The 144,179-nt window shown below is 44.0% G+C and overlaps 1 protein-coding gene across 1 annotated transcript; it reads right to left on the bottom strand.

Moving 5' to 3' along the window:
- Window positions 1-29,772: 29,772 nt before the first annotated feature.
- pcdh19 (protocadherin 19) lies at window positions 29,773-111,037 on the bottom strand (the record flags this gene model as incomplete). Its single annotated transcript, XM_084147076.1, has 5 exons — window positions 29,773-30,362; window positions 66,878-67,050; window positions 70,781-70,836; window positions 104,504-104,858; window positions 108,891-111,037. 5 exons carry the CDS (start codon window positions 111,035-111,037, stop codon window positions 29,773-29,775), a joined length of 3,321 nt encoding a protein of 1,106 aa, XP_084003202.1.
- Window positions 111,038-144,179: the final 33,142 nt, after the last annotated feature.

The following is a 144,179-nucleotide window of genomic DNA, read 5'->3' as shown; positions in this document are numbered from 1 at the left end:
GGTAGTCTGCAACCTGTTGAAAATGAGTCCGACGTAATCAGATAATTTTCATGTCAATGACTGGAGGTCAGTAAGAATCGGTGCCGCCCTCAAGCTATATGCCAAGGGGACCTGTAGTGGTTTTACTACAAGTCGATGTGTTTTACACCATTGTAGTGGCGATAGGTACAGTGGGGAAAGAAAGTTTTCAGTTAGCCACCAATTGTGCAAGTTCTCCCACTAAAAAAGATGAGAGAGGCCTGTAATTTTCATCATAGGTACACGTCAACTATGACAGACAAATTGAGAAAAAAAATACAGAAAATCATATTGTAGGATTTTTATTGAATTTATTTGCAAATTATGGTGGAAAATAAGTATTTGGTCACCTACAAACAAGCAAGATTTCTGGCTCTCACAGACCTGTAACTTCTTCTTTAAGAGGCTCCTCTGTCCTCCACTCGTTACCTGTATTAATGGCACCTGTTTGAACTTGTTATCAGTATAAAAGACACCTGTCCACAACCTCAAACAGTCACACTCCAAACTCCACTATGGCCAAGACCAAAGAGCTTTCAAAGGAAACCAGAAACAAAATTGTAGACCTGCACCAGGCTGGGAAGACTGAATCTGCAATAGGTAAGCAGCTTGGTTTAAAGAAATCAACTGTGGGAGCAATTATTAGGAAATGGAAGACATACAAGACCACTGATAATCTCCCTCGATCTGGGGCTCCACGCAAGATCTCACCCCGTGGGGTCAAAATGATCACAAGAACGGTGAGCAAAAATCCCAGAACCACACGGGGGGACCTAGTGAATGACCTGCAGAGAGCTGGGACCAAAGTAACAAAGCCTACCATCAGTAACACACTACGCCGCCAGGGACTCAAATCCTGCAGTGCCAGACGTGTCCCCCTGCTTAAGTCAGTACATGTCCAGGCCCGTCTGAAGTTTGCTAGAGTGCATTTGGATGATCCAGAAGAGGATTGGGAGAATGTCATATAGTCAGATGAAACCAAAATAGAACTTTTTGGTAAAAACTCAACTCGTCGTGTTTGGAGGACAAAGAATGCTGAGTTGCATCCAAAGAACACCATACCTACTGTGAAGCATGGGGGTGGAAACATCATGCTTTTGGGCTGTTTTTCTGCAAAGGGACCAGGACGACTGATCCGTGTAAAGGAAAGAATGAATGGGGCCATGTATCGTGAGATTTTGAGTGAAAACCTCCTTCCATCAGCAAGGGCATTGAAGATGAAACGTGGCTGGGTCTTTCAGCATGACAATGATCCCAAACACACCGCCCGGGCAACGAAGGAGTGGCTTCATAAGAAGCATTTCAAGGTCCTGGAGTGGCCTAGCCAGTCTCCAGATCTCAACCCCATAGAACATCTTTGGAGGGAGTTGAAAGTCTGTGTTGCCCAGCGACAGCCCCAAAACATCACTGCTCTAGAGGAGATCTGCATGGAGGAATGGGCCAAAATACCAGCAACAGTGTGTGAAAACCTTGTGAAGACTTACAGAAAACGTTTGACCTGTGTCATTGCCAACAAAGGGTATATAACAAAGTATTGAGAAACTTTTGTTATTGACCAAATACTTATTTTCCACCATAATTTGCAAATAAATTCATAAAAAATCCTAAAATGTGATTTTCTGGATTTTCTTTTCTCATTTTGTCTGTCATAGTTGACGTGTACCTATGATGAAAATTACAGGCCTCTCATCTTTTTAAGTGGGAGAACTTGCACAATTGGTGGCTGACTAAATAATTTTTTTCCCCACTGTATGAAGGAGTCTATTCCATAGCTATGTTATCCACGGATGAGCTAACCTCACGATGGAAGTACTCTATAAGCCCTGATCCAGTCGTACGTGGTGTGATCATGGATCATGACTTTTAATAACTTTCCTCCTGAATGGAGGGTTCTATTTATTAGTGGCATGTGTGTTAACCATCAGAAGAGTGTTTGGGAGATTCCTTTCCACGTGTTGCAATCTGGGTGACTACTAACTCCTCTGTCGCTGTTGTCAAGGGCAATTTGACTAGTTAGGTCTCTAACCTTCTTATTGATTGTGGTTGGACTGACTGTTGCTGGCATTGGTACCGGTACTCAAGGGGATGAGCTATTCTACCGATGTATTCTGAAATGTTATCCTACCGGAATACCAGATTAGAGCATTTTACAAGTTGCATTGTATGTTATCAAATTGCTAGCTCCTGTTTATAGATAAGTCGTCAGATTTATCTAGTTTGGCGTGGACTTTGTCGTATTTAGTTTTTGCTAAATCTAGTTGATTTTGTAGAAGACGATTTTGTTGAAGAGTTTGTGCTCGTTCATCGTCATAAGTTTTTGCAATTACTTTAAATTGTTCCGTTTTCAAACGCAGTTCCTCGGTTAACAGAATGTTTTCCTGATTGGCTTTTGTCATTAGTTTCCCGGTTCTCTCCACCTGTTCCTTCATATCAACAATTTCTTACTCTTGCTTCAGTTCTGCACTGCGGTATTGGACCGTTGCCAATCTCTGATGGCGATACATCATGACTAAACTGGAGAGAACATTTACAAGGCCTGCGCCAGATGGTTGATTTTGTTGCAATGTCTGCTGTTTTTCCGCTAATGGCATAGATAGGATTGGTATCGCTGCTGAGGTCAGCGATCAATCCTTTTATGGGTGAGGGTTCACTAATTAGCGGGGGAGTGGGGACCACCCCCTCTGAAAGCTTGCACATTATTATATTTTTTCAGTTTGGGTTTTGAGTTGTTGGAAGCTGCAAAAATGATTTTTATCTATTTATAGACATTAATGAGCCATCAATACTGCATCAGTAATGTGGGAATTGGACGTGAATGAATTTGCAAAAATTCACCACCAGGTTCAGTTATCCCTAAGGCTGAAGCCACGTGGGATTCCCGTGAAGGTGGGACTTCTGTCAATACTGGTTCAGTACTGTGGGGGTTCGCTCCAATGAGCTTGCAAAAGCAAATTGAATTGATGAATGACAATGATTAATCATACCTGTATAGGCTATCAGGGAATTAAACTTTAATTAACCTGAAAGCGTTGCTTTATCTAGGTTAATATGGAAAAGTTTAAAATTGCCAGCTTTGTTGAACCAAATGAATTTGGATCTTATCCAAGTGATCAACCTGAAAAGGTATGCTCGGCAATTTAACGTATTAAATTGAATGAGACCATGATAGCCAGTCAGTTGAGATAGGCTGGATATCATAAGTGTAACCAGTTTTCACAAATGTGATTAGATGTTGGCCCTCACATTGGAATATTTCCTCACCACTAATCGCAGAAAGCTGAAATCAAACAGGAGTCCTGAGGAGGCAGATCTTCCGTTTCCCAAGGCACAGGCTGTTGCCCTGTGTCACGCTCGTTGACACACGATGAAGCGGACCAAGGTGCAGCGTGATAGGCGTACATACTTTTATTAGTGTACACACAACGAACCAAAACAATAAACGATACGTGAAGTCCTAGGTTAAATACACAAACCTTCCGGAACAAGATCCCACAATAAACATGTGCCAACAGGCTGCCTAAGTATGGTCCCCAATCAGAGACAACAAGCTACAGCTGCCTCTGATTGGGAACCACCCTGGCCAACATAAAAATAGAACTACACGAACTAGAACCAAAACATAGAAAATAACACATAGAACATCCACACCCTTGCTCAACATATAAGAGTCCCCAGAGCCAGGGCGTGACACCCTGTGAACACAAGAAAATAAATAAAAATATGGCTGCTCTCCCTTTGTTAGCTTAGCATCTAGTGCAAAGCTATCCCTCCTTGTACAGGAATCTCACTTCCCAGCACCACAAAGTCCCCTTTAACAAGGGAACAGGGATTTACTAATGACGTGTCAGGATCACCCTTTCGGCATTCTCTTTGCTAGCAATATATTACTGGAACGCGTGGTAACATAAGAGATAAGCCTGTGGCCTACCCACGCTACCGAAGCACGATAGGTAGATAGATAATAACTCCGGCCCCGGTCAACAAATATATCTATCAAAATTTCTATCATTGCTGGCCCTATGTCCTCGGTCTAGAAATTAATACTGACCGAGTCAACTCGCTCCTGAGACGCGAGACAGAAATAGTAAACGTTTGGCCCAACGGGACTATATCTGAGAATACTTCAATCGTCCGGCCCATATGTCCTGGCTGTCACGCGTGCTGTAGGTGGGTGTAGTGGTGGAATCAAACGCAGAACACCGAAGGATAGTCCAAACAACTTTAGTCAATCTCCAAACAGGAAAATACGACAACACTTGCCCGAAGGCAAAAATACGCACGAAGGCGAATAAGCAAAAAGCGCACTAACAGGTGCGTAACACTCCAACGCAGTGGAGGAAAGCTCAACCGAGCGAAAGGGCGAAAATAAGCCCAACACACGACAGACCAAAATCAATAACACACAACACTAGACAAACACAACGAGAAACTTATAGGACACTAATTAGGCTAAACGAGAACAGGTGTCACAACAAAACAGACAAAAGCAAACGAACATGAAACATACAACGGTGGCAGCTAGTATTCCGGAGACAACGAACGCCGAAGCCTGCCCGAACAAGGGAGAGAGGCAGCCTCGGCCGAAACCGTGACAGTACCCCCCCCTTGACGCGCGGCTCCAGACGTGCGCCGACTCCGGCCTCGGGGACGACCCGGAGGACGCGGTGCAGGGTGCGTCGGGTGCCCACGATGGAATTCCGTCAGGAGAGACGGGTCCAAAATGTCTCTCCTCGGCACCCAGCACCGCTCCTCCGGACCGTACCCCTCCCACTCCACTAGATATTGGAGACCCCCCATCCGACGTCTCGAATCCAAGATGGACCTCACGGAGTACGCCGGTGCCCCCTCGATGTCCAATGGGGGCGGAGGAGTCTCCCTGATCTCACTTTCTTGGAGTGGGCCAGCTACCACCGGCCTGAGAAGGGACACATGGAACGAGGGGTTAATACTTTTATATTCAACAGGTAGCTGTAATTTGTAACACACCTCGTTCAACCTTCCCAGGACTTTAAATGGCCCTACAAACCGCCGACCCAGTTTCCGACAGGGCAGGCGGAGGGGCAGGTTTCTGGTAGAGAGCCAGACTCGATCACCAGGTGCGTACACCGGTCCCTCACTGCGGTGGAGATCGGCGCTCGCCTTATGACGTCGGAGGGCCCGCTGCAGGTGGACGTGTGCAGCGTTCCATGTCTCCTCCGAGCGCCTCGCCCACTCATCCACCGCAGGAGCCTCGATCTGGCTCTGCTGCCAAGGTGCCAGAACCGGCTGGTAACCTAACACACATTGGAAAGGGGTTAGGTTAGTGGAGGAATGGCGTAGGGAATTCTGGGCCATTTCGGCCCAGGGAACGTACCTTGCCCACTCCTCCGGCCGGTCCTGGCAGTATGTTCTAAGAAACCTACCCACATCCTGGTTCACACGTTCCACCTGCCCATTACTCTCCGGGTGGTAACCCGAGGTGAGGCTCACCGAGACCCCCAACCGCTCCATAAAGGCCCTCCAGACTCTGGAGGTAAATTGGGGACCTCGATCAGACACAATATCCTCGGGTACCCCGTAGTGCCGGAACACATGGGTGAATAGGGCTTCGGCAGTTTGCAGGGCGGTAGGAAGGCCCGGCATGGGGAGCAAACGACAGGCCTTAGAAAACCGGTCCACAACGACCAGTATAGTGGTATTCCCCTGTGAAGGAGGAAGGTCAGTAAGGAAATCCACCGAGAGGTGGGACCATGGTCGTTGTGGAACGGGCAGGGGTAGTAACTTACCCCTAGGCAGATGTCTAGGCGCCTTACACTGGGCGCACACCGAGCAGGAGGAAACATAAACCCTCACATCCTTTGCCAACGTGGGCCACCAGTACTTGGCACTAAGACAGTGCACTGTCCGGCCGATACCCGGGTGTCCAGAGGAGGGTGACGTGTGAGCCCAATAGATCAATCGATCCCGAACCTCGAGCGGAACGTACTTCCGACCCTCCGGGCACTGTGGTGGACTAGGGTCGGTGCGTAACGCCCGCTCGAGCTCAGCATCGACCTCCCACACTACCGGTGCCACCAGACACGACTCCGGCAGTATGGGAGTGGGCTCCACGGACCTCTCCTCCGTGTCATACCGCCGAGACAGCGCATCTGCCTTACCGTTCTGTGACCCAGGGATGTACGTGATCTTAAATGTAAACCGGGTCAAAAACATATTCCATCTAGCCTGCCGAGGGTTTAGCCTCCTCGCTGCCCGGATGTACTCCAGGTTACGGTGGTCCGTCAAAATGAGGAAAGGGTGTTGAGCCCCCTCAAGCCAGTGCCTCCACACCTTTAGGGCCTGTACCACGGCTAACAGCTCCCTGTCCCCTACGTCATAGTTTCGCTCCGCCGGACTGAGCTTCTTGGAATAAAAAGCACAGGGGCGGAGTTTAGGTGGCGCGCCTGACCGTTGTGAAAGCACGGCTCCTATACCGGCCTCAGACGCGTCCACCTCTACCTGAAATGGTAAAGAGGGATCCGGATGTGCCAGCACTGGAGCCGAGGTAAACAGGTCCTTCAGCCTCCCAAACGCCCTGTCCGCCTCGGCAGACCACTGCAGACGCACCGGACCCCCCTTCAAGAGAGACGTGATGGGAGCTGCCACCTGTCCAAAACCCCGGATAAACCTCCGGTAGTAATTCGCAAACCCCAAAAACTGCTGCACCTCCTTCACAGTGGTTGGTGTTTGCCAATTACGCACGGCTGACACCCGGTCTACCTCCATCTTCACCCCTGACGCAGACAACTGATACCCCAAAAAGGAGACCGACTCCTGGAAAAACAGACACTTCTCTGCCTTAACATACAGGTCGTGCTCCCCCAGCCTCCGCAACACTCTGCGCACCAGGGCCACATGCTCGACACGGGTAGGCGAGTACACGAGAATGTCATCTATGTACACAACGACCCCCTGCCCCTGCATGTCCCTGAAGATCTCATCCACGAATGATTGGAAAACTGACGGAGCGTTCATCAACCCGTATGGCATGACAAGATACTCGTAATGGCCCGAGGTGGTACTAAAGGCTGTCTTCCATTCATCGCCCTCCCTGATGCGCACCAAGTTGTACGCGCTCCTGAGATCTAATTCAGTGAAGAAACGCGCCCCATGCAAGGACTCAGTCATGGTCGCAATCAACGGGAGTGGATAACTGTACTTCACCGTGATCTGATTGAGACCACGGTAATCGATGCACGGGCGTAAAACCCCATCCTTCTTCTTCACAAAAAAGAAACTCGAGGACGCAGGGGAAGTGGAAGGCCGTATGTATCCTTGTCTCAGAGATTCGTCTATGTAAGTCTCCATAGCTTTCTTCTCCTCCTGAGACAGAGGATACACATGGCTCCGTGGGAGCGCAGCTCCTGCCTGGAGGTCTATCGCACAATCTCCCTGCCTATGGGGCGGCAACCGCGTTGCCCTCGACTTACTAAACGCGATGGCCAAATCCCCATACTCAGGGGGAACGTGCAATGCGGGCACCTGGTTTGGACTCTCCACCGAGGTAGCCCCTACGGAAACGCCCAAACATCGACCCACACACTGGGCAGACCACTCCATCAGAGCCCTCTCCTGCCACGAAATAAATGGGTTATGGGTACTCAACCTGGGCATGCCCAGCACCACCGGATACGCAGGAGAGTCAATCAGAAATAGCTGAATCATCTCCTGATGACCCCCCTGCGCACACATCCTAAGTGGCGCAGTGACCTCCCTGATCAAGCCCGCACCCAACGGACGGCTATCTAGGGCATGAACGGGGAAAGGGACATCAACAGGAAGAAGGGGAATCCCTAAGGCTAAACAAAACTTCTTATCAACAAAATTCCCAGCCGCGCCTGAATCTACCAGCGCCTTATGCTGGGAATGAGGTGCTACCTGTGGAAAACTCACAGGTATACAGAAATGTGCAACAGAGAGCTCTGGGTGAGTGGGGCGCCTACTCACCTGGAAGGAATCCCCAGTGCGGGACCTGTCGTCCTCTCCCCTAGGAGGCCATCCCCAGCACCTAGCCGCGGTGTGTCCTCCCCGACCACAGTTGGTGCAGGGGATGGACCCCCTAGTAAGCCGACCCCTCCTCTCTCTAGCGCCAGCGCCCCCGAGCTCCATGGGGCACGGCTCGGAGGCGCTGGAGGGTGAAATGGACGGTCCCCCCTCGGGACGTCCGCGGGTAGCTAGTAGGTTATCCAGCCTGATGGACATGTCGACCAACTGGTCAAACGAGAGGCTGGTGTCCCTACAAGCCAGCTCCCGACGGACGTCCTCTCGTAGACTACATCTGTAGTGATCGACGAGAGCCCGATCATTCCACCCTGCATCTGCCGCTAGAGTACGGAATTCGAGGGCGAACTCTTGGGCACTCCTCCTCCCCTGCCGGAGGAAGACCAGACGCTCCCCCGCCGCTTTCCCCTCCGGGGGATGGTCAAACACCGCCCTGAAGCGGCGGGAGAACTCGTCGTACGTGATGGTGTCCGCGTCGATCCTCCTCCACTCCGCGTTGGCCCATTCCAATGCCTTCCCGGAAAGGCAGGAGATCAGGGCGGACACGCTCTCATGTCCCGAGGGCGCCGGGTGCACGGTGGCCAGGTACAGCTCCACCTGGAGAAGGAATCCCTGACACCCGGCCGCGGTTCCATCGTAGGCCCTCGGGAGCGAGAGTCGGACTCCTCGGGGTTCCGGTGCGGGAATGGGCGGACTGGCCGATGGTGCTGGCAGGGAGGGTGGCGGTGGAGGCGTTCCCCAGCCTCGGATGGTGGTGATCACCTCCTGCAGTGCGGTCCCCATCTGCAGGATCTGGTCCCGTTGTTCCCGGACCTGGTCCTCCAGCGTCGTCTGGGCTGCTGCGGCTCCTGCTGATTCCATTATTGGTGTGTTATTCTGTCACGCGTGCTGTAGGTGGGTGTAGTGGTGGAATCAAACGCAGAACACCGAAGGATAGTCCAAACAACTTTAGTCAATCTCCAAACAGGAAAATACGACAACACTTGCCCGAAGGCAAAAATACGCACGAAGGCGAATAAGCAAAAAGCGCACTAACAGGTGCGTAACACTCCAACGCAGTGGAGGAAAGCTCAACCGAGCGAAAGGGCGAAAATAAGCCCAACACACGACAGACCAAAATCAATAACACACAACACTAGACAAACACAACGAGAAACTTATAGGACACTAATTAGGCTAAACAAGAACAGGTGTCACAACAAAACAGACAAAAGCAAACGAACATGAAACATACAACGGTGGCAGCTAGTATTCCGGAGACAACGAACGCCGAAGCCTGCCCGAACAAGGGAGAGAGGCAGCCTCGGCCGAAACCGTGACACTGGCTCGTAGCATTCAGTAACTCACTCTACACACTGACTTTCCATCAGATATACAACACAGGAGGCAACCTCTAGTATCTTGTTCAAATGGAAACACACACACCTCAACAACAAATCCTGCCAACAGCTCTACTGGTGTATTACTTAACCCGGGTGTATAACGTGATGTGCTGCACAATTCATATAGACTGAATTCAACAGTAAGGGCTCATTCTATCTTAGATTCCTCGCACGGGGGCTCCAATATGTCGTGACTGACTTACTTTAATGTATTGACTGTTATTTATCGTAACAACTGTTTAATTGTCACTCGATTAAATTAATCATGTAACAATTAACTCCTTAGGAATTTGGGGCACCACAGAAGAAGTTGTTAAACGAGATACCATTTCCAGAATTAAACGCTTAGAAGATATATGTTATATATCTATAACAGTCAAATATTAATTAATTACCTCTTATCAGTCTCTTTCTGAACGTCGCATAATCCTTGAACCTGCAAAAAACCTTATTGATGAATCAGCAATACACAAATTGGCTGAATTATTTATTTACTAACAACCTAAATAATAACACACACACACACATAGGTTATTGATTACTAAAGTAATACAATGAAAACAGGTCCCTAGTGGCCTGGACTAACAATAGCATGAATGCTTGGGTAGAAGGAGGGTTGACTGATTCAGAGAGAGGGGGGAAAGGAAGAGACAAAGGTATTCACCTATCGGACATTTCTTAAATACGCTCACGGAAATACAAATGCTTAGTACCTGCTCAATCGGATTAGAAATGCAACATGTGTTTACGTGTAGCTGTCCTCGATAGTTGAGTTGATGATGTAGGACACTGGTTTGCCGACCAGAAATCCCAATGTCCTTGGTAGAGTTTTTGGTCGTAGTGGTGGTTAGAATGGATACTTCAGCATACCCTGTGCTTGGCACATCTAGCCACTGGGATTTTTGCCCATTCTTCAAGGCAAAACTGCTCCGGCTCCTTCAAGTTGGATGGGTTCCACTGGTGTACAGCAAACTTTAAGTCATACCACAGATTCTCAATTGGATTGAGGTCTGGGCTTTGACTAGGCCATTCCAAGACATTTAAATGTTTCCACTTAAACAACTCAAGTGTTGCTTTAGCAGTATGCTTAGGGTCATTGTCCTGCTGGAAGGTGAAACTCCGTCCCAGTCTCAAATCTCTGGAAGACTGAAACAGGTTTTTCTCAAGAATTTCCCTGTATTTAGTGCCATCCATCATTCCTTCAATTCTGACCAGTTTCCCAGTCCCTGCCGATGAAAAACATCCCCACAGCATGATGCTGCCACCACCATGCTTCAATGTGGGGATTGTGTTCTCAGGGTGATGAGAGGTGTTAGGTTTGAGCCAGACATAGCGTTTTCCTTGATGGCCAAAAAGCTCAATTTTAGTCTCATCTGACCAGAGTACCTTCTTCCACATGTTTGGGGAGTCTCCCACATGCCTTTTGGCGAACACCAAACGTGTTTGCTTATTTTTTTCTTTAACCAATTATTTTTTCTGCCCACTCTTCCGTAAAACCCAGCTCTGTGAAGCGTACGGCTTAAAGTGGTCCTATGTGCAGATACTCCAATCACTGTGGACCTTTGCAGCACCTTCAAGTTTATCTTTGGTCTCTTTGTTGCCTCTCTGATTAATGCCCTCCTTGCCTGGTTCATGAGTTTTGGTGGGTGGCCCTCTCTTGGCAGGTTTGTTGTGGTGCTCCGTGGGATGTACAAAGTTTCTGATATTTTTTCATAACCCAACCCTGATCTGTACTTCTCCACAACTTTGTCCCTGACCTGTTTGGAGAGCTCCTTGGTCTTCATGGTGTCGCTTGCTTGGTGGTGCCCCTTGCTTAGTGGTGTTGCACACTCTGGGGCCTTTCAGAACAGGTGTATATATACTGAGATCATATGAAACTTATATTGCTCACAGGTGGACTTTATTTAACTAATTATGTGACTTCTGAAGGTAATTGGTTGCACCAGATCTTATTTAGGGGCTTAATAGCAAAGGGGGTGAATACATATGCACGCATCACTTTTTAGTTATTTTTTCCTGGTCTGGTAGATATTACACCATTTGCAACATCCGGTTTATACTGTAATCTGCTTTGTCTGAGGGGTTTTATACTTGAGTAGAAAAGGGGGTGGTGTTCAATCATTTTTGTGCTCATCTGGGTGTGGCCACTGACTGAGAACAAGTCTATGGAAAACAATCATCTCATCTAGAATGCTAAAATCACATTGTTATCGTCACAAAATGATTATTATACTTAATCATTAGTTTTATACAATAAATGCAAACCTCATAACTGGGAAGTGTACACCCCCAGAGATACAGTTATGTTGTTCCACCATCTTTAATGACATCACAACATAGTAACGAATTTGACATAATCGTTCTTTATGTCGCCACTGACCACTTCCCACATTCTTTGAAGTATGAATATTGTTTCATTATCCACTTTTGGATGTTGGAGTCTTGGCGGGAAAACCTTTGTTCCACAGGGAAATTCCCTCTCCCAATACTGCATGGCATGGAAAATAACATTGCTGCAACGAATTTACGACCGGTCATAAAACTGGCACCCAGAAAAGGAGGTGTTCAAACCTTTGCCTAGCCGGCATCTTTGATCCTCAACCCATGAGGGCAAGTCATGACAGTACTTTATGAGAATGTACCATTGTGGTGTGAGGGAAGGTTTGTTGTGGAGGAAGCCAGGGCTGTCTTATCTAAAAGTATATTGTATTTGTCACCCTGATGATAACCAGCACGGTGACCAGAGGGACACAGCCAAGGATGCGCTCTACTGGCTGATCTGCCATCATTAAAGGGATCAAATTGCAATGGCAACTTCAGCAGGACTCACGTCTCCCCATTGCTCTGTGATAGATAGATTGACTTAGGCAGTGGTTCTGGCCTTACACAGCAACCCAACCAGGTAGAGAATAGGAGGAATCACTCAAGCCGTTGTGGTCGGGTCTCTATCCGCAAATCCAAAGAGGCACGGGTCAGAGCCATGATGCATAGACACGAATAGTCCTGCTTTTACCTCTGTAACATTTCAAGTCAGTATCTGTTGAACAAATATGGACCAGGGATGTGATGCCTTTGTGTTTGGATTTTCTTTATAATCCAGTCGGCTAAATGCACATTCATAGGGGAGTGCTGTACAAATACATATGAATACACAGGGCAGGTAAGTGTGTTTCGGTGGTTTCAAATGCTTGTGAATGACAGACGCATTCTTGGTCACGTTCCATGTATTAGAAAGATTCAGTTGGTGTTCTGCAGTATGACGAATGCAGCGGTTTGAAATTAGAGTAATATTTGCCTTGCATGGGACGATGTCTGTTATGAAATGGAACAGTGGATGCAGTTATTGAGTAGGTTCATGTAGATTTATCAAGAACTCTTCCCACACTAAAATATGTGTAATGGACCTATGATTTCTAAAAGGTGTGGTATTATCCAAGAAAGAACCCCACAATAGTTTCATTTTAGTTGCTTACTCATTCCCCAAGTTCCCGGTCTCCTCTCTCTCTGGAATAATACCTACCTTGGCATCATTTATCTGTGTTTGAGGTGACTTGAAGAAAAACATTTTCATGTATGTGACCAAGCATCAGTAACACCATTCATTCTCATTATAAAAAAATGGGGAGTTTGCTTGCTCCCATGGTTATTTAAAGTCTAACCTCAGTAGGGAGGGTATTCAGACCCCTTGACTTTTTCCACATTTGGTTACGTTACAGGCTTATTCTAAAATTGATTACATTGTTTTATTTCCTCATCAATCTACACACAATACCCCATAATGACAAAGCAAAACCTTTTCAAATACATTTTGCTAATTTATTACAAATAAAAAAAATGGAAATATCACATTTACATAAGTATTCAGACCCTTTACTCAGTACTTTGTTGAAGCACCTTTGGCAGCAATTACAGCCTTGAGTCTTCTTGGGTATGACGCTACAAGCTTGGCACACCTGTATTTGGGGAGTTTCTCCAATTATTTTCTGCAGATCCTCTCAAGCTCTGTCTGCTTGGATGGGGAGCGTCGCTGCACAGCTATTTTCAGGGCTCTCCAGAGATGTTCCATCGGGCTCTGGCTGGGCCACTCAAGGACATTCAGAGTCTTGTCCTGAAGCCACTCCTGTGTTGTCTTGGCTGTATGCTTAGGGTCATTGTCCTGTTGGAAAGTGAACCTTCGCCCCAGTCTGAAGTCGTGAGCGCTCTGGAGCACGTTTTCATCAAGGATCTCTCTGTACTTTGCTCCGTTCATCTTTCCCTCGATCCTGACTAGTCTCCCAGTCCCTGCCGCTGAAAATTTTCAAAAAAATTGCTGCTGCCACCACTATGCTTCACCGTAGGGATGGTGCCAGGTTTCCTCTAGACATGACGCTTGGCATTCAGGCCAAAGAGTTCAATCTTGGTTTCATCAGACCAGAGAATCTTTGCCTTTTGGTAAACTCCAAGCGGGCTGTCATGTGCCTTTTACTGACAATGGCTTCCGTCTGGCAACTCTACCATAAAGGCCTGATTGGTGGAGTGCTGCAGATATGGTTGTCCTTCTGGAAGGTTCTCCCATCTCCACAGAGGAACTCTGGAGCTCTGTCACCTCCGTGACCAAGGCCCTTCTCCCCTGATTGCTCAGTTTGGCCGGGCAGCCAGCTCTTCCATTTAAGGATGACGGAGGCCACTGTGTTCTTGGGGACCTTCAATGCTGCAGAAATGTTTCGGTACCCTTCACCAGATCTGTGCCTCGACACAATCCTGTCTCTGAGCTCTAAGGACAATTCCTTCGACCTCATTGCTTGGTTTTTGTTCTGACATGCACTGTCAACTGTTGGACCTGATATAGACATGTGTGTGCCTTCCCAAATCATGTCCAATCAATTGAATTTACCACAGGTGGACTCCAATCAAGTTGTAGATACTGTACCAGTCAAAAGTTTGGACAAACCTGTTTTCACTTTGTCATTATGGGGTATTGTGTGTAGACTAATGAGGATAAAAAAAAATCCATTTTAGAATAAGGTTGCAACGTAACAAAATGTGGAAAAAGTCAAGGGGTCTGAATACTTTCCGAATGCATCAGCAAGCTAGCTAAACTGCCATGAATGTTTAATGCTTTTCGACTTGTTCCCAAATTAATATAGTTGGTTCAAAGTTCGTTTTGATATTTCAACCTGCGTGTTCTGATCGCGTCTGGTGTAGATGGAAAAAATCAGCACGCCTGTGCTCGGTCTAGTCAGCATGTGAGGAGTATTTATGTCTGTAATAAAGCCCTTTTGTGGGGAAAAACTCATTCTGATTGGCTGGGCCTGACTCCCCAGTGGGTAGGCCTTGATCCCAAGTGGGTGGGCCTATGCCCTCCCAGGTCTACCCATGGCTGCGCCCTTGCCCAGTCATGTGAAATCCATAGATTGGGGCCTAATGAATTCATTTCAATTGACTTATTTCCTTATATGAACTGTAACTCAGTAAAACCGTTGAAATTGTAGAATGTTGCCTTTTATATTTTTGTTCAGTATAGTTTACTATAGGCATTATTTTGAATACTTGATCTAGTCCCTTCTTTGAACTTTGGTTTGTGAGCTGTTGTCTGCCTCACCCCAGAGAAGGCACAGACACTTCAGTTGGTTCTCAATGTAGCTTTCAAATTGACATTCCTGTTGTGATATTACATTCCTTCGAGGAAGGCAAGACCATAACGTAACCACTACTATAATAGAGTCTACAAAACCTTTTAAAACCTAAATACAACTTTGCTCTGCTTCATAATGTAATTTGTCATCTTATCTGGCTGTGTAATAGGAAATGAAACACTTTTGTAGAGTGAATGGAATTTGGTCCTAATACTTCTCCTATTTTGAGAAAACATGCATGAGAATCAAAGACATTATACATGATTTAACATTACATAGAACCTCATCCCTCTTACCTCTGCATATTCAGAGAAATAGCCATCTCCCTAATCTATTCCCCCTGCACTGGCCTTTCCCCATTGTCCTGCACTACTCCTACTGTCACGGTTTCGGCCGAGGCTGCTCCTCCTCCTTGTTCGGGCAGGCTTCGGCGGTCGTCGTCTCCGGAGTACTAGCTGCCACCGTTCTTTGTTTTCGATGTTTGTTTGGTTAGGTCTGTTTGGTACACCTGTTCATGTTTAGTGTTGATTATGTGTCCTATAAGTTCTCGTTGTTTCTGTCATGTGTTGTGTGTAATTGTTTTCACCTGTCTGTTGGTGCTCTTCATTTGTTTGGACAGACGCCAGAGTGTACCGTCGCACTTTTGGTTTCGTGCGTAGTCGGTTTGGTATTTTACGCACTGTTGCGTATTGTTCGCCTCCGGGTTAGTTGGACCCGTTTGTATTTGTTTCATTTCAGTAAATCAGGTTTGACTGAGCTCCTGTGTCCTGCACTTGATTCCACACCACATTCGCATCAGAACCCTTGACACCTACATTCTCCTCAATCTGAGTAACTCCGCAGCTACTGTAACTGCACCACAGCCACTGCAGTACGACTCCATGAACTCCCTCAATAATCCCCCATTCCCTAATGGCTAGCCCGATGTTCAATAGAAACGCTAGTTTGCTTTCGGAATGGAAGTACAGGTTCATTAGCTGCCATCCTGTTGAATTGGAGAGTGGGCTCTCCAGTGGAGTGGTGGTAAAGGGGGGGTGGCTTCTAGAGAAGATGGTGGTTCTTTCCTGCTGTGTGGATCCAGGCTATGTGGTCTCTATGTGGTTCCTCCTCACCCGTGTTGTTGGTATCATCCAGGCCACCAGTATTGCTTTCTTGGCTGAAGAGCTCTGGCCACGTATTCTTCACAAGGCCACATCAAACAATGGCGCTCATCCCCAGGGTTTTTCTATATCAGTTCCAATGAGTACTTCCAACAGTAGCTATATTGCCAGTCTCAGCCACATATACGCAGTAGGCCTATACATTAGGTACATTTAAAAAGGAAACCAAGGAATCAAAAACGAAATCCTCAGAGAGACAGTTCTATGGTTCTGATACATTCACAATACCCCACACCTAGCTTTTTGCACTTTTAATGTTTTTTTTTTTTTTTAAGTGTTGTTTTTTTCCATTGCTGGGAAATCTGTCTTTGGCAATCTCCAGAAAGTTAGGCTCTGGAGAAACCAAATCCAATTTCCTCCACCTGCTGTACTGCAAGCTCTACACACCTGTCCTCAAAGCTCCTGGCAAGCTCTCCCTTGCTTTTGTTGGGAGATTTAATTAACATCAGAGAAACAAAGGGGGTGTAGAAACACACACAAACAAACAGTCATAGACGTACACACACCGGTAGAACACATACACACATGCATTCACACACACACTCCTTCAAAATCTCGATAGTCAACCTGTTCAGATCTAATAGCCTGTAGAAAAGCCTCTCTATACCACTCTTAACACACGAACACATAGTAACTTTTTTATGACACTACTCATTACCATTGCAACATTTATTTATACGGCAAAATGAAACAAAAATGTGCGTGTGTTTTTATGTTCTACGTAAACAGTACATGTGTGGATAAGTGTTGTGTATGTATTTTCATATACATTTTGAATCAGTTTAATACATTACATTAATGCATGTATGCGTCGCCTGTGCCCTTGTTATATGCAGATCTGCACAACATAACATATTCATTCATGTATGTGCAGATTTATGGACGTATGTTGAATGTTTCATAGTTCTAGCTCAAAGAAATTAATGACGCTTGTGCTGCCTGTAGAAAAAGCCAATGATAATACACAGTTGGATATGTATGGTCAGTCAGTCATGTTGAACCCTTCTCAAGGACATTTGTGACATCATTCTCAGCAACACTTCCTTAGAAAGCAAACTGTAAACGAATGTTTGCACAGTGCTTTTTCTCATTGCTTTTTGTACAGGAAAACGCATCATAGGTGTTTTAAAGAATATAGCACAATTTTGAAAGCTCCTCAATCAATCAGATTGTGTGGTCTATCCAGTTGTATTTATTTGTGTAATTAATTTGACAGGGACAGTGGACATTAATCAAATTGATTGAGACGACAGGTAGCCTCGAGGTTAGAGTGTTGTGCCAGTAAACGAAAGGTCGCTGGTTTGAATACCAGAGCTGACAAGGTGAAAAATCTGTTGCGGTGCCCTTGAGCAATGCACTTAACCCTAATTGCTCCAGGGGCGCTGGCTGTCACCCCACTCCCTTCAGGTGTCTCAGGGGGAGATGGGATATGTAAGAAACACATTTGTGTGTAACAGGACAAATATAAGCACCCCTGAAATTATTATTAACACTTACGCATTCACATCCACAGAAATCTGCCAGAGTTAGCAATAGAGCAAATTTCCCCCTGTAGTCCCTTATGAAGCTAGATATGCTTGGTCAACTATCCACTTTGTTGAACTCTTCAGAAGGAGGGTCAAATCAATCCCCATGGTTCCAGATTGACCCCTCTACACAACAATGGCTCTCTGTGACTGTTAGTAAGCTCACTAATGTCTGTCTGGCGGATGCAGAAGCATGCACTCTACACTCCCCATCCACATTTTCAGCCCCTTCGTCAGCCTTTCAATTGATTGGAAAGCTCTAATTATTTGCATTGAAGGGATACAACCTAATGGTGTGTGATTGGGATTTGACTAGTGTTTGGATCACTCAGCTTGGCTCGACTAGGGTGACTGGATGGAAATTGCCAGGTGTGTTGTTTTTAAAGTGTATGCACATGTAGCCAGTCAGAGTAAGTATGCTAGAGCTAGAGTGGTGTGTTGTCAATCATATTTGTTCAATCGACTGCTGAGGACTGGGGAAAGTCATCTGCAAGTTTGCTCGTTATAAGACAAGACCTTGTATTCACTCGTCATCTCTTGTTGCCATACCATAGTAATAGATGGCTGCATAGGAGATGATGGACAACTGCAAATTACTTTGTCATATTTCACCATGAATCAAAGCACACAATGTCTAGGTATCATGATAGTAAAGCATTATGTAATATTTGGAGATCCACCTCCTTTATAGTTAAATCACACTCTTCCGTTCATACCTTGTTATTGTGAATCAGAGGCACCTGTTTATCTTCAGGGAGAGAAGTTAGCATTGATCACTGTCATCTTTCAAGTTCCATGGCATTAGCCGTGTTTGTTCCCGAGGCAAAAGGACAACTTCTCTACACCAAAGAGAACTGATTTTCACTAATAAAAATACTAATATTGTTTTGGACAACCCATAGCAGGATTAAACAGGTCTAAACAGAGGAGTTCTATTCTTGCAGCCTATGTGTCATCTTCCCACTGGTTTAACGCTTTCTCTGGCCAGTGTAAAAATGGCCGGGGGGGATTTGGGGGGGTTGCATTGTTTAGGGAACTTTCCCACTGGACTGCACCTATTGATAAGAATTCAAAGTGGCTGTAGGATTGGGGAAAGTAACTGAGCTCGCCTTAGGGGTAAGTGTGTTTTGTTTATATGCACTTTTTCAAATCCAATTTAGTCAAGAATAATCCCTTTTTAGATTTATTTTAAAGGCAGCAAAATGTGAAGACCGTGCAAAAACATTCATAAGTTAACAACAGTATGTACAGAAAAGCTGTGAGAATTTTGTATGTTCTCGTAGGCCACTATCCAGCCGTTTTTGGAAGGTAGTAGCAGCTTTCTCGCTGACACCCACGGGTTCAATTTATATTCCAACTGATCATAGAGTACGACCACTTTTCCTACACACCTCCACGCCTACGTCTCCACCCCCTCATCGCTCGGATTTATGACAGCCGTTATTCAACATAAGTGCTACTCTGCGTTCGTTCTCATGTGTTCGGCTCTCACTAAAGTGCTCAAGCACCTGGCCAAAACCATTGTCAACAATCCAAGTTTATTTCTCAACGTGTGGGTGACATTCGGCTCTCCTACACACAATGAGAAAAATACCCTCAGCTCCAGCTCACCTTGGGTGTGTTGTCTCCAGGCCCCCTGTGGCTCAGCTGTGTTCGATTCCCAAAAGGACCAGTACGGAAATGTATGCACTCACTGGATAAGAGCATCTGCCAAATTACTCAAATGTAAAAAATAAGGGCCCTACTTCAACAGGGTCAACTATTTTGGCACTGTTGCATGCATTGTGTACTATGATACAGCACACAACACAGCTTGAAATAAAGATGGAGCACCCTCATAAAATGCATGGATGGAGGACAGTGCTATCTATTACACAAGTCTTCATTCCATAAGTATTGTGAGTCATTACGTTTTGAGTAATAGGCTTAATATTGGCCTTTACACAATATTAACATGTCATAGTTAACTGACTATGGGGCCAATGTCTGTCACTCTTTCAATTATATACTGTATATACAGATATATACAGTCGTGGTCAAAAGGTTTGAGAATGACACAAATATTAATTTTCACAAAGTCTGCTGCCTCAGTTTTTATGATGGCAATTTGCAAATCTTCCAGAATGTTATGAAGAGTGATCAGATGAATTGCAATGAATTGCAAAGTCCCTCTTTGCCATGAAAATGAACTTAATCCCCCAAAAACTTTTCCACTGCATTTCAGCCCTGCCACAAAAGGACCAGCTGACATCATGTTATTGATTCTCGAGTGTTGACGAGGACAAGGCTGGATGTCACTCTGTCATGCTGATTGAGTTAGAATAACAGACTGGAAGCTTTAAAAGGAGGGTGGTGCTTGAAATCATTGTTCTTCCTCTGTTAACCATGGTTACCTGCAAGGAAACACGTGCCTTCATCATTGCTTTGCACAAAAAGGGCTTCACAGGCAAGGATATTGCTGCTAGTAAGATTGCACCTAAATCAACCATTTATCAGATCATCAAGAACTTCAAGTAGAGAGGTTCAAATGTTGTGAAGAAGGTTTCATGGCGCCCAAGAAAGTCCAGCAAGCGCCAGGACCGTCTCCTAATGTTGATTCAGCTGCGGAATCGGGGCACCACCAGTGCAGAGCTTGCTCAGGAATGGCAGCAGGCAGGTGTGAGTGCATCTGCACGCACAGTGAGGCGAAGACTTTTGGAGAACGGCCTGGTGTCAAGAAGGGCAGCGAGGAAGCCACTTCTCTCCAGGAAAAACATCAGGGACAGACTGATATTCTGCAAAAGGAACAGGGATTGGACTGCTGAGGACTGGGGAAAGTAATTTTCTCTGATGAATCCCCTTTCCGATTGTTTGGGGCATCCGGAAAAAAGCTTGAGTCCTGTGTCATGCCACAGTAAAGCATCCTGAGACCATTCATGTGTGGGGTTGCTTCTCAGCCAAGGGAGTGGGCTCAGTCACAATTTTGCCTAAGACCACAGCCTTGAATAAAGAATGGTACCAACACATCCTCCGAGACCAACTTCTCCCAACCATCCAAGAACAGTTTGGTGACGAACAATGCCTTTTCCAGCATGATGGAGCACCTTGCCATAAGGCAAAAGTGATAACTAAGTGGCTCGGGGAATAAACATCGACATTTTGGGTCCATGGCCAGGAAACTCCCCAGACCTTAATCCCATTGAGAACTTGTGGTCAATCCTCAAGAGGCGGGTGGACAAACAAAAACCCACAAATTCTGACAAACTCCAAGCATTGATTATGCAAGAATGGGCTGCCATCAGTCAGGATGTGGCCCAGAAATTAATTGACAGCATGCCAGAGCGGATTGCAGAGGTCTTGAAAAAGAAGGGTCAACACCTGCAAATATTGACTCTTTGCATAAACTTCATGTAATTGTCAATAAAAGCCTTTGACACTTATGGAATGCTTGTAATTATACCTCAGCAAACTTTGTGAAGACCAATACTTGTGTCATTCTCTTAACTTTTGACCATGACTGCATATACACTACCAGTAAAACGTTTGGACACACCTACTCATTCAAGGGTTTTTCTTTATTTTTACAATGTTTTACATTGTAGAATAATAGTGAAGACAGAACTATGAAATAACACATATGGAATCATGTAGTAACCAAAAAAGTGTTAAACAAATCCAAATATATTTTCTTTTTGAGATTCTTCAAATAGCCACCCTTTGGCAGGCCGTGTACAGGACACAAAACAACAGCTCAGAGTTTGACAGGTTAAAACTCCATTAGGATCGGAGAGGTCAGGGAGCTTACCTGTGCCAGCGTAAAATAAATCATTGGTGGGCAGGGAGTTAAGGTCAACAAATCATCCCTCTGATAATGCACGTCCATGGAGAGGCCTGGGGAGATACATTGCCCTGCTAGCGCTGACAATAATGAAGGCTTTGAAAGGCCTCACTCTTTAATTTCTAGTCCCGGCTATCAGCGCTTTTATCCTCCAGAGAGAGGAGGGTCAACAGCATCTGTCCCCCAGCCCCAGAGCCTCGTTTTGTGGCTTTGAGGGCTGAGAGAGGTGCCTGGGGGTCTGATTGCTGCTGGAGATAGCAGATTGAAGGCAAGGAGGGCTCTTGTCCAGACAGAGGATCCTCAAAGAGCCCTGTTCCCCGGTCAGTGTTATCCGGGCATCTCCAATGGTTAGGATATCATCTGTCTAGCATCAATGCCAATTACAGGGGGGGGGGGGGGAGGGTATCTGGTCTCTGGTTCTTGAGGCTGCAGTAACGCACCATGAATGCAAGGCATTGTTTGTCCCCTTCATTTCAGCAGGGCGATCAAAGTTCCTTTGTCCTCGCCACAAAAGGAAGTGGCTGGGTCTATTAGATATGTAATGGTGGCCGGGAGATGGAGAGGGTAATGAGTGTTCTCACAATCTCACTGATAGCAATGACCAGCCCACCTCTTTGCTGTATGACAAGCAAAATACACATCCCTTTCTTTGACATTGTGTATCTCCAAAATTACAGGCTCAAATCTTAACCGTTTAGTGTCAGAAAGTAATAGTAACCTCATCTAGAGAAAAACACTGTCTTAAAGTGAATGTCTCATCAGATAATCTGCCATTCTTTGGCCTCGTCACCTCCAAATGACTGTGACCATATAACAGTGGTACTGGAGATTCCTAATCCACTACTCCTGCGTGGTGCTTCTGAGCTGCACAGGCCTCATCCAGGCCCCACGCAGAGCCTAGTCTGAGTCCAATGTTGATGGGCTGTGTGTGGGCCACATGCAGGTATGCAGGGCCCCGGCGCTGGGTCGATCTGATAACTCTCCTGCCGTGAGGATAATGGCTTCTTTTAAAGGTGTGGATCTTCAGACCAAGACCATTATCTGCCTGACACCCCACACCTCTTCCTGCTTCCTCCTTGCACCTTTCTAACCCCAATCTGAGGTCCTTAGGTCCTGACACTAGGCTGCAGCTAAATAGTGCTAATGCAAAACATGGAGAGTCTCAGTCCAGGAAGAATAAATAAAACACCTCCTCTTTGTCCTTGTGAGAAGATGCTCATGGCTGAATCCCAAATCAGTCCCTTTCCCTCGCCCCTCTGCCCTCCACTTGTGTGTTCACGCGCTCCTCCACCATATGCACAAGCGTTCCAAAGCAGAGGGAGTGAAAATCATTAAGGGACTAATTAGCCACGTCGACCGAGCCAGCTAAACTTCCGGCTTCACAGCGAAGTGGTATCCAACACGCCCCGCTATATCTTTGGTAACACAAACAATTGGAGAGACATGCTATGCAATGAGTGCATTTGTTTGTATCTGATCGTGAGGCATGACAAATGCAATACATTAAATGTTTAATTGTTACTAAGGTTAGTATATTCTGAAACGACAGGGGGAATATATTTATTTGATTTTCATGCTTGTTTTATTATTTAAATATGGGACATGAATTGCATCATTCAAGTCAAGAGTGTATCCCGAAGTTGATGGGTTTATTTGATCCCCTCGTCACTCTCAAAGTCACCTTCTGAGTTTCGTCAGCAACAGGTGACAACGGAGGGCCCTCCAAACAAGTTGGTAGGGGCGAGGGGCTGGTTTGGGATTCATCGCATTAGCTTTTGATCTGTGATCATTTTTGTGTAATAGAGTGGTTGCCAAAAAAGAGATGGAACGTGGGGTTGTTTTTCTTTCTCCTTGATTAGGACCAACATTTAATGCCCTGTGTCTCTACTGTCCTTCTTTTAGTCGTGGCTGAGTTCTTTCTCTTGGTCGTGGTTGGTGGAGCTCCAGCTGAGATGTGACTGGAGAATGAAAGAAGAGATGTGGGATGGGAAGCGCCTGAAGTAAAGCCGGACCAACACCTCATTTGCATCCATTAGACTGAATGAGTTTGTTAATTAATAAGTAGAGAAGTGGAGAAGAAAGCACATTAGGCCTTTGATATTTATGGGACAGACACCTCCCCAAAACAATTTATGGTGCCACTGGTAGTCCACTGTTGACTGGCAGCAGCTTGGGCATTCAAGCCAGCTTGAATAGCTGATGCATTTCAATGGACTAAATGCCTCCATTGTCCAGAGCTTAAGACAAACATGAGGTCTACACCCATTTTTGTCTCTACAAAAGCCTATATACTGTATTCATGATCCCTAATTTAGTCCCTAATTCATGGATCTGAACTGAGATCTGACGTTGCTTTAGTGGCAACTCAAGCCTTTGCTATTTGATGGTGCTGGACTCTGTGGGCAGACATTTTGGTAGCTGCCAAAATAATCCCCCTGTGAAAGTGTTGTGGGGTTCCATGGTCCCAGAGGTTACAGTGAATAGGAACAGGGGGCCACAATGAGGCCTGTCCCTCCTCTTCAGGAGAAGCAGCTGCAGTTCCTTTTGAAAGAATGAGGTCGATGCAGGAATGGAGATTGGTGGCCGTGATTGGGGAGGAGGGGAGGAGTAGGAAGGGGGAGGAGGGGGAGGCTAGCTCACTCAAAAGGACAGGCGACAAACTGTTTTGTATTGGAGACATTTTGGGCTGTCGACGGTGGTGCCCCCTCTTCAGTGCATGGCTGTGTCAGAATTAAATCATTTTAATTGTTCTCTGATTTCCCCTCTCGCAATTTCGCTAAATGATAATTGAAACATTAATAAGACGTTAATAGGACGTGTGTCCCAGTAACCTTTGATATAAATCTCTGCGCTGTAATGGGGGACAATTCACCCTGACCAACGGGAATCAGAAGTAATTAAATATGAAGAGACAAGTGCCATTTGGGGATGGCTTGAATTACAAATACGTCTAACGATTTGCAAATACAGCTAATAAACTCGGGGGACACGGTTGATAGAGAAGGGTACGGTTTTCACACAAGGCTGTGTGTGTGTGTGTCTGTGTGCGTGTCTGTGTGTGTGTGCTACTGTATTGTGCTACATACTGTAGCTGGTTTGTAATGGTAATGATATACACTGAGTGTACAAAACATTAGGAATACCTGCTCTTTCCATGACATAGCTTTCACCTGTATTCACCTGGTCAGTCTATGATCCCTTTTTGATGTCACCTGTTAAATCCACTTCAATCAGTGTAGATGAAGGGGAGGAGACACGTTAAAGAAGGATTTTTAAGCCTTGAGACAATTGAGACGGATTGTGTATGTGTGCCATTCAGAGGGTGAATGGGCAAGACAAAATATTTAAGTGCAAGTGGTATGGTAGTAGGTGCCAGACGCACTGGTTTGAGTGTGTCAAGAACTGCAACACTGCTGGGTTTTTCACACAGTTTCTCGTGTGTATCAAGAATGGTGCGCCACCCAAAGGACATCCATCAGACTTGACAAACTGTGGGATGCATTGGAGTTAACATGGGCCAGCATTCCTGTGGAACACTTTCAACACCATGCCCCGATGAATTGAGGCTGTTCTGAGGTCAAAATGAGGTGCAACTGTTTTGTGCACTCAGTGTAGGTTTCTTTTGAAGTTCATTCTTTGACCTTAAAGACAATAGCTGCTAGCTCCAGGTTAAAGGGACTGTTATGGGATCCCAGGGTAGACCCTGTTATAATGTATTAGTGTATACAGTATGTTTGTGCTGGTTTGTAATGGCAATTATTATGATGATATGCGCTCTCTTTGAAGTGCAGACTTTGATTGTAGCTGTAACTTTGATTGTGGTCCTCTGTAGCTCAGCTGGTAGAGCACGGCGCTTGTAACGCCAAGGTAGTGGGTTCGATCCCCAGGACCACCCATACACAAAAAAAAAAAAAATGTATGCACGCATGACTGTAAGTCGCTTTGGATAAAAGCGTCTGCTAAATGGCATATTATTATTATTATTATAGCTACAGCCCTTTCCTGCAGTCAAATGACCTAAGTGCCCTCTAGTGGCCTCAAGGGTGGAATGTTATTAAAATTCTTCATAATTTTCATAATTAATACACTTTTCTATGTCAAATGGTTTTGTTATATTTCAGTCTTCTGTGATGTATATAAAGTGTAATATTGGGATGCAAACTCAAAATTGAATACATTTCAACTCTATATCTGACATGGTAGAGGTGTCTTATTTTATTAAGCCCATAACCATGTGTGTGAGGTGTATTCTTTTGTTTCAAAGTAGATTTGTTTAAGACTACCAAGAAACACTCTGTTTGTCCCTGATTTAGCCCACTACAGTAAAAGGTTATTAAAGAGCTCCAGGTTAAAGACGCACTCCAGTTATTTTTGAACTTTTCCTGTGACAAAACAATATGTACACACACTTAAGGGTACAAAAATATGTTTTGAGCAAAATAGTTGCAAACTTCATGGAGTAGGCCATTCAATCAGTTGGCCTGATGGTGCCCTCTGATGTCATCAGCCTCCCCCTTGCTTGAGGAACAATAGAGGAGCAATAGAGAACAAAGAAGAAAGCCCTTTGTCAGAGAACACCTAGACCAAAAATGTAGATGTGCCTTTTGTTAAGTAAATCAGGTGATAAATGAGCTGAAAAGGATACTGGAGTAGGACTGTAAAGGGACTGTAATGTGAAGAACCCGGGGGTCTAAACAGTATTAGAACGGCATGAGTCATCTATATGAATGGGGGCAGGGCTACTGCTAGAATGCTACTGCCTGTGACGAAGTTGAGGAAGTGTTAGCTGGAGGAAACCAGATCCTCCTAATAGATTAATGGGACTGTTAGCGAGTGCGTTTTAAACTACTTTCATGTTGGCTTGACCAGAGGGTAGAGAGGCAATGGCAAATTAATTAGAGAATATAAAAACAACCCCCCTATCCACGCTTATCTGCGAGGAAAGCTGTGTGGCATCAATTCTATCCCCATGCTTTGGGGGTTCTTCTTCTTTTTTTCCTCCTCCTCTTCCCCCCTCCTCCTCCTCCTCCTACTCCTGCCCATCCTCCTACTCCTCCTACTCCTCTAGCTGTAGTTCTAGAATGTCTCCTTGTCAACCTGCATTTTCTCATTTGGAGCATCAATCCATTATAACTCGCTCAAGGGAGTCATCTGCACCTATGGGGGAGGTGAAGAGTGGAAGCACCATTGAGTGAATATGTCAAGGATGGAGAAAGAGTAGGAGTGGTAGATGAGTGAGGTCCTGACATAGCTTTTCACTTATTTCATAGCTTCAGGCTCTTCAGTGCATCAAAGGCAACTAATCAATTAGTAAGGTTCGTAAGGAGAAAATACTGTCAAAGGGATATTATGTTGCTGGGTACGAATGTGCATTACTCACTCACCTAATGCAAAAGGAATGGCAACGCAAGGCTTCACATGCCTCAATGTCTGTTTCGTGGCATCCAAAGAGGAGTTGGTGAATGTTAAATGCCTCTAAAATGGCATGTGTGACCCACTCCTGCAAAAGAAAAGGGCTCTGCCATTAGAAATGGACACTGTGTCTGGAGTATTCCCAAAAGACTGCTTTGCTTTGCCAGCTTGAGGTGTATCTATCGTCTGTCGCCCTATACAGGTGGGCCTTCTTCATTTATTTTCCTGAAATTAGTCAATCAGAAGATCTAATAATGATGTCACAGAGCACTTACAACAAGAGAGCAACACCTGTCTGGAATCCTAATTGCGACTTGTGAGTGAGCCCGAACACAAACGATTAATTTCCATGTTATCATGATAGATATAATAGGCATCACTCTATGCACTATCATGACATTTTCAAGGAAGGCTTCCAGACGATATTCAGATCACATTATAGATTTGAATGAATTATGGCAAGACAAAAGATAAATAATACATGGATAATTGCAATGTGCTGGGTTGTGGTCATGCTCATTAATTTACAACAATGCATATTCTCTTTTTCTCTATCCATCTCTCTCATATTGTTTCAACACACATATATTTCATTATGAGGTATTTGATTGTAATTTGAGGAGTGTTATCAAAGACGACTTTCTCTCTCATACTGTACATTCAGGAAAAACAAGGAAACAAAGTGGAGAACATTTAATAGTTTAATAATAAGCTGCTGTATACATTCAGTGATTATTTCCAATGTTCATGTTGCCAGAAGCCATGGGTGAGACCAGCAAAAACATTCAGCTACAAGATCTATTTCGTTGTATGCAAATGTGTCCATTTTTCATCTAAAATTGTCCATGTTGTACATAGTTTAACTGCAAAGCAACTGAAAACCACATTGCTGATTTGCAATACGGTTCTTCAAAGACCTTAATTTCCTTCAAACATACAATTCCACCAAATCTGTTTGGTCGTGATTGTAAGGTTTGACTTGGTGTTCTTAATTATATTTTCAAACTCAATTCAAATGAGATGGTACCTGATGACAAAGCAGTTGAGCAAAGCTAGTCTGTATTCCTTCATCCTTACTTGCAGTGTCAACAGGGCCTATACTCTGGTTCATATCACTAAGGCCAGTTCTGAAGTGAGGAATTTACAGGGAACCTTAGTCCAAAAACAGACACACAGAAATAGGTGGAATCATCTCAATAGCTTAAAAAAACTAGCTTAAACCCTTCATCTTACTTAAATAAATTAAGCAGTCTTTAAGGTTTTGTTTGTGTCCTTTTTGGTTTATTTTGCTATCTCACTCTAAGCTCAACTGACACACTACTGTTGCTGCTGAAATAGCTTTTTTTTTGTTTGTCTTTTTACATTTTCTATTTGCCCACACAAAAACTTCATGGCACAAGAACTGACCAATAAGAAACTCTTTACAACAAGGTAGACTGCAAGTCAACAGTTGCCAGGGGTAACACAGTAAACAAAAGAATCCAAGTTATTTTTTAAAATAAAAAACTATAATAATTAATAAAAAAGCCAAAAAAAAAACTAAAAACAAAAGCCAGTTAATTTCAAGTAGAACTTACTGATAAAATAACTACACTGCATTAAATATTCTCATTATACATTTTTAAATTATTTATAAAATATATTTTGGCATATATGTTTTTTTCTTTTTGTGTTTGTGTAACAAACGCTACTGTAGCTTCAGTTGAACACCAATGTTTATTATTATTTTTTTACTCTTGAAACAAAACATTAAAGGGATTGTCACATAACAACGGGTTATTAAAAATGATAATAGTATACCCTATACAGAGTTTCACATAGCAAGACGTGAGTGACGATCCCTTCTATTCTAGCCCCATAGTCAAAACTCAGAAAAAGTACAAGACCAGAGCACAACGTTTCTAATTGTGCTCCACTGGCTACAATCAAGAATGAGCACAGGAGATTTCTAAAGCAATGTTTTTTTCCCCTCTTCCGTACAGCTCGGTCGTGACAGAAGGAATCTGTCTGTCCCACTTCCCAGTGCCTGGGCAGATAGCGAGTTCATTTAGCTCCATCAGTGATAAACCATAAATACTGTTCCCTCCCTTCCATTCCCTTCTCTGTCTTCACTACTGAGCACTGTTCAAGAAGCGCATGGAGGCAATAGTTCAGAGGAGAAGAATCCTGTGCATGTCTGTCTGTCTGTTTCCGTCTGTTGCACTGTGGTGAGTTCTCTCTACAAAGGAAACAACAAGTTGATTTGGCAGCCGAGCCAGACTGCAAACCAAAGAAGGCAATCTCAGTTAGTGATACAAAAAAGTTCAAAAGGCATAACTGTACTTTTATATTTGTCAGTGTAGGTGTCCAGTCCACATAAATCCGAACGGTGCCAGCCTCGGCTGGGAAAGAGGCCTAATCCGACCGAAGGGGCACGATTGGGCGCATCACACAGTCAACAGTAACCTGCATGTCCACTGGCTACAGATGGGGTGAGCAGAAAACGAACGGAAAAGCAAACAAGAAAAGTACTGCGACTACAACAAAGCCACATCCACGGCCTTCACTTTTCTCAAGGAACACAACACAAAGCTCAGCATATTCCAGTAACGTTCAACATCAGACCTGGTCGTTGGGTACTGTATACTACGCTCAAGATCTCTCTCTCTCTCTCTTCGGCTTGAGTTTCTCCTGTGTACACACAGCTATGGCGGAGTATATACGTGTTTGTTTATACTGTGTGTGTATGTATGTGTGTGTGTGTGTGTGTGTGTGTGTGTGTGTGTGTGTGTGTGTGTGTGTGCGAATGTGTGTGTGTGTGTGAGTAGGCTGCCCCGAGGCCCGTTAGAGCACAATGTCCTTCAGGCGCTTGCTGCTGGGAGACTCCTTCTCAAGATGGCCGCTGTCATGGAGGAGCGTGTTGATCTCCCGGACGGCCGGCTCGCTGTCCTTTCCCTCAGGCTGTCGCAGCATACTGTGGTTGGCGATGCGCTCAGCATCGCGGCACTTGAGCGTGTTGTAGCCGGATGGCGCCTTGGCCAGCGGGCTTTTCAGGTGCACAGGGGAGGTGATGGGGCTGGCTGCCTCGCGCCCGTTGCCCGCCTCGCGCACGGTGCATCCATTGGCCTTGGGGCTGCACACCTGCGACTCTATCATTGTCCGCTTGTTGCCCTTTAGCTCGCCCCGCTCTGGGTCCTCTGGGCCGTCCTTGCCGAAGGTGGCAAAAGTCCGTTTGATGGTGCCGGTGCCGCAATCCTCGTAGTGGGGCATATCCACAGTGGTGGCCTCGATGGACAGGGCAATTACATTATTACGTGGGTGGCCGTGCTCAGGCGACTTGCCACGGGCTGGGCCGGGCACACGGGGCATCCAGCAGCGGTCCGAATGGCCCAGGATGCGACACTCGTCCTGGCAGTGGAAGCCTTCGCTGGGGTCTGCAGAGAGGGGGAAGAAGGGGGAGGGAGGAAGAGAAGGGAATCATTAGGTTTGTCTGTTGAACTGACCTATTTTCCAGCGCTTTACCTCATTTACGCTTTGCTTTCATGGATTTCACCATGGTTTGTTTAGGGTCCATATTGCAAGACGTCAGAGATGTGAAAAAAATTAAGCAACGTTTGTGGCAACCCGAACAGCCCCAGTTTATATATTTTTTGTGGGTAATTTGCTTTCTCTTTCATGTATGGCGTTTCTGCCATCTACACAAGACTCCTGCTGCCTTGCCGTTACTTCCAGACGACTAGAGATCAGCAAGTTAGATGCACTTCTAATGCGGCAATTAAATGACGTATTATTAAATCAAAAGTCAATTTCCAGCTCATGCACAAATCAGGTTTTCTGTAGCAACACTTGATAAATGCCGGGGTTTAAACAGTGCAATCAGATATTCCCACTAAGAGAGACAGCAGCTGTGTTGCCGTATTGTTGCCTAGTTCATCTAGCTCAGTCTCTGTCATCTGGCACCGAGTTATAAATATGTAATGATGTTTTAATGCTGAATAAACTATTTGTCTGAGTCTGTATAACTACATATCCTTTGTGTCAGAGGGAAGGGCTTTCAAGACGATTTTTGTATCATTAGAAAAACAATAAGCTGTCGTCTTCTTTTACGTCTCGTTGTTATCTAAGTGAGAACTGTCTCTAATTTTGACATAAGCGTTCTGTTTTTAAAAAGTTATTTTTTTTAAAATCCATATGCCAGTCGAGTGAGTACTTGATGCTGAGGCGTTTTGAATCCATTCATTCATCATTGGCCGTCTGGACAGATAACCTAACAAGGGCACATTCAAGACGCCCTCGTGTTTACGAATACCATCAAAGAGTGTTAGCCTCTCACCAAATCACACAACCATCACAAAGCAGGCAAAGGGTGGCTTTATACTGACATATTGAACACAAGTGAAGAGCAAGTTCTGTCATGAGAATGAAAAGGATGTTTGTGGGATATGTAGCATCTCACTACAATCGCATTCGTGAAAAAAGACTGAATAACATCTACAGTATAGCTACCATGTTACAGCCCAAACAGACACAGTCATTTATCTTAACCATTCAGTATGCCAGTGCTGTGTCTCCGAGTTCTCTCTGTTGGCCTCGGCCTTGTAAAAGAAACTGACACGCAGATGTTCAGTGACACATTTCTAGGCCTCCCGATTGGTCCTCGTCTCCTAAGGGCAAGGGGCCCTCCTCCCACACGAGAGGCCCAAGGTGACAAGAAGGGATTGTGGGTAGGAAATGCTGCATGCCACGCATTTATATCTGGCACTCGCAGCTTGACAGATCACCTATTTAAAATCACAAATGATCTGTTTTCTTCCACTCTGCACTCTGATGAACACCTCTGCTTTGGACGATCAGATCGATATTTATAGATCACGTTCCAGGGGCAAGGCTGCCGGAGCTGTCTCCCTCTTAAACTGTGATCCGGTGAGATTGAAAGATGACTGAATGGCTGGCTGACTTGCTAACTGGCTGGCTGGGTTCTTGGGGCATTTAAACCATGCTATGGCTGATCTCAGTATAGGATTATGGGGGTTTGCTCATGGCCAGGGACACTGGCGCTCAAGAGGCCAAGCGGGCAGCCATGACCATGGGTGACCGACGTCAATTCCATCATGACTGTTTCATGGAAGGGCTGTGCTGAAGGATTACCTTGAGCTTTGCTGTGTATGTGTGTTTGTGGGTTCGTGTACCCTGACGCATATTGACTGTGTCTACGCAATCTGGCCACACACACACAGACGCACCCTCCCTCACTCGTCCATACCCACTCCCGCACACACACGCCGATGTGCACAGGGGAACATGGCCGAAATTAAAATGGAATAGGAAATAAAGGTCTGGATCGACTCTGGTGGCTCAAATTTAGTCTGTAATTACCAGGGCCTGTGAACACACACAAGTCCACATCTTGAAAGGGGCTGTTCATCACCAAAAGTCAATGTTATCACCATGGCAACGAGGGGTTGCGCTTTACCCTTATCCATACTGCTCTCTGTTGCAGAGCCTGGCTATAGCTGGCATAGTGCACAATCCCAATCTCCTCTTCAAAACGTCTGCTCTCCTATGAGGATCTTCCTCATTTTCAAGGGAAGCTAGATTTGACTGAAAGATTTCAGGACACAAAGAAGACATATATTTAAACCCTATGCTTTATACTGAGCCATCCATGCAACATGCAGTGAATATACCCTTTCTCACCCACTTCCTTTAGGGGATCCTGGCTATAGAGCACCTGGCATAGTGCACAATCCCAATCTCCTCTTCAAAACTTCTGCTCTCCTATGAGGATCTTCCTCATTTTCAAGGGAAGCTAGATTTGACTGAAAGATTTCAGGACACAAAGAAGACATTTATTTAAACCCTATGCTTTATACTGAGCCATCCATGCAACATGCAGTGAATATACCCTTTCTCACCCACTTCCTTTAGGGGATCTCCGGAGAGAGAGAGCAGTTCTGTTGCAAATGACATTGTTCTGAAAGCCTGAGCGCCATTAACGGAACATTCACATCCTGACTCCGCTTAGAGGCTCACAACACAAGCAGATGTCGTTCTCAAAGGTCCCCCAGAAGCCGACAGAACAACATCGAAAACAAAGAAAAAATAAGAAGAACGACGGGTCTTCGGTCGAATCTCTGGGTATGGGGGGATCTAAAGAAGCTAATCTAATGCTCACAAATGAAGCAATGAAATGCTCTTTATAGCCAGATCTGAAACGCCACAAGCTGAGATGAAGAGCAAGAAGGAGGCATCCTCCTGCTGTGAATGCATATTGAAAGTAATCAGGAAAATAAGCTTGCCAATCAGTTCCGTGAAAAAGACTTAAAGTACAGACAGAGCCATTCATTCTATATCATTTCCTATCTAGGATTTAATCCCTATTAATTACTGAGGGCACTCCGTCGGGAGTCGGAAGCTCGCCTGTATTTTTCAGTCATTCCAGATTTGATATAGAAATTGAGTTAAATGGAGAGGGGGGGGGGGAGAATCACAAGGATCCATGTCCCTCAGCACTGCTGACAATTCGGAAATGTTGTGCCTTTAATTCCGAATTGGGGCTTCAAAAGAATACCAAAGGCTTTGGGGAGCACTTTAAATATGTATGCCCTTATGCACGCAACACACGGTGTAGGCAAAAAAGAAATATTGCCACTTCAAATAAAAAGCCGAAATCTCCTGGTAGACGTCGCCTGTGTTTTACCTATAATAACATCGGTTTACATCAGCATGAAGAATGGAGCCCACCTGTTCCCCCTCGTTCCAGCTTTCTCTGCCGTATTCATTCACTAGGAGCCCCGCATATTCAGCGACCTCACTTCCTGCCCCCTTCCTCATTCACAGGAAGGTGTCACAACCTTAGGTCACGGCAGATAGGACGTCAGCGGGTGGCTCTATGAGCCTGGCACAGTCATCCCTCAGTTTACTGTTGCTAGCAGACCTTTAACGATCCACCCTAGTCGCACACCTGGAGGTGCTATTTGTTTGTGGCTAATGTAGCAAAAGTGAGAGAATCGGCTAAATTAGCAAATGGCTAAAGATGAAATCTCCTAACAGTGAGCACAAAAGGGAAGTATTTTGCTCATATGGAAAAAAGACTCTACCCCCAAAACTCTGAGCTTTCGCCAGGAATGTGTTGTCTTGTTTGGCAGGGTAATGTGGTTTCACTTGGAAAACAAACACTGTTTTCTCTCCAAAAAGTACAACAAGAGAACCTTCAGGTTCAAAGCAGTGATGTAATCCTATAAAATGAGGGGGAAGAAGGCAGAGTAATGTCCTAACGAATGAGGAGGCTTTGACTAGAAAGCCAGGGGTGACTCGATGCAGGCCCAGATTCTGGAGACTACTCACACTGGTTTCTATTGGAGGGCTTAATTGCAGCCATAGGGCTGTGAGATCCTCTGTATGACATCATTCAGTCAGTTTGGGTTTGCTGGACTATGAGCCCTAAAAATAATTTAGAGCAGTAAGAGTCTATAAAAAGTAGTATTAGAAAAAGGTGGATGAGGATACAGTGGGGAAAAAATAGTATTTAGTCAGCCACCAATTGTGCAAGTTCTCCCACTTAAAAAGATGAGAGAGGCCTGTAATTTTCATCATAGGTACACGTCAACTATGACAGACAAATTGAGAGAAAAAAATCCAGAAAATCACATTGTAGGATTTTTAATGAATTTATTTGCAAATTATGGTTGAAAATAAGTATTTGGTCACCTACAAACAAGCAAGATTTCTGGCTCTCACAGACCTGTAACTTCTTCTTTAAGAGGCTCCTCTGTCCTCCACTCGTTACCTGTATTAATGGCACCTGTTTGAACTTGTTATCAGTATAAAAGACACATGTCCACAACCTGAAACAGTCACACTCCAAACTCCACTATGGCCAAGACCAAAGAGCTGTCAAAGGACACCAGAAACAAAATTGTAGAACTGCACCAGGCTGGGAAGACTGAATCTGCAATAGGTAAGCAGCTTGGTTTGAAGAAATCAACTGTGGGAGCAATTATTAGGAAATGGAAGACATACAAGACCACTGATAATCTCCCTCGATCTGGGGCTCCACGCAAGATCTCACCCCGTGGGGTCAAAATGATCACAAGAACGGTGAGCAAAAATCCCAGAACCACACGGGGGGACCTAGTGAATGACCTGCAGAGAGCTGGGACCAAAGTAACAAAGCCTACCATCAGTAACACACTACGCCGCCAGGGACTCAAATCCTGCAGTGCCAGACGTGTCCCCCTGCTTAAGCCAGTACATGTCCAGGCCCGTCTGAAGTTTGCTAGAGTGCATTTGGATGATCCAGAAGAGGATTGGGAGAATGTCATATGGTCAGATGAAACCAAATATAACTTTTTGGTAAAAACTCAACTCGTCGTGTTTGGAGGACAAAGAATGCTGAGTTGCATCCAAAGAACACCATACCTACTGTGAAGCATGGGGGTGGAAACATCATGCTTTGGGGCTGTTTTTCTGCAAAGGGACCAGGACGACTGATCCGTGTAAAGGAAAGAATGAATGGGGCCATGTATTGTGAGATTTTGAGTGAAAACCTCCTTCCATCAGCAAGGGCATTGAAGATGAAACGTGGCTGGGTCTTTCAGCATGACAATGATCCCAAACACACCGCCCGGGCAACGAAGGAGTGGCTTCGTAAGAAGCATTTCAAGGTCCTGGAGTGGCCTAGCCAGTCTCCAGATCTCAACCCCATAGAAAATCTTTGGAGGGAGTTGAAAGTCCGTGTTGCCCAGCGACAGCCCCAAAACATCACTGCTCTAGAGGAGATCTGCATGGAGGAATGGGCCAAAATACCAGCAACAGTGTGTGAAAACCTTGTGAAGACTTACAGAAAACGTTTGACCTGTGTCATTGCCAACAAAGGGTATATAACAAAGTATTGAGAAACTTTTGTTATTGACCAAATACTTATTTTCCACCATAATTTGCAAATAAATTAATTAAAAATCCTAAAATGTGATTTTGTCTGTCATAGTTGACGTGTACCTATGATGAAAATTACAGGCCTCTCTCATCTTTTTAAGTGGGAGAATTTGCACAATTTGTGGCTGACTAAATACTTTTTTCCCCCCACTGTATATGCTTAAAGATAATTGTATATAGTCATAAACTCCCCTATGGTTAGGACCGTGTACCACTTTATTTAGCAATTATTAGTGCTATTTATAATGATTATTATAGCCCAATAGTACGGTAGCAATACACTGTGCTGACCCAAAATATAGGACATTGTCAGACGATACCATGTTGAGATCAATCATCAGACGCTACACTGGCAAACACATGATTTGGAAAGATTTTCAACTTTTCATTTATCTCGCCCTCAAAAAGCTTTACTTTTCTACTGTCACTCTGTTTGTTGTTTCACCCCCCCCCCCCCCCCCCCCCCCCGCCATCTTTGATATTGGTCTCTGTGTCCAATCGCTGAAACAATGCATTTAAAGCTTTTCCGTGTGAGAAGAAAAAATAAGACCTAACCGCCAAGGCTGATATTTTGTTTTGTCTCTTTCACTTTGCTGCATGAGTGGTGCTGGCTGTAGCTGACTGGTACGAACAGATCAGTTATCCAGCCACTGACCCCTTTAACCTTTTACTGCAGTGGGCTAAATCAGGGTCACACAGAGTGAATCTTTGTAGTCTTAAACAAATCTACTTTGAAACAAAGTACACACCTCACACACATGGTTATGGGCTTTAAAAAAAGAAGACACCTGCACCATTTATTTTTGTTTTATTTTACCAGGCAAGTCAGTTAACAACAAATTCTTATTTACAATGACGGCCCACACCGGCCAAACCCGGACGACGCTGGGCCAATTGTGCGCTGCCCTATGGGACTCCCAATCACGGCCGGTTGTGATACAGCCTGGAATTGAACCAGGGGGTCTGTAGTGACGCCTCAAAGCACTAAGATGCAGTGCCTTAGACCGCTGCACCACTCGGGAGCCCAGTTACGAAGTCAGATATATCGTTGAAATGTATTCAATTTTGAGTTTACATCCCAATATTACACATCACAGACGACTGAAATATAACAAAACTGCTTGACATAGAAACACCATATTTTGTCGTAAAGAATAAAAAACATTCCACTCATGAGGCCAAAGAGGGCGCTTTTGGTCATTGACTGCAAGAAAAAGCTACGGACAAGGCTGGTGGCAGGCCGCCTCTTCTCCTCCATGTCTGTCTGTCTGTCTGTCTGTCTGTCTGTCTGAGTGACATCACTCCTCATGCACCATAACAACGCCCCCGCGTTGCTGCACTTGAGGTGCCAGTCCCTATCTGTGACAGTGAAACTGCTGTTTTGTAAATGTTCTCCATATTAATTTTCCATTCTACCAGCCACAGACTAAATTACCAAGATTACATCTAAATTTTCGCTACAGTCTCTCAACGCTCAACTGCTGATGCAGAAGCTCCCTCAGCAGAAAAATCTAAGAGAGACATTTCAGAAATGGGGAACTATTAGAATTGAGTGTCTGTGTGGTTGGATGGTGCTAGAGCTAAGTTCTCAAGCAACCCTGGACTCTGCTGAAAACCTGGGTTGTGTTCATTAGGCACCAAATGGAAGAAAAGGGACTTAAACAGGGAGGCACTACCTTGGCTTGTCCAATAATATATGCACATTTTCATTTTCCATTTGCAAAATGTTTTAAAACCTGTGCCCCAATGAACACAACCCTGATTAACTTGGTATTGGCTTACCCAGACACAGTGGGTCAGGGGCTTTACAGTTGGTCATGCTTTAGCTAGCGCTAGGGCTAACGCTATTTGCCATCCACTATTACTGGGCTTGAGCGGGGCCTGCCAGTGAGGCAGCCTACTCCACTACTACCCACCAGGGAGAGTCCAAGCGCTGCTGTCATCCCAGCCAGCCAATTCAGTCGGCCGGTGCCATTAATCAGCCGTGAGACCTGGTTCCTGCGGGAGCTCAAGATGGAGTGTGATAGTCTTGTTTTTACAAACATTGGAGGGGCACCCTTACTGTGCCGCGCAAGCCCATCATTCTCCAAGCACCGCCACAGCAGCCAAGGCCTTTCCCTCCTCTCCCTCCACTGACTCCTACTCCCAACAGCATCTGTTTCACTCAACCCCCCTCCTCCTCCCAACCGCGAGTCCATCCCTCCTCCCCATCCACTGTTCCCTCTCCCTCCTCCTTCTCAACTTGTCTCTTGTCTTCTCTCTTGTCTTACATACAGGACATCGCTTTTATTAAATCTACCCTTCTTTCCAAAAATCTATTTTTTTGGTATCGTTATCCGACCCCTCCAGACTTCCTCCTTCTCTCTTCCTCTCATCCTCTTTACTGTCAGTCAGATTATTAATTATGGAGGAAATTAGAGTCGCTGGGAAGCTGTGTTAAGACTGTCGTACGGATGGGGAACTGAGAGAGCGGGGGGCCCTAAGCTGCCTGCATTTCGGAGCATTAGTACCAGTCAATTTATCAGGGAAGTGATTTGCTATCTAGTCCATCGAGTGGCCGGGTGAGTGTGTCTGACAGGCCAGTCTCTTCCGTGAAGGCCCCGGCTGTGTGATTCGTCGGCGGCTAACGCAAACTGACAGGTTAACTTATATCTCCGGTCAACACCACCAACCACTACCCTCGCCGCCTGTTTCTTTTACAAGTAGCGTTTTCATTAATTACTTTAAAAGCTAAGCAATAAATCATGCCAAATTCCAGAGAGCATTTTCCCTCCACTCTCCAACCACCCCCTCCTTCCTCCTTTCCCTCCTCCCTCCATTCTCCCCCTCGCTCTCCATTTTGCTGCCCCATCAACCCCTGGCGTGTGTGCATTCCATCGCAGGTTCCTCTTGATTTAAAGAATGAATCTCCAAACTGGTGTTGACAAACAATGCAATGGCTTCTAAATTGGTACAAACAGCATCTGTTTAACAGCTGTGTAACTGCGGCGAAGAGAAGAGAGAGAGACTGATTTTTTGTTGTTGCTGTTTTTATAAATCACTTTGTCATCGCTGCCTACTGCAGTGTTTTGTTCAAAGACAGAAGTGGCGAGCCAATGGACTGCTTTATATAGTGGTAACGAACGCGAGCTGTTTGCCATTATGCCCTGGCTGGCGACTAATTCTATTTTGCTGGGAGGCACCTTTCCGCACCCTATCAAAAAGTGGCTCTATATAGGAGATATAACCAGCAATGGCAACTAGAGGTCACAGAAGCCTGGTTAAAGGTTCTAAAAATGCCATCGTTGGCTCCAGGGGCTTAGCCTTTTCTGGGAACGTGGTGTAGGAAGATAGGGAACGCTCAGAGGGGCAGGATTCAAAGTGATCATGACTGATCTTGTGGGATCTAGTGGGATGTAGGATGTAGGCGACTTGGATCATGGCATTGTAATAATTCCTGCGATGGGGGGGTGGGGGTGTGAGCGGCCAGAGGCTCTGATTCGACGACAGCCCATCTCGACTGGATCTTAACCAGGCGGACATGCATGGAGAGTTAAGCTAAGCTGAGCCAGGCTGAACCGGGCCAAACCGGGCTAAGAGGGTAGTGGAGGGCTCCCTGAAGAGGGTGCCACGTGGAGATGGCACCCGATTGCCTGGCATGGATGGCACTCCATAGGTCTGACACACACACTCCGCCAGGTCAGGCCAACATATCATACGACAACAACAATAGGATCTATGTACTGCATCCTAGGCGACCGGCACATTAGATGAAGAGGGACACAGGATGCCATTCTAGGGGTGCTGCTCACCCACTAAAGTGCCCTCCTATTGACAGACCCTCAAATTAACCTGGCTCATTGCAGGGCCACAACAACAGTGGCACGCACCCCCAGAACACTCAATCCCCATTGTCTCCACAGTCCCAATCCCTGACCTGCCATTGGTTCTCTCATTTCCTCTCTCCGTAATGGCATCGGCGGAGGAAGGAATGACATCTTTAAATACACTGTAACAAATGCCCCATTTCTGCTGTGTTTAAGCTTGACCGAGCTAGCGAGCTAATTTGCTTCGGCAAAAACCCTTGAGTCTGAGAAAGGGAGCGAGGGGGGGACAAACGCAGACAGTAAATTACATCTGCGATGGGGGGACAGGGACGAGCTGGGCTTTTGGGGTTTAGGGATGGAGGGGGGGGGGAGTAGGTAGAGGCAGGAAGACACAAACCCCTTCGCCGGGGTTATGGGACAGTTCTCAAGTCTATTTGTGGAATTTGTTAAACCAGAGTTGGTCTGAGAATATTAGAAGAGTAGAGTGGGTAAAAAATGCGCTATCTCGCTTTAATAGCTGGGTGCTCTGCCATATATGACAATAACTTCAAATGAAATCCCAAGTTCAAGAAACATTGGGAAACTGCAGCACTCCAAAAAGTTTCTTTAAAAAAAGCCACCCCACTCTCACCCTAGTGCTACCATAAACCAATTTCCCTTACATTTTGTATTTTTATTTCCAATTGTGGTGTTTAATTCACTCAGGAAACCCAACACAATTGCTCAGTTCCCATCAGACCACGAACCCACCTGGACATCCGGCAGCCTGAGTTCAACAAATCAATGTGTCTTCCTCTAAACAGCTGGGCCCAGCACACTGAGACATTGAATATACTAACATCGCCAGACTCCATGGCATTCCCTATATAGTGTACTACTTTTGACCAGAGCTCTATGGCTCTGTCTATGAGCCCTGGTCAAACATAGTGCACTAAATAAGGAATAGGGTGCGATTTGGGACTCGGACCATCTCTGTCTCTTCCCAGCGAGACTCGGCACTGCTTGAACAGAGGCCCCTTACATAATTAATGTAATGTGCCTTCTCATTCAGTCGTGTTCACTCTGTGTCTACCGGGACTATGTGTTTTATATTCAGTTTTTATCTCTCAGCAGAAAGACGCCAGAGCATTCTCCTCTCTTGCTCTCTCTCTCCCCTCTTTCTTCCCTGTATCTCGCTCTCTCTCTCTCTCTCTCTTCCCTCTTTCTTCCTGTTATTATTTCTTACATAGTCCTTATTTTCCCTCCATTTCTTTCCACATCCCATTTTTTCATGCTCACTTGAACAATCTATGGAAGTAGGACAATGTGGGTTGGTTGGGCTGTGCATGTAGAAACATAGTTAAGCAGGGGTGGCCCCCCTGGGGAGAGCATAGCGGTCCAGTAGAAAGGCTTGATAAGAGGCCTAACTGTCATAGCTCCGGCTTACTGGAGCAACCCCTAGCCAAAGTAAAGTGCAGGTGACACATAGAGGCTAATGTTGCACAGGGGCTTGTTGTGATTTTCTCCAGTCACAAAAAGCCACTTTTGTTTGGTGTCTGGAGGCCTGCTATTTCTCTCAGAGGGTCTCCATTATTCACACCTGAGATGGCCCTGACTGTGATGGCACTTAATAGCACTGAGTCCGAGCCCATCTACACACCACTCTCTTTCTCTAGCCATTGCCACTACGGCGGAGAGGGTATTGTCAGCAGTACAGCAATCCCGGAGAACAGACAGAGTGGGCGAAGAAAAGAAAACCAGTGAAGTAAGAAAGGAAGAGGGAACCAATAGTTGGGGAGGGATTATTGGATGTTTTAGGTGTCGTACATTGGGTACGGTTACATGCACACAATAATACTATTGTGAATACTCAGATTAATATACTAGTTTGGTTTACATGCTTTGCAAGAATAACAATTTCCCTAATAATCCAGTTTACATGGGCACATCTAAAATTGGCTACTTGATGGGACTTTGATAAATGCGACCATGTCATTTTTGGGAAGCCTAGTTTGATTCTGAGTTCAGACATATGAAGTTTGTATGTGAAAACAATTTCTAAGATGAATACTTTCAGTTTTCCGAACACACTTTACTCGCGCAAAAGAGGGAAGCTCCTTCGGGTTGTGCTAGCATGTGCAGATCAAATACACAGCTGGAACTCTGATGAAGGTGTTTACATGTCCTAATAATTTGAAAGACTGCTCAGAAATCCAGGTGTTTTAATCGGCGTATGCTTACTTCAATTATGACTTTACTTCCGATTAAGATAAGCAGAATAAGGTGTTTACATGACTAATGCCATACTCCTCCTACTGCCATAATCAGTTTAATATTGAATTATTAGTGCGCATGTAAACATACTCATTATGATTAAATGCCCTATATATGGCAAAGAAGCAAGCACTAAGCTTGGCACCCTGTCACCCCCTATGCCAGTTGGAATGCCCCATTTAGGGATGGGGCCAAACACACACACACACACACATAGCAAGGTTTGTAGCATGGGGGTGGGGGTAGGATAGGCCCATTCATGTCCTCAAGGAAACCCATGTCATAAGAAACTCATAATCTTGTGTGGTGGGATATTAAATTAGACGTCTACTGTGAGTGCTGAATGATATCAGTGTCATCTGAGACTTATTACGTTGTTTTAGATCTCTTTGTGATGCTAATGAGAGCCGAACTGGGAGAAGATGTGCGTCCCAAATGGCACTATATTCTCTACGTAGAGCTCTACCTTTGACCAGAGCCCTATGGGCCTTGGTCAAAAGTAGTGCTCTATATAGGCAATAGGGTGCCATTTGGGACGCATACAAAGAAACACAAGATTCCCATTATGGTCATGTGTGTTATTAAAATGGCCTGGAGAAGACTAAGGGGCTTAAGTCTCCTATATATGGCAGCTTTTGTGTGTTCATTTGTCTGGGGTATGGCGGTCAGTCTCTCTGCTGTCTATGTGCAGTCTGGCTCTGAGAGTTAATTGGGAATGCATGAGAACAGGACGGCGCATCATAAAAAAAAGCAATTTTGAGGGTTTCCTGTCTGCCATTAAACTTAACAGCCAACCTCTCCCATTACTTTTTATCCTCCTTTTTTAAAGGGGTGGAAGGGTGGAAGAGGAGTAAGGGCTGAAAAATCATAATTGGCTCACCAAGGAGAATGAAGTGATTGAATGGAATTTCTTCCTTTATGAGATAGATGGAGGGAGAGAAGAAAAACAACTCACATTCCAAGGGATAGCTATTTGATTGGCATACCCTGAATGTACTTGGGGTTCTTGTTTTCTTCGTTTTCTCGTGGAGGAATAGTGGTTGCGTAAATTCAGAGTAGACAAAGGGATCTTGGTTGGAGAGAGGGAGGCACGTGCAAATGATGGTCTGGGCTGTGTGTGTGTGGTGGAGTCGTCAGCATCAGCAGGCCACTAGTTTATCAGTAGTGGCCAGAGGCCTTCTGGCAAGGTTGGGGAGGTGAGGCGGGTTACAGGGGTCCACAGGCCCTTTTCTGATCCCCTCCCTCTGTCTGTCCCTTTAATCTTTTATCAATAGATGATAAACTGGACCCCGGCTGGCCAACAGGCATGCTATAGCTGCGTTCATTCTGTACCAAGGGAAAGTCCCTCCCTACTCCCTCTACCTACATTTTCTATCCTGTCCAAACTGGGTGAATGTAATTTCAATACCGGTCATAGGAGACAACCAAGGTGACGCAGACACTAATCAGTGAGGCTAAGAGAGAGAAAATAGGTTTCCTCAACCTGTGGCCCATACGAAGGAAATCAACAAAAACACCACCTGCCATTATGCATGTTTTATAGGTGGACTGGCTGGGCTGGTGTGCTAGTGTTTCTTCACGGAAAAAGGGGGTCTGCTTTCCAAATGATTGAACGTTTAAAGAATAAATAATTCGCCGCTGAATATACATGAAGCGGAGTGAGAGATATGGAAATGCCAGATGCCCAGGGTAGTAAACTTTTGTCACCACCTTAATTATCATAGATGGAGGAGGAAGTGGCTTTCACCACAAACTCCATATATGTTAAATACACTAAGTGTACAAAACATTAAGAACACCTTCCTAATATTTAGATGCACAGAAAAGCCTCAATTAATCGGGGCATGGACAAGTTGTCGAAAGCGTTCCACAGGGATGCTGGCCCATGTTGAGGCCAATGCTTCCCACAGTTGTGTCAAGTTCGCTGGATGTCCTTTGGGTGGTGAACCATTCTTGATACACACGGGAAGCACACAGGAAGCACAAGAGAAGGTGAGAGCGAGGGACATCTCACACAGTTAGAGGAGAAGAAAAGCTTTCTCCTATCCGTCAGGAAGTGTGAGACCCAGTTAAAAGCAGAGATGCACACATTGCAGGAGTGGAGAGATGTGCCTCTTTCTCGCTCACTCTCTCTCTCACCTCTTCTCCTCCCCTGATGCAGTGATAAATGTCTCTTTGTATTCTGGACAGAAAACTGCAATGTACTTGTCAGTAGACAGTTCATTTTCTCTCCCTTAAACAGAGCCCAGTATATGTATATTGCCAAGGACTGGAATGCCCAGAAATTCTAACCCCATTCATTGCTTGCGTGTGGTGTGCGCTTGTCTATGTGTATGTTAGTGTGTATGTATGCGTGTGTAAGCATATCATGAGCGTGTGTATGTGTGCATGCATGTCTGTGAGAGAGAGTAGCATATTAAATCAGTGTTGCGACTGCATGGCTGTTCATATCGTTGTACCTCTATACCCTATTGACATTCTGACTATGGTACTGTAAAGTATTCCTACATGGGAGTCTGCAGTGTAGCAAATAGAGTTGATTAGAGCTGGCTCATTGCAGGCTAGCTGCCAGGCTGGGCCTGGTCTAGACGGAGCGCATACAGTCTGATACCCAGGGATCCCTGTAATACGAGGCCCAGCTTTGTTTTGGCAGCCACGCACGCACGCTCATACGCAAGCACACACACACGTGCATTCACACGCACACACACAGCCTCTCCCAGCGCTATTTGTCCTGTCTGCTCAGTTATTGCCACACACAGAGGTCCCACTAGTATAGTTCCAAATCATCATCATCATCATCATCATCATCATCATCATCATCATCATCAATACAAAAATGAAGTTCCCTCAGGCAGTCATTCTAAGATTAGGATTATATGGTATTTCAATCAAGCCAATATACATTGAGTGCACTAAACATTAAGGATATAGACTGACCAGATGAATCCAGGTGAAAGCTATGATTCCTTATCGATGTCACTTGTTAAATCCACAATCGGTGTAGATCAGGGATGACCAACCGGCGGCCCCCCTTTTGTAGGCCTGTGTACCAAATGTCGAAATTTGGTAGTGCAGAAATTTGGTAGTGCCCAAGTCAGAAAAATAAAATTGGTAAATTAGTCTAGCGGCCAGCTATATAAACCTGTAGTAACCATGATTGAATTACCGACCGGGCTGGGGGCAATTGATGATCAGTTATCATATAAAAAACGGCAAACAATTGCCTCTACCCTATGGCAAAATGTGTAGAATCGCAGGAAATAAACTTTAAAACCCAAAAAAGTCAGTGTGTGTGTGTGTGTGTGGGGGGGGGGGGGGGGGGGGGTGTAGGTATGGATGTGGGTACGCAGACCCATGAGCCACTGGGGCCCCTCATGATGAGTTCAGTTCTTTTGTGGCCCCCCACCCCCATCAAAGTTGCAAAGGTTGCAAAAGATGCAAAGGTGTAGATGAAGGGGAGGACACAGGTTAAAGAAGCATTTTCAAGCCTTGAGACAATTGAGACATGGATTGTGTATGTGTGCCATTCTGAGGGTGAATAGGCAAGACAAAATATTTAAGTGCCTTTGAATGGGGTATGGTAGTAGATGCCAGGAGCACTGGTTTGTGTAAAGAATTGCAATGCTGCTGGGTTTTTCACACTCAACAGTTTCCCATGTGTATCAAGAATGGTTCACCACCCAAAGGACATTCAACTTGACACAACTGTGGGAATCATTGGAGTCAACATGGGCCAGCATCACCGTGGCATGCTTTCGACACCTTGTAGAGTTTTAGGCTGTTCTGAGGGCAAAAGAGGGGGTGCATCTCAATATTAGGAAGGTGTTCTTAATGTATTGTACACTCAGTGTATAATCATGACATTTCCAATGTGTTTCGATTAGTGATCCAGGACATAGTCAAAGCATCCAGTAGGGGTTGAGACCTAGATCTGGAATTTACCCCCAGACAGAGCAGAGGTGGTCAGGTCATCTCCACTGGGCTCAGCCCCTGGTTCCAGCCTATGGTCCCCTGGCCATTATTTAGTGTGTGATCAGGCTACAGAGATCTAGCCTGCACACCTCTAGCTATACACCCTGAGCCTTGTTACCGGTGAAGGCTGTGTTGGAATAGAAATGGGGCTGTGCCAAAGCCAAAGGAGGACTCTGGAGGTACTAGGACAGGAGTAAGGGGGAAAGGGGAGTACTTAGTGTTGCTACAGGCTTCCACAGCCCAAAAACACCAAATAATTCCGAACTACAATAGCCTGCACAAATGGCAGACTGCAGACAGCTAGCACGAGGCCCGGGATACGCTACTCACATTTCAGTCTGTTTTTGGTCTCCTCCACCCACAGTCCTCTCCTCTCTCGCTTTATCGCTCTACCCAGCTCTCTCTCTCTCATTAACCATTAAACACACACACTCATTCGATGATCTAACACACAAACACACAGATACAGACACATGCATGCACATAGAAACAGGCAAACTCTCCCTCCCTACATATTGCCCTCTCTCACACACTTCTTAATTTCTCCCCCTCTGTTCAGTACTGCCCTGATTTCCCCCCGTACCTCACGTTTTTCCATCTGCCTCCTCCATTGGCTTCTAGCTATGTGTTCGACAAACAATTGTGATTCTACTTGGTTTCTGATAAGATTATTAACACACCTAACCTAGCATGCCTAGTAGCTACAGCGGAGTCATGAATAAGCAATGGGAAGAAGTATCCAAGAGCTGTATTTTCTCTCTTTATCCCTCTCTCTCCCCCGCTCCCAACGAATCCAAGGGATTGTGTGGAAAATGAGCTGTCAGTGGAGGAGATGCATCAGGCTCATTGGCGGAGCCCTAGGAAATAATGAAGCGCTCCACCGTTTGTCCCTCATACGTTCAATATGCTCCTATCCTATCATCCCTCTCGAGCTGATTAAATACATTGGGTGTATTGAGGAGGGCTGGAATGTTAGGGTAATGTAAGCCGAAGGTTCAGGGGATGTTGATACAACGTTAGAGCGATGTCTTGTGAGTCACAGGATGGAGTGGAGGGGAGGTGGAGAGATATATTTTGTGTGTGCGTGGTATAGAGCGAGCAGCTATGTCAGGGGCGGAGAAAGAGTGGAGAGGGCCTCAAGCCCGAATGGAAGCCATTATTCTTCCCAACGGAATCTGTAAGTACCTTACATGGCACACTGACTGACTAAGGGGCCTGCTTGAGGCATATACTGATAATAACTCGAATGCTCCAGGGCCCGGTTTCCCAAAAGCATCTTAAGTCTAAGTTAATCATTAGAAACTTCGTAGCGGCATCTGTAAATATCCAAGCTGTTTCCCAAAACCATCGTTATTAACGTTGCACTTGAAAACGCTCGTAATCTAACGCCTGCTTCAGACCACTTGTAGAACAGCTACAGTGCCTTCAGAAAGTATTCACACCCCTTGACTTTTTCCACATTTTGTTGTGTTACAGCCTGAATTGTAAACGGATTAAATTGATATTTTGTGTCACTGGCCTAAACACAATACCCCATAATGCCAAAGTGGAATTATGTTTTTAGAAATTTTAACAAATTAATTTAAAATGAATAACTGAAATGTCAAGTCAATACGTTATTCAACCCCTTTGTTAAGGCAAGACTGAATCAGTTCAGGAGTAAAATTAGCTTAACAAGTCACATAAGTTACGTGGACTCACTCTGTGTGCAATAATAGTTTTTAACATGATTTTTGAATGACTACCTCATCTCTGTACCCCACACATAAAATTATCTGTAAGGTGCCTCAGTCGAGCAGTGAATTTGAAACACAGATTCAACCACAAAGACCAAGGAGGGGTAAAAAGAAAGAAAGCCGACAATGAATATCCCTTTGAGCATGGTGAAGTTATTAATTACACTTTGGATGGTGTATCAATACACCCATTCACTACAAAGACACAGGCATCCTTCCTGAGATACAAGCGTCCAATGGTGACTTTAAAACAGTTACAGAGTTGAATGGCTGTGATAGGAGAAAACTGAGGATGGATAAACAACATTGTAGTTACTCCACAATACTAACCTAAATGACAGAGTGAAAAGAAGGAAACCTGTACAGAATAAAAATATTCCAAACCATGCATCCTGTTTGCAACAAGGCTAATACAGCAAAAAATGTGGCAAAGCAATTACCTTTTTGTCCTGAATACAAAGTGTTATGTTTGGGGAAAATCCATTACAACACATTACTGAGTACCACTCTCCATATTTTCAAGCATAGTGGTGGTTGCATCGTGTTATGGGTATGTTTGTAATCATTAAGGACTGGGGAGTTTTTCAGGATAAAAAAGAAACAGAATGGAGCTAAGCATAGGCAAAATCCTAGAGGAAAAACCTAGTTCAGTCTGCTTTCCACCAGACATTGGGAGATAAATGTCCCTTTCAGCAGGACAATAACCTAAAACACCAGGCCAAATCTTGCTTGCCAAGACAACATCGAATGTTCCTGAGTGGCCTAGTTACAGTTTTGACTTAAATCGTTTTGAAAATCTATGGTAAGACTGTCTAGCAATGATCAACAACCAACTTGACAGAGCTTGATTTTTTTTTAAAGAATAATGTGCAAATATTGTACAATACAGGTGTGCGAAGCTCTTAGAGACGTACCCAGAAAGACTCACAGCTGTAATCGCTGCCAAAGGTGATTCTAACATGTATTGACTCCTGATGTGTAGGCTAACGTGTGCAATGATGTGCCAAATCTGTGATTTAGTGCATTTTTATTGGGTAAGCATTAGAATAAGCCACCTCAATATTTGCAGCTGTAGGTGATAATATCTCTCTAGGAGCTGATCAGTTGTCAGTATTGTGAAATAATTATAATGTTAAGGAAATACTTGAATAGAGAAAGCTGATCTGAGAGCAGCGCTCCCTTTCTTTCGTTCCTTTCATTATCGATGCTCCAACGATGCACTTATCAACCGCTCTCTCTGCGTGGTGTTGTAGGAAAGATGCATTGTTAAAACACTCGTAAGCCTAAGTTCCATCGCTATCAGGAAAACGGGCCCTGGAAAATAACTTTAGAGGAGGCCAGGAAGCCTGCTCTTTTTTATACAGTCTTCTTAAGGGAAAGGGAGAAAGGCTAATAGAATAGTCTAGCACTGCTTAGCTACACGTGCCCTGTGTATCTCAGTTGGTAGAGCATGGCGCTAGCAACGCCAGTGTTGTTGGTTCGATTCCCACGGGGGGCCAGTATGAAAAAAATAAAACATTTATGCACTCTGGATAACAGCGTCTGCTAAATGACTAAAATGTAAATGTAAAAATGTAGTATAGTGTGATTCAGTCATGATACTGGCAGACCAAGATCATTGTGAGTCATGCTACATTGAATTTAGATATGTAGCTGTAGGAGAAAATTGAAAAAAGTTATGAGTGTAGTTCGACAAAGCAAGAAATGTAGATCTTACTACTACTACTACTTGAATATTCACTTGTATCTTCCACCATGCCAATTGTGCACTTTGGATGTTCTTCTGACTTTCTTTCCTCTGGCATTTATGGAATTGTAGTTTTTATATTAATTCAGTTGGCCTATTTTGCGGTCTACCAGTGTGCTTGTTGTCGGCCATTTTGTCTACAGTTGTTCAAATGGGTTCCACATTTGACTAGGAAAATCAAAATGGACTCTCCCACTATTCATGTCTCTATATGTTAATATAATAACAGAAGACGACATGGACTGTTGGCGGGCATAAACAACTGCACGTGTTTGGAGTTTGATGTTTAATTCAATCAAATGTTAATATTTGTTTGAGCAGCCATCGGATCCTCTGACACACTCATGGGGGTATTTTGCCTGCTGAGTGAGAGTGAGAGTGAGAGTAATATAATAATAATATGCCATTTAGCAGACGCTTTTATCCAAAGCGACTTACAGTCATGCATGCATACATTTTTGTGTATGGGTGGTCCCGGGGATCGAACCCACTACCCTGGCGTTACAAGCGCTGTGCTCTACCAGCTGAGCTACAGAGGACCACAGAGTGAGTGAGTGAGTGAGTGAGTGAGTGAGTGAGTGAGTGAGTGAGTGAGTGAGTGAGTGAGTGAGTGAGTGAGTGAGTGAGTGAGTGAGTGAGTGAGTGAGTGAGTGAGTGAGTGAGTGAGTGAGTGAGTGAGTGAGTGAGTGAGTGAGTGAGTGAGTGAGTGAGAGAGAGAGAGAGAGAGAAGAAAAATACTCCTACCTGTCAGAGAGATATTTATTCTCTTCCCTTTTTATTTTCCCTCGTCGAGACTGCTTACTAGACTCTCAACTCCTCTCCCTCCCTCTCTCTCCTCTCTCAGGTTGTCAGCACAAACCCTGTTCCTGTTGCTGTCCTGATTCTGACACCTGTCAGCATTTTCATTAGTAGATCAGAGGAGTAGCAAACTCAAAATGTTCCCTGTGTTGAATTTAGGGCATGTTTTGCAGCATAAACATGCAACACTGCTATACTCTTTCTTGAATTCAACAGGAGAAGGGAAGTGCTTGACTGGCAGGAAGTTGACTTGGGAGATGCGGGTTTTGTGTGTTGAGATATATGGAGAGAGAGAGAGATGGAGAGACTAGGAGAACAGGGAAATGAAGATGCGGGGGGGGGGGGGGGTTGGCTCTTGAAATCAATTTGGAGCAGTGGGACCCTGGTGGATCTGTGCTCCACGGAATTCCTGGGCTTCTGCTTCAGGAACACACCCACGGGGCGTGGATGGGATTAATGAGTGGAAAACCCCCTCAGGGGTGAAGGATATGGAATATGTGAGGAATGAGAGAGACTAGTGCCCTGCGACTGCTAATTTAGCTGCCTTGAATCCCTCTGGTGCTAAAGCAAGGAAAAATAGCTTTTCTGACCAACACTTTGCCCTCTAGAGTCATAATCCGAAAACCAAAGACCCCTGGTAAACTAAAATGGCCACCTAATAAAAATACATAAAAAGGCATTGATAATTTTTGCACTTAACTAGAGAATCAGAGAATCTCGAGCCCTTAAAAAATCCATGGCTCATCCGTGTCTGCAAGCAATTAAGTAAGAGCTTCGATAATCAAAGGATATGGGGGTAAAACAATTGCAGCTTCTGTGTGGCTGTTCGCCTGCTTCTCCCGTGAGACACTATTGGTCCTCTAGAGCCAAAGCTAGCACGTCGTACATTTTTTTTGACAAAATCCCCTTGACGTTCACAGCACGCCTATAAAGATAAAGGTTAATGTTATCAATTTTTCTCCAGCTCCTCTCCCTTCCCTCAACCGTTTATAGCTAGGAGATATCATCCATAGTCACTGCATTGAAAGATACTGTACAAGGGAAAGCATTAAAAGTTTAAGATAACCATTTGATGATATGGGGCCTATATATTTAATGTTATATGATTTTATGATATTTTATAATATTTCCCTAGTGTAATCCATTGGCGGAGTAGATTTCAGACCAAGGTATTCTTAGGAAGAACAGTCTCTTCTTACAATGTTTGGTCTTGTCTTAGTATCACAGCTAGACTCTGGTGATATGGAATAAATACTTCTCCACTAAGTCAGACTATAGTATAGCTACTGCTGGATGCCAGAGACAAAATGCATAATCGAGTATCACAGCTCAAATCGAGGAGGATAAATAGAAACGCAGGAAATGGACAAACAAGTCGGTAATAGAATCAAAAAGTGCAAAAAGTACTGTACTCCATCTACCCCCCTCCATTCCTTCCTGTTTTCTTGTCTTCGGAAGCAAAACGTAAACACCACAATAAAATCACTTTTGTATCCAGAGCCTGTGTCCTTTGGGGCAATTGCAGTGTGTTATACTGTTTTTTTTTCTTTTTCTGTAGTACCTGAAGGAGAGGCAAACTGCAGATCTAAGGTATTCCCACCAGAACACATCTAAATGTCGGGGTGTTTTGCGAACATGACTATTTGTTTTGTTCACACAGTTCCCTTTGCCAAATAGGGCTACTGCATGGTCAGTGCCCATTCACTGTCAATTAAGACGGATGTGTCTGAACAAACCATGTTTTCGCTTCTCTCGGAACCACTGTGGCTCTCACATCTATTATGCGTTGCTGCTGCAACTTAGCTATCCTGATCTGCTCCTACAGAGAGGGAAAAAAGTATTTGATCCCCTGCTGATTTTGTACATTTGCCCACTGACAAAGAAATGATCAGTCTATAATTTTTATGGTAGGTTTATTTGAACAGTGAGAGACAGAATAACATGTAAAAAATGTTATAAATTGATTTGCATTTGAATGAGGGAAACAAGTATTTGACTCCCTCTCAATCAGAAAGATTTCTGGCTCCCAGGTGTCTTTTATACAGGTAACGAGCTGAGATTAGGTGCACACTCTTAAAGGGAGTGCTCCTAATCTCAGCTTGTTACCTGTATAAAAGACACCTGTCCACAGAAGCAATAAATCAATCAGATTCCAAACTCTCCACCATGGCCAAGACCAAAGAGCTCTCCAAGGATGTCAGGGACAAGATTGTAGACCTACACAAGGCTGGAATGGGCTACAAGACCATCGCTAAGCAGCTTGGTGAGAAGGTGACAACAGTTGGTGCGATTATTCGGAAATGGAAGAAACACAAAATAACTGTCAATCTCCCTCTGCCTGGGGCTCCATGCAATATCTCACCTCGTGGAGTTGCAATGATCATGAGAACGGTGAGGAATCAGCCCAGAACTACACGGGAGGATCTTGTCAATGATCTCAAGGCAGCTGGGACCATAGTCACCAAGAAAACAATTGGTAACACACTACGCCGTGAAGGACTGAAATCCTGCAGCGCCCACAAGGTCCCCCTGCTCAAGAAAGCACATATACAGGCCCGTCTGAAGTTTGCCAATGAAGATCTGAATGATTCAGAGGAGAACTGGGTGAAAGTGTTGTGGTCAGATGAGACCAAAATCGAGCTCTTTGCCATCAATCAACTCGCCGTGTTTGGAGGAGGAGGAATGCTGCCTATGACCCCAAGAACACCATCACCACCGTCAAACATGGAGGTGGAAACATTATGATTTGGGGGTGTTTTTCTGCTAAGGGGACAGGACAACTACACCGCATCAAAGGGACGATGGACGGGGCCATGTACGTCAAATGTTGGGTGAGAACCTCCTTCCCTCAGCCAGGGCATTGAAAATGGGTCGTGGATGGGTATTCCAGCATGACAATGACCCAAAACACACGGCCAAGGCAACAAAGGAGTGGTTCAAGAAGAAGCACATTAAGGTCCTGGAGTGGCCTAGCTAGTCTCCAGACCTTAATCCCATAGAAAATCTGTGGAGGGAGCTGAAGGTTTGAGTTGCCAAACGTCAGCCTCGAAACCTTAATGACTTGGAGAAGATCTGCAAAGAGGAGTGGGATAAAATCCCTCCTGAGATGTGTGCAAACCTGGTGGTACAAGAAAAGTCTGACCTCTGTGATTGCCAACAAGGGTTTTCCCACCAAGTACTAAGTCATGTTTTGCAGAGGAGTCAAATACTTATTTCCCTCATTACAATGCAAATCAATTTATAACATTTTTGACATGCATTTTTCTGGATTTTTTTGTTTTTATTCTGTCTCTCACTGTTCAAATAAACCTACCATTAAAATTATAGACTGATCATGTCTTTGTCAGTGGGCAAACGTACAAAATCAGCAGGGGATCAAATACTTTTTTCCCTCACTGTTTAGCCTGCATCCAAAATGGCACCTTATTCCCCAGTGCACTACTTGGCCGGCAGGTAGCCTAGTGGTTAGAGCATTGGGACGGTAACTAAAATGTCGCTAGTTTGAATCCCCGAGCCGACAAGGAGAAAACATGTGTTGATGTGCCCTTGGGGTTAAGCAAGGCACTCAAGCCTAATTGCTCCAGGGCCTCCATTGATAATGGCACTCTCCAAGGGCATCTGAGTTATGCAAGAAACACATTTCCATTGAAACAGAACAAATTTAATCATCCACCAAATTATTATTATATTACTTTTGACCAGGGCCCATGGGGACTCTGGTCAAAAGCAGTGCATTATATAGGGAATTGGATGCCATTTGGGACACAGACGTAGTTCAGTAAAAGTATCTTCTCTGCCTTTCGTATTTTTTTAGGGCTGTCACATTACAAACCACAATTGTCTGACTTGTGCCTCCGTCCCTCAAGTCGATTAGCGTCAACAATTACATAACATGGATTTCAGCTAGCTAGCTAAGTAAGGGATAATTATTATTTGTTAACGCTAGCGGAGTGGAACTAACCTTCCACAGAGTTGCATTGTTTTCCAGAGAACGCATAGAGCCACAAGTTCATTATCCCTTTCATACCATGGCTATAATTCAACACATTTGCCGCGAGAAATGTATTCAACATCCACTGAAGTAGCTAGCAAGTTTACTAGACAGCGACAGTAGTTGCCTTGGTAACCAAACAAACAGACTTGCTAGTTTAGCTAACCAAACCATCAGTCCTAGCTTTGCTATTATGAAAATATAATTCAACAATGCCAATAATGTTTTCAATTCGACTTTTGCTTTCAAAAGCAGCTCAAATGTAGAACATGTAAGAATTAACTATAGCCATGGAATTCTACCGTGCAAATATATCGTGTGTTATAAGGAAATAATGCACGCTCTAGAATGCCCTTCAAGCCAATCAGAAATGAGTATTCAGCAATAGCTAATATCCTCTTGAAAAAGGTAGGAGGATGCAACAAGGGCCTTGTCTGAGGGGTTGCGGAAGAAGTATAGTGTGGCTGTGCCAATTCTGTCGAGCTTAGCACTGGCCCCATCATAGTCTTTAACTGTGTAATTAGAACGCTGAGATGGTAATGAAAGGACAATTCCATTTGGCTATGTTGTTACGTTCATGCATGTGTAAGGGTCTTTTGGTCAATTCATTTAATAATTATGAACAGGCCCTCAATACTGACGAGCCCTCATGCTTCTTTACTGCCACAGACTCCCTTTAAAGACAGGAGAGAAGACAGACATTGTCTGCATGTCAAATGGCACCCTACTTCCTACATAGTGCACTACTTTTGACCAGGGCCCATATGCCCACTATATAGGGGATAGAGTGCCATTTGGGATGCAAGTTTAGCAATAAATGAAGCCATTTTGTCCAGTGCTTCTCACTGCTTCTTTTTCAACTGAGGGAGAAAATGGCCTGTAGCAAGACCATATTATAACTAGGTCTGGAGAAGGAGAGGAAGAGCGCAATAACAATAGCGACAAAGATCCAATTGCAAATCCAAATAGATATTTTGTCCTTATCTATTGCTGCTATGGTCAAAGCAAGCAGTGGACAGCTGCCGGCAGTTTTAAATAGCCTCTGTTGTTCTGTTTACCAGCATCATTTATTTGTGTATATACATTCCAGGAGTTAGCATCCATCTCGCTGAAACAGATATAATTACGGCAAGTGTTAATGAAATAAATGCCTCTCTCTCTCTTTCTTTGTCTCCCTTTATCCCTCTCTGTCTATCCCATTTTCTCCACTAATATTCTTCACGTACATCTTTTCTAATTGTCTCAAATAATGAGTTCGCTAGACCGGTGGACCTGTCAGTATGCATCTTTTGGAGGTGCTGGCATTTTTCGGAGAGGTTTGTGAAATAATTACGGCCAGCTAACCAAATAGGCGGTGAACTCACTAATCATTGTTCATTACTGTCTGACACTGCCAGGGCAGCAGTCCAAGGCCTTTTCAGGCAGCATTTCTAGGCAGACGCCTCACAGGTCCTCAACTGGCAGCTTAATGAAATAGTACCCGCAAAACACCAGTCTCAACGTCAACAGTGAAGAGGCGACTCCAGGATGCTGACCTTCTAGTCAGAGTTGCAAAGAAAAAGCCATATCTCAGACTGCCCATCTTAATATTTTATTTTTATTGGCCAGTCTGAGATGTGGCTTTTTCTTTGCAACTCTGCCTAGAAGGTCAGCATCCCGGTGTCACCTCTTCACTGTTGACGTTGAGACTGGTGTTTTGCGGGTACTATTTCATTAAGCTGCCAGTTGAGGAACTGTGAGGCACTCTAATGTATTTTTTCCTCTTGCTCAGTTGTGAAACGGGACCCCCCACTCCTCTTTCTATTCTGGTTAGAGACAGTTTGTGCTGTTCTGTGAAGGGAGTAGTACACAGCGTTGTACGAGATCTTCAGTTTCTTGGCAATTTCTCGCATGGAATAGCCTTCATTTCTCAGAACAAGAATGGACTGACAAGTTTCAGAAGAAAGTTATTTGTTTCTGGCCATTTTGAGCCTGTAATCGAACCCACGATTGCTGATGCTCCAGATACTCAACTAGTCTCAAGAAGGCCAGTTTTATTGATTCTTTAATCAGCACAACAGTTTTCAGCTGTGCTAACATAACTGCAAAAGGGTTTTCTAATGATCAATTAGCCTTTTAAAATGATAAACTTGGATTAGCAAACACAACGTGCCATTGGAACACAGGACTGATGGTTGCTGATAATGGGCCTCTGTATGCCTATGTAGATATTCCATAAAAAATCTGCCGTTTCCAGCTACAATAGCCATTTACAACATTAACAATGTGTACACTGTATTTCTGATCAATTTTATGTTATTTTAATGGACAAAAAATTTGCTTTTCTTTCGAAAACAAGGACATTTCTAAGTGACCCCAAACTTTTGAACGGTAGTGTAATTCAGCTGAGTTCTGTTCATTCTAGGCTTGCTAGCCAGTGAAGTTATTTGTGCATTCTGTTGATGAGTCTGATCAGCAAACTTGTTTGTTTTCTGCCCCACCCAAAATATATAATTTGTAGATAATTGGCCCTCTTTCTGGGACTCACCCACAAACAGGACCAAGCCTGGCCTGCTGAGGTGTGACGGACTCCATCCTAGCTGGAGGGGTGCTCTCATCTTCTCTACCAACATAGACAGGGCTCTAACTCCTCTAGCTCCACAATGAGACAGGATGCAGGCCAGGCAGCAGGCTTTTAGCCAGCCTGCCAGTTTAGTGGAGTCTGCCACTAGCACAGTCAGTGTAGTCAGCTCAGCTATCCCAATTGAAACTGTGTCTGTGCCTCGATCTAGGTTGAGCAAAACTAAACATGGTGGTGTTTGCCTTAGCAGTCATACCTATAAAAACAATAAACTAGCTCCCTGGTATACAGAAAATACCCGAGCCCTGAAGCAAGCCTCAATAAAATTGGAACGGAAATGGCGCTTGGAAAGAAAGTACAGAGCAATATCGAAGAGCCCTCACTGCTGCTCGATCATCCTATTTTTCCAACCTAATTGAGGAGAATAAGAACAATCCAAAATGTCTATTTCATACTGTCACAAAGCAAGCTAAAAAGCAGCATTCCCCAAGAGAGGATGCCTTTCACTTCAGCAGTGATGAATTCATGAACTTCTTCGACGAAAATATCATGATCATTAGAAAGCAAATTACGGACTCCTCTTTGAATCTGCGTATTTCTCCAAAGCTCAGCTGTCCTGAGTCTGCACAAAACTGCCAGGAACTAGGATCAATGGAGACACTCAAGTCTTTTAATCCTATATCTCTTGACACATTCATGAAAATAGTAATGGCCTCTAAACCTTCAAGCTGCATACTGGACCCTATTCCAACTAAACTACTGAAAGAGCTACTTCCTATGCTTGGCCCTCCTATGTTGAACATAATAAATGGCTCCCTATCCACTGGATGTGTACCAAACTCACTAAAAGTGGCAGTAATAAAGCCTCTCTTGAAAAAGCCAAACCTTGACCCAGAAAATGTAAAGAGTTTGAAAACCTTAAATTGGTCTACACGGACAAGTTCTTGCCTGGCGTTACACTGGACCCTGATCTCTCTTTTGACGACATATCAAGAACATTTCAAGGAAAGCTTTTTTCCATCTTCGTAACATTGTTACGAATCAGAAACTTTTTGTCCAAAAATTATGCAGAAAAGCTAATCCATGCTTTTGTCACTTCTAGATTAGACTACTGCAATGCTCTACTCTCCGGCTACAAGGATAAAGCACTAAATAAACTTCAGTTGTGCTAAACACGGCTGCTAGAATCTTGACTAGAACCAAAAAATGTGATCATATTACTCCAGTGCTAGCTTCCTGTTTAGGCTAGGGCTGATTTCAAGGTTTTACTGCTAACCTACAAAGCATTGCATGGGCTTGCTCCTACCTATCTCTCCGATTTGGTCATGCCATACATACCTACACGTACGCTACGGTCACAAGACACAGGCCTCCTTATTGTCCCTACAATTTCTAAGCAAACAACTGGAGGCAGGGCTTTCTCCTATAGAGCTCAATTTCTATGGAATGGTCTGCCTATCCATGTGAGAGACACAGACTCGGTCTCGACCTTTAAGTCTTTACTGAAGACTCATCTCTTCAGTAGGTCCTATGATTGAGTGTAGTCTGGCCCAGGGGTACGAAGGTGAACGGATAGGCACTGGAGCGACAAACCGCCCTTGCTGTCTCTGCCTGGCCGGTTCCTGTCTCTCCATTGGGATTCTCTGCATCTGACTCTATTACGGGGGCTGAGTTACTGGCTTACTGGTTCTTTCCATGCCGTCCCTAGGAGGGGTGCATCACTTGAGTGTGTTGAGTCACTGACGTGATCTTCCTGTCCGGTTTGTTGCTCCCTCGGGCTTGTGCAGTGGAGGAGATCTTTGTGGGCTATACTCAGCCTTGTCTCAGGGTAGTAGGTTGGTGGTCTGTTGATATCCCTCTGGTGGTGTGGGGGCTGTGCTTTGCAAAGTGAATGGGGTTATATCCTGCCTGGTTGGCCCTGTCTGGGGGTATCGTCGGACGGGGCCACAGTGTCTCCCGACCCACCCTGTCTCAGCCTCCAGTATCTATGCTGCAATAGTCTATGTGCCGGGAGGCTTGGGCCAGTGTATTATATCTGGTGTTATTCTCCTGTCTTATCCGGTGTCCTGTGTGAATTTAAGTATGCTCCCTCTAATTCTCTCTCTCTCCATCTCTCCCTCCCATCCTGGAGGACCTGAGCCCTAGGACCATGCCTCAGGACTATTTGGCCTGATGACTCCTTGCTGTCCACAGTCCACCTGGTCGTGCTGCTGCTCCAGTTTCCACTATTCTGCCTGCGGTTATGGAACCCTGACCTGTTCACCGGACGTGCTACCTTGTCCCAGACCTGCTGTTTTCAACTCTCTCTCTCTACCGCACCTGCTATTTCAACCTCTAAATGCCCGGCAATGAAAAGCCAAGTGACATTTACTCCTGATGTACTGACCAGTTGCAACCTCTACAACCACTGTGATTATTATTTGAACCTGCTGGTCATCTATGAACGTTTGAACATCTTGGAGAAAAATCTGGACTTAATGGCCATGTACTGTTATAATCTCCACCCGGCACAGCCAGAAGAGCCTGGTTCTTCTCTAGGTTTCTTCCTAGGTTTCTGCCTTTCTAGGGAGTTTTTCCTAGCCACCGTGCTTCTACATCTGCATTGCTTGCTGTTTGGGATTTAGGCTTGGTTTCTGTAAAGCACTTTGTGACATCTGCTGATGTAAAAAGGGCTTTATAAATACAATTTGATTGATTGATTGATTGATAGCAGTGTCTGTTTGCCTTACGTTAACGTTAGCTAACATTCTCTTGTTACTTTTTCTTCCCATATTGTGTTTGTGTTGCACGATTGGGTTTGGTGTTACTAGTTAAAATTAGAGGCTAAGTTACTCAACTCTTACTGTAAGTACAGTGAGGGAAAAAAGTATTTTATCCCCTGCTGATTTTGTACGTTTGCCCACTGACAAAGAAATGATCAGTCTATAATTTTAATGGTAGGTTTATTTGCCAGTGGAGTCTGCATGTCAAAAAATGTTATAAATTGATTTGCATTTTAATGAGGGAAATAAGTATTTGACCCCTCTGCAAAACATGACTTAGTACTTGCTGGCAAAACCAGCAAAACCAGACGTTTCTTGTAGTTGGCCACCAGGTTTGCACACATCTCAGGGGGGATTTTGTCCCACTCCTCTTTGCAAATCTTCTCCAAGTCATTAAGGTTTCGAGGCTGTCGTTTGGCAACTCAAACCTTCATCTCCCTCCACAGATGTTCTATGGGATTAAGGTCTGGAGACTGGCTAGGCCACTCCAGGACCTTAATGTGCTTCTTTTTGAGCCACTCCTTTGTTGCCTTGGCCGTGTGTTTTGGGTCATTGTCATGCTGGAATACCCATCCACGACCCATTTTCAATGCCCTGGCTGAGGGAAGGAGGTTCTCACTCAAGATTTGACGGTACATGGCCCCGTCCATCGTCCCTTTGATGCGGTAAAGTTGTCCTGTCCCCTTAGCAGAAAAACACCCCCAAATCATAATGTTTCCACCTCCATGTTTGACGGTGGGGATGGTGTTCTTGGGGTCATAGGCAGCATTCCTCCTCCTCCAAACACGGCGAGTTGAGTTGATGCCAAAGAGCTCCATTTTGGTCTCATCTGACCACAACACTTTCACCCAGTTCTCCTCTGAATCATTCAGATGTTCATTGGCAAACTTCAGACGGGCCTGTATATGTGCTTTTTTGAGCAGGGGGACCTGGCGGGCGCTGCAGGATTTCAGGCATTCACGGCGTAGTGTGTTACCAATTGTTTTCTTGGTGACTATGGACCCAGCTGCCTTGAGATCATTGACAAGATCCTCCCGTGTAGTTCTGGGCTGATTCCTCACCGTTCTCATGATCATTGCAACTCCACGAGGTGAGATCTTGCATGGAGCCCCAGGCCGAGGGAGATTGACAGTTATTTTGTGTTTCTTCCATTTGCGAATAATCACACCAACTGTTGTCACCTTCTCACCAAGCTGCTTGGCGATGGTCTTGTAGCCCATTCCAGCATTGTGTAGGTCTACAATCTTGTCCCTGACATCCTTGGAGAGCTCTTTGGTCTTGGCCATGGTGGAGAGTTTGGAATCTGATTGATTGATTGCTTCTGTGGACAGGTGTCTTTTATACAGGTAACAAGCTGAGATTAGAAGCACTCCCTTTAAGAGTGTGCTCCTAATCTCAGCTCGTTCCCTGTATAAAAGACACCTGGGAGCCAGAAATCTTTCTGATTGAGAGGGGGTCAAATACTTATTACCCTCATTAAAATGCAAATCAATTTATAACATTTATTACATTTATATTTTTTGGTTGTTATTCTGTCTCTCACTGTTCAAATAAACCTACCATTAAAATTATAGACTGATAATTTTTTTGTCAGTGGGCAAACGTACAAAATCACCAGGGGATCAAATACTTTTTTCCCTCACTGTAACTGAACATGCCAAAAAAAAGCAAAACTGATAACAAAACTATTGCACATTAATAAAGGTGATTGTGGCTTCAGCGACTTGAACCAGCACTGAAATTTGAGCAGTGAGGTTAATTTCTCCCCGCTTGTCTCTGCTTGTTCCAGCTTGAGGACATGTCACCCTGACAACCTGTTGGGAACCTCCCAGCCACCAGGATAATCACCATATCCCAGGATTTTATTAAGAAGTGTGCATCACAATCTTAGATAGAACTAGATTCACCCATGTTATTGTTTATCATGCAGATTTGTCAAGACATTGTAACTTATGAAGCACATTCTAAAATACAGATGTCATTTTCTGTCCCAGGGTACTGGGACAAGTCTCAATTTAGACCACAATTAGTTTAAATTAGGTGTTAGTAACAAAAACTTGTAAACTCCTGTCCTGTGTATAAAGAAACCTGTGGCGGTCATGACTAAATTTGCCCTCGTACTGAACAAGCTTACAGTATGAATGTTGGAGGTTAATCTCCTTGAGATAATAATAATAATAATAATAATAATAATAATAATAATAATAATAATAATAATAATAATAATAATAATAATAATAATAAGAGTAATAATAATAATAATATGCCATTAAGCAGACGCTTTTATCCAAAGCGACTTACAGTCATGTGTGCATACATTTTTACGTATGGGTGGTCCCGGGGATCGAACCCACTGCCCTGGCGTTACAAGCGCCATGCTCTACCAATTGAGCTACAGAGGACCCTCATTTGGGAATTACTTGTTTTGTGCAATGGACTGTGTTTCAAGGACTCATGCACAGATACAGGAAAATCTATAAAAAATGTAACATTTATTCAAAATGACAACTGTTGATGTCCCCACATGTTTCTGGTTTTGAGGCTGGTGCCTGTTTTTCAGCTGTCTAATCCCCTGCAAGGAGAGAGAAAGGCATCAATACTACCAATGCTGTATTAATTTAATTGAATATATAGTGGGGAGAACAAGTATTTGATACACTGCCGATTTTGCAGGTTTTCCTACTTACAAAGCATGTAGAGGTCTGTAATTTTTATCATAGGTACACTTCAACTGTGAGAAACGGAATCTAAAACAAAAATCCAGAAAATCACATTGTATGATTTTTAAGTAATTCATTTGCATTTTATTGCATGACATAAGTATTTGATACATCAGAAAAGCAGAACTTAATATTTGGTACAGAAACCTTTGTTTGCAATTACAGAGATCATACGTTTCCTGTAGGTCTTGACCAGGTTTGCACACACTGCAGCAGGGATTTTGGCCCACTCCTCCATACAGACCTTTTTATTTTTTATTTTATTTCACCTTTATTTAACCAGGTAAGCCAGTTGAGAACAGGTTCTCATTTACAACTGCGACCTGGCCAAGATAAATCAAAGCAGTGCAATAAAAACAACACAGAGTTACATATGGGGTAAAAAACATAAAGTCAAAAATACAACAGAAAATATATATACAGTGTGTGCAAATGTAGCAAGTTATGGAGGTAAGGCAATAAATAGCCTTCTCCAGATCCTTCAGGTTTCGGGGCTGTTGCTGGGCAATACGGACTTCAACTCCCTCCAAAGATTTTCTATTGGGTTCAGGTCTGAAGACTGGCTAGGCCACTCCAGGACCTTGAGATGCTTCTTACGGAGCCACTCCTTAGTTGCCCTGGCTGTGTGTTTCGGGTCGTTGTCATGCTGGAAGACCCAGTCACGACCCATCTTCAATGCTCTTACTGAGGGAAGGAGGTTGTTGGCCAAGATCTCGCGATACATGGCCCCATCCATCCTCCCCTCAATACGGTGCAGTCGTCCTGTCCCCTTTGCAGAAAAGCATCCCCAAAGAATGATGTTTCCACCTCCATGCTTCACGGTTGGGATGGTGTTCTTTGGGTTGTACTCATCCTTCTTCTTCCTCCAAACACGGCTAGTGGAGTTTAGACCAAAAATATATATTTTTGTCTCATCAGACCACATGACCTTCTCCCATTCCTCCTCTGGATCATCCAGATGGTCATTGGCAAACTTCAGACGGGCCTGGACATGCGCTGGCTTGAACAGGGGGACCTTGCGTGCACTGCAGGATTTTAATCCATGACGGTGTAGTGTGTTACTAATGGTTTTCTTTGAGACTGTGGTCCCAGCTCTCTTCAGGTCATTGACCAGGTCCTGCTGTGTAGTTCTGGGCTGATCCCTCACCTTCCTCATGATCATTGATGCCCCACGAGGTGAGATCTTGCATGGATGATTGACCGTCATCTTGAACTTCTTCCATTTTCTAATAATTGCGCCAACAGTTGTTGCCTTCTCACCAAGCTGCTTGCCTATTGTCCTGTAGCCCATCCCAGCCTTGTACAGGTCTACAATTTTATCCCTGATGTCCTTACACAGCTCTCTGGTCTTGGCCATTGTGGAGAGGTTGGAGTCTGTTTGATTGAGTGTGTGGACAGGTGTCTTTTATACAGGTAACAAGTTCAAACAGGTGCAGTTAATACAGGTAATGAGTGGAGAACAGGAGGGCTTCTTAAAGAAAAACTAACAGGTCTGTGAGAGCCGGAATTCTTACTGGTTGGTAGGTGATCAAATACTTATGTCATGCAATAAAATGCAAATTATTTACTTAAAAATCATACAATGTGATTTTCTGGATTTTTGTTTTAGATTCCGTCTCTCACAGTTGAAGTGTACCTATGATAAAAATTACAGACCTCTATATGCTTTGTAAGTAGGAAAACCTGCAAAATCGGCAGTGTATCAAATCCTTGTTCTCCCCACTGTATATTCCTGTTTGATATGCATTTCTATAATTATATTGGACATGTTATCCTTTATCACATGCCAGTATTTTTATCCAATGCATTTAGCTTACATTAGGATGAAGTAGCTTAGGCATTCTTATCTAGTCCGATTGCATCAACAAATATCAAACCATGTTATCCTGAACATCAGTGTCATTTAATAATATTGAATAGTTGTATGAAATATCACAATCTAAGTCCACTCATTGCAAAAACAGCAGCTCTAATGCTATATTAGCTTCACAATGAAACACCACTATTTTGGCTATTAATCATTCTTAAACAGTAAGTAAAAAAGCTTATTTAGCTATCTCGAAAAATCATGTATCCTGTATCATGCATGTAAGCTTAACTGTCATGTCCACAACGGAGCTGCAGACCAAGCAATATGTGAGAGGAGGATCCTATACCGTAGGATAATTATTCTAGTCGGTGTCAACTTCATTCATGAACAGGTACTGAGGAGATCGATTCTGTTACTTGTGTTATTCGTGTCGATATTTCCTTTTTGGGATAGTTTTTCACTGAATTGCTAGCACTAGTTGCTCACACTGCTACAGTGGCTACAACGTAAACAAATGTCTTGGGCTCGGTGGAATGCGACTGCGTTGTCACGTGATGCTGCCTTCGAATCGCATCTCAAATGGCAGTTACCTACTGGAAAAGTGCTAACGTAAGGTAGGTGCCTTTGGAGGCAGGTAGGCAGCAGGCAGCTGCCTTTGGATTGGGACACAGCTAGCCTCCCCATGCAGCTAGCATGCAGATACACACATACACACGCATGCAAACATGAACTCACACACGCACACACTCCCTGCCCTGGCACATTCTGTTAACCCCCCCACCCCCAACCAACCAGTCATCACAACATCACAAGCCATATTCGATTTCAACACCAGCCACTGAGCCATATCCACTTCAATCCACATGACTTTACAGCAGTGTCCCCTCCCAGATGAAAAAGGAAGTAGAAGAGACTGAACTTGCCTATTCTCCTATCATGCTGTCTCTTTCCCCTACCCATAATGTCTTGGGGTAAAATGACTGGCTAATTAGCACAATTCAACATCCGTGCGTGAGTCCACGTGTTCCCGAGCTAACAACTTCCTAATTTGCTCCGCAGCTCATTCCCCACGATGGAGAATGTTCCCATGGAAAAAAAGGAAGCGGGAAAAAAATCTAACTCCCTCATAAATAATATGGGTTAAATTGTGATTCTTCCTTTTTCCTCATATCTCAGTCCTTCATTCATTAGACTCTCTTTTTCGGAGCAAGGCTAAGAGGAGTGAGCAGGGAGCATTAAAATTGAAGACTCAGAAAATGTACACATTTAGCTAGAGAGGTTCACTAGGGGTGTTTTGAGAAAATGGAGGGAAAGATCACTGAGGGTTAGCATAAGGTGTGTGTGTTTGTTGGGGGGGGGGTAAGGTTAGGGTTACGGCTAAGAATGTGCCTAACATTGGACACTACACAATTTTTCCTCTATAGCAGAAGCCAATGACCAAGGAGTAGGCTAATTCAAACCAAACAAAGACAGACTGTGAAGTGAAGCCTCCTGGGTAATATGCAGATGTGGTTTTCCTTATTGACCAATGGAGTTGTTTGATTGTTTCAAGTTGCTAAGATGAAAGGCCTAGTCATCGAGACTGAACAAGGCAAATCACTAGCTTCCTGTCTCTTCAGAAAATACAATTATTTTAACTGGAGTAGGAGGCGAGCCAGTGAAATGGCTGCCGTTCATTTTGAGTTCACACACTGAATCCCCTGCTCTGTGCTCTCCCAAGTCTGAGCACCTGTGTGTGTTTCCTATGAGCTGGATAAACACCCCCAGGTGCATACAATGGTAGCACACAGGTCTGTGCCAGTTTCTATCCACCTACTTCTCTATCTCTCTCATTCTCGTTCTCTCACTCTCTCATTCTCCATAATTTTTGTGTTTTCTCTCTCTCTATCTCCGTCTACAGGCATATCTTTAATTCTCTTTCAATTCAATTCAATTTAATTCAATTTCTTCACAGGTCTGTGCCAGTTCTACCCACTAACCTTTTCTCAAACACACACCCTGTCTTTCTCTCTCCCCTCCATCTCCTTCCCTCCCTCTCACACTCATTCCCTCTCCCTCCCTCACCCTCCCTTTCTCTATGACACATCTTCACATTAGCTCCCCCTCTCCACTACTCTAAAACCGTGGAACCAGGAAACACTAACTGGCTTGCAGTAGTGAAGAACGAACATGACCCCCTCCACTTCCCCTGCCAGGGAATCGGATGTCTTTTTAAACGTTGGAAGTCGGCAAAGAAACATCAACATTAATTCCTCCTCTAAATGATCCTGCTGAATAATGTATGAGAGCGGTTACAATGCGATATGTAGATTTCAACCCACCTTTGTCAGCCACTCAAGCGCATCAGAAGTTGGCCGCCACCGAATACTGCCAGATAGACATGGATAGGCCTACTATCAGTCAATAATGTTACCAGAGCCTCATATAAAAGGCAAGCCTTGGCTGGGAGGGATCCTTCTACATTAGCAGCCTTAGCAGAGTTAGCACCCGGACTTCAAAGGGAAAGTACTAAGGTGTTATTCACACTAAACAGATCTGAGGGGCCTTATCTGAGAGTGGGCATAATGCTACCGCTAAATGTGTTCTGCCTGGTGTAAACACACAGATACACACATAGGAATGGAATTAATACACACACAGACACACACGCACACACACAGGTCTGAGGCCTTAAGTAGGAGTGGGTATAATGGACCGCTAAAGGTGCTCTGGTTGGAGGTGGAAACAGCAACACACAAGCTTCTTTTTACATACACAAGCTTTTACCAAGTATCTGATGGGGTAATTCAAATTCTAACACTAAGGGATGAATGATGAGTGTAACACACAGCTTTCCACACACCTTCTCTCCTACCTTGGTCAGGCAGCTGGCAGACGTTGGGGGGCACGGTCATATTGAGCACGTCGTTGACAGCCGTGTCTATGTAGTGGCCTCTCTGGACGTCGTGCTCACTGTCCGTCTGGTCGCTCTCCTCATGCCCGCTGTCCTTCAGACTATTGCCCTCCAGGTCCTTGAATGTTGATGTGCTAGAGAGGGAACGAGGGAGGGAGATGGGATGAGAAGTGTATGTTGATTTACTGTCACATCGACTTCTATCAGATTCTCTCTCCTCTCTCCTTCATCACCTCTCTCCATCTCTCTCTCCTGTATCTGTCTCTTTTTCCCTCTTTCTTGCTTAGTTATTTTTAGTCATTTAGCAGACGCTCATATCCAGAGCGACTTACAGGAGCAATTAGGGTTAAGTGCCTTGCTTAAGGGCACATCGACAGATTTTTCACCTAGTCGGCTCGGGGATTAGAACCAGCGACCTTTCGGTTACTGGCACAACGCTCTTACCCACTAAGCTACCTGCCGCCCATGACATCTATGTGTCTCTCTATATCCTTCTCTCTCACACATTTCTCACGGCCCTCAGAATCTTGAGACAAGGAGAGAGATGATGGGAATCTTCAGGAGGACTCCTCTTAACTCTGGCCTCAGCTGTCTAGAAGGATACTACTTCACAGCGTTCCACATTTTATTTCTGGAGGGAACAGAACCTTGCTACTTCTGCAGTAATCTGAGGGTTGTGGTGATGGTGGAGGCACAGATTAACTCTGTTGGGGCTTTTTGGGATTAAGAGGCCATTTTTTAACTCTGCTGAAAAAAGGGACAGTGTGGATGCCGATGCACTGACTTCAAGGGCATCACTAGTGGGAACCGTTGTGGCTTTAAAGACCCAGTCCGGATATTTACAGCCATTTTTTATAATTTAAATTGATATAATTATATACCACTGATTTATTAACAATATCACTTGTAAATGCCTCATGAGCCCAGTCCCTCAGCTTCATAGCAAACCAAGTGTCGGGCCTGCCGTTGTGTTGTTTTTCAAATAACGGAGTGGGGCTTAAAAACGGCATGCAATTACACTCTACTGTTCAACAATCAGACGATAATCAAGCATTCCAGGAAGGAAAGGGATATAGAAAATGCTATGAGCATGTACGTATGTGCACAGATTGGGGCTTAAAGTCTATACAGGCAGGCAATCAACAGCTTCATAGTGTATGCATGATTTCCGTTCATTTGATTGCCACCCCACTGGAACAAATTGTGCTATACAAACAAGACTGCTATTGAGGGAGGAGGCGAATGTATACATCAAGAACCTCACGTAGGAGAAAAGAGGAGAAGAGAAGAAATATAAGAGAAGGAAAGAGAAGGAAAGAGAAAAGACAAAAAGAAAAGAAACAGTAGCAGCAGCAGTTCCCAGGTTTCCTTTGAGAGGCCTGCCTGGGAAAGGGAGAGAGAGAGGTACTGCAGTGACGGAAATGCTGGCTTTACCTCTCTCTGATGTTATCAGAGTAATTGCACCTGTCCCAGACCACAGGCCCACAGGCTCCTGGGGGATAGCTTTGTAGTGTTCTGCAGAGGCCCCTCGCTTAAATGTCCTTTGTTTACATAAACATAGGGACTTTTTGGGGAGGAAAATTGCCATAATGGCTTTTCAAAAAGCCGGGGACGGCCTCAAACAAAGGGAGGTTGGAATGTTCCGTAGCTGCAGGTAAAAAGGGGGAAATTATAGACCTGGCTGCAAAAAACTAACAAATCGCTGCAGGGCGTTATTAGGGTTGTCTACACTACCCCGCCGGAACCACGAACTCTCCTAATATCCTGCTTCAGGTGGACTCAGGAATGCCCCATTAGTCCCATACCTCACAAAGATAACCTTTGTGCTCTGCTCAATGTTCTCAAAATGGCCGACTCAAATTAACTAAATTATTGGTACTTTGGTAATAGCATTGAGCTGATAAATCTTTTTATACACTGAGATCCAACTGTGCTGCGAACCTCTTGCAATATTGAAATCACGTTCCCAGCCAAAATTGTATTAGATTTTTTAAATCTTATGTATCATGATGTGTAAGTTGTTTTACGAGCAGTGTTTTAGCAGGAGTTTTTCATATTGCTCAATGTGCATGATTTCTATTATGGGAATGGATGGAATTATTCATGATAATGTTAAAATATGTGCTTTGAAGATACAGACTTGAAAAATGTACCTAATATACAGTGAGTATGTTTGACCACTGACAAAGACATTATAAGTCTATAATTTTTATGGTAGGTTTATTTGAACAGTGAGAGACAGAATAACAACACAAAAATCCAGAAAAACGCATGTCAAAAATGTTATAAATTGATTTGCATTTTAATGAGGGAAATAAGTATTTGACCCCTCTGCAAAACATGACTTAGTACTTGGTGGCAAAACACTTGTTGGCAATCACAGAGGTCAGACATTTATTGTAGTTGGCCACCAGGTTTGCAAACATCGCAGGAGGAATTTTGTCCCACTCCTCTTTGCAGATCTTCTCGAAGTCATTAAGGTTTCGAGGCTGACGTTTGGCAACTCAAACCTTCAGCTCCCTCCACAGATTTTCTAAGGGATTAAGGTCTGGAGACTGGCTAGGCCACTCCAGGACCTTAATGTGCTTCTTCTTGAGCCACTCCTTTGTTGCCTTGGCCGTGTGTTTTGGGTCATTGTCATGCTGGAATACCCATCCACGACCCATTTTCAATGCCCTGGCTGAGGGAAGGAGGTTCTCACCCAAGATTTGACGGTACATGGCCCCTTCCATCGTCACCTTTGATGCGGTGAAGTTGTCCTGTCCCCTTAGCAGAAAAACACCCACAAAGCATAATGTTTCCACCTCCATGTTTCATAGGCAGCATTCCTCCTCCTCCAAACATGGCGAGTTGAGTTGATGCCAAAGACCTTGATTTTGGTCTCATCTGACCACAACACTTTCACCCAGTTCTCCTCTGAATCATTCAGATGTTCATTGGCAAACTTCAGACGGGCCTGTATATGTGCTTTCTTGAGCAGGGGGACCTTGCGGGCGCTGCAGGATTTCAGTCCTTCACGGCGTAGTGTGTTACTAATTGTTTTCTTGGTGACTATGGTCCCAGCTGCCTTGAGATCATTGACAAGATCCTCCCGTGTAGTTCTGGGCTGATTCCTCACAGTTCTCATGATCATTGCTGGGAGATTGACAGTTATTTTGTGTTTCTTCCATTTGTGAATAATCGCACCAACTGTTGTCACCTTCTCACCAAGCTGCTTGGCGATGGTCTTGTAGCCCATTCCAGCCTTGTGTAGGTCTACAATCTTGTCCCTGACATCCTTGGAGAGCTCTTTTGTCTTGGCCATGGTGGAGAGTTTGGAATCTGATTGATTGATTACTTCTGTGGACAGGTGTCTTTTATACAGGTAACAAACTGAGATTAGGAGCACTCCCTTTAAGAGTATGCTCCTAATCTCAGCTCGTTCCCTGTATAAAAGACACCTGGGAGCCAGAAATCTTTCTGATTGAGAGGGGGTCAAATACTTATTTCCCTCATTAAAATGCAAATCAATTTATAACATTTGTGACATGCGTTTATCTGGATTTTTTTGTTGTTATTCTGTCTCTCACTGTTCAAGTAAACCTACCATAAAAATTATAGACTAATAATTTATTTGTCAGTGGGCAAACGTACAAAATCAGCAGGGGATCAAATACTTTTTCCCCCTTACTGCAGTAGTGAGGGATCATTTTAGAGTCGAATTCCAAATTAGATTCTTGATTGTATGAATTTGTATCGAATACACAGAACAAACACTGACTTTCACAACATGCGCACACATGCGTTTGCAGCCCATAGCATCAGACAATTACGGATCACAATGGGTGATAGCGGAAACAATCAAATTGCCTAATCAAGACATACCTTTTGATAAGGTGTGCTCGGCTGTTCACATAGCTGGAGTCGATATAATTATCCGTCTGTGACAGAAGATTGGGGGGGGGGGGGGAGGAAAGGAGAGAAAAAAAACAGAAGAGATGCATTTAATTTCATAGGGAACCAGTTAATGTGACACCAGTAATTGCATTTCAATAGAAAGGTTATTTTACACAAAGTGAGCGAGCCTCAGCTTTCAAATGTGGTAGTCATTCTCTTTCATATCACCTACACGGAGAGAGAGAGAAAGAGAGAGAGGGCCGGCTAGGAGCTGAGAGAACTGAGGAGAGTGCTGCAGTGAGCAGAGACTCTCCTCCTCCATCCCACCCTTCCTCCATCCCTCCCTCCATCAGACCCCAGTCATCAAAATGGGATCATTAGGGACGACAGTGCATCATGCAGAGAGAAGGAAGAAAAGTTTCCATTTTTCTCCTCTCCAAATCTCTCTCTTTTCTCCTCAACCTTTTGAGTAGATTGGAATCTATAAATATTAAATAAATAAAAGTGAAGAAGGAGAAGAAGGAGAAGAAGAAATTAAGAGCGTACCAGGGGGAATCTTAATTTTTAGCAATTGCAGATGAAAAGCACGGAGGAATCTGCATACGATGGATCTCTGACCCACATAGTTCAAAGGCATTGTGCACCAATCTGGGAGAGGGGAGTTATGACAGGGGAGAGAGGGGACATTGAGACGTCCCCTTGTGTCTGGTGAGCATCTACTCAGTCAAAGGCATAATGTATTCAACGTAAAAAATAAAATCCCCCAACATTTATAGAAAGACTGTTATAGTAAGTTAGAGAGGAGTTTGAGAGGGGAGAGAGGGGACATTGAACAGGTAGTCCCTTGTGCCTGGCCAACATCCACTCACGTCCGGATAACATGTCAAGAGGGTATCAAAGGCACTCTCAAAGGACTTCCCCTGCCTGCCCATGAAAAACTCTGTGATCCGACCCTTTCAACATACTTTGATGCAGGTGTTTTCCTGTGGGAAGAGGGAGAAAAGGACATCACTCCTCTTAAATTCCACTCTCATAAACTCATGATATGCTAGCCCGGATAAGGGATAGAGGGACGGTCAATGGCTCACATCCGGTGAGGAAGTGTTACCTCTCAAACTTCCTGACAAAAGAGTCACCCCTATGATAAGAGAGGTTAATGCAGGCGGCGGCACAAACTCACTGATTATCAAATGAGGGACAATTTTTTCAGTCCTGCTGTTCAGGGGAGCGGGGAGCCGTGTGCGACGGTCAGGCGTTTGGATAAAACATTTCACTCGTGCTACGCTTTCACCTTGTTAGCTGGTAATAGGGTTGGCTTTTTTGTTAAGTGAAACCTTTCCCCAATCCTCACCCTACTTAGTCCAACCTGTGTAGGTTGAGGCAGAAACCACAATGCAAAAGGGAGAGAGAGAGAGAGAGAGAGAGAGAGAGAGAGAGAGAGAGAGAGAGAGAGAGGGAGAGAGAGAGAGATGGGGGGGGGGGGCTTTTGATGCTCTTTATTGAGACATCCTGACTTTCTTAAAACCACCCTGTGAAACATCCCCCCACCCCTTATTAAAAAGGCAAGAGAGTGTGAGAGAGAGAGGGGAAAGAGAGAAGGGGGAGTGAGAGGGAGGCAGAAGACAGGAATGTAGATGCAACACTAGCCCTGTGTTCTTGGATGTTGGATGTGGCCTTAAATGGCACTACACAACAGCAAGACTGACAGCCTGGTCTCAGAACAAAATGCATTATATTTTACACAGATCCGTGCCAGTCAAATTAGCATGATATGTTACTTTACATTAAGTTACATTATTTGACCCGTTTAGTATGATATACAGTATTACATTTTACTGCTTTAGTATGATATGTTACATTTGGTATGTTTACATAACACAGTAGGTTACTTAGAGCAAAAATGAAAGGAGGGTGGTTGGTCGCGAACGTCTAGCAACCGAAAGGTTGTGTGTTTGAATCTCATCACAGACAACTTTAGCATTGTAGCTAATTAGCAACTTTCCAACAACTTACTACTTTTTAGCTACTTTGCAACTACTTAGGATGTTAGCTAACCCTTCCCCTAATCTTAATCCTTTGATATAACTCCTAACCTTAACCCCTGACCTACTAAAGCAGTCGAACGCAGCATATCATATTAAAGTAGTCGAACGTAGCATATCATACTAAATGGGTGACCGGGCTACCTAAAGCAGTCAAAGTAAAAGGGCTACTTATTACATCGGTAGGGCTATATAATGTAACCTAATGTAAAGTAACATATCATACTAAATGGAGTGGCATGGATTTTGGTAAAATATTATAAGTTCTGCGCTGAGACCAGGTTGATGTGGATCACAGCGGCCTTCCAGAGTCGTGTTTACCTCTGGCAAATAGCATCCGTGACTGCAAATAGCACCCTGTGGTGTTTGAAAGAATGGAACAAATAAAATAACATTTTAAAACAGTGAAATGCTTACTTACGGGTACTTTTTCAACAATGAAGAGTTAAAGGCAGGGTTAAAGTGACTAGGCAACAGTATAGATAATAGACAGTAGCAGCAGAGGGTAGCCATTTGATTAGCTATTTAGCAGTCTTGTTTAGCTCTCCTATGGCTTTGGGGTAGAAGCTGTTCAGGGTCCTGTTGGTTCCAGAATTGGTGCACTGGTACCGCTTGCTGTGCAGTAGCAGAGAGAACAGTCAATGGCTTGGGTGGCTGGAGACTTTGATAATTTATTGGGCCTTCCTTGCCTGGTATAGAGTCCTGGATGACAAGGAACTCGGGCCCAGCGATGTACTGGGCCGTACTCACCACCCTCTGTAGTGCCTTGCGGTCGGGTGCCTTCCAGTTGCTGTACCAAGCGGTGATGCAGCCAGTCAAGGTTCTCAATGGTGTAGCTGTAGAACATTTTGAGGATCTGAGAGCCCATGCCAAATCTTTTCAGCCTCCTGAGGGAGAAGAGGCTCTGTCGTGCCCTCTTCACAACTGTGTGGGTGTGTGTGGACCATGTTGTTAATTCCTTGGTGATGTGGACACCAAGTAACTTGAAGCTCTCGACCTACTCCACTACAGCCCCATGGATGTGGATTGGGGCGTGCTCGCCACTCCGTTTCTTGTAGTCCATGATCAGCTCCTTTGTCTTGCTGACATTGAGGGAGATGTTGTTGCCCTTGCACCACACTGCCAGGTCTCTGACCTCCTCCCTATAGGCTGCCTCAACTTCGTCTGTGATCAGTCCTACCACTGTTGTGTCATCAAGCAAACTTGATGATGGTGTTGGAGTCTTGCACGGCCACGCAGTCATGGGTGAACAGGGAGTACAGGAGGGGTCTAAGCACACACCCCTGAGGGGCCACTGTGTTGATGGACAGCGGATGTGTTGTTGCCTACGCTCACCGCCTGGAGGCGGCCCATCAGGAAGTCCAGGATTCAGGACTTCCTGATGGGTCCAGGTCTTCCTGATGGGCTGCCCCCAGGCGGTGAGAGTAGGCAACAACATATTTGCTACGCTGACCATCAACACGGGGGGCCCTCAGGGGTGTGTGCTTGCAGCTTATTAATGCTAGGGAAATGCATGTCTGTGTTTGTTTTATTCTTTAGTAGCCCTGCCAACGACAAACACAATGTGATAAAAAAAATTCATAATGGCATCGGCGCTAACATTGTTCTCGGAGGAACTCGCAAGCCGAAACTCACATGCTTTGGCAATGTACTGTACTGTAGATTACAGAAGTAGTAATTATTGTTGAAATGCAGTATCTCGTTTCCCCACCGCTGTAAGTCACATACGAAATTGTTGTTGAAATATCATGTTCCCCCCAAAAACCTACACACTAGCTATGCTACAATGGTTAAATGTAAAAATGTTTGACATATCACAATGAGACCAATGTAAATCAGAGAGAGTGGTTGAAATACCTGCCTCTGTCCAGTAGACTAGGTCTGCCAAAATACCTCATTCACCGACCAAATAAGGCCATTGTTTGTCTTCTCACCTCCACACCGGCTAATTACATCCGCGACAAGATAATATTGTAATTAGCAACGACGGCGGGGCAGGCGGCCTCCTGATTGAAATTTGTGAGATGACGATGCAATCTGGACGCACTGAAGGTTAGCGGTTAGCAGTGGCGGGCCGCTTTTTCCCCCTCCGTCTAATTAAACCTTAACTCGTTGTTATCAAGGAGATCATTTGTAAAAAGCTAATGTAATTTACATTTTATTAGACGCTCTTAACTCATCTGCAATTATTGTTGATAGTCATATTGTGGTTGGATGTGAATGCAATGTACGTAGACATGTAAATATACAGTTGATGTCGGAAGTTTACATACACCTTAGCCATTGTCATTTAAACTCAGTTTTTCACAATTCCAGACATTTAATCCTAGTAACAATTACCTGTCTTAGGTCAGTTAGGATCACCACTTTATTTTAAGAATGCTGAAATGAATGATTTATTTCAGCTTTTATTTCTTTCATCACATTCCCAGTGGGTCAGAAGTTTACATACACTCAATTAGTATTTGGTAGCATTGCCTTTAAATTGATTCACTTGGGTTAAATGTTTTGGGTAGCCTTCACAAGCTTCCCACAATAAGTTGGGTGAATTTTGGCCCATTCCTCCTGACAGAGCTGGAGTAACTGAGTCAGGTTTGTAGGCCTTCTTGCTCGCACACGATTTTTCAGTTCTGCCCACAAATGTTCTATAGGATTGAGGTCAGGGCTTTGTGATGGCCACTCTGACTTTGTTGTCCTTAAGCCATTTTGCCACAACTTTGGAAGTATGCTTGGGGTCATTGTCCATTTGGAAGACCCATTTGCAACCAAGCTTTAACTTCCTGACTGATGTCTTGAGATGTTGCTTCAATATATCTACATAATATTCCTTCCTCATGATGCCATCTATTTTGTGAAGTGCACCAGTCCCTCCTGCAGCAAAGCACCCCCACAGCATGATGCTGCCACCCCCGTGCTTCACGGTTGGCATGGTGTTCTTCAGCTTGCAAGCATACCCCCTTTTTCTTCCAAACATAACGATGGTCATTATGGCCAAACAGTTCTATTTTTGTTTCATCAGACTAGAGGACATTTCTCCCAAAATTACGATCTTTGTCCCCATGTGCAGTTGCAAACCATAGTCTGACTTTTCTATGGCGGTTTTGGAGCAGTGGCTTCGTCCTTGCTGAGCGGCCTTTCAGATTATGTCGATTTAGGACTCGTTTTACTGTGGATATAGATACTTGTGTACCTGTTTCCTCCAGTATCTTCACAAGGTCCTTTGCTGTTGTTCTGGGATTGATTTGCACTTTTCGCACCAAAGTACGTTCATCTCTAGGAGACAGAACGCGGCTCCTTCCTGAACGGTATGACGGCTGCGTGGTCCCATGGTGTTTATACTTGCATACTATTGTTTGTACAGATGAACGTGGTACCTTCAGGGGTTTGGAAATTGCTCCTAAGGATGAACCAGACTTATGCAGGTCTACAATTTTTTTTCTGAGGTCTTGGCTGATTTCTTTTGATTTTCCCATGATGTCAAGCAAAGAGGCACTGAGTTTGAAGGTAGGCCTTGAAATACATCCACAGGTACACCTCCAATTGACTCAAATTATGTAAATTAGCCTATCAGAAGCTTCTAAAGCCATGACATTATTTCCTGGAATTTTCCAAGCTGTTTAAAGGCACAGTCAAGTTAGTGTATGTAATCTTCTGACCCACTGGTATTGTGATACAGTGAATTATAAGTGAAATAATCTGTGTCATGCACATAATTAATTGTGTCATGCACAAAGTAGATGTCCTAACCAACTTGCCAAAACTATAGTTTGTTAACAAGAAATTTGTGGAGTGGTTGAAAAACGAGTTTTAATGACTCCAACCTAAGTGTATGTAAACTTCCGACTTCAACTGTATATTGTCTTTTTTTTGGTAGAGCGTGACACCTGTGATCCACTTTAGTCCCAGTGAAAACTCACTATAATGCCTGGATCAGAGAAATATAATTCATTATATTTCTATGGCCTGGATCTCTATCTAGCCCGGGCATTCAGTGAGAGGCTAATGAAAGTGCATGGTGGGAGTAACAAGGGGAAAACTTAATACAAATTTCCTGATGAATCTCACTCTGGCTCGAGCCCTGTAATTGGTTTGGAATAGTAAGCTCAGCTTTGAGTGTAGTCCCCCCCGAGAGTGGCGGTAGAGGGAAGGATGATGCTTAGGCTCTATAGGGGTTTAGCAGTCTACACACTTCTAACGTGTACGCTAAGGAGTTGGGAAGCAAGTACAGGGAGTGAATTTAATCATAAATGAAACAAAACAAGAACCACCAGTAGCGTACAGACATGAAACATAGGAGCATAATCAATAACTCCTGGGGAAAGAACCAAAAGGAGTGACAGATATTGGGGAGGTAATCAGGGAGGTGATGGAGTCCAGGTGAGTCTCATGAAGCGCAGGTGCGCGTAACGATGGTGGCAGGTGTGCATAATGGTGAGTGAACTGGCGACAACGAGCGCCAGAGAGGAGGAGTGGGAGTAGACGTGACAGTACCTCCCTTCCTGACACGCGACTCCAGCCGCAGGACGACGCAGCCGACCAGAGGGACGATCCCGAGGACCAGGCGCAGGCTGGTTGCTTCTGCTGAGGCGCGGGAACCGGTCGAGCCAGCTGAGGCATGGGAACCTGTCGAACCGGCTGAGGCATGGGAACCTGTCGAACCGGCTGAGGCATGGGAACCTGTCGAACCGGCTGAGGCATGAGAACCTGTCGAACCGGCTGAGGCATGGGAACCTGTCGAGCCGGCTGAGGCATGGGAGCCTGATGAGCCGGCTGAGTCATGGTAGCCTGACAAGCCGGTTGAGGCATGGGAGCCTGACGAGCCGGCTGAGGCATGGGAGCCTGACGAGCCGGCTGAGGCATGGGAGCCTGACGAGCCGGCTGAGGCATGGGAGCCTGACGAGCCGGCTGAGGCATGAGAACCTGTCGAGCCGGCTGAGGCATGGGAGCCTGACGAACCGGCTGAGGCATGGGAACCTGTCGAACCGGCTGAGGCATGGGAACCTGTCGAACCGACTGAGGCATGGGAACCTGTCGAACCGGCTGAGGCATGGGAGCCTGACGAGCCGGCTGAGGCATGGGAACCTGTCGAGCCGGCTGAGGCATGGGAGCCTGACGAGCCGGCTGAGGCATCCCTGGTTGCTCCGGTAGCGGCACCCAGACCCGACTTCACCAACAAAAACAAAAACTCCCCGATGCTTCCCTTTGGGGAGGCGTTATTCTGTAACATGTACACTAAGGAGTGGGGAAGCAAGTACAGGGAGTGAATTTAATAATAAATGAAACATGGAACAAAACAAGAAACACGAGTAGCGTACAGACATGAAACACAGGAACAGAATCAATAACTCCTGGGGAAAGAACCAAAGGGAGTGACAGATATAGAGGAGGTATTCAGGGAGGTGATGGAGTCCAGGTGAGTCTCATGAAGCGCAGGTGCATGTAGCGATGGTGGCAGGTGTGCATAATGGTGAGTGAACTGGCGACAACGAGCGCCAGAGAGGAGGAGAAGGAGTAGACGTGACAACACGGGGCTACGTCATCAGGACTGCATTTCCCAAAATGTACTGCTCCGTGTTCACCACAGGTCATACCATTCTAACCCCTTAAAGACACCCTAATGCCCCCTCCCTTATGTTCTTCTAGGTTTGCTGTCCTTATAATGATTTGACCTACAGTAGAATAGCTTCAATGGACCTGTGCTTCGCCAAGGGACTCTAGTCATCAGTAAAATCAGAGCAGCGATAAAGCGAGCACATCTTCTCTATTATCACATAGTCAATGGCAATGAGCAAACACAAAACAGAAAAGGGCACAAACTTGCCTAGTGCGTTCATGAGGAGGCACTCTGGAGAGGGCTGTTCTGAGAGAGAATACGGCCAGATAAATTAGCAGGGTGGCTTCCTGTAAAGAAATGCCCTCCGCCCCCTGCCCGCCTTTATCTATCTGACCAACTTTCAAAAAGCGGAGGAGGACATGTCGATATTTCTCGCTCTCAGATCGAGTTTCAGGCTGATAGAGGACAAGGAGAGGCTTTCTTAACTATCGCGAGGCCACCGCAAATGGCTACTTAATCAAGTTGGACAATGTGTTGTTGAGATCTGAGTGGCCCCAGTTTGACAGCCAGAGTCACTCTATCCCTGTAATTATTGTTCCGTTTCATCTGGAGAAGAGGAGGAGAGGAAGGTTAGAGCGTTTGGGGGAGTAAAAAAGAAGGTGGGTCGAATGAAAATGGGGAATGAGGGAGGGTACGAGGGAGGAGGGAGATAGGTGAGTCTTCTCTTTCTCCTCGCCCCAAGGCCTCCCCTTTCCCCTTCTCTCTTCCTCCCTCGTTTCCTCCCATGAAAGGGGCACTAGTGGGATCCTCCTCGGTGAAACTCTTACTGCCGCAGCAGAGAGAGGAAAAGCAATCTCCCTGCTTAGTCTCTGCCATGAGATTTGATTTGCCTTCCTACCCAGCGTGACAATTGGTATTCATTGTATATGGGAGTGGAGGGGGGCACCCAGTTTGTGCGTGTGTGCGCGCACGCGTGTGTGTGTGTGTGAAGGAGCGGACGGGTTGGGAGCAGACGCAAGCACCAGGCAAGTTCTGGAGTTCTCAGGAAAATATAATAAAAAAAGAGGAAAAAATCTTGTCACACTGCCACCGCCGCAATTTATTTTTTTATCTCCGCCGAGGCCCGATATATCAACCAATACAATTCAACTTGCATTTACAGAGGAGGGATGCAAAAAAAGTAATTGACTAATTGAAGCGGCACGCTTTCAACTGAAATTATAAATGATCGTGCCGTGTCCTTGTTTTCAGTGCCATAGATAAAACGCCTATTAGTTTGCCATTTAAATCATTTCACATGAGTGGAACACTTCATCCAAATGACTAAAACCTTGCACAAATGTAGTTGGAACGTAAGAAGTGAGTGAGTGGTGGTAGATAAAAACGTGTTTGGAAAAATAAGCACTGGAAAAAATAAGGTCTGGAAAGAGGAACGCTCAATGCCTGTCCTGGATGCAGGCCTCTAATCATGTCAAGTTGTTCTGCAGAAACACTCAGCTGAGGCTGTATCAATTAAGTGAGCCACACAGCCTCTGGCTACACCATTCCTTCTGTACGCTACTACATCTATAAATATGAAAATAGTCCACAATATCATCACCGCAAAAAAAACCACAAAGTCCCACAATTAAAACTGAATTTTCACGCCTGATTTGATCCTTCACATTCTTGGTCTGCAGTCTTGAGTCATCTTATAGCGGGGCTTACTCATACGGTCCCTTGAGTCCTGGGAAGGAAATAATACCCATAATGAGCCATGTTGGAGGGCAGAAGGAAAGGTCAGTGTCTGAAGAAGCATCTGTTTACAGATGTATGTATTCCTCCTTGTATAATGCTGCAGTGACGCTGCAGAGGAGATCCTGTGTGTGTGTGTGTGTGTGTGTATGTGTGTGTGTGTGTGTGTGTGTGTGTGTGTGTATGTGTGTGTGTATGTGTGTGTGTGTATGTAGCCTATCACCCCACACCCCGCTCTCGCACATTCAGATTGCGAAAAGAAACACTCACCCATAAGCCTTTCACACTCTCTCTGTCACACACATCTTTCTCTCTTCCCCTTTCCAAAACATGCTGCTCTGACAAACTCTGATTTGCACGCCTGTGCTGGTGCCCCCGCCACAACTGCTACTGCTACCACGGCCGCCACACCAGACCTGCTACTGTATAACCCACTTCTCTAACCAGCTCGGCTTCACGCTGTGTGGCACTACCCATGACAACAAAACACACCAGATCAGCACAGCACCTGCTAGGAGTGGGATTTATGCAGCATTTACAAACGGGAGAGGGTGGAAATGCTCATCTAGTCTGTATAGGGTTGACAATATCCCCCCCTTCACCACTCTCCTCTCCTCCTATTTACACACACACACACACACACACACACACACACACACACACACACACACACACACACACACACACACACACACACCTATATAATGTCCTACATCTGCTAGATTATAGATGTCCCTTTTCCCAGCCAGGAGGCTCAACCAGTAAATAGGGGTGAAAGAGCACCACATCCACAGAACTAGTGGATGAGATTACACATTTTGTTTCTGAAGCCCATTTGGGACGCAATCACAGAAACATTAATAACAGACAGAGTGAATCAAACACTATCACACGACATTCCCTTGACCACATGTGTTGGTGTCATCGGCATTGTTTGAACCCTGCTATACTACCCGTCCGCCGAGGGAGGACACACAATGAAACAGATACGTCAACACAATACTCCTAGTTCCTGATTCCAGTCTTTCTCTCTTTCAGTCTCTTTCTCTCTGCCTTCCCGTGTGAAACGGAACAAATATTTCCCATTCTGTTCGTAAACAATCGCCAACTGCTTGTTTGAATAAACTGAGGAAAATAAAAGACAAGGGGTGTGGATACTTTTTGAGTACTTTTTTCCTGCCTTGGCATCTGTGGTTACAGAGAGAGAGAGGAGGAGGCTCTCATGCCCTTGAGTTTTGATCCAGCAACAGTGTAATAGCCCCAATAGCCAAGCCTATAACATCCCAGTCAGGCCCTTATAGGCTTCATCTCCTTCGGCTCCATTTGTGTGCGAGTGAGTGGAGATGTGATTAATTATACATACATTAATAGCAACAGCATTCATAATTCATGAGGTCGTCAAACGTCAAAGCTGCTTTCCCTCCTTTTCAGTGTGATTAAAATGTTTTAAATAATAGGCCCCCGTCGAGATGTCTGTTGCTGCATTCTGGAGGACGGGGCTGAGAGCGTTGGTTTTAGCCTGGTCTTGTTGTTGTTGTCTTACTAGAGAGAAGCATTGTTCTAGCCCACCACACCCTTGTTGATAAGTCTCAGTCAGAGAGAGTCGGAGAGGAGCGGAATAGCACCTGTGTTGTGCTTTGTCCGTGTATCTGCCTTTGTGGTAAAATACAAATGAGACGGAGACAATGTATCCACTGAGAGTAGCAGGCTATCAGTGTAACATCACGCTCAGTATATTCACACCATTGACATAGAGAGAAGGGAGTATGGGGAACTGTGGTTACATTTCACAACTGTGTGTCGTGTGTGTCATGACAATATGTGTGTGAATGTGTGTGTTTGTGGGTATGTGTGTGTGTTCGTGTCTCAGTGTGTGCTTTTTTTAAAGCTATCTGCCCGTCTGTCTTGAGCGAAATCCTGAAGGAATGCGTCGAGATTAAGATTTGGGGTTTTACATACTAAAAAGGGGAGGGAAAAACTCTTGGCTATCACATACTAGCTTTTTTAAAAGGGATAAATCGGCTTACTTTTCTCTTAAGCCTGCGAAACCTAATCAAACTCAAATAGCAGGAACTTCCCCTGAGGCAGTCCCAGGGGATTTTCCTTAATTTGGATGTCAGGAGATAAAAGAAGAAGAAAATAAATAACTTTTCACACCCTCATCCCAAACTGGGAAAATCTGCTTGGATGTGACCTGGACAGGTGCATCGACATTTCCTGAACAGGCTCTGGAATTCCAGAATGATCAGTCTAAGGAAGTCGGTACGTCTAATCAGAATGTCTAATCCACACAGATTTCCTCCGTTTTCCGATTTCCGGCGATAGGCGGGAAACCGGTGTGGTTACTAGCCATTTTAGCTTTCCAAGTTAATTAACATAGTGAGGATTTCAGAGGGCTTCGTCTCAATTGTGGCTTTTATCTGTTCACCAATGTAACAGGGGAAAGGGTACACTGTAATTTAATGTACATATAATTCCCACCGCTTTTGGTGAACGTTCCTTCCCTGTCACTAATCCCAAATCTCAAATAGGAGCCCCTTTGCAGTATCTCTCCCACATTCGTAGGTCTAATAATCCTACATACTTAAGAGTGGCGCTGGAAGTAGGCTGAGCTTTCATGATTAACACTCAGTCAGAAGACATTCAAACTGTGCTCCTTTACACTCTAATACAAATATACAGTATAGTAGAAAAATACCTATTGTACGATACAGTATTACTAATACAGAATACTACCGTAAAACTTCAATTAAATGGCAAGTCTCAAATGGCATATATAATAATGAAAAAATATATAAAAATAGCCTCCTGTCCCTTTTATTAGCTGGGCAACGGCACACATTTCAGCAAATAAATGCCTGTTTCAAATAAACACTGGGACTAATTTAATTGTTTATTAGGTTGCCATGAATTACCGTAAGTTATATATTAATTTTATTATTTGATTTGTTAAATTAAATAATTCAGTAATGACAAAAAATATATATTTCAATCATCAGTTTTTATCGCCAGTAAGAAACTGCTAGCCATTGTCTGCTAACAGCTGAGAACTGCTAGCTAACTGGCAAGCATGAAAACAGCCAACAACTTCGGAATTACAGACCCCTATAAATCATCAGATTGCCCTCTAGGAGTGGAAGTAAGAACTGCCACAAATGCACAGTCAAAGAGGATAATAATTATTCTGCTAAGGAAAACTTTCTTCCATTATTTTTGATAGAGGCATAATAAGACAAAATAAATGTGAGACAGTGTGTAAATTAAATGAAGAAATTGATTAAAATGCTGGAAGTGAATGCTGGAATTAAACAATTAAACAAATGAGCAAAAGCTGCGTGCATTAAGGAAATAGTTGCCTGACTCAAATAGAAGCCTCTCTAATAAGCACCTGTTGTGTTCAGTGATTTACGCAAATAAATGCCCGAGGCTATTAATTGAGGTTTTACGGTAAGTACAGTATAGTAATATGATTCACAGTAAAGCTGTGTGCAACAGATTGCAAATGACCCAAAGATTAAATGTGTACATTATTGAATTATTGGAGAAACACTTTCCAATGGCATAATGTTCGACGTCTCTGGGTCCTATCGGGCGTAGGGAGAGCTATCAATCCAGTACAGTGAACATTGTTGTGATCGCTTGACACGACAAAGTGAAGTAATGATATGGTACCTCAGAGGGCTATATTTCCCCCCCCCCCCAAATATCTATCAGGCAGGCGGCTGCCATGTTGGGTTGTCTCTTCAGATTCCCCCCCTCTCTATCTCTCTCACTCTCTATCCCGTCCTCGTCAGAATGACGAGGCATCTTTCCAGTCATTTTTGTTGGATTAAAAGCCAATTTGTGCTTGATCCGAAAATGCAGATGCCAAATTGAGCTCCGTACCGCATCGTTGTGCCCGTCTCAAATGTTTTAACAATGCAGAGGAGGACTCCGTATTGACATGATTGGTTGACGTGGGAGGTTCTGAATAAACACAAACTCACTTCCTTGACAACTTCCTTCACAACAGCTCTGCGCTGCTCCGCGAAGCGCAAAAAGTATCCTTGCTCTGACTTCTGCAGAGGCCACATCGCTGTAAATGATGTGTGGCAGATGTCGGATTGACCATGCAGCGCCTTTAAGATTTGCTGCAGCTCATTACAGACTGAGGCTCGGCGAGCGGATGCACTCACTCTGAGATAGATTGAGTTGGTCTCGTTATTGACATGTCTTAATCTGACACTGGCTGAAGGATGAGTCACACACACACACTGGCTAAGGGAGTAACAGTCCTCATACACACACACTACACTCTCTCTTTCGCTCTGCCTCCAGAGGTTGCGGCTGATTGGGATACATGTGGAACTTCATCAGGGTTTATTAATCCTTCTAGCCCCGAATACTCACTTAAACAAACCATGTTTACACAAAGGGCTTGGGCTGGCCACTGTGACCAGAGGGGTGGTGGAGGTGGACGCTAGCTAAGGCGTGTGTGCAGGTGCTAAGAGCCTCATACACACATACACACACACACACATGCACACACGTCTACACCTACACACACAAATTCCCATTCACTCATTCCCATCCCATTCCAACGAACACACACACACACAGTTCCTGCAAACAGTGCCGCACCACTACAGATGCTCTCTCGTGTCACAGAAATTAAAGCCACCTATATATGTGCTCAAAGCGCTGGGTGAATTGTGGATATAATAGGGGCGGCTCACTAACCAGTGAATCATAGAGGGGGGGGGGGGGGGTTAATAGACAGATGGGCATGTATCGGTGGCTTCTAACCACAGCAAGGTTGCTCCAATCACGGCTCCCATCCAGTAATGGAAGGCCCTAGTTAGCTTTGAGCCCCCCTGTTGCCGATGGGGCACATCTGGTCCTAATTTTTCGGATTGGTCTTTCTAGGCAGCTTTCAGCTAGCGGCGGGATTGATAGGAGCCGCATTATCTCCTCAAGCACGTCACTCACACATCTGTACAGCCAGGAGTAGCAGCTTGGTAAACAGGGGCCATGACAGGCTGCCATCAGGCCATCATAGTCATAACAACAACATTTATTCTCTTACAACTCTAGGGTGAATGTAATTCACACTGTCATGTTGTTTTAGTTCAACCACCTTATTTCAATAAGCAAATGTAATTTTTTCACCGGGCAGCTAATGAATGTGATAGGATAGAGGAGTCTGCCAATGTTTCCTATTAACATGGCTATAGGAGTGCAAATATTGTAAATATATACATAGGAACATGCATGCACTTAGAGAGAAACACACACACACACACAAGCAAATGCATGCACTTACATAGAAGCACACACATACACAACCAACCACCCACACACACACATCCCCACACACACACTCTCAGTGGTGGGGTGGGGGTTGAGCAGGGGCCTGCTGTCAACTCCAGTCAGGGAGCGAACGGGGAGCAGTGTAGCAGCTTGAGAGCATGGCCAGGGCCGAGAGGGGGCCAGATGCAGTGGGCTTGACCCGCTCGTTGTTGGGGGGATTTCAAACCGCTGATACACACAGGGATTAGCCTAGCCTACACTGACTTCATTTAATTTAATTTGTATTAGGCCTTGTCTTTGAGGGCAAACAGGTTTTTACAGAGAGAAAGAGGAAAGCCAGGGTCACTGAAAACAACAACAACAGAAGGCCCGTCTCTCCGAAGCTCCCAGACCCCTTGTCTCCATACTGCAGTCCTGGAGCCGCATGAATCTGCTCCATACTGCAGTCCTGGAGCCGCGTGGATCTGCTCCATACTGCAGTCCTGGAGCCGCGTGGATCTGCTCCATACTGCAGGGAGGCAGGAGTCACCAGGACACGGTGTTCTAGCACACCTGATAGCATCTTGTTTACGGCTTGAATATGTCTGCTGCCTGTGCTTTACCTCCTTGACATAATTAAATCGCTCGCCTGCCTTTAATACACACCTCGATTTCCTTGAAATAGAAAGCTGAAATCCTTTTGTTCTGCCATTGTAAACAACTTGTCGTAATTGTTGTTGCCTTATCAGCTGAGCTGTCTGTGTGTGAGAGTGAAATTGCGCATGTGTGTAATTGCGCGTGTGTGTGCGTGTGTGTGTGTGTGCACTTACATTGCACACAAACATTCTCAGTGGTTATCTGATGAAAACATATCTTGGGGGTTGATGTTTATCCATTCTGATGCAGATTGGGTGAAGTTAGTCTTTGTCTCAACGCGGCAGCCAAGGCAGGATAATGTAATTCATCTTATCCTTATTCATGGCTTCTGATTAACAGGCAACTTTATTCCCTGCAGGCTGATGTAGTTTGAAATCCTATTGCGGATAGAGGAATCATTTTGTTTACCCCGTAGATATCTAATGTGCTTTTACTTGTAATCTTGGGAATTAATTAAATGAAAAGGGGTAGAAATCTGCACACAATATAATCATTTTACATTCCACTTTGTCGACAGAAGACGACTTACAATGTTAAGCAGAAGAGAGAGAAAAAAGGAAACTGCGGAGCTGAACTGCTGGCCTAGGAAAATGAAAAATGAAAACCGAGCAGCCGGAGACTAACAACAGTAAGTAGTCGGAGTATGTGGGCTATTCCAGTGAATAAATAGACCTCTTAGAACCTGGCCATCTACAATAGTGTGCCGTAAAAAATATGCCAATGCTCTGTAGCCATCAAGTCTGTTATAACCCTAAGGCTGTGATCATCTAAAAGCCTCCTTTATGTCTTCTCTCTCAGGTGACAGGCTCCATGAGAGCGATCTAATGTACCGTGCACTGGGGAAAGTTGTTTTATTACAAGGCAGATCTAAACAACATTAAAAAAGGAAAGAGAGAAAAACCTTGAGAGAGCAACAAATGCTTTTGGAGGGTCCTTCTGACAGAAAAAGAAAACACTGTCGGAGTTCCTTCTTTCGAGACTATCAAGCAGCACTCAGAAATTAAAAACTTTTTTCTTCCTTCCCAGCTCCTATCAGAAGATATTACGGTGGGAAATGTCAAAGAAAGAAAAATAAAAAAGGAGAAGAGAAGTATTCTGGTTCTATTTTTTTGATCGCAAGTAGAATAATTGGGCCTCAGACTGTTTACATGAGTAGCACGCCAGCCAAAAGAGTACTCCGACTGTCCCCGTTCATTCATGTGGGACGCTTTGAAAATATTGCTTCCTGTACTAACCCGCTCGCCGTGAGATGCAACAGATCTGACACCTGCGGGTGGTGCTACTCTGACCCTACGTTGATGGGCAGTTTCGCAAATCTTTGAAAATGCTTCTTTCACACCATCCCATTGTTAAAACATCTATGGCGTGGTGGTGAGGTAGTAGAGATGAACAAGACAACGATCTGACTCGGTAATAAGGTAATTAGAATGAGCATTACACAACAACGTTTTCACATTCCCTCTCTGTGTCTCTCTGTCTCTCTGTCTCTCTCTCTCTCTCTCTCGCTCTCTCTCTCGTCATTTGGCAGTACATTTCCCCCTCATTTGCATCTAGTATTGTAATGCATGTACCCAGGCTAATTCGGGCCCTATTACTAATAGCTAATAGCATGATCCTTATTGTTGTTCTAACTACCCATGTTAATGATTGTAACTCTAATTACTATTGCTGTATTACCCAAATTAACCTATTTCGGGGTGTAGATCACCCGCATTGACGGCATTCGAAGTCTGCGTCCCAAAAGGCATCCTATTCCCTTTATAGTGCACTACTTAAGACCAGGGCCCATAGGGCTCTGTAGGGAATAGGGTGCCATTTGGGACGTAGACCATGACAGGGCCTGTGAGGAATGGCAGAATTGTCCCTTCAAACCAACCTAATTAGCAGTGTGGTTTACAGGGACACAGTGATGGCAATAATTAGTGCTACTATAGCAAAGGTCAGGCTAAACAATTTAGTGAGGTTGCACACTGCATGGGGAAAGGGAAAGCTAGAGAGAGTGTGGGAGAGGATTGAAAAAGAGGAAGGGAAAGAGAGTGGGGAAAGACAAGGAGGAGAGGAGAGAGGATGGGTAAGGAGAAAGAGGGGGAGAAAGGGAGAGGGGGAGGGGTGGGAGGGTTTATCTTTCCTTCCTATGGGAATTGAAGATCTATATAATAGGACCAAGTAGCTTCCGTTTTAGCTCTCAAATTTGGTCAATCAACCGAAATTGATTCTTAGCCTACCTTTGGGATGCAACCACACCTCTCGGATCACACTATGCTTTACGTTTATTAGTTCAAGTCTGATGTTTGTTTGCATCTTTTCAGCATTAATTAATAGTGGAAAGGAGGGGAGAGAGAGAGAGTGGTAGAGAGAGTGGTAGAGAGAGAGAACTTGACTCAGGTGCAGCCAGGTGCTAATGAGCAGAGTCAGAAATGGTGTCACATCGTAAACAAGTCTCCACACACAGAGGAGCACCTTCTATTTCTATCCCGGCTCTTGCGCCCTCTTCGCCCTCTTCGCCCTCCCTCTATCCCAACCCTTTCCTCACCCAAGACCCCGAGGCTCTCAGGCTGTACCCACAAGGGATCCACTCCGGCACCTCCTCTCCCTCCCTCTCTTTCTCCCTAATGAGATGCACGATGGCTTCGCACTTTCAGAGCATCTAAAATAACACGTCAGGTGGCAAGTGCTAGATTGGTGCCAATTCCCTTGGTAACTGTGTGACAGCCAAGCAGCCAACCAAAAAACAACACTTCATTAGCAAGGTAGTGAGACAAACAGGCTTAAATTGGAAGAAGACCGCTATCACTCCTATTCCTCCTCCCTTTCCTCAAAACAACTCTTCTTTGTTCCTGGATAACACCCAGATCTGTGCGATAGCAACTTCACAGCAGTTGTAGTTCACTGAATGTGCGGTGCTTATTAGTGGAGGCTGTACATTTAGAGAAATAATAAGATAACCTTTCTGCAAATGTGCTAATTTCAGAATGACTTTTTGATCCTGTTTGCTTCTGACATTGAAGTATTTATGCGTTCCCATTTTGGCTTAAATCCATATTTTCCTTTTCATAAACACTCAGGCAGTCATGTCAAATTGAGTAACTAAGTGCATGGTTGAAGGTGATTATAAAGGCGTAAACCGTACAGCTTAAACAGATCAGCTGGACACGCCATTCTGCTGCTAAATTTAGTCAGATTTTTCTTAATGCTGTGATTATTAGTGGTGTAAAATAACACGTCACCACCTGGCACCAGCCTTTTTAAATAGGGGAGAACAATTAAAAAGAAAAAACTCAAGGCCATGAACAAAGAAGAAGATCATTAAGGACCTCAGTCACCCGAGCCACAGATGGTTCACATCGGCTACCGTCTGACAGACGGAGACAGTACAGGTGCATCAGAGCTAAGACCGAGAGACTACAAAACAGCTTCTATTACCAGGCCATCAAACTGTTGAACAGCCATCACTAGCCATCTACCAGGTGATGCACACACACACACACAAACACACACACACTGTACACAGCCAATGCTGCTGTCCGATGTTAGAGAGACATTAAACCACTGGACACTTCCTGTTTCACGCTGTGTATTTAAATAATGTATTCTCAACATAGCTCATTCCAATACTTCTACTACTGTACATTGCATTTTAGTTACACTGTTTATACAGACTGCATATTTACATATATACTGGATTCTTGACATAGCTCACTCAGTACAGTTCACAAGTACCTTGTGTAAATTCATCCGTGTACATACATTGCATTTGGATTACTGTTACAGTGCTATTTGGGTTGTTAACTAGATTCGTTCCGACATTTCTTGATATTTTTTTTTATTTGTGAACTTGATTGACATTTTACTGCATTGTTAGGAGCCAGTAACATAAGCGTTTCACTGCACCTGCTATAACATCTGCTAAACTGTGTATGCGACCAATAAACCTTGATTGATTGAAAAGTCATTTCTACAAGGAAAAAAAGTTAATTATCATATTTTTTATCCATATCAATTGATTTTCTGAAAGGAAATGCGAGTTGTTTACAAAAAAACAAACAGTGGGTGTACATGTAGTGAAACAATAAGAAACTTTCTGCAAATGTGCTAATTTCTGAATGCAGTTTTATCCTGTTTGCCTCTGACATTTAAGCATTTATGCGTTCCCATTTGGGCTTAAATCCATATTTTCCTTTTCATAAACGCTCAGGCAATCGTGTCAAATTGAGTTACTAAGTGCATGCTTTGAAGGTGATTATAAAGGCGTGAACCATACAGCTTAAACAGAACAGCTGGACATGCCATTCTGCTGCTAAATTTAGACAGATTGTACTTCCCGCGTTAGTTGTGTGTATGCGTACGTGTGTGTGTGTCGTGTGTGTGTGTGTGTGTGTGTGTGTGTGTGTGTGTGTGTGTGTGTGTGTGTGTGTGTGTGTGTACGTGCATATGTGTTTACATGCTTGAGGTTATTTTAAAATGCATATGCCTTTTTAACTTTATAGGTTAAAAAAACTCAAAATTGTGATTATCACGATTATCATTCATATTACTTGTCAGATGGTATATTCACAATGACACAAGTAACACACAAATAAAACTGCCAACATTCTATGATGTAGCCATCTCTCACCATATTTGTAAAGTTGCTATTAGAAGATTGAGTCCCAAATGGCACCCTATTCCCGATATAGCGCATTACTTTTACCAGAGCCCTATAGGCCCTGGTAAAAGTAGTGCACTAAATAGGGTGTAATTTGGGAGGCCGCCAAAGTGTTGAGGGAGGCAGTGATAAGCAGCCCCTTATCCGTTTAAAGACACCACCCGGTAATCCAGCCGAGGGGAAGCTGTAGCTTTAAGAGACTTAGTCTGGATTAGGCCTAGTCCTTCCAAATTAAACCAAAAGTCAGCTTTCTAGCCGTTGCTCTTGCAAGCTGCTGCTTTGCCTTGTTGGCCTTTGGCCCACCAACCAACCACAACAAGGCAATCGGAAAAGGGTTAGGGCTATTATTAGAATATTAAGAATATTCAAATGATATTGCTCTGTTGTCTGACACTGGCCCCGGACACCCAGGTACTAGGAAGGTCCCATCTCAACCCTACCCCTCAGTATTGACCAGTATTGTCACAGGAAAATAATCCTGCAGCAACAGTATTTTAACGTTTTGTCCATAATGTTGCTTGATCGGTGGTTAGGCTATTAGCTGGCCAAAAGTAGGCTACATGAAAAGTGTTCTCAATATAACCGTGTGGTAGTGTGGGTTTTTCAGTGAATTTATATAAATCACAAAGCTCATCTGCATTTCCTGTGGTGCAGGATAATTCTAAGGAACAAAGGAGTGATCAAATTAAGATCCTACATCTGTACATCAACCAGAGCTGTGCAGTAGGAAAACAGCAGAACGCAATGATTTGTAATTTATCTCTTCCCACTGCTGGAAAATAAAGTGAGAGCAATGTGCAAAATCATTACTCATGCAACTTGTAAAAACCCTAGAGAGCACAATGTCTTGACTCTTGTCATGACACGCCCAACTACATTGTAGCTGTACGTGTGTACGTGTGTGTGCTCACTCGTGTGTGTGCGCATGTTGTGTGTGTGTGTGCTATTAACGGCCCTGTCAGGCTGCTTTAGGATAATGATCCCTCAGCGATAGTGGGTATGATCAGAGCATAGGCAATATTCCATCCCAGTCGTTATTACAGCAAGCGAAACAAGTCACAATCTCCACTGCCTCCACCAGGGAGGCGCCACTTCTAACCCCACTCCTTACCCCGTAAGGCAGGTCTGGCAACAGCTGCCGATCAGATGGGAGTAGGGGAGCTTAGGGCTCCTGCTGTAAGCACTGCACTCAGAACACCCTAGATCGGCCCAGCATATCAGAGCCCCGGTGCTTTTATTCATTAACTCGGTCACTTGTGCAGCGGGATGTCAAACTTTGGACGCGAGAGGAAACTAAAAGCTTTACTTTCTATTTTGTTTCCACCAACGCTGGCATCTGGACCCATTCACATTGTTTTCTGACTGGGTAATGGTGGTATAGTTATGAATTCACAATCATAGCTATTGTCATTATACATTTCTTTTTCTTCTCCGTGCTCAGCCAAGGGTATATAGCCCAATTTAATATATATACAGTATATATATACAGTATATATATATATATATATACTGGCAGACGTTCTTGTCTTTCCAACTTGACTGCAATCAGTAAACCAAATAAATGGCTCCTCCGCCTCCCAGGAAACTAAACAAGATATGACAAGAAACAAGATGTCTGCCCCGTCCTCTCTTGCTCTCGCTCTCGCTCTCTCAGAAGCCTAATCCAAGCAAAACAAATCGGAGGGAAACAATCCCACCTGAATCAGGTAATCAAAATGCAAAACAGCCTTTTTTTTTAAAAGACAGAAAGAGCCGAAACGCTGAAGCTCTAGTGCAAATCCCTACACCTATAACATTTCTCTACAAATCCCTACACAACAACAGCATTTTTCCTCCTAAACTTTGTAGTCATCTGCTCTTTTTAATATAGTATTATAGTATAATGTAGTATCCCAGACCCTACCAGTTAATGTACTACAGCTATTCTCTGAAGTCTCTTTATGGCCAGCAGAATTGAGGAATGCCTGATCTGGGCCTTCCAGACATCATGAATACAAAAGCGCTAGAGGCATTGTGACACGTTGACACACTAAGGGTCCCACCATCTCTTTGAACAGGAGGACAAAGGGAGGGGAGGAGAGAGAAAGGGGAAAGAAAAGAAAGAGATGTGGGTAGGGGCAGGGGGAAGATGAGAAAGAGAGATAGAGCCCTGAGACCCAAAGACAGAGGCATTGGCGACATGGGATGGAGAGAAGACGGGAGAAAAGAGAGGGATGAGGGTAGGAAAAGGAAGAGGAGGAATGAAAAGAGAGGGTAGGGCAGGGGAAGATAAGAGACCCAGAGACAGAACGATAAAGAAGCATTGGTGATGTGGGGTAAAGAGATGCATGTGGGGTTAGCTCTGAAAGGCCTGTGAGTCCTATGGCTGGTCATAGCCCATTAGCCCGGCACGGGGAGAGAGTGCTACAGCTCATTACATGCTCTGACTCCTGTTCTGGGGATGAACAATGCACAATTACGCTGGCCTGCTGTTTCCACAGCCCTACCGCTGTCTGCCTCTGAGGCTACTGCTGCTGCTGTGGCTATAGCCTGCCAACAGGCTTTTGTGTTCATTAAACTACCCCTATAGCTACTAGCTATGCTAATGGTACGTTTATGCTAATGCTAAATCTATGAAGAGGTATAAATGGCTTACTATGAAACGAGGGGAAGTATGGTGTACCATTAAAATACATATGAAAGTACTACATCAAGGAATGTGTTGTGTTTTATCATGTGGTTTTTCATGTGATTTCATAAATTTTTCTGGGTCAGCTCGATATTTAAAGATGCACTTTGCAGAAATCGCTCCACCATTTCCTGGTTGCTAACATTCTAATAGTTTGCCTAATTTCAGTTTATGTGACAAAACAAGCAAGTATAGTGTAGAGAATCATTGTACCATCTAAACCGCTGTGAAATATATTTTCCATAACCCAAAATATTGTATTTTCTGCTGTTTGAAGCTGGTGTACAAAACCGAAAGTAAAAGACAAATAAACTAAACTTAAGAACATGAAGCATAGAAATAGAGCACATAGAACATATCTACTGCTTATTGAGAATGGCATATCTATAACTCCCATTTCTATGTGAATTTGGTCAGGTCACCCAAAAAGTTACATATTTCAGCTTTAATAGATATCAAAGTCAGACATTAAAGTAAGACGACATGTGAGGAGGAAATAAAGAGCCTAATTCCTTTATTTTCAATTGATTTAGGGAATGGACAGCCAAACAACATCTATATCATATGAGATGCAGATTCAATGACATTAACATGGGACAAGTCATGCTTAAAGTCCATGACTATAATATAATGATGCACATAATTTATCACGTTATCCTCTGCAGTGCTATTTTCCCAGCACTGCCGAGAATAACAAGACAATACAATTTCACCAGCAAATTGGTTCATCTGTCTATATATATTTTTTCCCTCATTCTTTCTCTCCTGTACCATCCAACAATTACGCATGCAGAAGTTGACATTTAATCGGATGGTGGGGAAATGCTAACTAACTAGCATCCTCCCTACTTCCTCTTTGTTTCATGGCGGAAAAACAGGACACTTGGAAAGGTCATTCTCTACTAGTTGTCTGAGCTGGATGCCTGGAAAAATTTCATTTTCAATTACCCTCCTTCACAATGAGCATTGTTGTGTTCTCACCATGGCCCTCTCCATTACTCCATCACTCTAACCACCACAAAGTATCACCACTTCAAGCTGAGGTCATGAGAAACCTTGTCAGCCAGCGCAGTGGGAAGTCTGGTGGTGTAACTAACAATTCAGCTGAGAGTGTTGGACCCCGAAAGAAGAGCCACACGTAGCTACCCATCAATTTTAATTAATACCTTTCCCACCCCTGCATTTTGTACTGAATTAATTTTTGTGCACTCGAATAATAGCGGTCATTATATAAAGTTGTAATTAATTACATTTTTCCACAATGGGAATGGTTAGGTTTGGTTGTTCTTCACACGTTGGAAGAGAATTTACATAGATTTCCCCAAAGAGAACTCTGAGCCTGTAAGTTCCTTGTCAGTCTTATCACTAACAGGGACAAACATATTGGAGGGGTGGCTACTTCCCCAAATCCCAATATCCTAAATCCCAAGGATCCATAAATTTCTCAGCCTATATTATGAGGGGCAAATTTAGCTAGCAAGATATCTTAGCTAGCTCCATTGCTACACTTTTCCTACCACATGTTTTCTACAATACATACACTATATATACACATGTGGAAACACCTTCAAGTTAGTGGATTTGGCTATTTCAGCCACACCCATTGTTGACAGGTTTATATAATCGAGCACACAGACATGCAATCTCCATTGACAAACACTGGCAGTAGAATGGCCTTACTGAAGAGCTCAATGACTTCCAATCTCCCACCGTCATAGGATGCCAACTTTCAAACAAGTCAGTTCGTCAAATTTCTGCCCTGCTAGAGCTGCCCTGGTTAACTGTAAGTGCTGTTATTGTGAAGTGGAAACGTCAAGGAGAACAACGGCTCAGACGCGAAGTGGTAGGCCACACAAGCTCACAGAATGGGAATGCCGAGTGCTGAAGCACGTAGCGTGTAAAAATCGTGCATCCTTGGTTGCAATACTCACTACCGAGTTCCAAACTGCCTCTGGAAGCAACGTCAGCACAAGGACTGTTCGTCGGGAGCTTCATGAAATGAGTTTCCATGGCCGAGCAGCCGCACACAAGCCTAATATCACCATGCACAATGCCAAGCGTCGGCTGGAGTGGTGTAAAGCTTGCCACCATTGGACTCTGGAGCAGTGGAAACGCGTTCTCTGGAGTGAAGAATCATGCTTCACCATCTGGCAGTCTGACGGACTAATCTGGGTTTGGCGGATGCCAGGAGAACGCTACTTGCCCCAATAAATAGTGCCAACTGTAAAGTTTGATGGAGGAGGAATAATTGTCTGGGGCTGTTTATCATGGTTCGGGCTAGGCCCCTTAGTTCCAGTGAAGGGAAATCTTAATGCTACAACATACAATGACATTCTAGACGATTCTGTGCTTCCAACTTTGTGGCAACAGTTTGGGGAAGGCCCTTCCCTGTTTCAGCATGACAATGCCCCCGTGCACAAAGCGAGGACCATGCAGAAATGGTTTGTCGAGATCGATGCGGAAGAACTTGACTGGCCTGCACAGAGCCCTGACCTCAACCCAATCAAATACCTTTGGGATGAATTGGAACGCTGACTGCGAGCCAGGCCTAATTGCCCAACATCCGTGCCCGACCTCACTAATGCTCGTGGCTGAATGGAAGCAAGTCCCCGCAGCAATGTTCCAACATCTAGTGGAAAGCCTTCCCAGAAGAGTGGAGGCTGTTATAGCAGTAAAGGGGGGACCAACTCCATATTAAGACCCATGATTTTGGAATGAGATGTTCGACGAGCAGGTGTCCACATACTTTTGGTCATGCAGTGTACCATGATTTCAAGGTGTAAGCTTCTATATGAAAGTCAATGGCCTTTCCTCCCCAACCCATGGCATTAACAAGTGGTTTAGCTTGTGTCGTAGAATGTAGGCCGACCTTTCCCATTCCATTAATTGAACTGCAGGCGTAAAATAAAGAAGCTGGCAGCCAAATCTGTGTTAATGAGAGATGAGGCTAGGATAGACAAAAATCATTTAATTAAGTTTTTTTTTTTTTTTCCCTCTCTCCTGCAGCTTTCGACACCAAACACGTATTCCCTGAGACCAGTCATCTTTTATTAGGTGTTCTTCCACAGCCACCTTCATTTGAATCGTTTCCCACCGTAGACAGTTAGACAACTCACACATGAACTGTGTATGATATGAAGAAAGTGTGGTATGTTTCTTGCAACCCTCAGTGATGGTTGTCAAAGGCTTGTCTTAAAAATGAGAGGGGATGTGAAGCCGGCTCTATATTGGATTTCTATCACACCGACAGACAGCCACAGGAGATGCTGCACTTAAAATCTCACCCAAGATTAAGATGAGAGTACCCCATTCCTGCAGTCAAATGACCTAGTGGCCTCATGGGTGGAATGTTATTAATATTTAATATAACGGTTTTGATATATTTCAGTCTTCTGTGATGTATATAAAGTGTAATATTGGGATGCAAACTCAAAATTGAATACATTTCAACTCCTGACATGGTACAGGTGTCTTCTTTTATTAAGGCCATAACCATGTGTGTGAGGTGTATACTTTTGTTTCAAAGTAGATTTGTTTAAGACAACTGATTTAGCCCACTGCAGTAAAAGGTTAAGATACATCCATGCTAATGGGAAGATAAATATGTCTATAGTATTTAAGACATTTAATGTATATGAATTTGAACAAAGCAGTCTTTTTTTTCTTCTAACCGTGGCAAACTGTTTTGGAATACTTAGCCTGGTCTCATGCAAGACATAAAAAAATAAAAATAAAATTTAAAAAATAGTGGGGTGTATCTTTGATTGCCCACTATTGATACAATACCTCAATGGCCTTCGGCATCAATGTACCTCAAACTGCCAACATTACCAACATTGGATGCAGTAGGCCTATATACGCAGAATAAATATGCTTAAAAATGGTATAGTTCCATAACAGACAGTAGAATAGAGTGAAAATGCTAGAGCTGGATCTACTAAATCAATGTACCTTAAAATGCTAACGTTACTGACAGTTGGTGTGGTAGTACAGATCCTGACTAAACATGCTCAAAGGTATAATTCCACAACATACAGTAGTAAAGTACAAATGCTGGCGGTGTAGGCCTATCCACTAGAGTCCAAGGGATTGCTGGGTGAACGCAAACCGAGTGTGGCATATTTGTGCCACTGGTTTTAATTTTAAAAATAAAAACAGTGGCTGCAGGAAAGTCATTTAAATGGGTAATTACGTCCGAGGCTCGGCATTGCTGGAAGGGATTAACAAGGTGCATAATGATGTCCCCCATTCCCCGGCGATAAACATCACCCCTCTCTCGCCCTTTCTCCCTCTCTCTCTCTCTCTCTGTCCATTTCACTCACTCCATTTATTTTTGGTGGTTTCGGTCTCGCCTTCTCTCATTTACCCCTCTACAACCTTCAGTCCAGACCCAAAGTCATTATCTCCTTATTGCCTTTCTGGGATCTATGGAAAAGCTTGGCTGGTTTATGTTGCTAATGTATGGCTTGTAATGCTCTGATACCATTGTGAAACTCATTTTGTTTGCGCACAAAATGTGTTTTGCCGTCAGTAATGGATCACGGGTTGGATCACAGTAAGTATAAGTCAAGCTATAATTGAGTAATAAGTGTAATATATTTCACATTGCTATGGATTTATAATTGAGGTTGTTGTTTTTGTTCTGCTAGTTATGACTGCTGGGTGGTGTATTGAAAAAGTGAGAAAGTGATTCAATAGGTGAATTGCATCTTGGGATGTGTGGTGGAATGTATCATTATATTAGTATCATATGATTGTGTTTTACAAGGGGGGTTTGGGTACAACAAGATTTATAAGATGATAGCATTTATATATTAGCATCATATGGCAAGGACACCACAAGTTTGTGTAGCATGCCTATTGTTAAATTACTGGGAATATAACCCACTAAGGGAATTCATGTGCTGTCCTTTCAACTTTCTATTTTGACTCGGTTCAAAGCACATTAGTGCTTACCTTTTCGTACCATCTAATGTTTACTGTTTGGACTGCCATTGCTGCGAGGCAAATTGTGCACATGCAAAAAATAAAGCATTTTGGTGAATAACTACAGTATTTCCAAATGTTAATGTGCTATGCACAATTTCATTTAGGTGCTTGATATGGATATTTTGTTCAGCAGACATAGTGCATGCTGAACCAACACTAAGGGAGCCATTTTCTTTCCCTCCTGCTGTATAGTTCGTATCGGTTATATTTTGAACAAAGGACGGGGCTTTCAGTATAATAACTGCATCTGTACTTCACAATAGAATTACATTTCAGGAGGAAGAAGAGAAAGAGAGTGTGTTGGAGTCAGACTAGTACAGGTTATGGAAAATCGTTCGGGGTCCTATAAATAGACTTACAGATAAAGCTGAGGTTCTCTCCCTTTCTCTCTTTCCCTCTCCCTCCCTCTTTGGAGATTGTGTTGCTCTCTTTCCCTCTCTTCCCCTCCTTCTCTCTTTCGCTCTCCCTCTCTCTCCATGTCACACTCTCTCTCCTTTCCTCCCTCCTCTCATCATAATTCCAGCTTTTCTCCTTGTCCACAGTTTCCCTGGCCCCGATGCACAGACAGAGCGCTGCTCAGCCATCACATGTGGTTACAGGCGGGCTTCAGTGACATGCATATGTCAGGCCCTCTCACTCATGTACTGTATGTTTTGTCACCTCAGCTGTTGCCTGCAAGCACCGATCCCAACAAGAGGGCAGCAGCCCTGGGCTTGAGGAGGCTACCATTGGCTGCTATTGTTACATATTTATGGTACATCCTCCACATACGAAGCAAGGAAAAATGTTTCAGGGCCAAGGCTATATATATACTGAACTGGCATTGGCTTGTCAATCACAATAACCTTTGCACACTATAGTGTTGACCTGAAGCGTACTGTGCTGGCATGGATATTTTATTTTCACATTGTCATTTGCAGCGAGTTGCCAGGAACATTGGTGGAAACGCAACCAGGCCAGCCCAGTACAGCTCAATTTGGCTAGACTATGTCGTATGAACAGGGTAGGCCTATATCTGTGAACTAAAGCATCCCATGGGATAATGTTACTATTCCAGTGCAACCCATTTCAGGGTTATTCACAGCATAATTTCACCGAAAATGAAATGGCCCAACATGACTATTGCCTGACATGTATACATGACTGTGCATAAATGTTGAAATATTTGTTTGTTTCACTAACTGACTGACTGTCAGACTGACTGATGGTTTTGCTAGAGCGTTCCCAAATCCATGGCTCACTCACAAATCAAACCTTTCTCGCTATAATTCCTGTGCTCATCTGCCAGTTACTCAATCAGGGGCTTCAGATAAGATGCTTCACTCTCTCGCATCCCACTGAAGAGGAGACATTAAAGTATGCAAGGTTCGCCCCCAACTCCTTCAACAGATAAAACACACACACACACTAGCATTTCAAGTTGAAGCAGCCAAGGATCCGTCAGTTGCCACTCTGTAAAATCTTTGTTTCACTTTTTCACCACCTGATTATTCTATTTTCTCCTTCCTGAGCTTCGAAAAGCTCCTTTTGAAATTGTTTAAATGGTACTCCCTCATCAGAGCTTTTTCCTGGAGCCTGACTGAGTTTTCTTCTCAGCACAAAGCCCCTCAACGAGACAGCATGCTTTGACCTTTACTTTATCGTATGGATTTAGCGATGATTAATTGGATTAGGCTGATGAAATTTAGAGAAATACAAAAGCCCTAGTCTGTTGCCTCGAAGGGAGTCGTAGAAAATGCAAAATACTGTAATTCGTAACATATTAGCCCGCCATATGTGTTGTCACATGTATTAGTCAGTGGCTTAAAGAGGAAGGCAACCAGATTAGAGAAGACAGACATTCTACTCAGAAAAAGTAAAGTGAGATGGAGGGAGGGAAACGGGGGGCTTGGATCGTCATATTACAATGGAAACATTACAAGATCAAAGACTAAACGTAGAGCAGCTTGAGTTTGTGTTGTGCCACTCAAACCAGACCCACCACTCTAGTAAGAGGCAATAGGTCAGGCGCAATCTGATTAGCAATAGCTCAAGATGATGATAAAGACTGCAAACTGAAATTAGCACACTGACTAAGTAGCTTATGATCCAGCATCCAAGCCTTAATGACCAGAGACACGGCAATGTGCTTGGAATTGCGTCCTTTTTCTTGATTCCTCTATTGTTCTCATCGGTAATGTAATTATCTTTTTTTATGGCAAAGCTCTTTGTTTGTGTCCCAAATGGCACCCTAATTCCTTTATAGTTCACTACTTCTGACCAGGGCACATAGGCCTCTGGTCGAAAGTAGTGCACTGTATAGGGAATGGGGTGCCATTTGGGACACAGCCTATATGTTTCAGGGAGGCATGATGACAACACATTAGAAGTGAGGAAGAGGGGGGAGATGGAAAATGGAAGGTGATTGGCAGGCACAGCAGATGTGTAGTATGTGTTGACAGCATGACATCTACTTTGCATGCGCAATATGGCACGTTTGAACGTGTTCTGTGCATATTGTCCTGATGTGAAGTGATTGCATGGGAGGCGGGATGATGTGGAGGCATGTGGAATATGGAACCCAGTACCGCTCCCCATCGCCTCTCTTGTAGCAATATTAAAATGTAGGCTATTCCAAACTAACTCAGAAAACAGTTAGTGATTATCATATTGCTGTAGCTAGCTACCTTGGTTTTGTTTACAGCATGGAGTTCTGTTGTTGACTGTAAGAGGAACAAATTCAAGACACCGTAACAGAAATACCTTTTATTTTGCCAAAAGCTCCAAGTGCCTACTCTCGTCACGCTGCAAAAAGCCTGAAATTGAACTGTACGACATGTTCCATATGCTTACAATAGCTTGTTATGTAGCCATCTTTCAGGTAACAGAATGGGAGCATCTGGAAGCGAATTTACCTAAATTAGCAGTCGATAGAAGTCGAGAATAAAGGTCTCCTTACAGTTTCTCCACGGAAAGTCTAACACTTTAAAACCATGCCTCCCTTTTTTCTATTTCATTGAACACCATAATGAAACACAATAAAATAAAAAATATGCAATCTCTTTCCCGCATAAGGATGAGTGTAAACTGAATCAATACCAGAGATAATTAATTTTTTTACTGCTATATTCATTATCTGGAATCACAAGTGGAGGTAAAATAAAGCCACAGTAGTACACATTACCCATTCAACAACATGTTATAGCCAAAGGCCATTCCTTTACTGTCTAATTGTCTACCCCACCAACTAATCTGGTATAATTAAGCCATGGAAGAAGCCATGGAAGAAGAAGAAATTAAGCCAGCGACATGTAGCCTTTTAATCTGCAACCACAACCATAGGCAGGTCAACCAAACATCTCTCAGCTGGTAATACATAGGTTATTCCTGTGTAACTACCATTTTACCATGTACTTTCTTAGTACTGGTAATTCTGTAGCTTGAAATAAAGTACTATTAAAAATCTCTCTCTCTGAAGTAGGATAATAAAACCCCTGTAGCAGACCTGATACATATACTGGGTGCGGATGAGACCCATATACACCAATAACACAAATCCTATAACAATAATGAATCTCCTAAAATCAAATCCTCATTATTATATATGAAGTCTTTCACTGTCCTGTTTTCAAATCTTCTTATTTTTTATTCTCTTATTCAAATCCTAATACCATTATTCAACGAGGCTCGGCCTAGAGTTCATTCAATAAGTTGGAATTAAACAAATATGAATGCCCTATTGTAAAACTGTAAAACGGTGGTTGACACAGATGATTACAAGAGCGGGCCAGGGTGAAGACAAATGTTTTTGGGGATAAAGCAAAAACTCACTAATCACAAAAGTGCCCCTGTGTGCTAGCTAGACCTTGGGAAAATGTGGACTTGTGGAGTGAAGTGGGTTTGCTCACCGTGACAGAGCTATTATTGGTCATTTCACAGATGCACTGTTTGTTTGCGCTCTACATTAATGGCTATGTAATTGCACTTGACAACAATTTTTGTAATTTAACAGCAATATGTGGATACGGAGCTACTGTCTTTTCTAAATGTCAGAATGGAGAATAAATACTTGGTCCTAGCTGCAGCCTGGTTGAGGAGGAGAATGCAATCTCTCTCTCTCTCTCTCTCTCTCTCTTTCTTCCTTTCCCTCGCTCCCATCGACTAGCCATCAGCACCTCCTCTCTCCGTCGCTCAACAGGAAATATGCACAGGGCCGGTCAAAGGGATGTTTGTCAACGTCATGTGGAACGCAGAGCTGCGACAGAGCTTGCATGTTAAGCAGAGTCTCTGCCTTTATCAAGCCAATCACAAATGCTAAAAAATATACAAACGCAGTGGAGCCCAGACACCTGGCATTAAGACACTCTCCCTCCCTCCTTTCCTCCATCCCCTAACTCATCCCTATCAGACACCTCCAAGGTTTGCATATTAGATAATCAGAATCTGAGACCCTATTTGTCTCCCGCTCTCCTCTTTTTCATTAAAAGAAACAAATAAAGGCCTCCTTAATCCCGCAGCAAATGTTTTTTTTTATTGTATGCTTAAGCCGCCAAGACAGACTACTGCGCCTGGGTTTTACAACCACACAGTCATTTCTTTGTGCCTGCCGGACTGAAGTTTCTTCCTGTGTTTTGCTCATGGAGAGGTCTGTGACCGGAATGCTACCTGCGGGTACATGGCGGAATGCACTCGTTCCCCCCTACCAACACTTGACTTTACAGGACCATGGGACAGATCTCCACCCTTTTTCTTTCTTTCTTTCTTTCTTTCTTTCTTTCTTTCTTTCTTTCTTTCTTTCTTTCTTTCTTTCTTTCTTTCTTTCTTTCTTTCTTTCTTTCTCGCCCTCTCACTCCTCTTCTTTCTGGCTCCATCAGTCCCAGACAGTCTGCAGTAAATCAGCGTGGCTGTAAGTGGGGCCTCATTGACCCCGCGGGATCCGATAGGAGCTCAGATCCTAACTGGATCAGCCAATCAATGGCTCAATAACCGTTCTAATGTTTCTGGTTTTGTTTTTAGGCTTTTCCACCCTTCTTCTTCTCGCTGAATGTCAAACAGGGATCGGAGTCATCAAATATGTGATGGGTGGGGGTTGCTTTATTTGGGACTGAACAGGATTGTGAAAACCCCCTACCCTGCTGATGGCCATAGAAGTAGGTCAAGCTAGAGAGGTTGTCCAAGGAATCCTATAGACTAGGTCATAGAGGCAAAAATCTATACTTTAAAGATCAGCTAGACGGTGTACACTCTTGTCAGCTTAAATAGCCCACTCGAGCGAGGCCTTTGCTGTCTTCAGCCATACATCGCTACGTCAATACAATCAACCCTATGCATGGTGAGTTGACTATAGCTCTATAATAGCTGGCTGCGTGGGGTGCAAAGCTGCAGCCTTGGCCTTGACCGCATGACTAACACTGGAGCCTATTGGGCCGTTCGCACTGTTTGCACATGGAGCATTTAAGCAATGATTATTCTTTCTGCTACCACATGGGGTGGAGCTGATTAGCCGGGTCAATGCATCTGGCAGGTGTTCAAACTCCTGTTCTTTTGCAATAGCTCAACTCACAAAAAACAAGGCAGGTAGGTGGAAGCCAAATAATTCATTTTGTCAGGCCTCCAAATTCACGCTTGGCACAGCTCGCTCTTATCCACAGGTCAGTCCATGTACCTGGGTAAACCTCTGAAATGCCTTGATTTATTTATCTCAAATGTAGCTACTAACACACAAGACCACACATGGCTGATCAGATTCTATTTCAAACGAGTAGGAAATGTATTGTTACACTGAGGGTAAAGAAGTATGATCTGGTACATTTCTAGAACATATGACCTTGTAACCGGCCCCGAGGGTGCGGTTCAATCTGTTGAGAGAACATACCTGGTCACGTGACCATTCATTCACGTACACCAGGTGAACCCACAGCGACTGTACTCCCTACAACTACTATGTTATACCCCAAAATGACTATACTCCCACTGGAAGCTGAAGCACAACGCAGTCATGACAATGAGTAGTGAGACTAAGTAAAAGTTGACTGGACTTAACCATCACTCTCCCCTGTCCCATACACCCAACCCCGTACACCCCCCCTCTTCCCTAGGGCATTGGCACAGATTGGCACAGCAGCAACAAGCTGCAGGGACAGATCAGATCAGAGCGAACTAAGTGTGGTCTCACCTCTGGCAGCGGCATGCCGTTGATGATGAGGTCAGGCTGCTGGGGGCCCTGCCCGCTGGCGAAGGAGTGCTGCTGATAACTGCCATGGTTGGGCGCGGCATTGCGTGAGTTCTGGTTGTCCACGTTGATGAAGGTGCTCTCGGAGCGCCTGCAGCCCAGCGGCAGGCTCTGCTGGTGGTAGTCGAAGTAGTTGAGGGAGGAGGTGAGAGATGAGCAACTCACCACGTTCATCTTGTCCGTCTCCTCCACGTCGCGCGGCACGAGGCGGATGTCATTCTTGCTCAGCTTCTTCTTCTTGCTCGACTTCTTCTGGCTGCCGTACGAGTACTCCGCCACCCTGCGCAAGTAGAAGAAACTGAACAGACTCAATAAAGCAGTGCTCTGTCATACCCGCCCACATGCACACGCCGTGTCCAGTGGTGGGGGCCAGCTCATTGGTTGGCATCCAGGGTAGAGAGAGAGGAGCCACGCTCAAGTGACCCCCTCCTCCGGACCCAAGCCTGACCGCCTTCCCCATGCCACCAATGGAGCCGTCATCCCTCATTTGTTTACTTTTGCATGCTCGGCACAGTCAACATGTCCCACAAACAACAAGCACACACAATGCAAACATGCCAAACCACAAAAGCACACAAACACGGCAACAACAAGACAACAGACAATACTGAAGATCACCAACCGGATTTTGCAATCATATTTAAAGCACAGCCCCACTGCTAACATTAATTCCCTTTTTTCTTTCATTACCAAGCGAGGCCCACTGGCAATATGGAGTGTAGGAGAACTGTCAATTCAAATTCATTTAGAACCTAGTGTCTGTGGCTGTCCCCTGACTTGAGCAGAGCATTTTGATTCTAATCAGCCTAAATGAGAAAGCCGGAGATTCTTTATCGAAAGGACGCTGCTGATGCTCGGGCTGGAGGAAGACAATTTCCATTCTCCATCCAACTTGCAAATTCTTACGAGGGGACATTCTGTTTTAAGCAGAAACCCTTGAATTCCTCTGAGTTTTGAACATGTCGAACATTTGCATGGACTCCCACTCTCCAAGAGTCTATTTTTAGCCCTGGTTGGATGGAGTGTGTTATTTACTCATGATTCTATACTGCATCTAATAAAACTTGAGGCCCTGGCTGCATATGTTGAAATGCCCATGTAGGACTCCCCCATCCTTAGTGTTTACTGGATGGGTTCTCCTTTTCATTTAAAAAAAAAAAAATGTACTAGTCATTTAGCAGTCGCTCTTATCCAGAGCGACTTACAGTTAGTGAGTGCATTCATTTTTCATACTGGCCCCCCGTGGGAATCGAACCTACAACCCTGGCGTTGCAAGCGCCATGCTCTACCAACTCTACACGGGACTTTCAGATGCTCTCCGGGTCTGTTCCTCCCTGCCTTCATTCTGGAAAATAAAATGCCACTTGCAGCCTTGGACTCTATTTTTTTCAGGGCATCTCAAAACTGTTATTTCTCTCTCTCTCTCTCTCTCTTGCGTGCTCTCTCGTCTGAGTACGGGAGAGAAGAGACTGTGAGGGTCAAAAAAGAGAGGGCATCGTTCTGTCATTGTTCTCTCTAGTACTTCTGGGCCCAAAATCGAAAAATTGACAGGAGAAATCCTCCCGACTCAAAGAGAACGAGCAATAAATTGCAGATAAGCACTGCTTAGGTTTGAGGTGGTAGCTAGCTACTCAGGAGCACTGCACATCAATATAGATTAAAGTACCCGGCAGGAAGAGGATTTTTATGCTACAAGACAGGATTTTTAAAAGGGAAGGTTAGGTGGTTAGGTAGTGTTGGGCAGATATTATTTGATTTAGCCTAGTTGTTTGTTTGATTGGTTGGTTGTTTTCTTGTGTATTTTATTAGAGAAATTGAGCATTGTGGGTCACATCCAAATGAAAGAGCATGCTGGTAAATGTGGTAGGCTTATGTTTATCAATGTGACAATGACAGACATCTTTGAAAAACAAATAATATAAAATGCCCTAAATTCCCTTAAAATTGGCTTAATAACATAATTTATGTCCAGAGTCCTTTGTCTCACTCTCTAAGAGCATTTGGTTTTCAGAAAACAAACAGATGTTTTTATTCCTATGTCATTAATTACGGTCTGTGTGCTGTTTGTGATAACAACAATGTCACTTTGAAGCTAGAAGCCATGTGACATAACAAGTGAGGCCCTAGAGGTGCTATGCATACTGTACAATATTGAACGTAAAACTGCTCTCCCACTATGTGAAAACCTCATCAAATCTACATCTCTAAAGAATAAGGATAGGGGAAACATGATGTGGATATCTCACCAACCATCACTTGATATTGCCAATCCATGACTGCTTTAGCTTTCAAATCAACAGTGACCAATATGAACCATTATCCATGATCATGTGTGCCTGAGAAAGTCCATACTTTGAAAAAGAAAGTTGTCGGCATACCTTATGTAGTTCTACGCGCACAGAGTAGAAGAAACTCAATATTTGAAAAGAAACTGCAACACAATGGCATTCTTGTAGGCTATGCTTCACAGCAGGGGTTCAACCTTTTTTTCCCCAAGGGTCCCCTCAATAAGTATTGTTTATTGAGATAGCCTATATTAAATATAACACCAATTTGATTTTGTTTAATTTGAGGAACCAAGGAAAATGTTGTTTTGAAGCTCATTTCCTGCAATTCTACGTAGTTTAACATGACTCATTACATATTTTATGCACTAACTGTAAGTCGCTCTGGATAAGAGCGTCTGCTAAAATGACTAAAATGTAAAATGTAAAATATTTTAGGTAGGCTATTTAATGATAATAATAATAGATAAGGAAAAAATAAGCATAGAACCGATTTACCCAAATGTTATTCTGATAACAGATATGTTTTAAAATTATAAATTCTATGAACCCTCAACTTAATTTTACATATTCTCTTTGACAGAAAGTGAATTGATCAATTGATAGTGACAGAGTCACACATTGTATAAGATTACTTCTCAAGCAAAGTCCAATTTCTTTGACTCCTGGACTTTAGAAAGTCGTAGCTCAGCTTCTGAATGTCATAGAGACAAGCCAATACTCCCATGTGCATCAGAGTCCCATCTTCCTCTGGCATTTTACAGCTTGTTTCTAGCCTAAAGCATTGCGGATTTATGCGTAGTTTTAGATCAAGGAAGGTCAAGGAAGGTCCCGAGCCCCCCATGAAACATTGGCGCCACGTATGGGAGGCACGCCCCCTGGGTTGGGAACCCCTGTTTCACAGTATGTTTAATGGATCTCAACCCAACGTTTTCATCAATAGACCTTCATCCACTAGAGCTTACTCTGAGATGTGCATTTGCCCTACTTATATGGAAGAACCATACAGGGTCAGCCAATTGCCACACGTTTGAATCGGCCTGACGTAGCAGCACAACTAAAATTATGTTCAGTGTAAAATATGAAATATGATAATAGCTTCAGGTTAAATTCACAAATGCAATCTATATGGACATTTTAAGTGGTAATGTACCACAGTGGTAGGTGGTAATCTAGCACAAGGAAATCAAAGGGGGAGCTGATGCTTTACAGATTGATGAAGAAAAGCATATTTTTATTATGATGGATCAAGATAATAATGTGCCAAATAATAATGCCTGTCCCCTTCTGAGGCATTGTCATACATAGAGTAGAGGCATAGTGGGTTCAAAGATGTATGACTTATTCGTTTTAGTAGTATTAGTCCCTCTAGCATTAATTGTATTATTATTATTATTAGGCTATCATTTTTGCTTTCATCATTATGATTAGCAACAGTAGTAATATTATTTAGATAATTAACATAATAATTATCATTATCATCATTACTATGTCATAGTTCTCGCAGAATGGTAGGGTATGCTGTCTCCTTTAGAACATCCATTTGAACCTTTGGGAATAACATCCACCATAAATTCAATAGCTGTAAAATTCAGCTAATTGTCCTCATCTAGCCAAGATTATTAGTCCTAGGTAATGGTGAGGGTTTGCAAAAATAAATAAGGCAAGGACACTCTAGGAGTCCATAAGCCATTTTTGCTTATCATTTCTGGGCACCTGCATTCCTTAGTAACGCCTAACATTCGGGGCCCTGAACATGCACTAGAAATACAGCTACGTGCACTCAAGACCAGCCTGAACAACTCTCTCTCTCACACACACACACACACACACACACACACACACACACACACACACACACACACACACACACACACACACACACACACACACACACACACACACAATTATGCGCACCACTGAATGGGTACCAAAATGCATAGATGTAGGCCTATATGGAGGAATAAAAGAAATATTAGGCCTATAACCATGACTGACTGAAACACCAAACTAATGAGATGGTTATGAAGAGCTGTTTTCAGTACCTGCAGTTGTACGTTCGGATCTCCTTGTTATCCCTTTTGCACTTGACTGCCACAAAAATCATAGTGACAAACAGGATAGCAGCAATAGAGCCCAGGGCAATGATGAAGATCAACGACAGGTTTACGGGTCCAATAGACTCCTGGGCGTTCAGGTCTGGTGAGAGGTAGACAACAATATATGCCGAGGCCGACAACGACGGTTTCCCATGGTCGCGTGCCACCACGGTGATCTCGTAGGTCGACTTGACTTGCTCCCCGAACATCTTGGTGGACCGCACCTCTCCATTCACTTGGTCGATCTCAAAGAAAAGCCTGTCTCCCTCCGAGATGGTATAGGTCAGCCTTCCATTCTCCCCCTCGTCGTAGTCGTCGGCCTTGACTTGGGTCACCAGGTAACCCACTCCTGCGTTTCGTGGAATGGATACCTCCGCGGTGCCATTTACCAGGGGTGGAGTGGTCATAACAGGTGTATTGTCATTCACATCCAAAACGACAATGCGCACCGTCGCATTACTGGATAAGGACGGATTCCCCTGGTCCCTAGCCAAAACTTTGAAGTCAAAAGTCCTAGTGTACTCGTGGTCGAATGATCTCATGGAATAAATACGCCCTGAAGGATTTATGCTGACATATGTGTTTACGTCCATGTGTTTAATCTCACTGGGCACGATGGTGTATGAAACTGTGCCATTCATGCCCAAATCGGGATCTACAGCTGACACAGCCAGCAAACATGAGCCTGGCAGGTTGTTTTCTAGGACCATCTCTTGGTAATGGGGTTTTAGGAAGTGGGGAGGGTTGTCATTTTCATCTGTGACTTTCACTACAAACGATTTAGTGGCGCGTAAAGGGGGGGTGCCACTGTCCTCTGCTTGGATAGTTAGATTGTAGGTGTCCCTCTGCTCTCTGTCTAGCCTACCATCAACAAGGATGGTTGAGAAGCTCTCGTATTCCTGGAGTCTGAAAGGAACGTTGCCTTGTAGTCTACACTGCACCTTACCATTTGCGCCCGCGTCCTTATCTGAGACTCTCACTAATGCAATAACATATCCACGAAGCGCGTTCTCACTAACTTCAATCAGCTCTGTGTTCACAGACAATAAACTAATGACAGGTGGGTTATCATTCGCATCCATCACATTTACAGTGACTTTACAATGAGCCGGAATAGAATTGGGACCTAAATCTTTGGCTTGGACATCAATCTCGTAAATATGGGTTGTTTCATAATCCAAAGGGCCATTAACAGTGATAATACCGGTTCTAGGGTCAATTTTGAATACCTCTCTCGTTTTATCGGTGACGTAACTGTTAAACGAGTACACAACCTCACCATTAGTTCCCTCATCAGGATCCGTTGCATTCAAGTCAATTACAAGTGTATTAATAGGAGAATTCTCCATCACGTTCACTGTATACACAGGCTGGTCAAAAACTGGATTATTATCATTCGAATCTATTACTTTAATATTGAGCTGGACTGCGCCAATCTTTGGGGGGTCTCCACCGTCTTCTGCACTGATTTCGTATGAATAGTGAGACTGGGTCTCCCTATCTAAAGATTTTTGCACTACGAGCTCGGCAATCTTGGACCCGTCCCCCCTAGTCTTAATCTCCAGCCCGAAGAGCTCATTCGGGGTGATCGAATATGATTGCACACTGAAGATCCCCGAGTCCGGATCGCTTGCCCCCTCTAGGGGGAACCTGGTACCAGGGGAGGCATTCTCTGAGATTTCAATGTCAATGTGGTTTGTGGGGAATCTGGGCGCATTATCGTTCAAATCCACAATTTCTACTTTAATTACACATATCTCCATATAGTTTGACATCACCTCCAAAGAGACAGTGCACTTTGCCGTCTGTCGGCAAGCCACGTCCCGGTCTATTTTCTGATGTGTGAGGAGAAGTCCAGCCGGGCTGAGTTCCACCCATCGCGGCTCTGAATTCGAGATGACCCGCAAGTACGGCGCCCGCGGTGCAATGGCAAATCCTTGCGTTTGTGCGTCCTTTGTCACGTTTCCAATGATATACCCAGCCTTCTGCTCTTCGTTTATCGAGTATTTCAAATTAATAACAGAATCAGCCCCAGTCCAGCATAAAATGACTATCCAAATAATTGGTATAAAATCCATCTCCTTGGCATACATTGTACCTGTTGATTTTTCCTTATATTTAATTGGGACCTTGTATGATCACGCACACCTATGCATGTCAGAGATAATGGACAAAATCATCCAGTTATCTCATCTCATCTAAAAGTTATCCAGGGAATACGTTTTGATAAAAGAAAAGGCTTGTATATGATATAAATGTTACTTGATTATATCGATATTGTCTACTTCATTGTACTCTTCTGAGAAAAACCAAATTCTCCAATCTGCTGAAAGGTGTGAGATTTTGGGGAGGATAGAGCTTGGAAAACATTCTGAATGGTCTCAGAACACTGACTTACCCATGTAAATCTGAGCAGTTCATATCAAGCTACAACTATAGCGATTGACACGATAAACCAACCATTTCGATGCAGGGTGGAAAACCATGCAAAAATAATAATTTAAAAATCAAAAGAGAGGAAAATTCCGATTAACAGGTATACCAAAGGATAACGTTCAATGAAGATTAAATAACTGGCTAAACATTTTCCAGTTCAATTCTTCCCAGCATCATGATTCCGATACCAAAACCACAAGGCGCATTTTAGACAAACTGGATTTTACGCATATGTTCCATCCATTCATATGAACGATTTTTTCAAGTTGTAATGACTTTTCCTCTTCACTGGGCAATTATATCACACCACATATCCGATTGAAACGTAAAAAGGAATCCGTATTGAAAAAATCCCCGAATAGCCAAAGTCCAGTTATCGAATGTAGACCAATGATGCTGTTGCCGGAACTAGTCTTATAACGCTATCAGTGAAGACCACAGTTACCTTTTTATTTCCCGGCGAGCAGTTAGAGGTTTCACTCTCTCTCAAAGTCTTGTAGCTTATTTTACTAATTCATTTCCTCAGATCTCACACATGGATACACCGAACACATCCCGCGGCGAGATATGGTCCATATCAAATCCAGTGTAAAAAGATATAGAGATAAAAGGATGTTATACAGTCACAATAAGAAGCAGTTCGTTTCAAGCTTGCAGCAGAGGAAAATGCATGAAAATATCCAGCCTGAATGAGGCAAAAAGCACCACTCGTTGTCAGTAGGCTGCTAGTTCACTCCAATACGCGCTCCGGGCTCCGCTCGCATCAATAGTACACACTGCCCCAATGCACAGCTCAGCGCCGAGCGCTCAGTCTCAGGACCCGCAATCCCCTCAACCAATCAGAGGTTACACAGGAGGTTTGGATTTGCTGGTGGGTGGGGCAACTACAGCAAGGAAAACTCGGCCAACTACCTGCACACATGTACAGCTGTAGGTTGGAATGGGTTAAGTAGTGTGGCTATAAATAGGCTACATTTGTTTATTTATCCCTCGATGTTTATTATGTAGTTAAAGAGATTGAACAGGATCTAAGTTCTAATTAAATAACATATGTATATATATATATATATATATATATATATATATATATATATATATATATATATATATATATATATTAGCCTAATGGTTAGACCTCTTGGCATGTTAACTCTATTTAATATTTCACGTTCTCTTTGTGTTTCTTGTCATTACAATGCAATCGGAGTCTTTACATGCTTTCTTTCGAAATATCGGTGGTATTCAGGCTTTGCCCAAAATGCAGCTGCATTTTCTATTGCGATCTGAGTCCAATCCTTCAATGATGCTATGGCTTTATGTATCTAAATAATACTTGATACACACGTGATTGCTGATGACATCCCGATTATATATGTTTTATTTACAGAATGGACGTAGCCTATAGCTTATTGTAGGCTATTTTGTTACAGTGAGTAGATTTGATTATGAAACGCTGTAAAGCGGTTCCTTTTGGCGGCTTCAGACTGCTATAGATGCGCGAAATGTAACACCAACCTTTCTTGAGAAACAAGTATGTGTAGTTTGAAATGTAAAACGAGGACAATTTGTTACCAATATAATGAGGACAAGTGTTATGTTGCATGTTATTTGTGGCACATCGTGTCCGTATTGCCGGACAATGAAACAAATGTGCTTATAGTTGCAGGCTGAAAACTCTCCCTCTCTCACACACTCATTCAGTCACGCGCGGCTCGCGCGCGCACACACACACACACATTGCATTCCTTAGTTGTGAAGAAAACGACATGGTCACTAAAATGTATAATTAGGCAATATGATTGCTTTGATGTAGCAACATGCCATGCTCTAATTTGCGATAATTGTTTATGATACTGCAGTCCTTTGGTCTGTTGAAAGGAACACTTTGTATGTTTAATGCCAGTTTATCTCTGATAAGGCTACTGTAAATTACCTGTAGACTAGGCTACTTCGATCTGCTTTTGGGTGCAAACAGCAAAATAACTTCCCACGTCATTCAGTGGAAATGAAGGCTAGCCTACTACCTGAGTGCAATATTTGATTGTTGTACTAAAGGTACAGAAAGCACACACATCTTTGTTGAATGTGCATCATGTCTATAAAAATTGTTCGTAAAATGACACTTTTTTTTGAATACCATAGACTGCGTGTTATCCGTTGACAAAAAGGTTGGCTATTTACTTGAATCGGTCATGCAGCCTATATATTTTTTGTGGGGCAACAAGTAGGCCTAGCATGTCTGTTGTAAGGCTTATTTATCCCTCGTGTGTTTTGCAGCCTTCTCACTCCCCAGCTCACTCCTCCCCTCTGGAAAACATGGTTGCAGATAACCCAGACCATATCGAGTGCAAACCGGTTTTAAAGTCACAAGGGTGACACCTAGCGTCCTTTTGCTGCTTGCCTCGGTTATTGACATTGACCCAACTACATTTATGTCAAACATTTTGCCTATTGTTAAATTGCAGCATAATTTTCTCATTGTGGCAGACGATCTTGCTCTGTGATATGCAGTTATTTTGCTTTTCAGTGTTTTATTCAGTTTGGAGGTAATTTGTTTCATTTCTTGTTTGTATTAGGCCTACAGGTAGTTATTGTTTTGTCATTATGTTTTTTCATTATCGACATATTTGTCCACAAGTTATGCTTGCATAGACATGTTTTGTATTCCTCATATCTCACCTGAGATGTTCTGAAAATTAAAAATAACCATACATCAAAAAACTATTATACCATATAGCCATATTTCTGGAATACAACACACCGTAACAGTTGTGGCTATTTTCTATTTATTTGCATATTTATTATTCTCAAGCCTCAAACAGCCATCCAATTCCAGAGTGGGAGAACTGTTATATTCGAATTACAGGCTTTATATCCCAATGTGGAAGTTGCCAAAACACTGGTTGCCCGTGAAATACAGTATGCATCAAAGTACCTTTCACAGTCTTATGCCATGTGAAAAATAGAGGCTCTACTAACACAATAATCCCTATAGATCTGTAACATTATGTGGATATAGAATTTGCTTGAATGGATAGATCTTATTTTTGTTCTGAGTTATTTTACATAAAAACTGTAAACTGTAGGCTACTCTCTGCTCTTTTAGTATTGATAAGCAAAACAAGCTTTCAGAAAAAGTTCCTTCCGAAAGTATTCATACCCCTTGACTTATTCCACATTGTGTTGTGTTACAGCCTGAATTCAAAATTGATTAAATATATCGTTTTTCTCACCCATCTAGACACAATACCTCACAATGACAAAGTGAAAACATATTTTTAGAAATGTTAGCAAATTTATTAAAAATTAAATACATAAATATCTAATTTAAACAAGTATTCACACCCTTGAGTCAATACATGTTAGAATCACCTTTGGCATGTTAGAATCACCTTTGGCAGTGATTACAGCTGTGAGTCTTTCTGGGTAAGTCTCTAAGTGCTTTGCACACCTGGATTGTACAATATTTGAACATTAGTATTTTAAAAATTATTTTCAAATCTTGCCATAGATTTTCAAGCCGATTTATATTAAACAGTAGCTAGGCCACTCAGGAACATTCCATGTCGTCTTGGTAAGCAACTCCAGTGTATATCTGGCTATTTGTCTCCCAGTGTCTGTAGGAAAGCAGACTGAACAAGGTTTTCGTCTAGGATTTTGCCTGTGCTTTGCTCTTTTCCGTTTCTTTTTATCCTAAAAATCTCCCTAGTCCTTGCCAATGACAAGCATACCCATAACATGATGCAGCAACCCCAATGCTTGAAAATATGAAGAGTGGTACTCAGTGATGTGTTGTGTTGGATTTGCCCCAAACGTCACACTTTGTATTCAGGACATAAAGTTAATTTCTTTGCCACATTTTTAGCAGTTTTACTTTAGTGCCTTATTGCAAACAGGATGCATGTTTTGGAATATTTGTATTCTGTACAGGCTTCCTTCTTTTCACTCTGCCAATTAGGTTAGTATTGTAGAGTAACTACAATGTTGTTGATACATCCTCAGTTTTCTGCTATCACAGCCATTTAACTCTTTAACTGTTTTAAAGTCACCATTGGCCTCATGGTGAAATCCCTGAGTGGTTTCTTCCTCTCTGGCAACTGAGTTAGGAAGGATGCCTGTATCGTTGTAGTGACTGGGTGTATTGATGCACCATCCAAAGTGTAACTAATAACTTCACCATGCTCAAAGGGATATTCAATATCTGCTTTTTTTTTATTTTTAGTAATCTACCAAAAGGTGCCCTTCTTTGCAAGGCATTGGAAAACCTCCCTGGTCTTTGTGGTTGAATCTGAATTTGAAAGTCACTGCTCGACTGAGGGACCTTACAGATAATTGTATGTGTGGGGTACAGAGATGAGGTAGTCATTAAAAAATCACGTTAAACACTATTATTGCACACAGAGTGAGTCCATGCAACTTACTATGTGAGTTTGTAGCCCTTTTCTGCAGTCAATGACCAAAGTGCCATCTTTGGCCTCATGGGTGGAATGTTATAATATTTTTGAGAATTTCATAATTAATAAAGATTATTTACAAAAAAAACTACTAAAATCCGGTGTTTCTATGTCAAACAATTGTGTTATATTTCAGTCTTCTTTGATGCATATAAAGTGTAATTTTGGGATCCAAACTCAAAATTGAATACATTTCAACTATATATCTGACATGTTACAGGTGTCTTGTTTTTTTAAGCACATAACCATGTGTGTGAGGTGTATACTTTTGTTTCAAAGTAGATTTGTTTAAGACTACCAAGAATCACTCTTTGTGACCCTGATGGAACCCACTGCAGTAAAAGGTTATTAAGCAAATGTTTTACTCCTGAACTTAGCCATAACAAAGGGGTTGAATACTTAATCACTCAAGACATTTCAGCTTTTCAAATTTTAATAATTTCTAACAATTTCTAAAAACATAATTCTACTTTAACATTATGGGGTATTGTGTGTAGGCCAGTGATACAAAATATTAATCAATCAATCAATCAATTTTATTTTATATAGCCCTTCTTACATCAGCTAATATCTCGAAGTGCTGTACAGAAACCCAGCCTAAAACCCCAAACAGCTAGTAATGCAGGTGTAGAAGCACGGTGGCTAGGAAAAACTCCCTAGAAAGGCAAAACCTAGGAAGAAACCTAGAGAGGAACCAGGCTATGAGGGGTGGCCAGTCCTCTTCTGGCTGTGCCGGGTGGAGATTATAACAGAACCATGCCAAGATGTTCAAAAATGTTCATAAGTGACAAGCATGGTCAAATAATAATCAGGAATAAATCTCAGTTGGCTTTTCATAGCCGATCATTAGAGTTTAAAACAGCAGGTCTGGGACAGGTAGGGGTTCCATAACCGCAGGCAGAACAGTTTAAACTGGAATAGCAGCAAGGCCAGGCGGACTGGGGATAGCAAGGAGTCACCACGGCCGGTAGTCCCGACGTATGGTCCTAGGGCTCAGGTCTCTCAGTTGGCTTTTCATAGCCGATCATTTAGAGTTGAAAACAGCAGGTCTGGGACAGGTAGGGGTTTCGTAGCCGCAGGCAGAACAGTTGAAACTGGAATAGCAGCAAGGCCAGGCGGACTGGGGGCAGCAGGGTGTCATCATGCCCGGTAGTCCTGACGTATGGTCCTAGGGCTCAGGTTCTCAGAGAGAAAGAGAGAACGAGAGAATTAGAGAGAGCATACTTAAATTCACACAGGACACTGGATAAGACAGGAGAAGTACTCCAGGTATAACCAACTAACCCCAGCCCCCCGACACATAAACTACTGCAGCATAAATACTGGAGGCTGAGACAGGAGCGGTCCGGAGACACTGTGGCCCCATCCGAAGAAACCCCCGGACAGGGCCAAACAGGAAGGATATAACCCCACCCACTCCGCCAAAGCACAGCCCCCGCACCACTAGAGGGATATCCCCAACCACCAACTTACAATCCTGAGACAAGGCCGAGTATAGCCCACAGAGGTCTCCACCACAGCACAAACCAAGGGGGGGGGGGTCGCCAACCCAGACAGGAAGATCACGTCAGTAACTCAACCCACTCAATTGACGTACCCCTCCCAGGGACGGCATGAAAGAGCACCAGCAGGCCAGTGACTCAGCCCCTGCAACAGGGTTAGAGGCAGAGAACCCCAGTGGAGAGGGGAACCGGCCTGGCAGAGACAGCAAGGGCTGTTCGTTGCTCCAGCCTTTCCGTTCACCTTCACACTCCTGGGCCAGACTACACTCAATCATATGACCTACTGAAGAGATAAGTCTTCAGTAAAGACTTAAAGGTTGAGACCGAGTCTGCGTCTCTCACATGGGTAGGCAGACTGTTCAATTAATTTGATCCATTTTAAATTCAGGCTGTAACACAACAAAATGTGGAAAAAGTAAAGGGGTGTGAATACTTTCTGAAGGCACTGCATCTCTGCCTAGACTATAATTAAGCAATAATGCACAAGGGGATGTGGTATATGGCCAATATACCACGTCTAAGGGCTGTTCTTATGCACGACTCAAAGCAGAGTGCCTGGATACAGCCCTTAGCCATGGTATATTGGCCATATACCACAAACCCCCGACGTGCCTTATTGCTATTATAAACTGGTTACCAACGTAATTTGAGCAGTAAAAATAAATTTTTCGTCATACCTGTGGTATACGGTCTGAAATACCACAGCTGTCAGCCAATCAGAATTCAGGGCTCGAACCACCCAATTTAAAATAGGGTACATTGCTGGTGCTTTTACAAGACATAAGACACTGGGTGGATTCTGAGGCTAGATACAATACATTTTTAATGGACAGGGAATTAAAACAACCATAGGTGGTGGTGGGGCTTTTTACTCAAGGCTTTTATTTAAAACATATTGCATGGTAAAGGCCTGCAAATCAGCCAGAGGATTTTATACTGTATTATATTCCATTTGAAATTTTGCACAGGTTGATAAACAAAGTTGCTATGTCATAGGAGAGTGGAAGGGAAACAAATCAATAATTTCAGTAGGCTAGCCACTCTGTCTCCATGAAAGTGGTGGCATATAACATAGGTGATGAGTAATAGAGGGGAGGAGACTAATGGACAAATTACATTAGTTGGTTTGTCCTTTTGATTTTAATGATTGGAGGGCTTTTTTCAGTGGTTGTAAACATAATTGGCTAGGCTAAGTATCGGTGTCGTTTTATCTGTATCATTTGGTCAAAGCGATATATTGATTTCAGACACTAATCTACTAATCTACTGTATATCCTTTAATATCATCTAAGAGGAAACGATTGGTGATTGACTAAGCTACTTCTCCCTTTATTATTAGTATGACTTTTTATTGTTTCAAAGTCCAATTACCCAGAAACATCCAGCTCTCATGAACAAAGTGGCCATGAAAACGTGTTTCTCCACAGCTACAGATATTGGACCACATGTGGAGCACAGTCAGTACACCCCTACAGTGCATGTGTGTGTGTGGGTGTGTGGGGGGGGGGGGTTACTTGTTTGCAGTTAAAGGAACCATACCTGATGGTCTTGGGTTCTGTTTACCAAAGAGTCATGACGCACACCTAGATTTAATTAATTTGTTCTAATAATAGATTGTGATATATACCTTGAGTCCCATTCAGGCTTTCATAGAGATAGATATAGGTCTTTGTCTCTCTCTCTGTTGTACTTAAAAACACATTTAGAAATGTATCATATTTAAAAACGTGCTCTACCTTTGAAAGACAGACTGCAATGGTTTTGATGATCTCGCGATATGGAGTGATGCATACGAATGGGGTTTTAATCCATCTTGGCTCCATTCTTTTTAATGGAACAGAAATGACCATCAAAGGGAGCGATATACACTTGCTGTTGTGCGGAGACTGAGACAGTCTGAGATGGGTTCTGCTGCATCGATAGACTGAAGTGGGGAGATGAGATGGCTCTCTGTCAGAAAATGCAGAGACTTGACTGCACCTAGATGCTTTGAAGTCAGGGAGAAAAAAAGTTGCTAATCAGAGATGACAAAGGCTGTTACGGTCCTTTTCAAATGGTTGGAACTGCTTTAGGCAGCTCAGAATTTTTTCTTTGTACTTTTATAGTGTACCAACATGGCTGACATTTGTTTGTTGCTATCACCTCTTTGTAACCCTATGTGAAGTAAAGCATTGCGGAGGAGCATGATGACGGACAGATGGTAGCAAAAGCTAGGCTAGTTAGGGTGAAGGGGAGTTTCACACTCTAAGTCTGCTTTTGAGCATATTTATACTTTTTTGCCTGGAAGACTTGAACCTCCACAGTTCAAAGTACACATAGAATGATTGATTTAGTCTCTCTCAATTTTTTTCTCTCCACCAAGGCATGTCTGCATGGCATACACTTCTGTAGTCTCTGACTCCTCTGTCCCTGCTGCTTGGTTCGAAAGGAATAGCTGAGTCCCTCTGACGCTGCGTTGGCACTACCCTCACCCCTCACTGCCCAGCCCACCCCACCTGTCCATGCCTGTCTGCCTGCTGAAACTTGGCCTGCACTCAGACACCCGCTTTACAGATAGCTAGCGACCGACAGTGGAGCGTTGATTCGGAACGGGCAAGATGGTTGTGCTTGTTTTGGCTGTGAGAACGACCTTATCATGTCTTCATCCACAAGGCATAGCGAGAAATGTATTGCCCCTCACTGCCCTGGCCAGAGGTTGAAGGCAAAGGAAGTGACAGGTTTAATCTGTCTATGGGCCCTGTCTATCAATGATGTTACGCCCTCCACTCCACGCTATGGCCACGGTGATGATACATCCATTAATATCTCCTCTACTCTTTCTATCAGAGGGCACAGTCCCAAAAGCACTGGTATAAGTTGGATACAAATATGTTTTTTCTTATGCTAATATAACCAAGCATGTTGTTGGTTTGCCACAGTCCTAGAAGCACTGCTAGGTGGATTCCAGTTGGACTCCATATACACTGAGTATATGAAACATTAAGAACACCGTGACATAGACTGACCAGGTGAATCCAGGTGAAAGCTATGATCCCTTATTGATGTCACATGTTAAATCCACTTCAATCAGTGTGGATGAAGGGGAGGAGACAGGTTAAAGAACCTTGAGACAATTGAGACATGGATTGTGAATGTGTGCCATTCAGAGGGTGAATGGGCAAGACAAAATGTTTAAGTGCCTTTGAAAGGGGTATGGTAGTAGGCGCCAGGCGCACCGATTTGTGTCAAGAACTGCAATGCTGCTGGGTTTTTCACGCTCAACAGTTTCCCGTGTGTATCAAGAATGGTCAACTACCCAAAGGACATCCAGCCAATTTGACACAACTGTGGGAGGCATTGGAGTTAACATGGGCCAGCATCCCTGTGGAAAGTTTTCAACACCTTGTAGAGTCCATGCCCCGACAAATTGAGGCTGTTCTGAGGGCAAAAGGGGGGTGGGTGTTCCTAATGTTTGGTATACTCAGTGTATGTCAACATAACAGGGATGTTGTTTTGCCACATACTCCAGTTAGATAACAAAATAAATTTTTTTATCTCAATATGTCACTATAACTGGGATGTTGTCCTTTGTCAATTTTATGATGTTTTGTTTTGTATTATGAGCTTGACAATAAGCCATGGTCTGGATGGAAGCTCGTTGATGATGAAAGGTACAGGGAGTTCATCCTCACTTGGTGTCCCTCATCCAATGTTAATACCACCCTTCTCTCACTTCTCTGTGTGGCGCTCTGGGTGGGAATGAAGTGGATATATTTGTGTTTGATGGCATGTGACTATTACATTGAGTAGTATTTGTAGTGGAAGCCATTTCTGGTCTGTGCACCCTATTCCCTATTATCCAGTGGTTTGTTAGCATCCCATCCCACTCTGCAAAAACTGGTTGCATCAACGTTGTTTCCATGTAATAAAAAATAAAAAATCAATCTGATGACTTTGAATAAACATGGAAAACTTATTGGATTAGCAAATAGTTATCAACGTAAGAGAATTGCGTCTTTTTTTTTTTACCCAACTTTTAACCTAAATCCAATGACATGGTGATATTTTTTTGTTGATTTTACTTTGAATTCATGTTAGTTGACATCTCAACCAAATGTACATCAAAACTAGACGTTGAAATGACGTCTATGCCCAGTGGGATGGCTGGTGTTGACACACAATGTGGTGTTCTCTACCCGTCATTGGCACGGCAACCAGCAGCTAGTACATTTGCATTTCAGTTTCCACTCAGTTTGATTTGGATGTTTCTCTTGTCAAATATCTCATGGATTTCTGGAACCGTGCTCTCGCAGGTTTAATGATCCAAATGTTATCCTCTCTATCCCCTATTGTTTTGGCACCAGATGGGAATTATGTGCAGATTGTATTTGTATGGGAATGGCGCTATGGCTCTTTAGATGGGAATGAGATGCATGAATAAAGGAATATTGTTGAGTCTGTGCGTTTGAAGTGTCCAGGAGGGTTGGTAGGGTTCCTGGTCATCAAACGCTGCCATGATTAAATGCTGTATGGGGTTTGTCGATATTTAAGCAGTTAATAATTAGTCACTGAATAATCCATTTGCTTCTGAAATGAAACATGTTTAAGAGAAACATGTTCTATTTGTGCATGATTAATCAGAAAATGTATGCCATTAGATGACAATTAACATAACTATGTAGTTCTTCCAATGGTTATGGCTTAATGTTCTCCTACAACTGCTCAACTTAGAAGATATTGGACAAATTAACCACTATTATATCTAACCCCCTCCCCCAAATTGTTGAATTAGTTATTTCTTGCAGTCAATGTGCAATTGTCTGGCCTTGAAAGTTTACCATATGAAAATATTGGATGTCATAACTTATTCATCTGACAAAACACAGGTTAGAGTAAAATGAATTATGGGTTCTGGGGTTATCGATTAATTTTCCACATTAATTATGAGAACGATTACTTTCTAATAAAATACACTTTTTTCATTGAAGACATTTCGTTTTCTCGTCGATGTATCCCTTTTTCCTCTAACCGTTTCAGCTAGGCCCTTATTTTAGTACACATTGCAAAAAGTGAATTCTAAGCTAGCCTAAATATCTTATCTTATTTCAAGATATTTTACCCTAATAAGACGATTAAGGAAAAATATCTTGAAATAAGATAGTTACTTGTATTTAGCCTTTTTTAGGTTAAAATAAGCAAAATGATCTGCTGCTGACGTTAGATAATTTAGCTTGGAAAGAAAAAAACAAGATATAATTCACTTAAAATGTGTGTTTTACCTCAATATAAGATACTTAGCAATAATGCCAGCAATCAGGTCCCAACTCTGAATGAGTTTGCCCTATTGATGTCTGCTAGCCCTGAATAGACCCCATGTTATTGCTTTGCCTGTCTGTTTGAACCCTGATATTTTACATTCCTCCCACTGGTTCCCTAGCATTTAGTACAATAGGCCCAATCACGCACACAATGCAGTGCCATAGATTTTGATTTTGATCAGATTACCCCTATGTGCATAATCAGTAGCCTTTGTTGTGAAGCACCGAGGCACCTGAAAAGAAAGCCACACAAACACAACGTCCTGAATGCACAACGACCCGGTTCTATAGTCATATAGGGTGCGTTGTTCACCTGGTGCATGCTCAATTCAATTAGCTTTGTACTCTGTGTGTTTATTCAGTGTCAGCCTCCCTGATTAATTGGGTAACGTGGAGGATGGTAACACCTAAAACAGAATCAGGCCTGGGTGGGGCATGCCTCTCTGTCTGATAGCATCTCCACGACCCACCACAGGAGCGCTTATCTTTGTATCCCCTCGGGTGTGTTTACAGCTGTTTTCTAGTCAAGACAAATTAGCGCTCCGCTATCAATTGTGTTCCCCTTAGATGCAGGAAGGCGGATGTTAGTAGCATATAGATACATTTCATAATATTGCATTATTTTTGGAAGGTATATACTATTATAGTCTCTATGTATCTGTACTGATTCATGTCAAACCATGAGCTGATGCTTAAGTTAAAGGCCACAGACAGGAAACAAAGGATAAAGAGGTCATTGACATCAGCCTACTACGGTACAAGAGTAAAGTATACTGACTAGTGGCTATATCCGGCAGCATGTGTAAGTGTGTTTGTGAGTTGATATGTATTTACGGCAACTGAAGTCTGAGAAACATATTGCCTGTGTTTATTTTCCTCCCCAAATCTGTCTCTATCTAATATCTAAATATATAGTTTAGTAGCTGCTGTGGCTGATTTAGATCCCCAGTAATACTCTAAATCCCTCCCTAGTCTCAGTTGGCTATTGTGTGGCTTATCAGGAGGAAAAGAGGTTATAGTGACAGGGGCTCTCTCTCTCTCTCTCTCTCTCTCTCTCTCTCTCTCTCTCTCTCTGATGAATGATGACATCATTAGAATGTGACACTTTCACCTTTTCACTTCCACAGCACTGTGGTAACACAAGTGGGGGGAGCCCCCCCCCCCCCCTCCCCCGCCCTCCGCTTTTGGGCCACCCGTATGTTGCCACTATTGATAAATGCGGTCGCGAGGAGGCCCTCGTGTTTATTGCTTTCCGTAATCTGCCACCGGGCTTGGCGGTAATGGGGACTTTGCCCTATGATTGTGCCAGCTTTAAATGTTACACTTCATCACCTTCACCGTCGGACTCCAGCAGGGCTCAAATGTACACTTCTGGCAGGCTCCATAAGGCAGGTGTAATCGGAACCCCTGTTTATTTATGTAGCACCTTATCAACCAACCACTCATCTTCACTTCTCTGCTAAGAGCCTATTGGTGCTCTAAGCAATGTAGATCTCCCACACTGTGGCAATCATGGATGTTTCATGTTTGTATGTGCGTGTGTTATGCATCCATGTGTGTGACCACACCGAGAAAATAATGTAATGTTATTTTATCCCCATAAAACCTGACAAACCACCCCAGAGACTGATCTGGCTTACCATTCAGTGGTGGTGGTGGGGATTGTTTGTGTGCTATGATTGGCACAGGTCTGCAAACTTGGCCTCGTAACAGTAGTCACAGCGTTAGCCCCAGTAGCACTGCAGTCCTTTGGGGAGGGCTGGACAGGCCATTTTCTCTTCCCTGAAGGAGGGTTATTAATTGTCCCTATGTCGTATGTGGTCTGCCTGCAGAGATGCCACATGCGTTTCCCTGACATTCTGAATTCCGAGCGTGTATCCCAGAATGCAATTAGTCTTCCGCCATTGGATGGAGAGGCACACGTCTGCTAGCCTGGCACCCGGCGCTGGAATTAAGGCGAGTGAGGAGAGAAGAAAGAAGGTAGTATGGAAATTTGCCCCCTTAAATGCAGCTGGCGATTAAAGGTGGTTTAGGGAGCAAGCCGAGAATGTGGCAGTTCCCTTTGCAGATATCTGAGGTGTAGAAAACGGGAGTTTACGGGAGATTGCTTTCCTTGGGAGACCCATTTTTTCTCCCTTGAAGTGCTGGGGGATTAAGGAAATAGCATATGAAAGGCATGGCACGCTGTTTAGTGTAAACTAATTGCACATGCAGTATATTGAAAAAGTCTGGGATGGCCAGATTGTATTTTACATCATTGTTTTTTTAGATGAGTCGGGGCTCAGCTTCGCTCTAACATACGTGTGCTTTGGTCTGAACTCATATGGTCCGCACAGTTTGATCTGCACTGCAATTGCATCCTTGACCTAATTGCTGTTTGCTACTGTTTACATAGGGATGTACATGGCCAGGCCAGATGAGGTAAAGCAGATACACTGACTGTATCTGATACGTTAAAGAGACAAACATCCCATTTTTGTATGCATGGGTCAACAATAGGTCAGAATGCCACAAAGTCAACCCTGCTCTCCTAGATTGTTCTACCTCTAACCCGTTTTCTCTCCCAGTCGCATTTTAGTTCGTCCACGGTGTGATGCTCTGCATCCGATACATTTTTTAAACGGTTAAACTCACTTATACCCATCTACCTGGTTTTGGGCCCTCTGGAAATTGCTGGGTCCATTCCTACTGGCTTCATTATCTGAGGAAAACACAGTAACGCTGACGCTCTAGTTCTCTGTGGCCGACGTGAGTAAGACATTTAAGCGTGTTAACCCTCGCAAGGCTGAATGCCCAGACGGCATCCCTAGCCACGTCCTCAGAGCATGTGCAGACCAGCTGGCTGGAGTGTTTACGGACATATTCAATCTCTCCCTATCCCTTTGATCGCTTTGAGAGGCTAGTTAAGGGATAGGGCAGTCACCATCGTACTGCACACTGCCCTATCCCATCTGGACAAGAGGAACACCTATGTAAAAATGCTGTTCATCGACTACAGCTCAGCCATCAGTACCATAGTGGCCTCTAAGCTCATCACTAAGCTCGGGGCCCTGGGTCTCAGAGGTGAAAAAAGTATCAAATTGTCATACTTGAGTCATTTTCTATTAAGGTATCTTTACTTTTACTCAAGTAAAAGGGAAAATTACCCCGTAAAATATTACTTGAGTAAAATACAAAGTATTTGGATTTAAACATACTTAAGTGTCCCGCCCTGGCTCTGGGGACTCTTATATGTTGAGCCAGGGTGTTGATTGTCTATGTTGAATTTTCTTTGTCAGGTTCTAGATCATGTATTTCTATGTTGGCCGGGGTGGTTCCCAATCAGAGGCAGCTGTGGCTTGTTGTCTCTGATTGGGACCCATACTTAGGCAGCCTGTTTTGCACTTGTTATTTGTGGGATCTTGTTCCGGAGAGGTTTGTGTTTTGTTAACCTTAGGACTTCACGTATCGTTTTGTTGTTTAGTTATTGTTATGAAAAGTACTCATTAAAAGATGTACGCATATCACGCTGCGCCTTGGTCCGGTTCTTACGACGATCGTGACATTAAGTATCAAAAGTAAAAGTATAAATCATTTCAAATTCCTGATGTTAAGCAAACCAGACGGCACAATCTTCTTGATTTTTTAATTAACGGGTGGACAGGAGCACACTCCAACATCATTAACAAACAAAGCATGTGTTTTTAGTGAGTCCGCCAGATCAGTCAGTAGGGATGACCGGGATGTTCTCGTGATAAGTGTGTGAATTGGACCATTTTCCTGTCCTGCTAAGAATTCAAAATGTGTGTTAGGGAAAATATATGGAGTAAAAGGTACATTATCTTCTTTAGTAATGTAGTGAAGTAAAAGTAAATATTTTCGAAAAATATAAATTGTAAAGTACAGATAACCCCAAAAACTACTTAACCAGTACTTAAGTATTTTTACTTAAGTACTTTACACCACTGCTGGGTCTGAACCCCGCCCTGTGCAACTGGGCCCTGGACTTCGTGAAGGGCCGTCCCCACGTTGTGAAGATAGGCAACAACACCTACGCTACGCTGATCCTCAACATACGAGCCCCACAAGTGTGCATGCTCAGCCCTCTCATGTACGCCCTGTTCACCCATGACTGCGTGGCCATGCACGTCTCCAACTCAATCATCAAGTTTGCAGATGACATAACAGTGGTAGGCCTGACTACCAACTACGATGAGACAGCCTACAGGGAGGAGGTGAGGGCCCTGGTGGAGTGAAGCAGGGAAAATAACCTCTCCGTCAACATCAACAAAATGAAGGAGCTGATCATGGACTTCAGGAAATAGCAGAGGGAGCACGCCCCCATCCACATTGACGGGGCCACAGCGGAGAGGGTGAAAAGCTTCAAGTTCCTCGGCATGCACTAACAACGTGAAATGATCCATCCACATAGACAGTGTGCTGAAGAAGGCGCACAAGCGCCTCTTCATCCTGAGGAGGCTGAAGAAATGTGGCTTGACCCCTAAGACCCTAACAAACTTCTACAGATGCACCATTGAGAGCATCCTGTCGGGATGTATCGCCGCCTGGTACAGCAACTGCACCGTCCACAACCGCAAGGCTCTCCACAGGGTGGTGCGTACAGCCCAACGCATCACCGGGGGCACACTGCCTGCCCTCCAGGACATCTACAGCACCCAGTGTCACAGGAAGGCCAAGAAGATCATGAAGGACCTCAGCCATCCGAGCCACGGGCTGTTAACCCCGCTACCATCTAGAAGGCGGAGACAGTACATGTGCATCAAAGCTGGGACCGAGAGACTAAAAAACAGCTTCCATCTCCAGGCCATCAGACTGTTAAACAGTCACCACTAGCCGGACTCCACCCAGTACCCTTCCCTGAACTTGAGTCACTGTTACTAGCTGTCACACATTCCTTAATCGGGCAGGCTTCGGCGTTCGTCGTCACCGGAGTACTAGCTGCTACCGATCTATGTTTCTGTGTTCTACTTGTTTTGTCTTCATTGTACACACCTGGTTCCCATTATGTCTATGATTTGTTCCCTATTTAACCCTCTGGATCCCACTGTGTTGTGTGCGTGTTTGTTCTATGTTTGGTGTTATCGACTGGTGAGCGGGATTGTCCTCCCTGCGTGGAGTTTATGTTCATTTGTTATTTACGAGTAAAGTACGTTGTCTACTAGCTCTGTGTCCTGCGCCTGACTCCGTCCTACCGCTACACACTGACGTCTGACACTAGCTGGCTAACATGTGTTACTCAACCCTGCACCTTAGAGACTGTTGCCCTATGTACATAGTCATTGAACACTGGTCACTTTACTAATGTTTACATACTGTTTTACCCACTTCATATGTATATACTGTATTCTAGTCAAGCCCTATGCTATAAAACTACTGCTGTACACACCTTTTCTATTCATATACAGCCCATAATGCCTATACACACCATCATATACTCATATATTTATAATCCGGACTGACTTTGCTCGTTTTAATATTTCTTACTTCCTTTCTGTACATTTTTGGGATTTGCATGTATTGTTGTGTAGTCAGGTATTACTGCACTGTTGGAGATAGGAACATAAGCATTTCGTACACCTGCGATAATATCTGCTAAATATATGTACGCGACCAATACAATTCAATTTGAAGAGTTTAATTCCAAACACTATGCATCATTTTTCAGAAATGTTGGTAAATTAGCTTTTTTTGTTTAAAGAACATCAAAGAGATTGGTGTGTTTTTTCACTATCTAATCATGGCATGGGGTTGTTCAATGACAGACATGTAATTGTTTGAAATCACTTGGTTTCATTTCAGAGACAACTAATATATATACATCTTTTTTAACACTATATATCCACCTCACTCAGAAATAAGTAGTACTGCTAGGTTTTACAATCAAATGTAACAAATAACTACATTTATAAAGAACTGTACAAATTATACATTTGTGACAAGATCTTTTTTTAAAGTTAAAAAGTAAAACAAATGAACCAATACAGTAACACGAGATCTGTATGTAAACCATTTACATTTGACATTGAGCAGATGCGCTTATCCCGCGCGACTTACAGTTAGTGCATTGAGCTTAAGATAGCTAGGTGAGACAACCGCATATCACAATCAAATATACCATTCCCAAGTTTAAGGACTAGACATTGAGTTTAGAATATTACTTTCTTACTTAACACTTTTTCCCCCCTTTTCTTAACTGCATTGTTGGTTAAGGGCTTGTAAGTAAGCATTTCACTGTAAGGTCTGCACCTGTTGTATTCAACGCATGTGGCAAATAAAATTTGATTTGATTGAGGAAATGGATTGGATGTGAGAATGAGGATGGACTTGATGAAGCTGACCGATGACAGATGAAGGATCCAGGGGGTGGACTCTGTAGAGTTTGGCTTGGAATCTCAGGGAGGCATCATTGTCAGGCTGTGGTAGTTAGGCTGCTGTGGTGATGGCAATCTCCACAGGAGATCATTGGAAGAACCAAAAAGACACTAGATAAAAGAAGGGATGCAAACCTTGATCAGGCTAGTTGCACACAGTGCCATGGAATATGACATGCTTAGCAGAACAAAGAGGAGGAATGTTAGTTTGGCCAGGTTTAAGTAGGGCGGCAGTGGTGATTAGGAGAGTGAGGACAGGTGTGGAGGCTTATGAGCAACAATGCAGCTGATGTTGTTGTGGTGTTGCAAACAGGCGTGGAGGCTGATTGGCAATTAGTAGCAGCTGGTACTAGTTAAAGTGTTGCATTCAAGTCTGGTCCTCTCTCCTGATTTTTTTTTTTTTTTTACACAATTACTCAAACATTCCATTCCAGCTAAACAATGGATATATAGTGTTTTGCAAACATTTTAATACAAATCTAAATTCTATTAATAAAAAATCTGAGAACAGTAATATTTTACACATACATGAACGTACCCATAAGGAATGATTTCTAGTGAAATTGGTGGATATAGCGTTTTGGAAATAAACTCTTCATCTAGCCTTGCCAGGTACTGGGCAGCAGCGCTGCTTATTGAGCCGGGAGGAAAGCTATCCCCGGCAGTGGAGGCTGCTGAGGGGAGGCCGGTTCATAATAATGGCTAGAACGGAGCGAATGGAATGGCATCAAACCATGTGTTTGATGTATTTGATACCATTCAACTCCAGCCAATACCACGAGCCCGTCCTCCCCAATGAAGGTGCCGCCAACCTCCTGTGATCGCCGGGGCTATGAGGATTCCTTGCCCCCATGTGTCAGCTAATGTTTACTAAGCCCTGAGGGACCGGGGACAGTGGGAAGTCTCACAGCATTTCACAATCCAGCGGCCCTGTGCGTGGAGGCAGGGAAGAAGATTTCTCCTTGTGTCAACAGTTGTTTCGTTCATGGGTAATTTCCCCTCACTGCTAGCCATATAACCTAGGCTCGAGTAATACTCTGGAGACTGGAGAGGGACCCACACTACAATGCTCTCACCTTTCTCTCTCTGTCGCACTCTCTGTCTCTCTCTCTCTCTCTCTGGAATGGATGCTTTACGATTCGGCTTAAACCCTTATCGGGATTTCACCTGCATTCTCCCCCAAGGTCACTTAACCATGCATTTGAAATTCCAGTCATTTATGAGAACTATATAAGTCAGGCTGTGTTTATATAGCCACAGTAAGCATTTCTTTAAGCAGAAGGCACCATTCGAATCTTTGACTCACTGTTTTTGTTTCACAGTTATTTGGCTTTGGCACAGTTCCAAAATATACAGGTTAGGCTGGCTGTCTGCATATAACGGAACTGTAGCAGGCAGGGCTGGGAGGTAAGCAAGGGAAGTGTTGACTCTGCTGCTCTGCTTCATGCCAATTTAATATGAAGTGAATTGTTTACATCTCAGTGGATCACAAGGGCCTGTTAATGTTTTCCACCCAAAATGATAAGCAATATCCCCCCACAAACTACAATTGGGTTTGCATACAAGAATATTTAGCAAACACTAAGAAATTGTGTATTCCCGTGGACATTCAAACAAGACAAACACACTATAGAAAAGCTATTTCATTGTTGCAGTGAATGGGCTTTATCACATACTGTACAAACAGGGTTGCGTGCGCCTGCAAGACCACCCATGAGTTACAACTCCACTGCCCACCATCCACTTCTACCACTAGCCACCTCATTAAGTTTGGCCAATGGGCAATTTAACCCGAATGGATACAACTGTTCCCCTATGGCCTCTCCCTTGCAGCCACTCAATTCACATTTATGCCGCAGTCAGGATACTAAGCTGAATGGGCCCGGCTGCTCTGTATAGTATCAGGGAACGCTTGTAAAGGTGGGGACCGGTGCAACTAGCAACCACCAACCCACTCCTAAGCCACAGACGTGACGCGTGAGTGACCTCGGTCGTAGATCCTGCGAATACTCATTTGCTTTTCTCCTCTCCTCTGCCTTAGCCCTGATTTCTTCCCTTCACATAAGACAGGACTCAGGAGCAAGGCACATCTTAAGCTGGATTTCAAGGGGGACTTCCTTTATCGTAACCCTGTGGATTTACCAGATTTGAAGTACATTGTATTCCTGGTGTGTAAACCCAGCGGATGCATTCATTGTTTTGTGTAATGTGTATTTGCATATGTATTTTTCTCACAGAGGACATGGAAATGTACAAGAATGTTTTGTCAATGGACTCTGAAGCAGGTGCAGAGACGTTGTGCAGTAGCCCACATGAAGTCGTGTGAGATAAATAATGATTGTGAAATATTGGTGTAGGAGTAAAAAGGAGTACACTCGAGTATAGCGATCCCGGCGCAATGTACACGATGCAGTACACAGTAGAGAGACAGAGAGACTCTTTCTGTGTTACCATGGCCTTTGAGAATCTGCCGTGGGGCAAAAGCATTGATTAGACACCCTATGTCATCTTATTTGTCATTAGTAAAATATTGTTGGTTATGACAAGTCAGTCTTGTTTTGCCTTGGCTAGCTAATATACAGTGGGGGAAAAAGTATTTAGTCAGCCACCAATTGTGCAAGTTCTCCCACTTAAAAAGATGAGAGAGGCCTGTAAATTTCATCATAGGTGCACGTCAACTATGACAGATAAAATGAGAAAAACAATTCCAGAAAATCACATTGTAGGATTTTAAATGAATGTATTTGCAAATTATGGTGGAAAATAAGTATTTGGTCAATAACAAAAGTTTCTCAATACTTTGTTATATACCCTTTGTTGGCAATGACACAGGTCAAACGTTTTCTGTAAGTCTTCACAAGGTTTTCACACACTGTTGCTGGTATTTTGGCCCATTCCTCCATGCAGATCTCCTCTAGAGCAGTGATGTTTTGGGGCTGTCGCTGGGCAACACGGACTTTCAACTCCCTCCAAAGATTTTCTATGGGGTTGAGAACTGGAGACTGGCTAGGCCACTCCAGGACCTTCAAATGCTTCTTACGAAGCCACTCCTTTGTTGCCCGGGCGGTGTGTTTGGGATCATTGTCATGCTGAAAGACCCAGCCACGTTTCATCTTCAATGCCCTTGCTGATGGAAGGAGGTTTTCACTCAAAATCTCACGATACATGGCCCCATTCATTCTTTCCTTTACACGGATCAGTCGTCCTGGTCCCTTTGCATAAAAACAGTCCCAAAGCATGATGTTTCCACCCCCATGCTTCACAGTAGGTATGGTGTTCTTTGGATGCAACTCAGCATTCTTTGTCCTCCAAACACGACGAGTTGAGTTTTTACCAAAAAGTTCTATTTTGGTTTCATCTGACCATATGACATTCTCCCAATCCTCTTCTGGATCATCCAAATGCACTCTATCAAACTTCAGACGGGCCTGGACATGTACTGGCTTAAGCAGGGGTACACGTCTGGCACTGCAGGATTTGAATCCCTGGCGGTGTAGTGTGTTACTGATGGTAGGCTTTGTTACTTTGGTCCCAGCTCTCTGCAGGTCATTCACTAGGTCCCCCCGTGTGGTTCTGGGATTTTTGCTCACCGTTCTTGTGATCATTTTGACCCCACGGGGTGAGATCTTGCGTGGAGCCCCAGATCGTGTATTGGTTGAGAAATATAACTCCATCGGAGCGGGAGAAGCTGTCCGCCCTCGTCTCCTGCCTCTCGGGGAAAGCCCTGGAGTGGGCCAATGCGGTCTGGAGCGAAGGAGGAGCCTTACTGGACTAACACATGGTGTGTCCATGTTCATTGTCACTCATTCAGTTTAGGAGTTTACACACATTAATGTATATTGTATCACAAATCATCATATCATACGCCCTCCGCTCAAGATACTACCTTTCCAAAGCCTGTGGAAGACCATCACCCAAGAACTGCCAGATCCCTATATTTGCTTTGTGAAATTAATTTTTGTTTGTTTTGTTTTTAAAGCGACTGAGATTCTACTTGTAATGAAAAACACTATATGTGTGTGTACTGTTTGTGTTTGTGCATGCATGTTTGTGCTTAGGCCTACATGCACGGATAATAGTGTGTGTGTGTACGCTTTCGAGCATATGTCTATCTGTGTGTATGGTCAATGTGTAATGCAGAGATTCCGTATGCAGGCATCCCTCCCTGTGTCAGATATGGTAAAAACGTATCCCGCCAACAGGGTTGATGGTGTCCTGTGACAGTGGATGATGGTGCTGGTAGGTCAAAGTTTAATTCATGGAATAAGATATACAGGTAACTGCCAAAATAAAGGACACACCAACATAAAGTGTCTTAATAGTGCGTTGGGCCACCATGAGCCAGAACAGCTTCAATGCACCTTGGCATAGATTATACAAGTGTCTGGAACTCTATTGGAGGTATGTGACACCATTCTTCCACGAGAAATTCCATCATTTGGTGTTTTGTTGATGGTGGTGGAAAACGCTGTCTCAGGTGCTGCACCAAAATCTCCCATAAGTGTTCAATTGGGTTGAGATCTGGTGACTGAGACTGCCATGGTTTACATAAGTTTCATGCTCATCAAACCATTCAGTGACCACTCATGCCCTGTGAATGTCATCCTATGGGGGCATAGCCATGATAGCCAAAATAATGGCCTGCCCAGCATTTTTATACATGACCCTAAGCATGGGACGTTAATTGCTTGATTAACTCAGGAACCACACCTGTGTGAAAGCACCTGCTTTCAATATACTTTGTATCCTTCTCACTCAAGTGTTTCTATTATTTTGGCAGTTATCTGTAGATCTCTCTGATCAATATCACTTACCCTTCCATTTCTTGACAAGTTGTCTGGGACAGGGATGTTGTTTCGATGTGCCAATTCATAGGCAAGTTCTCTGCATTTGAGGCTACTAAGCTCAAAGTCAATGTCATCAGATAAGACCTTGTGTGTGTCTGCTACTCTATCATAGCCACTCTTTTGCATAAGTACATGTTCGTTTTCTTTTTTGTCAATGTACCTCTTCTATGTCATTCAGTTTATTTGAATGGACTTCTTCCCTTCTCTCACTTCATTGGCTGCTCTCTCAAGAACCTTTGGGGGGGAGGGGGGGTATTGTTACTGGGCATGATGATGTCTGCTCTGTAACAATACAAATGAGTTCATATGCATGACACATTGTATAAATACTATTCATATTATGTATAAAAAGGACAAAATGCAATCATACTTACCCCAAGGCAGACATCTTGACTATATTAGACCACACAGAAACAAGGATTTACTTTCATGCTAGGTTTAGGACCGCATATTGTAGCTTATAGAGACCCCAACTGATGTACAAAACAATGTTTAAACTATCTACAGTACTTTGGTTTAGATACAAGCATCGTGAAACCTATAACACTTATTTTGTTGACTTTCTGATAATCCGTTTTTTGGACCTAACTTGCTTACCACGTTTTACATGTGGTTTCTTCCTTCACAGATGCCTTGAAATCATGACCTCTTCCTAAATATTTGGTAACATGAGAAATTATTTTGTGTATGGTTTCCTAGAAACAAGGGGTGGCTCAACTAACCCTTTGGCTCAACTTATCCCGCTCTCCCCTATCATTGTGAAAACAAAGGTGTCATAAATTTGCAAAAATCCTTCTGAATTTAAAAGTAATCCAAGAAGTATCTGTAATCTTAATACTTTTGCTGGTAACATAACTGATTACAGTTACAGTTGTTTTTGGTAATCAGTTACTCTCCAACCCTGCCTGCCATGTATTCAGGGGGATGGCTAATTGGCTAGCATAGCATGGTGGGCTCCCTGATTGGCCTTACCTTGAACGCTTCTACCGCAGAGCGCATTGGAAAACTACAATCTATGCACACAAATGGAGAGCGATTCATTCCAAACTGCCAACTCACTGGTGGGAAGGGAATTATTTATGTCAACAGCATTGTAAACAAGGTATGCGTGGAAGCATAATCCACCCGCTGCCCGCAAATCATAGGACGTAAAAAAATATATATATATTTTAGAGATTAACTGTAATTTTCAATATTCCAAACAAATGACCAACTGCCAAGCCCTTGCCAATGTTGATGCTTGTGCCCATCCGATGCAATTCAACCCCCCTACTCAGTCAGTCCCTCACTGTTAGATAAGAATGTAATATGATATACTCAAAGCCAGGACATTAATCTGATATTTCACCTCGGCAAGAGAGATAGGAAAGATATAAAAACGTATTAGGAGTGGGCACAAAGAAGATTAGCGTATGGGAACGGATGTGTGCCTGCGTTTTCAATTCACTCACGCTTAACCCTTTTCAAGTTTCCCAACCTGCCACCATGCAAAATCATTATTCTTTAGCCTTGTTCACACGGCATGCATTAATACTCAAATCAGTTTAGTTTTTCAAATCCATTTTCGACTACCGACTATCCAAACAGCAAGTTACAAGTTACCAAATCGGATGTGTGTGTTCAGACAGCAGTAATTTACTGACAAGGCAATGTTAGTTGTCGTAGTAATGACGGGTGTGTGCAGTGGTGTAGGCTGATTGGTGGTGGTGCTCATGCTTCCTAGTTATGTAGCATGCTAAGGTGACAACAATGCCTGCCATGGACGTTTCCCAGTTTCTTTTCATGTTCAAAATCATAGGGTAAGAACACTTTTAAAACCTCAAATCGAGTCCTAGCTAGGTAGATGTTTCGCTTTCTAGCACATTCACTAATTTGTTTGTAAACAATTAATAGAGCTAGTTAGCTACCACATGTTCTTGTCAAACTGTCAACAGAGTAGCTAACAAGCAACAAAATATGCCAAATAACAGTCTAAAAACTGCTTGAGGGCAAATAAATCAAAGGTGGGACCAAGTCAATATTATTCTGACCTCTGTGACCTCAAAGCGAACACACAGGAGTCCAGGTGACCCAACAGAAGGTCACCGCCAGCCGTCAGTAAGGAGCCACTCATGTTGTGGTTGTGAGGCAGTTGTCAAGGCAATAACAGGTGTCAATTTTCATTACCTGCGATCCGACGGCTCGCTGACTTCCAAATGATTCACCAATTAAGAAGAAAATGTAAGCGAGGGCACTCCTTGAATTTGACATCCTAATTAATTAGGCCCTCCCCGATGAAGAATTGACTCACGTTTCATGTCACCTTGGAACTCTCTTATGTGTTTTGTATTACATAATTAGTCCAGAGAGCCTCCCATAGAAAATAATTATCTCCCAAGATAATAGCTAGTATAGAGTACTTTTGAAAGAGTAAGTCCCCATTCAATAAATTGCGGATTTAGGCTAAACCTACTGCAAGTTCACTCAGAATGTTTATTTTACTCTGTATTGTAAGGGCAGGTGGTTTTGCATCAGTATCCAATGACAATGTGCGCTAGAGGAACAGCTTGTGGGGATGTTCAAACCTGGTTAACGTCCAATATAGCATAAACATTCTGAGAGAACATGCAGTACGGTTTCATTTATCCATAAATAATTGAATTGGGGCCTATCTTTGAAAATAGGCCTTGGTTGTGAATACAGAGTTTTCGCCACCACCTCTCTGGAAACCACTTTCTCAAAGCTACATATCCGGATCACGTTTTGTGCATGTGTTATTTTACACACACATTTTTTTTCTACGTAGCTGCTGCCCTCACTCCTAAACCATGATGATGTATTCTAGGTCTCTGCCTCATATTTTTGGACAGCTGAAATAAAAACCCAGCTGCGATTTGAACAAACATTCAAGGCCATTATGAAGGCTAAAACCTTCTCTGTCGTAACGGATATTGCAGTTGCACAAGCAGGACACAGTCCCTTCACATTGCATTGGAGCAAAAACAATCTGCATTTTGTGTGATGATGTAGGCTAATCTTTGTTGTTGCTGCCATATCGTAGCCACTACCCAGAGTTGCTGAAAAAGAGCAGTACTACTTTGTTTGCCTGTCTGCCTCCTGATTAGCTAATTTTGCAATGATGATGAAAAAATAACATTAAAATCGCGATTTAGACTTGTCTGTGTCTTGCTTGTCTTTGATATGCTGCCTAGATAGCTGCATGTAACTCCCCACTTGAGTTTTGCATTGGGACAAAAAACTATCTGCGCGTTTGTACCAACATGTTGATCATGTCTTTTGTGCACAACATGTAAATAGCTGCATGTAACCTAACTCCCTCCTGAAAAAATTACATGAAATCACACTTATGCATAGCCTACAGTGGTGTGTATTCATGGATGCCAAGGAAAGCCAGGCTCCCCCCCCCCCCAAAAAAAAAAAAAAAGTAGTTAAAATAATAATAATTGATCTTTCGTCTTTCTGTGTTTCATAATTTTCCTTCAATTCGCAAGAGGCTGAATGTATCTCACCGGAGAAAGCATCCAAGCGAGTCCTAAGGATGACTCCGGTACACAGCAGGAGGGAGGCGGGGGCAACACCATGTGCTAGTACTACTAGCTAGCTAGCTAACTAGCATGCTAGCTAGCACACGGTGTCGCCACCCTCCTCCTGCCTGCTGTGTACCGGAGTAGCTAGCAATAGGTGGGCACAGTTCGGGCACAGTTTTCTCCAGTACACAGTAGGCGGGGGTGACACCGTGTGCTAGCTAACTAGCAAGCTAGCACATGGTCGCTAACTAACAAGCTAGCTAGTTAGCACACGGTGTCGCCCTAGCCTCCCGCCTGCTGTATTAGCGGGATGCGGTGGTGATCGGTAGACAGTGTCCTTGGCCCCCACCTGTTGGGCACGGTTTTCTCGGGTACACAGCAGGAGGGAGGCAGGGACGACACTGTGTTTTAGCTAATTAGCAAGCTAGAACATGGTATCACTAACTAGCAAGCTAGCTAGTTAGTACATGGTGTCTCTCCAGCCTCCCACCTGCTGTATTAGCAGGAGGTGGGGGCAACCGGTAGACAGTGTCCTTTGCCCCCGCCTGTTGGGCACTGTTTTCCCGCAGTTCTGTTTATGATGGTGAGGGCAGGTGTTCGGCAGGCGGGAGTGAAGGGCACTGTCTACCACTAGCTAGTAAAGAGGACTCCGGTACACAGCAGGCGGTGGCGGAAAAACTCAGATAATACTTTATTTCCCCTTTGACCCACATTCAAAAGTGTCACACAAGAATGAAGATGTCATGCTCAAGGGGAGTGGGGGGGCGTTCAAGGGTAGGGGGTATTCATGAAGGAACCAGTGGGATACTTGAAGGGGGAGTTCCTGTGATGCAGGAATGCCCACATACAGGAATGCCCCGAGGCGAGCTGTAGTTGAACGCTATTGAATGCAAGGGAAGCATGCAAGCATTTGGCTTCCCTTGATAAAACATTGTAATAATAATCGTAGCAAATCAGCTTTGAACTAAACTGAGTACGCTCAGCTGTGAATTGTCCTGGCACACCAAAAAAAAGTGTAAAGGGAATCCAGTTTGGATTTCGCATCACACCAATCACATCACAGCAAAAGCCAAATGTCATTGACAGAAAGAAAAATCTAATTGTTGCATCTAGTTGTGTTGTTGTCCTCCGGTGGCTAGCTAGCAAAAACTGTCCCTTTCCTAAATTAACCATGGATGGAGATAGGGATTTGGACTTGTGGTTTTACATAATTCTCCGTACTGGCCAATGATTATAACAGCTATTCTGATCCATCTATAAATTCATACATTGTGCCCCAGGTCTGAGAGGAAAGAAGTTCAATATGTAGCTCGATGTAGTAGGCTAATATTAACTAGCTGGTTCATCGAAAGGAAGTTAGGCTAGCGAGCAAGCATTTTATCCAGGTAGCCTAGGACAACTAAAACTAAAATCATGTACTGTATGACAGAGTGATAGACCGTTTCAGCAACAGGAAAGGCATTGCCGTTTCTCTACAAGTAGGGTGAGTCAACATTTATTCGGGCAACAGCCAACAGCTCCCGATCACCTACATCGTAGTTCTGCTCCGCCGTGCTGAGCTTCTTAGAGAAGAAGGCACAGGGGCGGAGCTTGGGTGGCGTGCCCGAGCGTTGAGATAGGACAGTGCCTATCCCTATCTCGGACGCATCCACCTCCACTATGAACAGTAGTGATGGATTGGGGTGGACAAGTACCAGGGCTGAGGTTAACAGACCCCTCAGTTTCCTGAAGGCCAGGTCAGCCTTAGCAGACCAGCGGAGCCGGTACGGCCCACCCTTCAACAGAAATGTAATTGGAGCTGTGACCTTGCCAAAGCCCCGGATAAACCTCCAATATTAGTTGGCAAAGCCCAGAAAGCGCTGCACCTCCTTAACCGTGGTGGGAGTCGGCCAATTACGCACAGCTGAAATGGGATCACCCTCCATCTCCACCCCTGAGGTGGTAATGCAGTATCCGAGGAAGGAGACGGACTGCTGGAAAAACATACACTTATCTGCCTTGGCATAAAGGTCATTTTCCAACAGTCGGGCCAGCACTTTGCGAACCAGGGACACATGCTCGACGCACGTAGTGGAATACACCCGAATGTCATCGATGTAGATCACTTCACCACGACCAAGCATGTCCCGAAACACCTCATTCACAAAGGACTGGAAGACGGATGGAGCATTCATCAAACCGTAGGGCATTACCAGGTATTCATAATGCCCCGTGGTTGTGCTGAATCCTGTCTTCCACACATCCCCCTCCCAGACACGCACCAGGTTGTACGCACTCCGGAGATCTAATTTGGTGAAGAAGCGTGCCCCATGCATTGACTCGATCACTGACGGTATGAGGGGGAGAGGATAACTAAACCTGATCGTCTCCTTGTTCAGTGGTCGGTTATCAATGCAAGGGCGCAGACCGCCGTCTTTCTTCTTCACAAAGAAGAAACTCGAGGAGGAGGGTGAAGTGGAGGGACGTATATACCCCTGGCGCAGGGACTCGGTGACGTATGTTTTCATAGCTGCCATTTCAGCCTGCGACAGGGGGTACACATGACTCCTGGGAGGTACAGCGTCTACCCGGAGGTTTATCGCGCAATCCCCGGCCCGATGAGGTGGTAACTTGGTAGCTTGCGTCTTTGAAAACGCGTGCGCCAAATTGAGGTATTCAGGGGGAATGCGCACGGTGGAGGTACTGTCTGGAAACACCTAGACACCTACCATGACACTCTCGCGACCACCCCGTGAGAACCCTCTGCAGCCATGAGAAGGTGGGGTTGTAGAGTGCTAACGAAGGGATACCTAATACCACAGGGAAAGCAGGGGATTCAATTAAAAAAAAGTGTTCTGCTCACAATGAGTCTCCTGGGTAATCATGGTGACTGGTGCAGTAACTTCCTGAACAAACCTGGACCCTAATGGTCGACTATCAAGTGCTCTGATGGGGAGTGGAATGGATAGGGGAACCAATGAAATGCCTAAACGGCGTGAGAATGCCCTGTCCATAAAGTTCCCAGCTGCGCCTGAATCGACTAGCGCCTTACACTGGGGAACTACCATGTGATCGGGAAAGTAGATGGGTAGGGTACAATGCACAGCAGAAGGCTCTGAACGAGTGTCGGTGTTCGATACCTGGGGTGACTTGAGAGTGCCCTGCCTGCCACCTGCAGACCCAAAAGAGCGTTGACGACTCCGTGTGGTGTACTGTCGCTATCGTCCTCCGCTCTCTCGGATGGGGACTCCACCCAGCTCCATCAGCTCGGGATCCGAGTCGGCCGTGGTGGGAACGAGCAGACCCCTTCCAGGACGTCCTCTGGCTGCCAGCAGGTTGTCCAACCGGATGGCCATGTCCACCAGTTGCGTGAAAGACAACATGGTGTCCAGGCAAGCTAGCTCCCGTCGGACATCCTCCCGCAAATGGCACCGGAAATGGTTGATAAGGGCCCGCTCGTTCCACCCGGACCCCGCTGCCAGAGTCCGAAACTCCAAAGCGAAGTCCTGCGCGGTCCTCGTCCCCTGCCTCAGGTGGACCAGCCGCTCACCCGTCTCTCGACCCTCGGGCGGGTGATTGAAGACCGCCCAAAAGAGGCGAGCGAACTCCCCGTACTTCTCCAATACGGCTCCTCCTTCGTTCCACACCGCGTTGGCCCGCTCCAGGGTTTTCCCCGAGAGGGCGGACACCTTCTCCCGCTCCGATGGGGCCGGCCTGATGCTGGAGAAATAGAGCTCCAGTTGGAGGAGGAATCCTTGGCAGAGCGCCGCCGTCCCGTCGAACTCCCGTGGTCGGGATATCTTGATCCCCCCGGGTGCTGTGGTGTGGGTGGCTGGATCTGGTTGGCCAGCTGGTCTCGACAGATCGGGTCCTCTCCTCTCCAGGCGTTGGACGACCTGAAGAACCCGATCCATCGCTTCCCTCAAGCTGGCCAGCATTGTGGAATGCTCCTGGACCCATGCCACGACTCCAGGCATGCACTCCTCTCCCGCTGACTCCATAGTGTGGGTGGGTGATTCTGTGAGAATGTGATTTGAAGGAGTCAGGCGCAGGAGGGTAAATCACCGAATACAGAGTTAATTCCGTAGGACACAGTTCCGCTGGATAGCGTCAACAAAATACAGGCACACGGGGAACAATATCCCTTGAAATACAAGATATGGGTAGCTCAACCGAGCTACACTCAACTCACAAATAACAATCACCCACAAGGACAAGGGGGGCAGAGGGAACACTTATACATGTACTAATGAGGGGTTATGAACCAGGTGTGTGTAATCGACAAGACAAATGGAATGATGAGATATGGAGTGGCAGTGGCTAGTAGGCCGGTGACGACGAACACCGGAGCCTGCCCGAACAAGGAGGGGAGGCAGCTTCGGAGGAAGTCGTGACAAGTACTGTGAAATCTTAATGGGAGTTTCATTATTCAAATCAGTTGTGGCGAATTATAAGTGGTCTTTGATCCATTCCTATCTTTTGAATATTCAGCAGTTCCCACTCACCTATTTCTCAGCCAAGCGCTGAGAGGCAATATCATTTATTACAATCAATTACAGGTTAATTGGGAATGATTCACTGTGAGAGAGAAAATGGAGAGAGAAAATATGAAATTATGATTTTCACTCCACTGGGAAATTGTGCCAATATGAGCAGTTATTTTGCTGAAAGAGATACAAATACGTGTGTGTATGTGTGTGTGTGTGTGTGTGTGTGTGTGTATGAGAGCACACACACACACACACACTATTTTTATTATCCGTCATCTCATGTCAGTGTAAGTGAGTGCATCGCACTGTAACTGATTTGTTATGAATCAAATATTCATAGAATGACTATGCAGATGACTTGATAAATGACATACTTTATTAAAATGTTTCTAAGCTGACAAGGAAAGGAGAACATTTTGCATCGGACAGGGATAGACTGGTTTGCACAGTTTCTCCCTCCCTATCATGTGCATCAGCTGCTGTGAGTAATGCCTGTGGTATATATGTGTCGGTCTGGCTTGTAGCAAAGGGGGACACACACACACACTTATCGTTTTTCCACTTGGCAGAGTGATTAATGTGTGTGATGTGTTAAATCTGGGTTACCCAGAAAGCAACAGACAGCGCTAGATGGAGCCAAGCTTGAGTCGGTCCCCGTTTCATGCCCTCCTGTCTTCCCAGGCGTATACTGCTTCCATCTTGTTTTGATCATTATGTAATGTGTTATTAAATGGATGCCTCTCAAGGTCACCTGATGCCGATCCGTACTCTATTGTCCCCTAGGGTTTCAAACCTTGGCCAGGTTCATTGTATTCTGGAGACCTATACACATTACACACAACACAGCTCTTTGTGTGTGTGTGCACTTGCATGTGTGCACATGTGAGTGTAAGCATGCCTGTCTTTCTATAAACAGAAATAAATGGACATTGGCAAGCATCTCCAGCTGTTTGTGCATGGAATGATTGTCAGTAGAACTCCCTGTTCAGTGAATTGAGGTTGAGCTACAAATTGCTTAGCAAATTGTCAGGCAAACCTACAAAGAGAATTATGGGCCCTGAGGGCAAGGTACTGGGGAAGCTTCACCACTGGCAGTTTTCTCCGGCAGAGCTGCGGGTTCTAGACAACGCTCCACTTAAGTGTGATGATAGCCTGAGGGGAATATGCCCAGGCAGGCCCTAGGCTGTGTCCCAAATAGCACCCTATTACCTTTATAGTGCACTACTTTTGACCAAGGCCCCTATGGCTCTGGTCAAAACTAATGCACTATACAGGGAATAGGGTGCCATTTGTTACGCATCCGTAGTCTACAAGTATTAGAAACCCAGGAGCTCAAGCGACAACTCAAGGCTTCAACAGGCAAAGACAATCACCCCACAGGGCAAAGGTAGGCATGTGCACAGATAGGGCTGGACCTGTGCAGAGCACATGCCCCTTTGACCTTCCACTCTCCAAAGTGTGCTTTTCGGTGGTGGTATGATTTCCTCCCATTTTTTGGGGGCCATTGTTGTTCTGAACCCACTGCCTGAAAGTCGTCGTTAAATTCTTATTTATGTTTCAGAACGAAAAAGCTGCGCGTCTTGATTGTTGACCAATGACCATACATCAGCATTGGCCCGTTCGCATATACAGTTTAGTGACCAGGAAGAACTTATTTCATTTCCTCCAGTTTTGCCTGGCAAAAACAGAGTAGGCCTATGTTTATCATCCATATTAAATACAGTTTAGCAATCTACTACTGACTCATCTTTGCCGGAACAATAAGCTACCTGGCGATTTGTTAAGCAGCTATAAAGTTAAGCAGCTAGAACATTGCACTTGCTTCGATATTATGGGATGAAGATTTAACATGGGTTCGATCCCCGGGACCACCCATACACAGAAAAAAAATGTATGCACGCATGACTGTAAGTCGCTTTGGATAAAAGCGTCTGCTAAATGGCATATTATTATTATTATTATTATATACTGGCAAATTTATTACGATATTTGTGAGGAAGAACAGGGCTAACCGGCTGGAAAAGAGCACTCTGCAGGCAGGCTACCCTCCAAAGTGATGGTGCAGTGTAGACAGAACATGCTTTCCATCCGATTCTGCAACCTCCGCTACAAGTACCCAGTATGATTTTGCTTGCTCTGGACTCCAGAGAAGTGACATTACACAGTATATCCCAAGTTGATATTGGCTGCTAAAATGAATGACTTTCAACTCCAAATGCAGGTGTAAAAGGTACTGTATTTCTGTAGCATATCTTGTGTTTGAAAACCACTGGGAAACATAATAGTGGAAACAAATAGAGTTGGGTTGGATATACACTGAACAAAAATATAA

Source organism: Coregonus lavaretus (assembly GCF_964263955.1).
Source record: "Coregonus lavaretus genome assembly, chromosome: 29".
NCBI classification, from domain to species: Eukaryota; Metazoa; Chordata; class Actinopteri; order Salmoniformes; family Salmonidae; genus Coregonus; species Coregonus lavaretus.
The sequence above is the reverse complement of the archived record's forward strand: the minus strand, read 5'-3'. Positions and strand labels throughout refer to the sequence as shown.